Raw genomic sequence first — 144,179 nt, 5'->3', positions numbered from 1 at the left:
CAAAAAAATGTAAAAAAAATATTTTCTCTTCATCAGACTTATACATTTCATAAAATTTAAGGTAATAGAAATTATGTCTGTACAATAAATATAGTTTGAAAAACTTAGTGTAGTTATTTTACAGATAATATTTGCTTTTGCTAGTGATTTTCATCTTATTTATTTATCTCTACATTACTGTAACTTTTGTCGACAGATACGTTGCGCTGGTTTAGATATGACTATTAAACTTCTTAGTTTCTATTAGATCTCCATCTTTGAACGATTTTTGATGTTATAAAATTAAATTGTCAATACTGCAAAGTGTTTTATGCACATCAAAAGATATAGGAACGTAGCTAAAGTATTTGGCACCAGGGGTGGATCCTTCATTTGGCACTCCCTCCCATAAATAATTTTAAAATTTAAACACAGGAAAATATATTATATTTGCAAGTATATTTTAAAACAGTACAGTATTCTCATAAGCAAATTGGAAATAAGAAAAATGGAGAACATTAAAAATTCAGTGAACAGGTTATACTGCTTTTTATTTTATACAAAAACATAGGAAATCCAGTCTCAACGCTCAACCTATTCTTCAAAAGTAAATAAAAAGAATTCACAGTTTCTGCTTTCAAGCTTTACTTTCGGCAAACTGAAAATGACCTCATTAAAATTTGCCAATCTTGTCTGACTTATGGTCGAACGAAAATTGTTTTATCAATTTTGATTTGGAAAAGCTTATTTCACACAAAGCAATGGATATGCAGACAGTCTAAAAGAATCTCCAACACTGTGACAAGCTTGGAAGAGATTTATGAAAAGCTCATTTCACAGTAAACTCCAGAAACTGCAATGTTATCTAATTCTTTGTCTCTTTAACGCTGATTTTCGCAGCTTCCGAACGCTTCCGAAGTCGTTCAATTTCCATATTGATATCTTCATCAGAGAATTCATCGAAAATAATTTGAGCCAAACTTGGAATGCACTTCAAAAGTTCTTATGTTCCAACAACCAAAGTGTTTGACTGAATAACAGCGCAAATGAACAGAATTTAATCCATTACCTAAGAATTAATCTCCAATTCTTCATGAAAACGATCAAAACATTCAAACATAGCTCTTTTTACTTACTCTTGCAATGTGAGACCAGCAACCTTTGTCATTTTTCTGGCATCCTTTATCAGAGTTTTACTTCCGTCTTCTCTCCATAAAAATGTCAATTTCCTTATACGTTGATCAGCTTCATTATCCTCATATTCAAGAAAGCTTGGAGCTTCACAAAGCACTTTCCAAAGCTGATTACAATTGTTTGCAAATACTTTTGTGTGAGACTAATTTCTTCCAGGGCTTCACACTAGAAAGAAAGGTAACTCTAAAGAAAGAGAAATCACATACAGCAGACAATAAAATTTTAACTCATTCTCTTGTGTCCATATTTTCTTTGGGATCGCACAGTACTTCCAGAGGTGAGGTCAGCTTTTTCAAAATTTGCCTTTACTTGGGTTCACGGTGTTATAATGAGCACTCCACCTTGTCTGGGAAAGTCTTTTGACTGTCATGTATATATTATCTATTAGCATTTCCCATCGATGTGGTGAGACTGGAAGGAAGGAGTATACTCTCTCCAAGGTTCCAAAAACGTCACACATGAATAAATACTTCCAAAGGAGTGCACTCAACAATGGTTCAGAGAATGATTTGCCCAAAGCATAAACAAAACCTTGGGATTAATCTCTCTGATCTTTGAATGAACATCACCATGAATCCCAACCATAGTTGAAACATTGTCATGTCCTTGACCATGGCACGTGTATATGGGACAAGTACTCATATTTCACTATTATGTCTGAGGTAACTTAGTTTATTGTCGACAGTCGACAACTATTTGTCATAATAGTACTTGGTATATTATTAAGGGCATAAGGAACTAAAAAAATACTCGTTATTCTGTATGCAGAATATTACGAAAAACTGAGAAAGTTATGATGTTTCCTCCTAATTAATTTGGAGTCTAAATGTCTCAAGATATCATCTGGGAGTTCAGCAGGAGTCTTTCCGACAATAGGAAAAGAAGCCCAAGAATGATTCCTTTACTTCAACTTTGTCACAATATGGACTTATCTGATCACTTCACACATCTGATCAATGTGGGACACATTAGGAGTGCTGTCAGAAACAATCACAAAATTCTTTGCGTTTTTAATATCAGCCACAATTTTTCTTTGACGTGTCTTTTAAGCAGACATATTCTTTCTTTTAGAAAGAAAGTTCGATCTATTTGACAGAATATTACAAAAAACTGAGAAACTCAAAATGTTTCCTCCTAAATTTTATTAATTTGGTGTCATCTAATTAACGCAATTATTTAACGTCCAACGTCGGATAAAATTATCAATTGAAAACAACTAATGCAAGGGCGTTTAAATGGAGTCAACAGGAATTATAAGCATCAAGCAAATTAATTAGAGAAATAACACACTTAAACTTTAATTTCTCCTAAAAATACTCTGTCAAAGATTTAGCAAAAAAACAAAAGCGTTTGCGTTTTAACACCATGTTAAGCAGTAAATTATTTGTGTTGTTCTGCAGCTACTCGAGGGCTATCTGCACTAGTCGTTCCCAATTTTATGTGATAGACTAGAGGGAAGACGGATATTTAACACTATCCATTGCTAACGTTTCAGCTACTCTTTTACCAATGCAGTGGCGAATTAGTGGGTGATAGAGGAAAGCCACTCTCCTTTTTATGTTGCCACATTGTTGTAAGTGTGTTATTCAATATTTAATAGTGCATTTCTTTAATAACGCATTTTCAAAAAATGTGACAAACTTTTTAAATAATACAAAAAGAGAGGTGGGTAGCCACCCTAACCACCTACTCATACTGCAAAAAAAAAAGAATATTAACCTTCACATTATAACGCTTCCATTGCTAAAGTAGTGTGCATTTTCGGTGAAAGGATTGAAACTCGTGACTTCCATATTGCGTATCGAGCGCCCGAACCTCCAAGCCATAAAAAGAGCTGTTAAACTGTAAAAACTAATCACAATAAAATGTATCTGCCTTTCGAAAATAAAAATAGTAAGGACATATGAGCTATCGCAACAGGCATTATATAGATTTGATCGTTTGTATTAGCACAATGAGCTGTTTGTGCTATAGTTAACGCATGAATCGAACCTCGAACTTTAGCCTCATAATGGTTCAAGCTTATAACTGAGCCACTGTGGGCTCTAAACGTGGTACAACAATGCTGTGAAACAATTATTATTATGAAGAAAATTATTTATTGAAAAGAAACAAACAGTTCAGATAAAGAAAGAAAACTTTTAAAAAACAGAAATACACATTTATATAGACTAATGTAATTTTTCATAAATGAATTAGAATCGTGTTGGACAGAAACAAAACAAATAATGTACCAGTTGTAAAAAAAAAAAAAAAAAGATTTATAAGATATGAACTTGTAGGTAGATATTATAAACATAGAACCCAAAACGGCTACATTACTTTAACACTAGTTTGTGGTACTGATATTTAGTCTAAATTCTCATAATTTTATATGAACAGAAACAGAAGAATGTCGAATAATTTGGTTTAAGTTATACCTGAAATGCACTGGAGTACGTGTATATGGTTCTTAGTATCTTTGTGTAAAGGTAAAAAATATTTTGACTTTCGTCCTTTTTTACTACAAAATTTAAAAGAAAGCATAAAAGTCAGATGATTTAATGCTACGAAAAAACTTCTCTGAAACGTTTTAACAAATATACACTCCATCCAACAAGTACAGTATACAACAACAATCATTAGCGAAAGATAGAGACGATTATTAAAAAAACACTTAAAGAAAATTGCAAAGCAAAATTATCCTCGTGGGGCGTTTGACCAACTAACAGCATTGACAATTTTTAATGACGTTTAACTACGTGCAAATAATATAAACCAAGATAGTTCCATTTGGAAATTGGTAGAACTTACAGAAGTATACATTTAATGGATGAAAAGAAATATGTACAGAAGTTATGTAGTTTTAAACTGTTATTGCATAAAACTGTAATTTACATTCATGATGTCAAAAGCAATAAACAACGTTAAATTTCGGGTTTCGATATCCACAGTGAACTGAACATAGATACTCCATTATCAGAGATGATACGTGAATTTTCTTTGTTCAGATAGGATCTGTTACGTTTGGGTGATTGCACAGTTGAAAAGAATCAGTTCTTTTCTCTGTTTTTTTCTCTCCATGTATAATATTTTTAAATCAGTTAGAGGTAATTTATTTGTTTAGGCTAAGCCCTCCCAAGCTTTTTATACGTGATGCTCATACTATGTGTAGCTTTGAGCTTAACAATAAACAAGAATAAAAAAAAACTAAGACGAAAAGCACATGCGGAGTCAATGAGAACATTACTTATAATTGAAAGTATTATAAGAAAGAGTGAGATGTGTAATACTAGTTTTACATATTTCTAATATAAAATATTTAACAGGTTAACTAAGAAGTACGTAGAAAAAAGAAAAAGCAGTCTAGTTTAGAATATTTATTTTCATAAATATTATCAAGCGTATTGATTCTATTGCATTGCTAACTATCCACATGTAATACCGTAACATTAAAAGCTTCGTAGTGGTTAGAAGATGTAATTATTAATATATTTTGGCTGCTATCATGGTACCTTACACCAAATAAGCTCCGTTAATAAATGAAAGGCATTGTGGGTATTACCTTGTCAGGAAATAGAAGCATGTGGCATGTTTTTTTTTCTTATTAATTTGATCTGTTTTGAATTTCGCGCAAAGCTACTCGAGGGCTAACTGCACTAGCTGTCCCTAATTTAGCTCTGTAAAACTAAAGGGAAGACAGCTAGTCATCACCACCCACCGTCAACTCTTGGGCTAATCTATTACCAATGAATAGTGGGATCGACCGTCACATTATAAAGCCCCCACGGCTGAAAGGGCGAGCATGTTTTGGTATGACGGGTATTCGAACCTGCAACCCACAGATTACGAGTAGAGTGCTTTAACCACCTGGCTATGTCGGGCGTTTTTATTAATCAGTTAGGTTTCATTTTGGTGAGAAAATGCAAAAAGGCTTTTATTGTAGATATTACTAAGATGTTTTTGCATTTTCAAAAAGTAGATGAACGCGAATAATTAGTTTTTTTAATAATAATATTTATTTGATACATATATTTATGTATGAATTTAAAATAAACCATCGACATGATAACAAGAAGATATAACATTAAGGACCTTTTAATATTTGAACATTTAGTTTGTGTGTTTGTGTGTGTTTTCTTATAGCAAAGCCACATCGGGCTATGTGCTGAGCCTACCGAGGGGAATCAAACCCCTGATTTTGCGTTGTAAATCCGAAGACATACCGCTGTACTAGCGGGGGGGGGCGAACATTTAATTGAACTTACACAAAAATATGACAATTACTTAGGTGTATGTAAGGCATGATTTAATAAATTTAAAGTCATATCGTGACTTAAATCTTTATGTGAAAGTTCTCTATTGATTAGATAATGATTATTTTAAGATGCCGTATATCAATTAAGATATAAAATTGTTCACAACAGTTTAAGATAGAAAGTGGCATCCTTTGATCTAAAGGAGTCGCTTGTTTGTTCATTTTTGTTAAGCAAGCTATATGGAGTACCTGTGTTTAATGCACTACCAGTACCGAAACTCGATTTTTGCCTTAATAAACCTACAGATTTAGTGTTTAACTGTTTAACCACCCAAGTGGGGCAAATAAGTTAATTAGCGTTCCATGAAATATGAGCAGGCTGATAAGAGATATTGTTAGTTTTGAAAGATGGTCGTATAGGGAAACTAATATTTTCAAAGTTTTCACTAAAACAAGGGTTTTCACAAATTACACAGAACAATGTATGAATAGATTTTCTTGCATCATAACTAAATAATTGATGTAGTATCATGTATTGTCACTTCGTTCGCTAAACAACTTACCTTCTTTAATACTTAATTTTATAATATATCAAAGATTCATGAGTAAGACTAGAAGTATCTCTGCATATGTTTATTATTTCTGGATAGACCAGATAATATAGATGGTTGTTTCTGTTTGACGTTAAGATAAAATAATTTTACAACTACCAATAATATGAACGTGATCATTCACGATGTTTCTGAACGAAACGCTTCCGACGTTCAAGGATTTAAAACATCCTTACTACAAAGTGAGATAAATTATAGCAAATGATTTCTAAGAAAAAACTGATTTGTTAAGTGTCGTATATTTTATCAGGCGACTAATAAATTCTACTAGTTATAAATTGTTTGGCTCGTAATAAAACGTCTCTCTCCAGTTTATTATTTATGAATATTTTGTTCTTAATAATAAGATACAATATGGTGTCATATCTGTGTTCAGGGGTAAATCCTTCAGAAACATAACTCTTTAAAACTATAGTAAAGAAAAGACAGCGAGATTACATCGTATATACGATGTACTATTTCCAATGACGAATCTATCATTCAAAAAACGTTTAAGTCTGATTTCAGTTGAAAGAAATACTAGTCTTCAAACTATGGTCTAAACCAACGTTTAACCAAGCTGTTACTTAAAATATTCTATGACTTTTTAGTACTTTCTGCACTATAAGCCTGCATTTCTTTATCATAATTATGCTGTAACATGTTTACACAAATTTGCTTTAACTTTTTAGTTTCTGTGGAATTTCTATCACGTGTAAAATTAATGTCATATACCATTTTTTGGGCATATTAAGCTAGTGGTATCACTAGGTGCTTAAAATATTTGGGTCTCGAGCCCAAAGATCCAGGAGTTTTCGACGTTTCAGCATGATATCGATCATGGTTTTCTATTTTGATTTTTTCAATCCACCAACTGGGTATTAGGGACATGGGCCTCATGCACCAGCGTCTAGCAAAGCTTTTGTGCTAAGCACTGTTTAAAACATCACTATCTTCGAGTTCATGGCAATTTTTATGTTTACGTAAATGTTCTTAAAATATATTAATGCACTGAGATAAAAATGCTCTATCATTATATCTTTTGTAAAGGAGAAAATGTATTTTTATAGTTTTTTTTAACGTTCAAGTTATTTGAGTGATTCCTTAAATTTTATTTTGATAACATCATATTTAGCCGTTCTCAGGGTTTATTTCCACATAATTAATTTCTGGTGTTTCAATAATTTGATTTGAAAACTATAATTTGAATGTTTAGTTTTAATTTCTAGACGTGTTTAAATTTTCTTGTGTTCCGTGGAACGAGAACTAATTGGTTTGCAGAATGTTTGGAGTATTATTATTATATTCTTATAATACAGTACCCCATACTCATGAAGTTTAGCATATAACAACCATACTTGATATATTTGTTATTATCATAATAGGGTTTCCGACAATAGTATAATACAATTTTAATACTTTTATGTTCACCTATTAATTAATTAAAGCTCAGCGCAAAGATCTTAGAAAACAACTGAATGAAATCACTTGTTTCTATATAAATAACATAGAAAACGCTGGCAGTAATAAGTGGCATTAACTGCACTCTATTAATCCATGTGCGATTAGAAACCATATAACCACCAAAGCCTCTGACCTACGTTGGAATTGCCACATAAATAATCACTGGGTTTCGTATTCTTCAACAATTCTAGGGTTAAAATATATTATTACATAGAGTAACAATAGTAAGATACCTATTGATCTTCATAAAGATTATAGAAGTAGTATTCCCTTTATTTACTCTGTGCGTCAATTTATATTTTATTTCACAATAAAATGTAGGATTCTCGAAGCGATTACTTCACTTCAAAAGAAATGATAAACGCAATGTAAAGGGTCTGTACAGTATTAGTGTATAATCTGTTAAAACAAATACTTGAAATCAAACAGAAATAATTCGTTGTACATCAATTTTACCTTTAGTTGTTATGAAACCAAATTTTGTTCATGGATTGTGATATGTATTTTATAATAATCTTTATATAGAAGAATGAAATACTGGGAAGATGAGATCGTGTTCATAAGTGCCACGTAAATTTCAGAATATTAATCGTTTATCAGTAATTTCGCATTTACATACTTGCAAGTAAATAGGTTTGAAGCAATGTTTTCTATGATGAATCGTTCTGAGGATGAATTTAAAACCACCTCAACTTACGAACTGTAGAATACAAAAACCATCCAAGTTACTCTTGTGAAAAACCTACAATAATAAAACATCCCTCTTTTATACCCACGCTTTAAAATAACAGAAAACATGAATATCTCGACCTTTCGAGAATTGTACATTGTGCGCATGAAAAATAGATCACTCAGCCAATGCACTAAAAGTACGACACATCTAAGCATAAACCTTAAGTATATTCTTAAAGAATATAGGTATTTCTCACGATCTATAAGAACATGACCCAGCATAGTTAAAATTAAATGAAAAACAAAATTGTTGCTTAACCTTATCACACTGAAAGAATAAATGGGTAATAGATTCTAATGACATATGACAAAAGGAACAATAACCTCTTTATTGGAAATCAGTATGAACCCATTTCATATTTGCTGTAACGACATGATGGCAAAGTAATAAAATCTAACTCACATAGCCCAAACCTGACAAAAGCTCGAAACAAGACTTCCAACAGCACAAACCATCCACTTACCAGGGGCGTAGATTTTTTACACCCGATGGGGGGGATGATTTTGCAACCACTTATGTGGACTGTTCAATTTGTAAATTGGTAATCTCTGATCATGTGAACCTGAAAGCTTTAAACATGCAGTCACAGAGTAATCTTGTTGCCACGATACTTCAAGATTTCCATGTAGGTTTGTATAAGTGGGGTGTTGTGAACAGTTTTCAAAATGTTAATAGAATAAAGACAAATGTGTCACAAATCAACTGCCACATGAATTTATTACTGTGCAGTGTAAAAGGTGCCATTATACTTGACAAGGTTACTAATAACTTTCATTGCATGGATTACGTTTTCAAATATTAATAAAATTAGTAATTACCCTTGGTAAGTTTATATCTACTGAAGAACTATTCATGTTGTTTGATAAAAATAATTAAAATGTCTTTGCGAACTCTTGAAAATTACACATCAATACAATGTAGCACATAATTATTCATACTTTTCATTGAAGTAAGATTCATTTAGTCCTCTAGTCAACATGTTCTCAAACGTAGACCTCCTTTGTGATGATATGTTTATGAATTCTTTCATAAGCTCTTCTATATTTATTTTGTCGACCTCATCTTTGTGAGTGTAACAAATTGCCACATGGTTGAGGCGGCACTGAGACATAGTTGACCTTAACCACGTCTTCAACCGTCATAATGCAGAAAAACTGCGTTCACATTCTGGATACTGGACATACAAGTAAAACTTTCATGAGAAGAAACACTTCACTAAACATCTGCTGGCTTCTTTCATGCATTTTACAGTAAGCATCCTCCGCACCTTTCAGAGATACTGCTTTTGTTGTTCCTTTGAACATGGGCAACTAAAACTCGAACCGTTGTGCAGAGATTTCTGGATAGAAATTTATAACCAAGTTGTCAATCTTGCCAGATGTGATCATGTTCTCAAGTTCCAGATATTGCCTCAAGTCATTGTTGTCTGCATTGAATCTAATGGTCAGATGTTCTATGGTTGTATCCACAAATTCAAAATATTGGCTTCTGTAGTAATCACTAGTTGTTGCAGAATGGTGTGCTGAGCCATCACCTGTGATCCTTGTGGGGGATTTGCGAATGCGTGGTAGTTCAATAGGCACCAGATCTAGGGAAGTTATCTTTTTCTCAGCTTCATCAAATATCTTGGTGTAATTTTCCTCTGTTCGCAATACCCGCAATTGCTCAACTGTCATTGCAGATGCTTCAATCATGCCAGATACTGTCGCTGATTTTGCTTGAAATCCACGGTTTAGTTCCTCTAATGCAGCTAATGGATGCTGAGCCATCAACAATTCTAAAACTGTCTTTTCTTTGTCAGATCTGTCCAGCAAACCTCGTGCTTTCACTGCTACATCTGATTTTTCATTTGCTAATTTAGACAAAGAATCAACAATGTCACCGCAGTAATCATTAGCACATGTAATTGCAGATAGGCGGCACAACCAGCGTGTTGGACACAGTGGGCAGATGTATTTAACTGGACCATTGTGGCTGTCTGACGATACAATATTTTCAAAGATTGTCTTGTATTTGCCTGACCTCTGAAGCAAGATACCAAGTTCATGTACTCACTGGATAGAATCTCGAACACATTCACAAGCTTCAACTGCATGTTGCATTATTAAATTAGCCTTGTGTGCTCCGCAGTAAAAAAACAAAGCTGACGGTTGCTTCTCTTTTATTTTTGCCTGGCATCCACTGTACGCACCATTCATGTTAGCGGCTCCATCATAAGTTTGTGCTCTTTAATCCTAAGAGTGGTAAATTGAGTCTAGTCAGTACATCAAGTATAGTCGAGGATATTGTTTCACCAGTTGTATTGGAAACACTGTACAAACCAAGAAATGTCTCATGGACGTCTAGGTTCTCATCTACGTATCGTACACATATTGCTTCCTGTTCGGCACCTGTAACATCTTGAGTGCCATCAACCATTAATGCAAAGATTTTACTTTGCTGTACTTCGTGTGCTATGTTCCTCAGTATTTGATAGCTGAACATCTCCATTATTTCATTTTGAGCCTGGGGTGATGTGAATGTAGTTTTTCTTTGACAAGTAGGCTGTCAACTCAGGATCTTCCTCTTCCAGGAGCTTCATTAACTACAGGAAGTTCCTCTCCGTATCAATATGTCCACGTAATGCTAAACCTTGACGCAGTAAGAAACGTAAACTTCTGAATATTTTGGCTAAACTTCTTTTGCATTCCTCCTGCTGCTTCTTTTTTCCATCATGTAGCTGGACAGTCACTGGAGTTACATCAAGTGAACCTTCTGGAGATATAGCGAATGCTGAGAGGAGGATTAGTGTTCGTTGAATTTCTGTTTTGTCTTTTTCCAGCTGCAAAAATCGGTGGATATGAAATTATACTTCTCTGGCCTCTCCAATTTCCCTTGGCGCAATGAAGGCATATGACTTTTTGAGTCTGATTTTCGAAATGCAGCCATGGGAACTCATCAAACCACTTGCCCTGGCAGTCTGTTTCCCAGATGACTCAACAGGCTAAAATACAGTCTTTATTGAAAAATTCTAATGTACAACAAATGAAGATAGAACAGAATGGAAATAGGACTGAACTGTACAATGTATTTAAGTCGAACGCGTGAACCTCACAGTGACTACCGAGCCGACTGACCGCCGGTGCATCGCTGGGACAATAATGTGTGCAAGTTACAACACAAGTAATTGCAAGTTTCTTGAAAAATACTTAAACAATCACAAATATATTATATTCCTGTTAAAGCTCATCAAAAGGGAAACACGTTGTGATATAATATCTATAAGCACGTCTATTAAATAAAAACACCTAAACAAGAACTAGCAATACAATTCAAGTTGAGGCTTCAGGCCGTTGAAATCGCTCCTTTTGTGTTCTAATTATACAAGAAAATACAATATTTTTACTGTCTATGATAAGAGAATATATTGTTCTTTTACCATAAAGCACCAGCACTTTATTAGAGGGCGGTGATAATCTGAAATTTCATGGATTAATTAGGGCCACAAACACAGGTCTAATGAGCCCTGTTGTAAGATCGAGGCTCAGACTAAAGGGAGCGGAGAGGGTGATGTAGGGCGCATCTGGATCCGAGCGGCCCGAACCTGTCGTTAACTGTACACTAAACGTACAGTATGGTCAGCGGATTTGGCAGCTGAGGAGAGTAAGGCGTTCGACAATAAAACCGGCTAGACATGCATAAGAACAAATGGCGTAGGAAAACGCGCACAATATACACATAAGATTGATGCAGCTACAAGCTACAAATAGCCTACCAAATCTAGATCACAGGAGTTTACACTTGGGAGTAATATTTTCGAATTTCATGCTCTGTTCAATCTGTTGTGATGAACATTTACTTAATCTTACACTACGAACAAGACGTAGGTAGATTCTGTGATAGTGCTTGCAAGCCTTGCAGGTACACTTAGGCCTACTGACGGATACTTATGAGCTATCGCTTTGATCGAAAAGCTTAGAAGCACGCCTATATTAAAGACGTGCATTTCGGCTACTGAAAAAGCCTACATCTAGGCCTAATTATGTAATTCGATTGGTAAGAACACGAGAATCACAAGAACAAACACACAATTTTTAGGTCTGTGATGCAATAAAACAATTCAACAGACCAAGCTGTAGGGGGGGATGATTGTATGCACCATACCACCCACCTAAAATGAAGAGAGGGATGTATACCCCCATCTCCCCAGGATCTACGCCCCTACATCTTACCTCTTTCTCATAAGGCTTGTAAACTATGGTTTAAAAACTTCTTACTTCTTTGTGATGCTGTGGTCAAGCAACTAGTGGGATGAGTAACCATCATCAGCCAGATCACAAAAATCAAAATAGACAAACTCTTTCCCGGTGTAACGATTTCAAATTACCCACGTTTTTAAGTTATCCCCGGTAATATGAAATCGTTTTCAGAGTACCGGGGAAGTAACATGAAATTACCCCCCTTGATTTCAAATTACCTCCTCTTCTAACGCCAAAATGACAAACATAATGATTGCTCTTAATATTTGTAGTGCGTGTCGAGTACGTATCTAAGTACATGATAATAGGCAAAAGGCCTATTATTTCTTTTATTAAAATTGATAATTTATATAAGATAAAAGGTATTTTAAGGGCTCGTCCTCGCCAGACCACAAGGTCTACATACTGTCTTCATTCAATATATTGTAATTTATACATATTAATTTTTTTATATTTCTTTATGCCCACTGAAATAAAAATGAGTGATTGATAACATGAGATACAGAACATGATAAATATTCAAATTTTTACATTATTATTAATATGTTAATTTCATTTACATACGGAGTGCGATAAAAACGTCTAGCATCTTAACAAACCATTAAAACGAGTCTAAAACGAGGAAGGGGTTAGTTTGTAATCAAGGGGGGTAAGATGAAATCGATTTAAGACTGCCCCCGGGGGTAACCTGAAATAGATTTTGTCCTACTCCCGGTAATATGAAAACGAATTCAAATTATAGGGGGTAACATTTACAGGGGGTAAGTTGAAATTGTTATACCGGCATGGCCAGGTGGGTTAAGGCGTTCGACTTATAATCTGAGGGTCGCGGGTTCGAATTCCTGTCGCACTAAACATGATCGTCCTTTCAGCTGTGTGGGGTCATATATGTGACGGTCAATCCCACTATTCGTTGGTAAAAGAGTATCCCAAGGATGGCGGTGGAAGGTGATGACTAACTGCATTCCCTCTAGTCTTACATTGCAAAATTAGAGACGGCTATTGCAGATAGTTCTCGTGTAACTTTGCGCGAAATTCAAAAACAAAACAACAAACAACTTAACACTTATATATGTATTATCATTACTACATGAATATCATATTATGAATCAATGAAAGTACACTTTTTAAGAAACAATACTGTAAACGATAAAGCCGATAACTGAAAAGAAATAAAAACGAAAAATTATCGGTATTTTCGATTACAGTAATGTTTCTTAGATTCATAAGATCACATCATAAGATATTTAGAATTTCATGACAGATATATATATTCAGCTTGTATTAAATGACGTTGGGAAACAAAGAAACATAGATAAATTTGGAGCAATAGAACTATCTAAAGAGAGACATGCTACAAATAGTGCTCCAACCATGGTAAGAATACAGAACATAAGAAGAAAACGATGCCAACAGGATATGGTTTCATCAAAATAAGACTTCCAACAACACTTCCGTTAAATCTGCTTATTTCTCAAGCAACTGGAGAATAAAACTTTTATTAATAGAAAGACAAACTAGTCATGTCGCCAATCGCAGCGCCTGTGGATCTCAATATTATCTAACTGTTGAAACAAGTCCTAGGAAATCGTCGTCACGTGGATGAATTACGGAAAGGCTTCAAGGAAGAGTAGTGTATTTTACACAGATAGCTTTACGATTAAGCCTCTTGTAGTGGAAGCTACGCTGCAGGACTATTGTAGAGATACAATATAGTCAGACAAAATACGACTGGACGTGGCGATGTGGTGAAAATCCAAAGTCATTTCAATATAGTTTACTTATTTTCTGCATATGTATACATGGGTGTGTGTATGTGCATATAGTGTTTATCTCATGCTTTGAATATTCCTCATTTATATAAGACAAATAAGTTATATCAAATAATATTGTTTTATGCCAGCTTCTATGTTTCTTTAGTTAGGTTAACACTGGTTTCTAGTTAGATGATTTAGCATGTTGCTTTAAAACTAGGAACAGATCGTGTTATTTGTAAGTTCCAAATAAAACCCTGTTTTTAATAATTGAGTTCTATATGAAAAAAGGGAAAAAGGTAGTAGAAGTTTGGTTTGTTTTGAATTTCGCGCAAAGATGCACGAGGACTATCTGCAATAGCCGTCCCTTATTTAGCAGACTAGAGGGAAGGTAGCTAGTCATCATCACCCATCGCCAACTTTTGGGCTACTCTTTTGCAAATGAGTAGTGGAATTTACCGTCAAATTATAACGCCATAACGGCTGAAACGGCGAGCATTGGATGGGTCTTCACAGTAATAGCACATCCACGAGAGAAGAGAAATTTCTTTTTTTTATTGGTAACAGAGTTTACCCTTTAGCACAAAGTGTTGTGCTGAGCTCGGTCAGTTGGTATACATAACTTATTTTATAAACAGCCTATTCTATAACTAAATAAAATCATCCGACAAATGAGCAATGAAATCCTACATCTATATGCAAAAACGGCTCGTTTGGGCTGAGAAAACACTTTTACATAGAAGAGCGAACAACGTTGTTCGAGCCGTTTTTGCATATAAATTTCTCAACAAGTGGGTTTCTCGTCATCACTGATTATTATTTCATCACGGCGACTGTACGAGAAGTGTAAGTTTTTGTGTTTTTCTCAGTGAAATCCTACATCATATTAAATACATTTAATATATATATATATATATTTGTGTGTTTGTATGACCATTTAACTCATTAACTTCAAATTACAACAAAAGTCATAAAATAGTAATACATTAGGAAATTAAAGGCATTTCAAGACTATTTCGTAGTTCCAAAACCGATATTCCGTATATTGTAGTAATTGGTAATCCACAAAACAAGTAAAAAACAAAATGTCAGTAAAATAGTGTTTAGTGAGCTACACGTCTTATAGAAAACATAATTTTATTTCATCACATTAAAACATGTTCCATAATTATTTAATTTTAGTAAAGCTTAGCTACACAGAAAACAATCAAATTATAATTTTCTTTCTGGAATGTTGGAAACAGTGATTGTCATCCCAAACCCTTTGCACTAAAAAAAATTGCAACAATCTTTATGGTTTCTTTTTTATCCATATTTGGAACTCACAATCCATTTTAAGCTGTTATATATAATTTTTAAAATTTATTCCACTAATAGCATTGGTAAAATAGTTTGATCTATTTATCTGTATATAAATTAAATAAAATGATACGATATGGAATTTTCTTGTTATATTCGGGTTTGTGTTTGAAACTGAAAATGAAGATGACCTAGGAAGGTCGAAACGTTGTTCTCTACTTATCAGTAAAAGTGTTAATACTCATATCAGCCGTTCTGAGATACATGAAAAATGAAGAGCTTCTCAGTTGTGTCGTTTGACTTTTTATCAGTACCTTAAAATGACTATTTATTTTAACCTGTTCTTATAGTTGCTTACAAAACTTATACTTTCTGGTACACCAGTGAATGAATTGACATAAAAAATCACAGGCAAGAACTACACATTATCACCTTTCACTTTTAATTTAATGAGAAAATCTTTAATCAGATTTATAGTCTAGAAATAGGCTATTCATTGAGCTTTGTATCGTATCGATTCCTTCCTTATACATCAGCCCTTTGTATCATTTAGATTTTTTTATCCATCAAGGAAGAACGTGCTTCAGAAACCCAGATGAACTCTTCTTTGATAGATTGTTTATGCAGAGTATTCATGATGAAACTTTGTACAACGGGCGGCAACTGCCTATTGTGGAGACACAAATATAAAAGCCGATGTTTCGAAAGTCTTCCGTCTTTCGTCTTCAGATGAACGCTTAGTTTGAACTTTGTTAAAGATTAAAAATAGCACAAAATTGGTATTCGTTGGTTGTCTATAGTTACAGGTGTTAGTTATGAAAACAAATTACATTTGAAGTACATAAAATCATTTACAAAAATGTTTTAATGAATGTTGTGAGCGTTACTTTCAAGCTTAGTACATACATCTATGTGCGCATGTTCAATAACAGCCTAGTATCAAATACTGTCGAGCTATCTCTTCATTTAGCAGTAAAATTGAATTGAGGATAATGGAAGTTGCTCTCATTAAAGATCTAAAACTTATCCTCAACACAACATCCAAAAAAACTTCTTCAAGCTATAGAGTTTGCCGTGAAATTCCCTTTGGACAAAGAGATAAAGACAAGACTGTTTTGAAACATTTCGCCAGGCCTAAGGCCCTTATTGTAAAATTTTGAAACCACAAATCATGGAGGGTGTTAAGCATATTTTTCTTTATTCTCGTGTGTGCTTTTATCATTTTCTAATTTGTAGAAAGTTTCTTGAATATTAGCAATTTATATTAAAATATGCTTATCGTAAATTAACTATAGACATATAACTATTTGAAGTTCAAACGACAGTTATGGAGTTAGACCAAAATCTTACAGACCTGGCCATTTTATAGCAAACAAGTAAACTATTCTTGTTGATGGTTAACGTAAGAACGTTTCTCTTCTTCTAGTACCACTTTTCTTCTTTTTTCCCTCTTGTTTTGGGAAGGGGTTTGAGGGGAGAAGGGTGATATATATATATATATATTTAAATAGACGGTTTATTCAAAAATTTACTAATTAGACAAAACAATCTGTAGGGCGGTATTAATCTCTAATACCTCATAATAGAACTGTTTATCTTCTACATGTATTTAGATTTATTACTAACCTTAGGTTCAGACTTATATTTGTTAACTGGATAACACCATTTGTACGGTAGTATTAATCTCTAATATCTTGTAGTAAATTTATTTATCTTCTTCTCGTATTTGGGTTTATCATTTATCACTAATCTTATGTGAGAATTATTGTGTCAGACAACATATGTCAAATCCATAAGATTATTAACGATATTCATAATACTCTAAGTATTAACAAACATTGTCATTCCTTTCAGATCTTCCAATTCCCATTATTTTCAAGCTTTCGTTTTACTTTGACTTCACGTACTGCAATTTTTATTTTGAATTTTTCTTTGATTTTAGTAGTATTTCTTAGAGTGTATGTGTTAAGAGAAAATAATACGTTACGAACAAATTAACCAGCATGAAATCTTTGACTTGAAGATCTTGGTCTTTTTATAAGATAATCTAAGCTCATTAGAATTTCTTGAAAATGTTCAAAGTTCCTATATTGAAATCACGTTTTCACTCACAATTTAAAATAATTTTCAGTTGGAACAATACATGTGCACATCGTAATTCACACATCTGATGTCTTCTACGAAGTCTGTTAAAAAAATACGCGGACTAACGTCATAAAACAAAATGTACTTTATTCAGAAGTTACAGGTCTGGGGCCCCTTCAAAGTACTCTCCTTCCCAACGCACGCACTTATCCCAACGGTGTTTCCACTTGTTGAAACAGTCCTGGTATGTAATGTCCTCCAGCTCCTTCGTCATTTGCCTTAATCTATGGAATCGTCTCAAATCTTCTTCCTTTCAAGGGTCTTTTGAGTTTGGGGAACAAGAAAAAATCGCAAGGAGTAAGGTCAGGTGAGTAGGGGGGTGGGGAAGAACAGTGATCGAGTGTTTAGCCAAAAACTCACGAGTTCTGAGGCACAAATTTCGCAGCAACGCGGTGCATCTTCAATTTTCGGTCAAAATCTCGTAACAAGATCCAACTGATATCCCACACTCTTCAGCAAGCTCCCTGACAGTCAGACGCCGATTTGCCCGCACCAGGGTGTTGATTTTGTCGACGTGTGGGTCGTCAGTTGACGTGGAAGGACGTCCAGGACGCTCATCATCTTCAATGGACTGTCGACCATCCTCAAAACGTTCATGCCACTTGAAACATGCCGTACGCTTCATAGCAACATCACCGTAAGCCGTGTTAAGCATAGCAAAAGTTTCAGTCGCAGATTTTCCAAGTTTAACACAAAATTTCACAGCAAGTCGCTGCTCATTCGGGTCATTCATTCTGAAATCCGCCAAACGAAAAAATCGCACTTCACTTAAAACCGCGTAGCTTATATACAAATGAAGATATCTGCAATCGGAAAATGGCGTCGTAATCAGCTGATCTGTGCGAACCTAGCGACAACAAGCGGATTCCCCTGGAACCAACTGGAGCCGCGCAATTCAAACAGTCCGCGTATTTTTTGAACAGCTCTCGTAAACTGTTCTCTTTGTTAACTTAAAGGTATAATTGGATTCTATATTAATCTCTGCGAATTGTATTTGTAAATAATTAAAAAACTAAAATCAACAAATAAAAACTAAAATTGCTAATGCAACTTTCTCTAATTATATATGACATAAACTTCAGTCAACTTAGTGAAGACTGAATTTTGGATTTTAGTTTGTTGATGACAAAAAAGAAACAATATTTTGCTGTGATCAAATTGTTCTGATTTATTACTTTCACATAAGACCTTCAAATACTTTCAAGCATGTTTTTGTAATGTGTTTGAAAACCTTGAGGTTACACATTAATAATGAACCATAGAAAGTTACACAATTGCTTCCATTTCAATGATTTATTTATTTCACAAAGTATTTATTTTATAGCTTAATTTTAAACATCTATTACTATTTAATGTTATAACAAATGTTAAAAGGCTTTAGACAAAAAATAGTAAGTAGGAATGGGAGCATTTATAAGTAAGGAAACAAGGTAGGAATGAGTGGAATAACATTACAACACTTGGTGGTTTTTGACATGGTGGAACTTCAAAGTTGTTGTGGCAATCGTAATTCACACATCTGATGTCTTCTACGAAGTCTGTTCAAAAAATACGCGGACTAACGTCATAAAACAAAATGTACTTTATTCAGGGAGTAGTTATATCGGAAGAGAGACTGGAAGCTCCAGTAGTCATACTTCGCTTATGAGAGATATTATAGTTATATAAGTGGTAAGAGGTGAGCCAAAAGAATAGTATCAAAACCGCTGATTTAAAAAGATAATAATTTCCTTAGTGTTTAAAAAAGGATTAGCTTCTGATAAAACTCAATTCAAGTTTGTAATTGGATCAAAGCTCAAAGTAAAACACGAAGCAGTAATAAGCAGACCGTTGACTCACCCACTTTGAGGTTGGTCTGTATTACTTATTGTAATATTATCCTGCCAATTCCCATATTGTTTCCTTAGCGTTAATCGTTGCACTTCTTCGCCTAATTTTTTATATTTTTACATTTGTCTCATAGTTTTTGATATTAAGTCTCGAGAGATAGCTCTTAGGAAAGCTACGTGAAGAAAAGGCCAAGAATATCCGAAACAAGCCTTAGCTATTAATCCAGCCAAAGAAAAAGGCTGCCATCCTGGCTAGATGGAAGAAATATTGTTTGTAATCTTGTCTTTATTCTTGAAGTAATGTTCTCTTTGCTGGGACGAAAAATTTTCAAGGCTGTTAACTTAAGATTTTATCAGTTTATTTTCTATTTTAGTTCCTTCAAAGGAACATTTTAAAAATCGCACTGAATTATTAGAATATTAGATGTCATTAGTTTGCACTTAATTTGAAAACAATGCAGAGGTAAATTATACAACTTATCGTTCTTGTTTTCAGTCCAGAGAACTCGAGCAAAGCCATAACAAGTGATTGACTTGTGGCAGTGGTAACGCTCGTCCAAACGAAGGAAACCCACTGACTACTATAGTAGATCTTAGTTAGAACCTAGATCTAGAGAATCTATGTAATCCACTTTTTTTATCTAGTTGATACAGCTGCGTGCTGATCACATAGCACGTACGCATAAGCATTTGTGCTCTCGCGCATGATATGAAGACAGGTTGTTACTTGAAAATTCACAGGACGTGCTCGTAACTATAGAATGCAGCAACTAGTGTACTGTTAGCTTGTTATTAGTGTTCTAAAATGATTATTCTTATTACCAAAGTTATAAGTAAATCTAAGAAAACCACTTTTAGCCAAGGTAGTGTAATTCACTCACGTACTTTTATAGGTTTTGCATTAGGTGAAGGCAAGAGCGAGATATGCCTTCTGAACAACGTTAGTCAGTGAATAAGTCATATAGTCAGATTCGTAAATATGTTGTTTATGAAATTTATGTTTTTACTGTACCGAATTTCTCAAGAACTTTGGTGGCTTGCTTTTCTGTTGTTATTCTCTTTACTACATAAGAGTGTGTGTATATAAAGTGCTTTTAAAGACTAATTTGTATGTTGTTTGCAGTGTACTTAATAGTTTAATCTATATTGCATATATTGCACATCTGGCCCATTTTTATTATAAGTACTATCACACTTATGATACGAAAAAAATTATGAGTGATTTCGTTATTTTCTTATATTCTTTTTGTAATATATCGTATAGATTGAGTTCGTAATTGAAATACAACACAAATGTGTAGGTGCCTTAAAGAAATACATATACTGTTTTTATAGCATTTTCTCTTATTGAATTAATTGTGAACACGAAACGTAAATTTAATATGGCCAATAAACGTGAAAGTGTGCGTTAATATATATAGTAAAAAGAATAAAAGATGGGCCTTTGAAAAATCAATGCGTATTATAGAGATATCATTACAGGATATCTGTGGTTTACGTTTCTTTTGCTCAAACTGTTATGTTACTATAGTTTTAGTGTATTACTAAACTGTGTTTAACAAATGTGTTAAGAGAGACTTCAAGATAAACACAACTGTATCTTAAAGGAAGTATTTCTAGAAAACGACAATTTTAATAAGTTAACTATTATTTTGAAACTTTTGAGTTGTTACTGAATTGTATTAATATTTTAGGTTTGTCAAAACTAAATTAAATTTTTTTTATCACGGAAAACATGTAGGATATAAATATATGATATAAAACATGTAGGATATAAATGTATGACATAAAACATGTAGGATATAAATGTATGACATAAAACATGTAGGATATAAATGCATGATATAAAACATGTAGGATATAAATGTATGATATAAAGCATGTAGGATATAAATGTATGATATAAAACATGTAGGATATAAATGTATGATATAATTTATTCAAATATTAGTTATTTTTATTCCACTTTATGAAACTCAATTTTCCAAAAAGTATTCAACTTTCTTTACACTCAGTAGCTTACACAAGATTCTACAGATTTCTACATCAAAAGAGTTTCCAGAATGGATAGCACAGTGTAGACCACACAGCAGGTTCCAAGTCTGTAGCTCGAAGGAGTTCTAAGTGTTGTTAATACAGCATAGATGATTAAGAAGTCTCCAAGTTCATAGGAGTTTTCTAGGACTACAAACGTTGAATAGATAGCATAAGTTTCTATAGTTTTTGATCACTAAAATAAACCACACAGTACGAATAACAAAGAAAGATTTACGATTTATTTGTACTTTAAAAGTAAGAGTGTAAGCTTCTAGTTTTAAAAGCATTCTACTGACTGCAATGAATTTCTTTAAATTTGTTAACATTTAATAAAATAAAGAGCATTAAACGCTATTACCATTTAGAACTCAGCTTTAGGGTATTTAACATTGCAGATAACCAAATATAGTCACCAGATGTGTTACCATTGAGAGTATTACAAGTCAAGTCTCTTTTTGTTCATACTCTACACATAGTATCGAATTGTATTTACACTCTACATGTTATAGATTAGGTCTAATGTTTGTTTACAATGTTTAGTTAATAGAATATAAATAACTTTATGTTTACTATACATTATACGAACTACAGATTAAACCTCTGTTGATAAATTACAGGAGTGGTTGTAGGTTTCCAGTCTTAATAAATTGTACAAATCATAAAGAAGTCTCCAAGGTTTGCTCGTACCTTACAGTTCACAGAGAAGCTCCTTAACCTTGTTTGTTCTGTAGATTAAGCCTTCAAATTTGTTTGCATTATACTAATAATAACACAGACATTCAGATTTACTACAAATCACGTACAGATTAAGCTTTCGGGTTTGACTGTACTGCACAGATAACAAATTAGGTACCCGGATCTGTTTAACTTTAGTCGATCATAGTGTATGCCACTAACATTATAGGTAGGAAATGGATCGAACAGTATGCTTATCTATTAGCCTGAAAGATATTATGCTAAAAATAAATTATATAATGCTTACCCTTAAGAGAGCACAGTGATAGAACATCAATTTAAATGTTATGTTACTGCAATACGGGACCAAATAAGACACCGTACACTACTGTATTTTATTGATGGTTGAATTAATATTATTTATTACTGAAATTAAATTACACTGGATGAGTAAACTCAATAGTTGTTTCATTTGTTTACGAGAGGCTTAGTTTTGGTACAAGAAAGGACCAGTGTGTAGTTTTGTTAGCTTAATACGCATATAAATGTAATAGTATTTACTCAGCAATGAGTTATTCATAATACAACTTCTGTTTGTTTTTTAGTTTTAACTAACTGACATCAAATTAAAACAGAACATATTTAGGTAAGAGAACATTATCGTCTAAAAGTTTTTAATTTCTACGTTATTATGGTCCAAGATATTTTAATCCAGATATATGATAGTAACGATCAATAGCCGATTGCTTAGTACTTAAAGTAAGATAAAATAGGTGCCAGTTGTAGCCTAGAAGTTAGCGTATCAGAGTTATGGTTCGAGACATGATGCATCTGTTATACATCGCACTTTGAGCTGTTAAAACGAAAGTAAATTTCATTATTGTATTTAAAAGGACCTAACAAAGGCCTTGCAGAGATCAGTGCTACTGGCTAGCTGTTTTTATTTTCGTGAATAGCCCAAAATTAGAGACAACTTCACTTAAATATTATGGATCTTTGTTTGTTTGAGTTTATGCACAAACCTATGAAATGTATTACCTGCGTTGTGCTCATCACAAGTATCGAACCCCGATATTTTAGTTTTATAAGACTTCAAGCTTGTCATTGACGTAGATGTTTAATACAAGTGTGCATAAGATGTCTTTTTCAATGGTTTAAAATTTCACTTAGAAGTTAAGAGAACTTAATAGCATCATTCCTATAATTAGGTTTTGGAGATGTATGTGCTTTAATACATATTAAGGTACGAAATGAAAATATGAATTAGTGAGACCTGCAATTATTTCTGAGTTTGACGATATGATTACAGAATAATAAACATTCTTACAGAACCTCTTTTACTACAAAAAGGAAAAACTCAATCACACACTTCTCTATCGGGTATACCACATGAAAGCGTTAAGTTTACTGAGCTGTTTCACAGAAGATGATGGAAGGATGCAAATTAGGATAAGCTGCTGCTGTTTATACTGTTTTTAGTCTATTCATAATTCTACTTATTCTTATTTTCCTCTTTTCATCATCACATATTTCATTTTTATCATTTTTTTCTTTTCATAATTTTAATACATCTATCGTCTTGTATCAATACTTTATTCTTAGTTCTAACTTATGTTTAAACGTTTTTAAAGATCCTTTTAATCGTCACTTTGTGCTGCCATTTTGTTTTTCTATCTGTTTGTTCTCTCATAATTAACTTTACTTTCTGTCTTTCTTAGAAATTCCTTCAGTCCAGTTTGTTCAACACAATTGCACCTGTTTAACGGTAACTCTTGTAACAAATATAGTTTAAGATTTTTACAATATTAAGCCACTACTTTTCCATCTTAGAACTCTATTTTGTATTGTGACCATTATTTTAGACATTGTTTAACCATGTATCCTATAAATTCATTTTACAGCCAAACTATAGTCTTAGCACTACTTGAATTGATTGTAAACATATATATTTCACGAAGAGTTTCTATCCAGAAACAAACATAATGTATGCCCAGAATCTAACTTAAAATATACCAAGAGGAGATCTCTGCCTGTAAACCAGAAGCTTTCTACCCGGAAATGAACTTGTCATGATGAAATTTCGTTCTGTAAACGAAAGTAAAATACGTAAGGATAAGATTTCTATCTGAAAGCAAATGAAAAACATGCCATTAGGACCTTTTTCATCTGGTACGAACACATAATAAGTCACCAAAGGTTTTCTGCCTGGAAAATAATCTAACTATCAATATATAATACTTCTATGTTTCTGAAAATCTTTCACTTTGTTTCATTTTTCCTTATGTATAAATCTCTCTATTCAACTACGTATTCCATTGTTTACTTATGTATTTACCTATTTAGCTATATATTTCATTGTGTAGTGTACATTTCTGTTTATTCTGTTACCTGTTTTATTGTTTACTTGTGTATTTATCTGTCTATTTAGTTAACTATTTCATTGTGTAGTGTACATTTTTGTTTATTCTGTTACCTGCTTTATTGTTTACTTGTGTATTTATCTGTCTATTTAGTTAAATATTTCATTGTGTAGTGTACATTTTTGTTTATTCTGTTACCTATTTTATTGTTTACTTGTGTATTTATCTGTGTATTTAGTTATCTATTTCATTGTATAGTGTACATTTTTGTTTATTCTGTTACCTATTTTATTGTTTACTTGTGTATTTATCTGTGTATTTAGTTATCTATTTTATTATGTAGTGCACATTTTTGTTTATTCAGTTATCTGTTTTATTATTTATTTATGTGTTTATCTGTCTATTTAGCTATTTAGTTCATTGTGTAGTGTACATTTTTGTTTATTCAGTTATCTATTTTATTGCTTACTTATGTATTTATCTGTCTATTTATATATTTGTTTCATTATGTAGTGTACGTTTTGTTTATTCAGTTATCTGTTTTATTGTTTACTTGTGTATTTATCTGTCTATTTAGTTATCTATTTCATTGTTTAGTATTCATTTTTGTTTATTCAGTTATCTGTTTTATAGTATACTTGTGTATTTTTCTGTCTCTTGAGCTAACTATTTGATTGTTTACGTGTCCATTTATTTTTATTTAGTTATTTGCGTTTTAATTACTCTCTCTGTAACAAGTCGTTTGCTGTTGCCTTCTTACATGTTAATCTATCGAATAAAAACTTTACTTTTGTTTTTCTAAATAAATATCAAAACGTCTACTCAGAGAAGATATTTGGAATACGTAAACGTAATGTGATATTCAAAGATTTTCTTAATTAAAATTTCTGTAAGGTTTCAAAGTTTGACAAATACTTCTTACAAGAACAAATAATTAAAGTTGTATTTATTTATAACTATTGTTATGAGGGTAAACGAAAAGTAAATTCAGTTTAAAAACGAACCAACCCTTTGTTAACATAGCCATAAATAGGCTTCATTCTCAGTTTACGATATACCTGTACCGTAAGAAAGATTCAACTTAACTGACATGCTTCGTAGCGAACATACAACGACTTCATAAGCGTACGTGTTAGTACAATTTATGCACTTTAACGTTTCGATTATGTGTTTTCCTGAATATTACATTATATTCGCGTATTTATTTTATCACAAAGACATTGTTTATTATTTTACTTGAAATATAACTTTGAGTACTTTATTCACATATAAAGAATAATAAACATTTAAACTAAAACTAGTCTCTCTATTTGTTTTCTGCATCCATAAGTGTGACTACCTAATAAAGCTAGTAGTTCGTTTTCATGCATTTTACAAACGGGTGTGTTCGGTTTTGAGTAAAATAATACCTGTTATTGAATCACGTGGTGCGCCATGGTGTTATATCTGCATTTAATGTTGTCGGTTACACCTTTTAAAATTGTTTGTCTTTCTTGATTAATAATTTAAACCTGAGTGGAAATACGCATATATATGCTATTACAGACCATCTCTTAACTTTATTACGATAATTTTGGCTACTTTGCTTTTTCACGCGTCCCTCAACATCCCTCTGAATATATTTACATATGCCACGAACATTTGTGTAATTGAATATCTCTTGGTGGTTACTAACTGATAAGGTAATCCATTTGTGTGTGGTTACTAACTGATAAGGTAATCCATTTGCCCATTCTGCATTACTTTGTGTATGTATGATCATAATTTTTCTTTTTTTTAGAAGAGCCTTTACGTCAGTTCTACTTATTTATTTGTTACCGTTTGGGAGGAACAACTGTTTCATTTCCATATGCTTTGGTGTTGGTTATACGAAGAGTCATTATCTGACTTGCCAAGGAAATTCTATTCTACTGTTTAATTTGTACTTACTTACATACCATGTGGTCAGACAACGTCATCTATGTCTCTTTAGTAGACATGCATAGTACAGATGCTGGATATCTAATAGCAGTAATACAAAACATACAACGCTTATACTTCTCGTTGTACCCACGAGATTGACGAAACAAAGAAAACAACACTCATTAGTGTTAACAGAAAAATACTGAAGACGAGTTTAATTCTTAAGTGTTGTTCAGTGAATATAGCTAAATTTAGTTATAAATTTCAACAACAAAAGGTCCTTTCACGTGTATATTAGTCATTCCTTGTCAATATGTCTAAATATATAATATTGCATTAATGAAACAAAGAAATTATTAGTGACCTGATAGTCACGTGAATGACGTCATTAGATTTGTCAGACAAGTTTATGGATCTTTTATCGCTGTCACTAGCATGATGAACCTTGGTACTAAGAAGTGCTATAGACGTTAGATATAAAATCCATGATGTAAATCAGTTTATATATATGTATAGTAGAGAGTACGTAATAACATAATGACTGTACAATGCAGGGTAAAAACATATGTAATTAGAACATTATATGTATACAGAAGGTATGGTATATATCACGATATTTATGGAAATGTAGATGTAAAACTATGATAGTTACACAAAGTAGAAGGTAAGTAATACTGAAGAAGACAGTCCAATATTCTTGTCGAAACATGTAGTATGTTCTCCCCAAATAAAAACACTCCATTTATGTTTATAAATCGTTGTTTGTCAATTAACTATTAAGAGAATGTTATGCTTACAATGATTAATAAAAATGAAGTGTAAAAGTAAGTGGTGTATTAGGAAAGATATAATGTATAAATATAACATTAGATATTAGAAAGATATAATGTATAAATATAACATTAGATATTTGATTACTCGTAACAAGGAAATGTTTTAAAAAAAACACTGAAGCTGAAAGTTTTTTATTTGGTTCGATAATTTCTTAGGTCATAAAATATATTTTTGTGATATACCTAGGTAGCTTTATTTAAGTTAAAATAATCTTAAGCAGTTCGGACAGTCTAGCTTATACCTTAAAAATGAAGCTATTGGACAACCAACTTCAACTATTGCAAATATTGGATGATATGCTGACTGCGAACATCTTCAAATTTTTAATTCCAGAAAACAAGTGATAGTATCATGTGTAGATATTACTTTCACTTCGCAAGCAGGCCCGGCATAGCCTGGTGGTAATGGTACTCGACTCGTAATCAGAATCCCCGTCACACCAAACATGCTTTCAGCCGTGGGGGCGTCATAATGTGACGTTCAATCCACTATTCGTTGGTAAAAGAGTAGCTCAAGAATTGGCGGTGACTAGCTGCCTTCCCTCTAGTCTTACACTGCTAAATAAGGGACGGTTAGCGCAGATAACCCTCGTGTAGCTTTGCGCGAAATTCAATCCAAACCAAACCACTTCACAAGCAGTTTAACTTTATTAACTCAGTCAGTCCGGTTTCCAAACACTCAATAATCAGTCTTATCTTCGTCGATGCTTCAAAACTTTTATTTGTTTAGAAAGCTAGACAATGGGTTATTTGTGTTCTGCCGGACAAAGGTATCGAAACCCGGTTTATATCAGTGGGAGTCCGTAGACATACCACTGTACCACTGGGAGGCCACTTATAAAGCTACGAATACACTTCTATTATGTTTTTAGTTCAGTTTTTAACCGAAAACTCTCTCGACCGAAGAAAACGAATATGATAAATAAGCATATTAGCTTAAGTCAGTTACAATGAGAAGACATTTGGTTCTTCTGTCGCAGAACGTTTTCTTGTAAACGTTAAGCCTTGAACAACTACGAAAAACAACAACAACTGATGGCTGATATTTTGTAATTATTGTTACAACAGTGACGCTCCGGTCGTCATACTTGTTGTAGAATATTTTTCTGCAAAAATGATACAATATTAGAAACCTCAAAACCTGAACCTCATTGATGTGTCGTATTCCGTAATATCTACATAATGTAATATTTTAAGTTCAAGGTAGTTCCGCTATTTTCTTTAATCATTTGTTACTAATTTAAATTTAGGAAACATTTGGAAAAAGTCATCAAAATTTTGTAGTTTCTTTTATCTATTATGTTTAACAAGTTTTATTATGTAAATTGACGATTTCTGACAGACATTGTAAACACATTGTGAATGAAGTTTGCTTCCATAAATAAGGCATTGCATTTTTACAGCTCTTATAATACTTGTAACTGTTTTCAAATGTTTTTTTTTTTTTACATAATTGTTTTGGGAAGGAATTTCAGCGTACTGCAATGTATATATTATCTAATCTCGTTTTACTTTTTTTATTAGAAAAGCGGGATAACTATGTAAATTACTAATGATAGATACTAAGAAAAAAATCTAATTAAAAACAGGTTTAGAATTTTAAATTTACTTACGTTTGTACATAACCTCCGTTAGTAATCGTACTACAAACATAACATGAACCCATAATAGACTAAAACACGTAACTTAGCCAAGAGTCGTGCTTTGAATGTATTGTTCTTCATTATGTTCATTATTGTCATTGATGTAGTATTATAAAACTACTATATTTTTTCAGGAGGAAAACATTTCAGGTGACAGGAAAACCATTCATAATATCCGTGTTATTTCAGGTGAAATAAAAGTGGAGGAAAGTGTAGCTTCGCTGACAGGAGTATCCTAAAGGATAATAAAATTATAATTTATACACGTAAAAATAAATAGGGTAATTTTCTTAAACAAAACTACTTTAACCTCGATATTTAAACTAAGTCATTTGATCTTATTCTTGAGTTAAGCTATTTTATTGGCTTAACAATAGTGACGTATAATAATACGTAATCAAATCTGATAGTGTCGTAGCAACTGAAGAAAACATGAAAGTGTTCTCCGTGTGTGAAACGGTGTGGCAACTAAAAACAAAAAGGTTTTCTCACTGTGTGAAGTGGTGTAGCAACTGAAAAAACATGAAAGTGTTTTCAATGTGTGAAGTGGTGTAGCATAAGTAGAATCATGTGTAGACTGAGAAGTAAAGCCCACCGACGATACTAGTACAATATGTCACATTCAGTTGCAAATAAAAACCTATTGTATAATAATAACCTATAAGGAGTTAAAAACCAGCATTTTAGTGTTTTTAAATGTACTTCATACCCTTCTGAGAACCAGGATATAAAAAATACAATCAGTGTGTTTTAGTGTCTTACTGCTTTACAGTTGTTCAAGTTAATGTCTCAAAGTTATTCTTTTTTTAACGAATTGTCTTTTATGAAAGATTTGACCTGCTTATCTTTAGAATACTTTACTATTATTAGAGAGACATTTTTTCTCAAGATTCTTATTTTAACTGTGATAATAAGTCAGATCCTTATTTGAAACTTTTATTATTTGTAACTATTTAATAAGTTTTTCTTTATCATCAGGCCAAGTTTGGTATTTATTTGGAACTTCATGTAAGTGAAGCCACCCTCCAAGCGGCACAGCGGTATGTCTGTAGCTTTACAACGCTAGAAACCGGGTTTTGATACCCGTGGTGGGCAGAGCTCAAATAGATTATTGTGCAGCTTTGGGCTTAATTGCAAACAAACACATCATATAAGTAAAATAAATGGTTATTAAATGACTTTCGTAATTATACGTAATTATAAATAGACTGAAATATTCTCAAACAAACTTGAAAAATACCTTATAAAGAATTTAGACTATTGGCTGTGACCTTTTTCTCAGAGAAAACAAACAGGAAATGTGAAGAACAGTAAAGCGGTGACCAAGTCCTGCTCGTGACTTGATATGATTATCGTGTAAGCTTTGATACCTATTAACTTTGTCGTAAATGCATAGCTAACACTACTGAGTTTCTAAAATATATTAAGAAACATTTACGTACACAACTCGGAAGTATTTTAAAAACAATGTAATGTATAAACACACAACAATGAAATCATAAAAGTATACTGACGTATAAAACGAAATGAGGTTTTTATTTACACATAAAACTATCCAAAATATATTTTTCGATGACTTATAAGTCAGTTTTTTTTTTACAAAAAGAACTGGGAGTGTAAGAGATAAGAGGACACATTCGTTAAAAACGTAACATTTGACTACCATTCTTGGATTGGTTCATGTATTGCTATGACGTAGAACTAACTAAACCAATGAAATACAAAGCGTATTTTTTTTAAAGATTAGGACTGATCTTTATTAATTTCTATATAAATCAATTATATTAATATTTCTAAACTTGAGTTTCTAAATAGGTGTATATTAATATTTTTACGGCTGGGAAATTAGAAAAAAAATCTTATATCCACTCTTTTGCAAATAAATTACGACTTTGTAAATCGTTCACCTTCACTTCACTCTCGGAATGAAATACAAGCTCTTGAATTTCAAATTACTTTCATTTCATTGATTTTTATTTGATTTGTTATCTTTCCAAGTCAGACTACGTGCGTGCCATCTACTGATAGCAATAAAAATCCTCTTCATAAAATATGTGATGTAGAGGACTGACTGAGAAGTTAGTAGATGTTGATTTGACAAATTGGGGAAAAGGTAATTGATTTTAAGCAGCAGAAAGAACTTGTCTTGCCACGTGAGTCGACTTTCTGCCGCTGATAATCAGGCTATGAGATGAAACAAGTACTCGATAAAAACCTGTTATGCTATTCATTTTATCCGTGCCGAATTTTGCTGGTCATTTCGGCCTTCTTATCACGTTTTACGATCACGAAAACGACCCGTTTACATCACCGTAACGGATCTCCAGCGTCTGTCTAACGTTGGAGATTCACAATTGAAATATTCCGTACTGTAAGACTGACATATCATCTCTTACCACGAATAGGGTTTTCGTTCTATTTTTAAACGTCTCTCTTTCAGCCAGAAATCAAGTTCGTTTTATTTTTCATTCTGTTAAGAGCTATTTGTTGCTTCAGAAATGTTTTGTGAATTCAACATATCTTTATTTACGTCTCTTGTCTTAGTTTGAGGTCGATATTTCTAATGCAGTTCCAGCATTAGTTGTCGACAAATCATGAACCGAAGTTAACGTTATAAAATCGTCGGAAGTTGGAAAAATACTTGTAGTTTTAAAACTCTTACACCTTTCTATTCGACTGTAGGTATTTTCCATAAATGGAATAAGTAAAGTGGTCTTCCATTACTTTCAATATCTTAATATCTATACGAAGTGGAAAATGAAATCTAATAATAAAAATACGCAGAAAATGAGTTTATTTCAATTTGCAGTATTTACATTTCCATAGTAAAAATATTTTTCACCGATATTTAAGGACTTAAAAGAATTTACGTATTAGATAAAAATTAAATATGATAACAAAATAGTATTTTGGAACGATATTTAAAAGCAATATGGACACAGCGCTTGTAACTTTAACACTGTTAATAGTTTTTTTTCGTTGTTAGAAAATTCTCGTAAATTTTTAATGAATAACTTGGAATTGCTGAAGAGATCATTGTGTCACAAGGGAAACCGACAAATTAAACTGAAACGAACTCTAACGTACACCGTGATCGGAATTGTTGTTGTTTGTTTTATCTTCCCAGACGCTCCGTAACAGATCTTGAAAATCTCATTAATCTGATACCCGGCTCGTAACTATACGAGACGAACAAACCAACAGTAGCTTTAACAGAAAATGTGGAGTAATCATACAGTGTTTGAATAAATAATACAGTGAAAAAAATAAATGATACGTGGAACATCTTTGATTGCCTCAGCTGAACAGTGTGTTCCGATGTTGTAAACCAAATTTTCTTTAAATGGTTGTTACTTTTTAGGTCATAAAATAATGAGATCGAAAACGATACATTCATTCATACATCTTATTAAACTATTTCGTATTTTATTATCATACTAATGTTCTTCATAAGTTTTTATTTTTAAATTTCCAAAACTTTACGTTTCCTTCTATCCTTTTGATCCTGGTTCAGGCTGCGGATTAAGAGGTTTAAGATACTAGAAAGCCATATGCTGCTGAACATTCTAAGTACTTTCAGCTGTGAGAGAGTTACAGAAAAGGCTGTCAATCCCATGATTATGTTGAAAGTGTCCTTGTAAACAGTGGATGAATAGGATCAGTCGTTTTATCATCAGTATTAAAATACAAACAATTATATATTAACATTGGAAACCTCTGACTTTGTTGGTTAGTCTATGCGTTGCATAAAGGAAACATAGATTGAAAGTGCTAAATAATACATTTCTCACTAAGTTGCATACAGGTGGTTAAGGTACTCGACTCGTAATCCGAGGGTCATGGGTTCGAATCCCTGTCACACCAAACATGCTCACTCTTTCAGCTGTGGAGGCGTTATAATGTTATGGTCATCCCACTATTTCGTTGATAAAAGAGTAGTGCAAGAGTTGGCGGTAGGTGGTGATGATTAGCTGCCTTTCCTCTAGTCTTACACTGCAAAATTAGGGCCGGCTACCGCAGATAGCCCTCGTGTAGCTTTGCGCGAAATTCAAAACAAACCAAGTTGCATATAAGTCTATATGTTGATCTTCTGGCTGTAATTCTTGACCATGAGATCGAAGTGTCAGTGATATTAAAGTTACTGAGCTATTCATCTAACTTACATATTAGTATTGTAACAGTGTTATCTCATGGCATTGGTCAAAGTATAAAAGAAGTGGAAATGCTGAAATCATAGCAAACTTTATCTCATTAAATGATAAACATATCATTTTGTATCCGTCTAAAATAAGCAAATAGTCACTAGTCTTTTATACTATTCAAATTGACCATCACTCAAATGTAAATAAATAGATAATATATGATAATTTTCTCGAAATTTTTTAGGTGCCTTAAACATTAACACACTAAATTACTCAATAAAATATAATATAAACATCGTGTTTAACGTTAATCTAAGTTAAATATACAATCGGTTTACAATTACTTTTAATTACATTAATTAATAAAACCTATAACTTAATGTATTCTTTCCTTTTAAGGTAAATTGCAGTTGTTGTTTTTTGTTATTGACTTGTGCATCAGGACTCATATTTTTTGAACTTGTGGTTTAAAAGATATCTGAATTTAAAGTATAAATCGTTTTACTCACAAGCATGAAAAACAGCAACCACAATATTAAATTATCAGTGACGAAAAAACAAGATAAGATAATTTTTTTAGCTTGGTAAAGGAAAATGTATACGATACCAAATACATTTGCTCAAAAACAGTGAATTACAAAAACCTAACAGAGCAGTTGCCTACCTAAAAACAGAGCACAAAATTAATCATGTGGATTAGACGTATAGCTGTACTTAAAGAAAATTATATTTGTGGTAAAAAAACTCTGTATTATAAAAGTTCTTCTTTTGATATCAGAACTGTACCTTCCAGAAATGATTATAAGAAGAGTACAACATTATTTACTCGTTTGTTTGAAACTAGATTAATTCATGTCAAACCAATGGAGTTAAACTACCTACCATATGAACAGTAGTCAGTAAATGTTTGGTTTTGAGGTATACATATCATGTTATCAAGAATACATAAGTCACTATTTTTTGATAAACTCTGACACTGCTATTCCTTTAGCTAATCAATGATATAGTAAAAGAACACGAAACACCTAACAGCTTGTTTGCCATACTTTAGAGCACAGGAAGGAAGTTGGAACAAGCAGGCCCGGCATGGCCAAGCGCGTAAGGCGCGCGACTCGTAATCCGAAGGTCCCGGGTTCGCGCTCGCATCGCGCCAAACATGCTCGCCCTCCCAGCCGTGGAAGCGTTATAATGTGACGATCAATCCCACTTTTCGTTGGTAAAAGAGTAGCCCAATAGCTGGAGGTGGGTGGTGGTGACTAGCAGCATTCCCTCTAGTCTTACACTGCTAAATTAGGAACGGCTAGCACAGATAGCCCTCGAGTAGCTTTGTGCGAAATTCCAAAACAAACAAACAAGGAACAAGTAATTAACACAAATTAAATCAAGAATACCTGAACTGACAAAAAGGACTAATTCCACTAATTATCCAAATTTTCTGAAGCTTCAATAACATGGGTCTTCGATGGATTTATTGTATTGAACGTTTTATATGTTTTACAGTAATTCCTGTACACTGAATCTGAAAAATACCCATTTTTCTCAATCGTGTACAGACTTGTCACAAAACACCATACGTACATTTACATCAAAAAATAATTTTCATTGAAGTCAGGTCACATGTTTTATGCTTGAAATGTTAATGACCACTGACGACAGCTTTTTTCAGGTCGTTCTAGAACCCCCGAGAAACACGTATAGTAATAAAAAATATTTGTTATGGTAAACGAAATAATAATTTAATGTAAGTAAGAGATTTTTCTTCCCGATTTGTTAAAATTCCTTGTATGATAGAAAAAAATGAATGTTATTTTCGAAATCTGATTTGCTGAGTTATGGAAAATCCGTTATTAAAACTAAAATAACTTTTATGAAGCTTCTGTTCGCAGACCTGCAATAATCCACATATATATATATACAAAGTTTAATTATATATATATAATATTTGACAGCTTTCACCACCTGAAGAATTTCTATTTTTCATGATTTTCAAATATTGAAGAATTGGTCAAAGAGAGTCGTACTAGTATTATTTTAGTTTATGTTCATGAAAACTTATCAATATTACTTTTACATATAAGGTTAGTGCATTAACCGATTAAAGTCATTTGTAACTATGACAAATTTGAAGAATATGGCTGTTATGGAAATTTTATGTCGTTTTCTCTTGAATACCCAATCTGAAATATTTCTGGCATGACCAGGTGGTTAAGACACTCTACTCGTAATCCTATGGTTGCGGGTTCGAGTCTCCTTCACATAAAACATCCTCACCCATTCAGCCGTGGAGGCGTTATAATGTGATGGTCAATACCACTATTCGTTGGTGAAAGAGTAACCCAAGAGTTGGCGTTGGGCGTTTTCTCTAGTCTTACACTTCTAAATTAGGAACAGCCAGCACAGATAGTCCTCGAGTAGCTTTGCGCGAAATTCAAAACAGACCAAACGATTGCTCACTACTGTAGAAAAGTTTCTACCGTTGTTAATGCTTCTATGGCTTAGAAATAACATTTATTTTCGTGTTCTTTTGCGTATAATGCCCAAGATGATAAATAATGATTAATCTTAGGAGAACAAAAATTATGGAATGCAAAATAATAATATTTTGAAATATATATATATACAAGTATTGTATGAAATTACAGACGTCTTACATTTAACGATAATACACGAAGACTGAGCTATTATCGTAAGCCTACTATTTTCTACAAGTGTGACTGATGTGTAGTAAAGCAAAACACTTCTGTCTAATGGCTCATATTATCATGTTATTGTAGAAAACACAGTAATTTCTAACTAAAATTGTTTGAAACTATCAATTCCAGAAAATGACTTTTTTGTATAAAATACTAGATATATAAACGCAATGAAATCGCTTCTGAAGCTTCCACAGACCTAAAATAAACTTTGGGAACCAGAGTGTAGTGACAGAAGGGATCAGTATTTTGCTGTTTTTGTAAACTTTATGGATTCTTGAAAATCATTGATTACTTCTTATGGGTTTTTTTGTAGTTAAGAACAAAAAGTGAACTACCTTTGCTGTGCTCATCACTAATATTAAAACTCGGTTTGTAGAAATAAAAGTCTTCAAATTTGACGATGAGCCACTTTTGGTGCGAAGATATTTTAGCTGTAAATTTGAATGAATAAAACCCTATAAGCCTTGCGCTTTCAAAAGTTGGACGTTTCTTCTGCAGGGGCAAATTTGCTGCAAAGGTTCACCTTTCGAAAGCGCTCATGCTATACGCTTTTAATTATTTCTAGTAAGACTTCTTCAACCTACGTATTTTTCTAATAACACGAATTAATATTAAATTAAATAGTTACCACTTCGTACAAGGGGAAGAACTGAACATTGTTTTATATGATTAAACTACCACTTAAGAAGTTTCTTCATTGCTTATTTTTATGTAAGTTAGCACCTTTCAATATAATTTATTATTTTTCCACCACAATAAGTTATGTTTTCGCCTGTGTGTGTCTGTAAGGAAGATTTCTCGAGAATGGCTGAATACATTTGGACAAAAGCCGGGATACATTTAACTACGATCCAATTCAGAAGTGCTTAGTTTTGAAGGGTGAAGATCACAGCAAGGTCAAGAAAAATCTAAAATTAGTATGTTTTAATACTGGGACCAATTTTTTTACGCTATTTTTTCCTTATAACTCAATCAAAATTATATGATATGGATAAAACTTGATGGACTATTATTCCTCGTTGTCCTGCCAAAAATGATCCGAGTTCGCTGATAACGACGAACACATGGACACGTTTTCGTATTTTTTTAGAGTGGATTGTGGTCAATGCTGAGTGGTACCGTACTGAGTGACCCTCCAGTTGATATTGGATCTACTGGGTACGTCAGTTATTTTAAAATAAGCAAATTAACTGAATCACATTCTGAAAACGTTTTCATGATATCTATCATTAAAAGTTCAATAATGGAGATAATAGGGTGAAAACTTTCGTAAAGCTAATAACTGGTAACTCGTTATAAAAAGACCAATAACAATTTATTTGAAAGTGAAAAGCGTTTCATCAGAACGTAAAATGGAAAAGGCGAGGTTACGGTAAATTAAACGGCGAAACACTTTATCTGACTTGAAAAATCCAGACACATTTTTGTGCTTTAGCAAAGCTGTCCACGTCAACAAAATTGTTAGTTTCCTATTGAAACTAAAGAAATTCGAACAGAGTTTTAATTAAAGCATGGCACAAAAGCAGTCTAATCTAATGTTTCTGAGCAATAAAAAATCAGCAGTTTTTAACAAAAGAGCAGTTGTCTGTTCCCAGATCTAAGAGAGCCTAACGAAAGTTGACACTAATTGTGGATGAGCCTTTTTAAAAGCCTTTAAATTAATATGTTGCAGCGTTACATTAAATTGGTTTGGTCATGAGAAAAGACTACGTTCTCATATTGTTTGTTTGTTTTGGATATTCGTGTAAATCTACACAAAGTGCAAAATTCGAATCTTTTGTGGTAATGGGACACCAACTGTAGACCCTCGAACTAATATTCTGGAAAACTAACCAACGGACTTCGCTCGATTCATTGTTATGTGACAAAATAAATATAGTTAATGAATATTTATGTATGCTCCACCCTATCTTTTATGTTAGAACTGGTATGACCCGTTGATTAGAGCGGTTGATTCATGACGCGTGAGTCATGGGTTTGAAACAGTGCGCCGAACTTACATATTCTTTCAGCCAAGAAGGTTTTATAATGTGACTGGGGTTCTGCCAACAAGTTTCTTTCTCAATGGTTAGCAGTTCAGAATTAGAGACGGCAGCAGGTATCTTTCATATCTTTGCCATAAACAAGCAATAATTTATGTTGAACGTTTACATTTCTTGATTGCATATTTCATACAGTTTCATATTTAATTATGTTGACAGCACTGGTATTTTACTGGAATATTATTAGAACGCATGGGAAATACAGATGAGCCACCGGGGAGTAATATGAGGGGAGGTGTAAAAAAGCAAACCCAAAATGACGCTTCCTGGGGAATCATATGGATGCTTTTAAAGATTTATAAAAAACGACACTATTGAACAAAACCGAAGGTGTGTAAAGTGGTTACATAGACAGAGTTCGTCAGGGATGAAAAATTAGGCTTAGATCCAAACAGTTACCTCTCCCCCACCGCCACACGCACACTATCTCACACTCTGTAGCGCCCGAAGCATGCACTTAACATTTGGTAAAAGTCCATAGAGCGGCACGACGTAACACATGGGAGCTACGTCGGACGACCGACCGCTGTCGAGTCTTTAATAGTATATGCCAGGTTTGGTTGAGATCAGCTCTAAAATATGGTTGTATAAAGCAAATACACAGACCACACTTCTTATTTACATGTATAGATTCATAAGATCTTTGAGATATTGTAATAATAAGACGGAGTGTAAAATTTAAATTGTCCTAAATACAGGAAATTTGGTAACGAATGTAAAAGTATAGTGTGAAAAATAAATCACGGTTTAAACTAACTTAAAACCATTAAAAAATGTTCATGGAATAATTGGTAACGTGGAGGGAAATCAAAATCAAAATAGTTCAGTAAAGTGAAAATTTCGCCCCCCAGTGGCTCAGCGGTATGTCTGCGGACTTACACGCTAAAATCCGGGTTTCGATACCCGTGGTGGGCAGAGCACAGATAGCCCATTGTGTAGCTTTGTGCTTAATTCAAAACAACAATAACAAAGTGAAAATTTAATTGTAAAGCGTTTCTCTGTATATTTATGATGTGATTGTATTGGTCTGAGGTGTAACTTCTCTCATGAGACACTTGACATGTTTCCCTTAATAAGGTTTTTCAACAAAAATGACAAAATTCGCAGTTTTTTCCTGTTATTTTCTTGCGGGTCTACTTTTAGGCAAGTGACAATTACAAATAAGGCAATTTATTGATTAATTGAATTAGAATTTATAGAAAATGTTTGTTTGGTGTTTATTGATTAATGTAATCAGAACAAGACGGCAAAGGATGGAGGGGAAGAATTTTTTTAATACTATGTTCGTGGTTAGTTCATATATCTGCCACTGGTGGTGCTAAGGACCAATCTTCAGTCACTCTTTCTACCTATCTAAACACTACTTCCAAGCAAAGGTTAATCCTTCGTCAAGTGAGAGAGGTGGATCACTGTAAGGCCGTGAGTTATCAGTGTTAGCTAATTTTTAAAATTCGTAAACATTATTAATGAGGAAACTAGTATTTTAATTACTGACTCAGTTTCACCATGTATTCGACCATTTATGCTATTTTTGGCTTTATGTTTGTATGTGGTAAGTTGTCTGAGATATTTTTACTTCTAACATACAAAAATGTGACAAACATTAGTTATATTTCTTTCTTTCTACTGAACGTCTATTATTTTGTCGTCGTTTCAACGACATATTAAAACAGTATATAACAATTTAGAACAATAAAAAGATTGAAGAATATTGTTGAATATCGCTAGCTACAAAGTTTATACTTTAAAATGTCCACATTATCAAAACCTAGTGAAATCACACAAACATAATGAGAAAGTGATACTTTTAAATAACTGAAAGTTATAAATGTGTGACTTTGTGTACTATTTTTTGTTTGAAATTCATTACACTTAAATAGGTATAATACTTTTCAAATAGAAGTTTGCTTGTAGTTTTTTGTTATATTCAAAAGTTGCCAAAGATATATTCGGAAGGGAGAGAAAAGTCGTGTATGCTTACATATGAAGAGCACCTCCAAGGAAACGAATTGTTTCCACAACTTTTAAAATATAAAGATAATAACCTATTACAAGAACCATAGAGTGAACACAGTGATAACTTGGGTATCATCATGCATTACATGAGTGTAACGTATTTTAATTCGCCATTGATAAAAAATAACACAAACAAAATGCAATAAGAATAAATAGCACACGCTCAATAGGATTAGGTGGTGACCCAATGGGTTTTTGGTTTTCAATGTAGAGAAGGGAGAATAGCTTTAGGTGTCTTGATTTTAGTATCCAAGTACTTGATTATACAAAAAAAAACACCCAAAAAAACAGTGACATTATCAGTTATTTGATTTATATATTTAGGCCTATTTCTAATTCAATGATATAACTTATATATATCTAAGCCTAACTTTAAATGGGTCTCCTGCTGGTACAGAGGTAAGTCTACGGATTTACAAGGCTAAAATTATGGGTTCGATTCCCCTCGCCGGGCTCAGCAGACAGCCCGATGTGGTTTTGCTATAAAAATAAACATTTTAAACGAATTAGTTGTTATTTCTTTTGATGCAAGTTGTATAGATATTCTTAAATTCAGGGACTAAACTTTAATTTCATATATAATAAATGGTTTAAACATTCCTATCTTCACTAGAATAATATATTTGATTGCAGTAGGTGTCATAATTGTAATGTTCAATATTAAGAAAGGTGAGAAATTATTTGTTTTATAATATTCTATGTGAATTATTTCTTTGTATAATTCAATCACAATTCAGAACAGCCACTTTTTAGTGATTTCCAGCCATATTATGAAGAAATGTTACTTCGGCAAATGAAAGATACTCCTTACTCTCGTTACAATTACATGTATTGATGTTAAAATAATGTTTATTTCTTATACCATTTTGAACCATCTTACTAAAAATAGAAAAACAAAAACAACATGAAAAGTAAAAATTGCGGAGCGCTATCTTAAGTATTTTGTTTAAGTGCAAAGTTTCACAATGAGAAATCTGCACTGTACCCATAACAGATACGGAATCACGGATTATAGCCTTATAAGCCCTCAAACCTGCAGCTGAGCCACTGTGAGCGTGATGTCTTATTGATGAATTTAAAAATGATAAGGGCCATTGATAAGGAGCTGAGCACACCACGTCTGTGTATGAAATATTTACACGAGTACTCTTTCCCGCTTACAGTATTTACAATAAAACAATAATTGGTTTGAACTAATACTGGATTGTGTTTTTATTTTCTGAATAAACTGAAAGTGTTTTATTTAAACGAACAAATAGACATTGTTTAAAACTTCTTCCCTAAGCTGTCTGAGGCTAAGGTCAAAGCTGGTGTATTCGTTGGACCAAAAATAAAGAAGATCCTGCAGTGCACAGAATGCTCCAAGAAGCTCAGTAGGAAGGGAAAAAGCTTGGAGCAGCTTTGTCGCAGTGGTTCGTGGCTTCTTGGGCAATCACAAGGCCAAAAATTATGTGGAATTGGTTGAGGCTATGGCGAAGAACTACAGTAAAATGGGCTGCAGGAGGTCCCTGAAAGTCCATATACTTGACGCTCATCTTTATAAATTCAAGAACATGGGAGCATACTCAGGAGCAAGGCTAGCACTTCCACCAAGATATACTGGACTTTGAACGCCGCTACCAAGGAGCATATAACAAAAACATGATGGGAGATTATATTTGGGGGCTGATACGCGAAAGTAATTTACATTACTGTCGCAAATATTGAAAAACTACTCACTTCTAAACATTTTTGTATAACTTTAGCATAAATACATGTAAATCTTGATTCGGTGTTGTTTATTCATACCTTATGTAAATTAAAATGTGCAAATTTAGCCGTTTTTACAAAGAAAAATATATTAATTTCTAAATTTCATTATCCAGGTCACAAAAGCAAAGTTTGAAGGGAATAATGGCCATTTTCTGCACTTTTACAACGTAAGCAATTAAGAACTAACACATACTACCTATGAACAAAATTTGTGTTATATAGTGCTATCAGTCAACTAATAAAACTGAAGCACTTGTGGGTGAAATCTTTAAGTGTGTGTAATGAAAAGTTTATCATGAATGTTATTCACAGGATTTGAAGAATGATAGATTTTGACAAGTAGTATAAGTAAGAAATTTTAAAGATTTGTGGTATCACTCGAACTGGATGCTTGTGGTCGGTTTTTGGGCTTGTGTCTGCTTGCCTTTTTCTCGCGAGTTCAGTATCTCATTTTCCAGGTGGCTTATTTCTATTATTTCTTTTTTTAAATTATTTTATTTTATTTAGTTATTTTTTTGCCTTTTTAATTTATTTATTTTTCTTTCTTTTCTTTTATTTTTCCGGTTAGCCATACTGTATTCTAAATTCATGAGCGGGGCGAAGAGAAAGTCTATCTTTCTGAACACCCCTGGTTATCTTTAACTCCTCTGGGGATAGAGTATTTCAAACCGAAATTAATGTCAGTTTTTTGTTTTTGTTTGTTTTGGTTAAATGTGCTTTGATGTGACTTTTACTTCATTTGGTATCACTAAACTGTAGTGTTAGATATTTATTGAGAATTTCTCCCTTGATGAATTAAGAATGTTTTGATTCGGTGATAAAATAATCCATATATTATCCCTAGTGCAAAACAGGATTTCGTTCTTTTTTCTTGGTTTACAAAATTTAGCCAGATGGAGCTGAATTTAATAAACAGCGTGAAAAATTAATTATTTTACAAACTTCCATGTATCTTAAGAACAAAAATGTACGTTAAATGTGCTACAGAAGAAAAATGTTGATATTTTACATACCAAAGAGTTTAAATTTGAAAAAAAACAACAACTTAACCCTACAAAACTATATAAGGTACAATATATTTAATTGTTGCATAGTTTTTCGACCCACAGTTGGGTAAGTTTTACTCTTTCTTTTTTATCTATAGCAAAATTTTAGCTGGACTGGATCCACTCATTTAAAGTTTGGTTCATATTCGGATTTTTGAAAAAGGAGTCCTTCTACAGTAAAAATCTTATTTAATTCGTTTATACTAATTGGAAACGTTGAAACAATTCTGCCTAAAAACAGGAGATTAGTTTAATCTAGAGTTTGAATTTTAAGCGGGAATAGCCTATACATAAAAAGAAAAAAGCTTGAGGTTGATGTAGATAAAAATCAGAGATACCTTGTGAAATGCATTTGACAATAAAATCGTGAGAAATTTGATATGAGAAAAACTATTTAATTACCAATAACGGCATTTCTAAATTATCTTAAAATAACGAGGCTTAGGAATGTCCATTTATAAATATATCAAAGAAGAAAAAAATTGCTCATTGCATCATGCACTTTTTTAATCTCGTGTATTCATACTTATATGATTTAACTGATTAACGACATTCCCACCGTAAACATTTATTGTAAGAAAAATTATTCGTATATTTCAAATTATAGAATGTAAGGCAATGGCATGTTTCGGAAAAACTCTTAGTTGCATTAAGAATAGAATGATCCGAGTAACACTTATGAAAATAGGAAAACGTTGGTACTAGTTTAAATTTCTTGACGCGTAGGGAATTACTTGTTATTTAAAGAGAGGTTAAATTCAAAGTACAGAAGCACTTAGACTCATGAAGTTTACTGCTAAACTCTCTTAAGACTAATAATTGTCCCCTGAAGAGGAATAACAGCTGGCGTCGATAAAAAAGCCAAATTTTGTTTTTGTGTTTTCAATTAAGGTTTAACAGATCTCACTGTGTTATATTCTTTTATGGTTTAATTTTTCGTTTATGATTACTCTATTGTTTTAGAACAAACTGACTATTTGAGCTTAATAAGCTTTTCTCAACATATTAATCTATTACTATATTAAATATCACTAAGATATTAATGTTTATTTATTTTCTAAAGACATCTTAAATGTGCAAATATATATTCTCAAAGATGATTATGGAATGTTAATATGCGCATCACAAATTCTATTGATGTGATGTGGCCCGAGAATTAAACATTTTATAAAAGTCCTGAAACTCATACATTTCGTCTCTAGTGTGGAATGCCCTTTTGTGAACAATACTAATAAATAACATTTTGAAACTAATCTTGTGAAAAATATCTGAACGTTAAAAATTACTGTCGTACTAATTTTAACACTAAACTCGATATGCACATTCATAATCGTCATAAATCTACTAATGTGGCCCAACGTTGACAGATGGTGAGGTTCGCAGGTTTCGAAACCCTATTACAACAAACGTGGTTGCTCTTTCAGGTGTGAGGGCATTACAATGTGACGGTAAATCCCATTATTCATTGGTAAAAGAGTAGCCCAAAAGTTGGCGATAGATGATGATGACTAGCTGCTTTCTATGTAATCTTACACTACTAAATTAGGTACGGTTGGCGCAGTTAGCCCTTGTGAAGTTTCGCACAAAATTATAAACAAAGAAACAAAGAAATTTATTAATAATTAAACGTAAAGTTTATGACATAGATAGTATTTGATAAAATCACCTTTAGAATCTCGAAATTCTTGCAGTTCTCTGGACATGGAACCAATCATATTTTATTACGAACTATCAGACAATCCTTTAGTTGTTGTTGTGATCCTTTGGTTCTATATTGCCCGTCAAGGTACTCTTATATGTTTCAAATAAGGGCTATGTGCCGATCAGTGTAGTAGTTTTAATACATTTTGTACCTTCCTATAAGGTTGTAGTTTCAGTCTACTTTATACCTTCCTATAAGTTAGTAGTTTCAATCTATTTTATTCCTTCTAGAGGTGTGACATATTGCTCCGTTCTCTTACAGAACATTAATTATACAGTTCATGTATCCTTGATCACATAGAGGTAAGAAGTTGATCTCCAGGACTGACATGTACCATGAAGAAATTCGCGAACAGAAATGAATGCAAAACGGGTTTTACCATTACGCCAAATGTCTGCCTAAACTATGGCTCCGAAATACCCGTGATTGACAGATCACAGTAAACAAAACACTTACAAAATACTTTCACAAAAATATTCCACGTTGCATCAAAAACGTCAGAAGTGGTGGAAGTTCAAATCATCTGATAAGATTATAGATCGTTAATATGCAAGAGGATATACCAATCAGCAAGTCCCACCAGTCCAAAGTAGAAATACGGTCTACGTTCTCTGATGTTATCAATAGCTTTTTTCGAACAATCTGTTTATATACCCATGTCCATGGAAAAGCCTTTGCACAACTAGTACGTCGAGACTTTAAGACTGTATCTTTTGCAACTGCTGATCAAATTTATTGCTCGTTACGTCTAAATTGACGAAAATAAACTTGTTCTGTGTATGATACGACGTGTGTAAAATACTAGTGATTGCCAGTATTAATGCCAAATGAAATTTCGAGAACCTCGCCTTAAAGCAACGCGGATAGATAGTTTAATATTGTTGGTTTGCTGAAGTTAGTATACTATAAAGGTTGTAATCTATAACTGTGATAAAGGATTATTTATTTGATCAGGAACGTTTATAGATTTCAAATAACAAACCGTTTAATCTCGATGAATTAACTTCGAATATTAGTATTTCTACGAAGGCTTCGCATAACTTCAGCGGAAAAACTCACGTGTGAAGGGATAGCTAGCTTCTCCTTCAAGTGAACTTTACCTTTTGTATCAATATAGAATTAATTCGCTCGTCGTAAACTGTTAAGAAAAATACTCAGTTCCAGACCAGGTAGAATAATTTGTATCGTTTGTAAGTTTCTAAAGCTTTTGTATTTAAATTATTTTTTGTAACAACTGTTATTATAAATTGCATTGTTGTTTGTGTAATAAAATATGTTTGTGCTTAGAAAGATAAATATGTGTGTATCAAACAAAAATGGCCCAGTATGGCCAGGTGGGTAAAGGCGTTCGACTCGTAATCTGATGGTCGCGGGTTCGAATTCCCGTCACACCAAACATGCTTGCTCTTTCAGCCGTGGGGGCGTTATAATGTGACGGTTAATCCCACTATTCGTTGGTAAAAGAGTAGCCCAGGAGTTGGTGGTTGGTGGTGATAACTAGCTGCCTTCTCTCTAGTCTTACACTGCTAAATTAGGGACGGCTAGCGCAGATAGCCCTTGTGTAGCTTTGCGCGAAATTAAAAAAAAAAAAAAAAAAAACATCTGCTAGAAAATATTATAAATTTGTTACATGTCGACATTCAGTTAAATTCTAAGTTCAAATTTCTGGCAATTTGAAATCATAATACGTAGCATAATAAATCGGAAGTTCATCCAAGATAAATTATAATACGGAACGGATGCGACATGTGAATGCCTCGCAGGACATTTATTTGCAGCACTTAAGTGTTTCTTAATAATGTGTTATCTTATCCAATACACAACTCCTATTGAAACTTCAAGATCAGAAGCAACAAAGTGTATGACGTGAATAACAGATCAGCTTATTATTCTATCATAGTTGAATGAAGAAGTATGATGATTTCCGATCGTTGTTAACAATAGTCAGCCAGGTTAACTTTTGGTATCAGTCAACCATAAAGAGGTTGCAACTATATGAGTAAGTTAACATTTTATGAGCTGTTGATATTACACTGCGAATCAGCATTTAGTAGACGTGAAACTCTCAGGAAACAAGCCAACAGTTAGTGAAATTTACAAAAATAAGTAAACATTCTAAATTTCCTTATAATTGAATAAAACAACGGGTAGCTTACCAACACAATTATCGATGGTTTTGTAACCTTAGAGATAAGTCAACAGTTTCGGTTTGGCTCAATGACAAATTTCTGACAAAAACAAGAAACAAATGGGAAAGACAGAGTTTTGACACGGACTAATTTATCAAATCGATAGCTCATGTGAGAAAATCGTTGTAAGCTGGTTGAATAACATCCCTGAGAGAGTAATAAGCTTCAATTGACAACTGTTGTTTTAGTTACTAGTTTTCAAAATTTGGGCATTCTATTTGAAAGTTGGAAAAGTAAGAGTCTTAAAAATATATACTAAACAACAACAACTCATTACATGTGACTGGATGTATCCTTTGTTATTGAGTTATTAAATAATACAAACTTTGTAATACATTCGATATATTGTGTGTGAACATATACTATTAAAATGTGCAGTTAAGCAGTAATATATATCATAGATATTTACGCTCGTATTAGAACTGTTTTACATAGAAAAGTATATACTTCAACCACAGTTTGTTTAAGCATTTCATCACCGAACATGTTTTAGCATAATTAGTAACAGAGGACACATTTAACTCGTAAATTACAATAAATTTAAATACTAAAATAAGCATAATACACTTAAGTTTCACTAGGCATTTTATCATCTTTCAAATTTTGGTTTGTTTCTTTGTTGCTAAATGACAAGCTACACAATAGGTTGTCTATACTTTGGTTACTGCGGGTATTAAAGCCCAACTTTTAGCGTTATAAGCCCTCATATTTACGTTGAGAGAACTTCTAGTTTTATCATACCCTATGGTTTAAATGGTTCTTGTAAAGTCGAAAAGCAAAACAAGTTTAAGCCTTTTTTTTCTTCGCTAAAAAAAAATCTAAATTTAATTTTTATTATTCTAATTTATTATATTTTAATAATAGAACATTACTGAAAATACAGTTCTGTGTTATTAATTGATTTAATTTTTATTAAGTTTACCAAATTCTATCAAAATAACTTTAACACTTTGATGAGCTATTGGAATGTCGTGTAATAAAATGTTCTTCTCTGTAGCTAAACATTTTTATGTTTGTTTCCTTCCATTTCTTTAAGTGCTGCGACGTAATCTAACACATCATCGGTCATTTATCTCAATCTTATATATGTCATATGTTTATTATGTCTTTCTTAACTTCTTTATCGGGCCTGGCATGGCCTAGCGCGTTAAGGCGTGCGCTTCGTAATCTGAGGATCGCGGGTTCGCGCACGAGTCGCGCCAAACATGCTCGCCCTCCCAGTCGTGGGGGCGTTATAATGTGACGGTCAATCCCCCTATTCGTTGGTAAAAAAGAGTAGCCCAAGAGTTGGCGGTGGGTAGTGATGACTAGCTGCCTTCCCTCTAGTCTTACACTGCTAAATTAGGGACGGCTAGCACAGGTAGCCCTCGAGTAGCTTTGTGCGAAATTCCAAAAACCAAACTAACTTCTTTACCCATTTTTCTTTTTAACATTTTTGGAAAAAAATATCCCTCATCTACACCATTTGATATGTTTAAAGTTTTACTCCCTGATGTCGGTTCTTAATTATTTTTTTATTTGTTGTTAGACGTTGGATTTCTTTCTCTTTTCTTTTTACATTGTTGATCTATTTATTTTAATGTGTTCTATATTGTTCTTTGAATTGCGAAATGTTTTGAAATAGAACGTATCGGTGTACAAACATTACGCTGAATTTGTTTAAAATTTGAGATAAATTGTCATATGAACCCGTTTGTGTTTCATTGCTTTTCATTTTCCACTTAATTAGTTCACAAACCTGTGACTCAGTAGCAAGCCAGAGCTTATAACGCAAAATGAAAAAAGTTTGATCCTTGAGACCGCCACACTCAAACAGATAAGAAAAAAAAGTCAGGTCATAGTTTAGTAGGGTCCACGAATTTCGAGTTCGAGGTATGTGTCAACTGAATATACTTCTCACTTACAGCTGCAGTGCGTTATAAAAGTGGCAATCGATCACACTATTCGATTACTAGTAGTCGCTTGAGAAGGCGGGTGCTTCCAACTGGTTGCCTTCATTTTGGTTTGTAGTTAAAAGATGGAGGCAACTATGCCTTAACTATAATGGTCTCTAAAGTGGGCATGTAGACCACTGTGTGGGTAAGGTGTCGCTTAGGTGAGCAAACAGACCTAGTTCACATTGGTAAGACGTTGGGTGACTTTGTTAGCTCGTATGCCTCTGTTTCTTCTTTTTATTCATTTCTTCGAACATTTATTTCCCTGTTTTTATATTTATAGTCGACTTTCTTTCCTTTCTTTTATCTACAGTTTATCCCTTATAACAGTTTTTAGTTTGTTCACTGTGCTTAGCATTTCCAACACTACGAAGAAATTTCGTGACAAGCTTATATGACTTAAATATTGTTTTGTTTCGTCCTAGCCGTTTCGGCACTTCACATTGTTTCCCTACATTTTCCGGATGAGGTACAGTCTGGTCAAGAACTTCAACTGAGGTGTGATTATAATTTAGACGGTGAGAATCTTTATTCTGTCAAGTGGTATCGAGATGACATGGAATTTTTCCGCTACGTGCCCATGGATAACCCTGTGAAACAGTTCTTCTCTTTGGATGGGATCCATATTGATGTAAGTAGCTATTTACTTAGTTTCTGCCTTCTCAACACAACTTTTGTAAATGTTGAGATTAAAGGCGAATTTTTTTTTTGGATTTGACTATTTTTGTTTGTATTCTCTTTTGCGTAAAAAACTTCTAAACACAATTTTATTAGTTAAGTTAGAGAAACACTGTGAGACTAGTGAGCTGCTATCAGCTAAAGCGATGCTGTTGTATGATAAGAAGTTACTACAAAATGTTTTTGTTTCTTGTCAAAATGGCTAAGAGATATTTAATAGTTGATATTAGAATCAAGACATTAATGTGTTTTTTGTGACAAGTTTGAATTTTCGATATTACACTGGTTGGCTAAGAAGTGCTTAGAAAATGTGAAGGGATATTGTTTGTTTTTTTTAATCTCGCGTAAAGCTACACGAGGACTATCTGCGCTAGCCGTCCCTAATTTAGCAGTGTAAGACTAGAGAAAAGGCAGCTAGTCATCACCACCCACCGCCAACTCTTTTATCAACGAATAGTGGGATTGTCTGTCATATTATAACACCCCCACGACTGAAAGGGCGAGCATGTTCGGTGCGACCGGGATTCGAACCCGCGACCCTCAGATTACGAGTGGAATGCCTTAACCGCCTGGCCAAAGGGAGGTATTAATAAGCTACCTTTATATTTTATCTAGGTAGTAACCTTAGTATTGCAATGAATCTATTTTGCGTGATTATTTTAATACGAAATTTGTCTTAAACAGGTTATAATATTTCATTATGTTTCGTTTTTAAATTGTATATAGCGATGCTTTCTTTTATACATTTTACTTATTTCATACCGTTCATACATTTTTCTAACTTTCACGTGAATGAGCAGTTAGCACTCGTAAAACAATCAGACGTTGTTAAACTTTTAAAGTTTCTCAAAAATGATTAATTTTATTATGAATCGTGTTTTTCTCCGTAATGCCAGTATTACTGTTCATTATGGAAAGAGCCTGGCATAGCCAGGTAGTAAGGGCACACGTCTCATAATCTGAGGGTCCCCGGTTCGGTTCTCCGTCCCACCAAACATGCTCGCCCTTTCAGACGTGGGAAGTTATAATGTGACAGATAATGTAAAAGAGTAGCTCAAAGTTGGTGGTGGGTGGTGATGACTAGCTACCTTCCCTCTGGTCTCACTCTACTAAATTATGGACGGCCAGCATAGATAGCCCTCGTATAACTTTAGCATGCTGGGTCTTCTACTTATAATGTTCAGAGAAATAATAAAATAAGTCTTTATATGTTAGTGCAGCACTTCAAATTGATAACTATTTTGACATTCTGTTGTTTCCTGAATATTTGTGCTTAGCTATAGAAAAATAGTGTGATTATTTAGAAGATTTAACTGGTAAGTAATCGGGTGATTATATTCGTCCTAGAGCTCCAATCTCTCCTTCTCCAATGAAATAGTTGAAGTAAAACTTAAACTTACAACAAAGAGTTGCTTGTTATCGCTTGAAAATTCTACTTTCCTTTGATAAGTTATTTAGCTTAATTTCTTGATAACGAAATGAAACCAGCTTTACTAAAACACCCTCAAATTCCTCTAGATAAATATGTTGTTTCCGCCAACTTAACATTGATACGTTAAATGTATGAGAGGTACTATCAAAGTTATTTTATGTATTCAGCTTTTTCTTTAACAACTTAGATGATACATTTTTAGCTTTTCATGTCTAAAATAGTTAATAAGATAATTGTGAATGATGCGTACTTTCAGTGATAGTTGCGAAGTAGGTAAATGTGGAAAGCGCTAGTCCATCAAACAAAAATGGCCGCCATTACTGATTCCTTGAGGTTATTGGTAGTAAGGTGTTGTTACAGTAAGATGTTTGTTTGTTTTTTTAATTTCGCGCAAAGTTACTCGATGGGTATCTGCGCTAACCGTTCCTAATTTAACAGTGTAAGACTAGAGGAGAGGCAGCTAGTCATCACCACTCACCGCCAACTCTTGAGCTACTCTTTTACCAACGAATAGTGGGACTAACCGTCACGTTATGACGCCCCCACATCTGAAAAGGCGAGCATGTTTGGTACGACAGGGATGTGAACCCGCAACCCTAAGATTACGAGTCGCACGCTTTAACCCACCTGGCCATGCCGAGCCTAAGATGCTGGTACAATAAGGTGTTGGTACAAAAGATTACAAAGTAATAAATATAGTTTTTTGTTAAAAGACATTTGTGTTGGAAAAAAGAATTGGTTAATTAAATATTGAAATGCCTTTAAATTTCGTAAATGATGTATTATGTACTTGTTGAAACATCACGTTAAGCTTCTTTACACATGCCCTCAAAGAAGACTGAAGAGATATATGAACCAGAAACTTCCTGGACATTTTTGTAAATAACAAACAAAAATTCTTCTACATGAGCAAAAGAATGATTTTCTTATAAATTGTCTGTTTAAGTACATATAATGACAAGTTTAGTACTTCTTTGAACTTTGCATTTTTGGTTTATTTTGTATACTTTTATTTTGTTCATCTAAACGTGTAGTAACAGGCATTCCTGTTGTTGCAGTTGCTTACATTTTCTTCTGATTTAGGGTTAATACTATGATTCCATTACTTTGTGATTTAAGCTTCACAAGAGATGTAGTTTAAGTAACTGGAAACAGGTTAATACTAGTATTCTTAAAACAAGGCTAGCACTCAGTTTGCTCTTTACCATTTTTGCTAGGGTAAACCTTGTTACATCAACATTAATATTATAGACTACTAGATACAGAGATCAGATGGAACAAGAGCATGCCGTTGAGAGTTTTGAAGAGAGTTAGAGTCGTTATTGTGATCCAAACGTAACTATTCTTTTCAGATCTATTACGAGTTTTGTTAAGTAGCGTGTAAATAATTTGTGCTTCTTTTAAGCTTAATACTTAAATCAATAGCAACAGTAAATAAATATTAAAAAGAAAACTAATGTTTTCAATCAATTTACGCTGTAAGAGAGTGATGTGTTCATATACATTTGCTACTTTCTTACATTGGTATGTATTAAAACATAAATTTATAATAGAAAATCCTTATAGTGACGTAATATGTTAGGATACTTCGTATCTAGTGTCATTATATGGCATTCCAAAATAAAAGTAAAAGAAGACCCCCCAACGTGAAATTAAAAAATAAATCAAGTAAGATGGCAGTAAAACTTCAGGTTGTGTAGGTCTAATGTTGTTACACGATGGCCCAAAATTAAAGTATGGTCAGACCCACCAGCATCAAATGAAATAGCATCTAGTAAGACTGTATAAAGAACTCAGGTAGTGTATATCTAGCGTTATACACGGCAGCTCAAAATTATAATAATTTAATACATGCGACGTCACACGATATACCAAGGTAATGTAAGGTTAATGGAGTCTATAGTAAGTTTAATGTTATTGGTTAAGAAAGCCATAGTTGGAAGATGCTGATGGATTGCTCTTCCAATTTGCTTGATCCTATTACTTGTTTATAAAATGACGTATTTAATGTCATTGATAGTTTTATACACTGTATATGTAATAGACTTGCATTATAATAGTTTCGACGCAGAACTGACTAATGGATTTTAGTTGCTGGAAGAGCCTAATGTTGGAGATACTAAAGATTTTGGACTCTGTTTTATAATCACAGACAATGGTGTTACTGGAGTAAAATTTCAAAAGGACTTTGTTAGCGTTGTATATTTAATGAATTTGGGATCTCGTGTTTTTTAAGTTAATTCCTAGTTCCAATAATTTTATTTCTAATATGCATATAGATAAACGTGTAATTGCAGAATAAATATATTTGAAGAAACTTGAAAACTTTTGTTAACTTTCTTTATTTTTCAGAAATATTTTCGTTTCCATGATAACCAAATTAATAAGTGAATGATTAAAATAAATCTCCATTTGAATCAAGATTAGTAAAAGTTATTAATTTAAAAAAAGAGGAATATGAATAAATAAATAAGGCAGATAGTTTAAAGTAAAAAACTCAATCCTCCCCCAAAGTAAACAAACAAATTTAACGTTTAAGACATAGTGTTGACATTATTTTCTCAAGCCACAAATCTCGATTTTGACTTAAATATTACAGCTTTTGGACATGGAGTCAAAATACGAATTAGTAGGTTGAAAAAATAATTTTAACACAATGTCTCAAGCCTTAAGCTTGCTTGTTTATCTGTTTGCGATTACATTTTCATATTAAGTTTCTTATCTTCGTTTTTTGTATTTTTAAATACCCTATTTCCCTTTATAAATGAAAAAATAATAATAATTATATTATAAACTAAATGTAACAGTTATCCAAGGTAAAGTTTTATGTGTCATGAGATTCATGAGAGAGGCATATGATTATGCTTCCTCAGTTTCACGTGACTTGACTTTCTCATAAAATGTTTCCTTTAAGATTTAACAGACCTCGTAACCACCATGAAAGATTCAAAATAAATCTAAATTACTCATCTTCTTTTTTTCTAGCACAACTGACGATTGTAACTCATAATTACTCTTGTTTATCATAAATAGTTTGCAGCTTGCAACATTTTATATTCCTTTTCTATTTAATTTTATTATTTTATTGCCCTTTTGAACTATGTATAACTAAACCACTCAGCGAGCGCTTAATGCAACCTGGCCAGATGGTTAAGGCATTCGACTCCACATCACACCGAATATGCTCGCCCTTTCAGCCGTGGGGGTGTTATAATGTGACAGTCAATCCTACTATTTCATTGGTAAAAGAGTAGCCCAAGAGTTGGCGGTGGGTGGTTATGACTAGTTACCTTCTCTCTTGTCTTACACTGCTAAATTAGGGACGGCTGGCGCGGATAGCCCTCGCGTAGCTTTGCGCGAAATTCATACCTAAAAAAAAACATAATGCAACCTATAGTATTTAGTTACATAATGCACAGATAGCTCATTGTGTAGCTTTGTGCTTAATTTAAAGCAACAAAACAATAACAACTTCTGTGAAACTGTTTAAATGGGGTATTTAATGTATATATATTTGGTTATAGTTCTTATGCAATAGTTAGAAAGGCAGATAAATTATAATAATTTCCGGGTACTGTTGGCTTGTTTTTTTAAACAACAACAACAGACATATATAGTGTGCTTGAAACATGACCATAAAAGTTTAAGGTTTAGAATTCTAACACAATTGGCTGCAAAACGGAAAATAGTTACAAAGTATTTTAATGATAGAAATAAGGAAAATGAAACTGTACAGGAGACAAAATTAAAATAAAACACTTTTTTTTTTTATAAGAACATTATATTGTTGCTGGGTTCAACACAGAATATAGAGCAACTTCTAATTAGACTTTTCCTTTTTATGGTAATATCTAGATATACCAGAGAATGATCTACAATCAAAAGCTATAGAGTTTGTTGTCAAGTTTGTATCTGATGTGTCAGAATACTTAGTGGAAGAAATGAAACATCTGGAGGCTGTCCACTTTGGTGATACGACATTAAATCCTTTAGATTTGCTGCACAAATTTAAGCCATGTACACTCTTCCAAAATGTTTCTACCATCCTTCGCATTTTCTGTACAATTCCAGTCACAGTTTTAGAGGGAGAAAAATCTTTTAGTAAACTAAAATTGATAAACACAACACGCTATCTGCACTCCACCATTGCTCAAGACTGACTGGTATTACTGGAAAGCCTTGCATTTGAAAAGTGGTTACCTAGTACTTCGGATATTAACAGAATAATTAGTCACTTCAAGTTATGTAAGTTATACAGTAAACAGTTCTTTATCCAAATGGTGATAAACTCACTTACGTATTGAAATAGAAGGAAACTATAAATATTATTTGTATTAAACCAGTTCTATCTTATTTTAATGTGAAATAGCTGCAATGTTTCAGTGCAATTACATATTGTTTTCGTAAATTCACTGTATGCACCGTAAAGCTACATAATGAATTATTCATAATCCACTGTATTTCAGTAAGGCAAACTAAGTGACTATCAAAACTACAGTACTTACAAATTTTCAATATATAATATTTAATTGTAAAATATATGACAAATACAATAAGTAATAATGAGATACATATATCACAGTAAATCTGTGAAGGTGATATATAACAGTGAAAGCTTTTAATCCAAGTCGATAAGTTATTCTATTAAGGAACCATAGTTAGTTCAGGGAAGAAAGAAGTACCACATGTAGTAACCCTTCCCTTGGGCCTATTGTAGCTTTAGACACCCCTGCGTGCTTTACTTCTTTCATTGACCTTTTTGGGAGTCACATATGTTTCTGAAAAGACAACAATCAGTCCACATTGGTTCTAAACTGATTTCTTATATAAATAGTCCATGGAAATGTAGAACTTAATGTTTTATTTATTTAATCATAAGGAGTGAGCTGCGTCTGTTTTCGAAATATTTTGCTTAAGAAATGTTGAATAATTGTAGAAAGAATTTTTTCAGCTGATTATGTGTATACCAGACAAACGTTTCTGAACAGCATAAATAAAATCTATATACATAAATTTGTTTCACATTTTCGCTCACAGATACACATCAGCATTTAGTATCACAGCTACTCACTAGTATCTACTGCCAATTCTTAAGTTTGTCTAATATAACGACAGGATTCGACTATCACCCCCCCCCCATGACATATACTTAACTCCAAACAGTGCGCACATTTGTAGCGGCGGGACGCGAACTATCGATTTTAACTTTGTAGATCATGGTGTTAATTATTCGGCCACAAATTCATATTTAAAAACAAAATGAAATTCCACTTAGTTCTTCCTCATGCCTTTCTATAGTTGTTTTTATAAACTAAGTCATAAGGTGAAATGTTGAAAAATGTAACATTTATTTAGATTAATTTTTGAAATGATAGTAAAAATAGATGTTAAGGCAACTAAATCTTATATCATATTAATATTTTGTGAAGAACTTATTAATTAATATTTTTAACATACGACAACAACGTTTACAGTAGAGAAATGAAGCTTTTAACACTGAGTCATCATCGGTAAAAACTACATTTAACAAAACAGTTTAAATTTCAGAGAATATTACTGACTCATGAAGGCGATGACAAGTTTTGTAGGTGGCATTAAATTACGTTTTTTAGTCAAGTGTAATGATAAAATGTCATCATAGATAAAAATAGTTCCTGGATATTTATCCAGTGTTGGTTTTAAAAACTTTATCAGTAGTGTTTTAGTTATTTTTCTTCTGTTGATGTCTAGTTCTTTTCGGATTAATTCGGTGATATCAATAACAATGTGTTTGGTTTCATTGAGATCTTCAAAGACATGTGAGATTTTTTAAAGATTTCCTTAATTCTGGCGTTCATTTCCTTCCAAATTTTTCCGATATAAAAATGTTTGTTCCATTCAGTTTTGTAAATAGCTCCGTTTCTTTCTATATATCTTTACAAAACACAATGGTTTATAAAAATAATGAAACACGCTAATACATAAACATGTTTTGACAGGGTATTGTTCTGTTTTCTTTAGGTATGACAGACTAATGTTCTGTCAAAACATGTTTGTGTAGTCACTTTTTCATTATGCTTACAAGTCGTTATGTCTAATATATACAAGTCTTCTAACGTCATGTGCTTTTCTACGCAAGTAGCTTTGTTGTTTTCTTCCCTTGTTGAATAATCGTTAAAAGTAAGATACTTGGTTTTAATTTCTGGCTTTTGTAAGATTATGGTATTTGTATCAATCTTATATTTCTTCATAAGCTTTTCCATGCTCCAGTTAGGTTTTCGCTGATGTGTGTGATGTTTAGTGTAGTGATAAAGTAAAAGTATTTTTATCTTTAAACTATGAGATTTTCTATTATTCCTTTTCACACTTTATTTCAGATAGATTATTGAATGATGATTTCAGAAATGCTTTATTGTTAACTGTCTAAAACTTCTGCAAAGCATTTATCAAATGTTTCTGTGTAACATACTTCAAAGTTCCCAGTTTCTGTTGTAAGTGTTGTGCGGATTCCTAATTAAATCACTGTTCTGACTTTGTTGCTTTTCTATGGATTTTCCTCTTAAATCCTGATAGTTTTGTTTGTATGTCATTTATTCATTTTTATATCATTTTATTTCCTTTGTCAGAGTTAAAGGATAAAGACCGTCGAAATATTTAAACCGATATTCATTTTATAATTGAAGAAAGAATATTTCCCCTTAAACATCTACGCATTTTGGGACCGTAACTGTGTTAAAAGGGTGACAGTTAAACTCACTATTCGATTAAGTAAAAATGTCCCAAAAGTTTGCAGTGAACACCGTCTTCTCTTCATTATTTGAAAGTTACGGACGGCTGGAACAAATAGAACTTTAATAGCTTCCTGGTAATATCCAATAGGATAGCTGCGCTATCATCATAAATTTATGGACTCAAGAAACATTCAAGACGTTAAATATTTAATAAGATAAAAACGTGCAGCATGGTTTCTTATGTTCATTATATAAGAAATTAAATAATATTTACCCGAGCATGTTTATGCCGTCACTTTATAACGCCAGACGGCTGAAAGGGCGAGCGTGTCTGGTATTATAAGGATTCGAACCCATGAGCCTCCGTTTAGGAGTTGAGCGCTCTAACTATGTGTTCATATCGGGCCACCGAATGTTTTTTACTAGTAGTTGGGTTAAATTGCTATATTCAATATTTGTGCGTCATCTTGTGAAAAGCAAAAATAAAACATTCTAGCAACAGTTTTATCTGTATGGTCACGATACAACCTACTTTTAATCTCTATATTGTTTCCGTTTTCTATGTTTATCAAAAACGTGTAACTGTTTTTTTGAATTTTGCACAAAGTTACTCGAGGGCTATCTGTGCTAGCCGTCCCTAATTTAGCAATGTAAGACTACAGGGAAGGCAGCTAGTCATCACCGCCCACCGCCAACTCTTAGGCTACTCTTTTACCAACGAATAGGGGGATTTACCGTAACATTATAACGTCCCCACGGCTGAAAGGACAAGCATGCTTGGCGCGACGGGGATGCAAACCCGCGATCCTCAGATTACGACTCGCACGTCTTAACACGCTTGTCCATAACGGGCCTACGTGTAACACACAACTCTGTTTTGTATTGCATTAAGGAACTTGATAATTTTCGGAATGTTGATTCGTTTACTAAATTATAAACTTTTTGAAATGCGTTATATTTCAGAGTTATTTAACGCAGAAGTAGGCAAGAAAACACATTTGATTATATAGCTTATACGATTGAAAATTAGATATCACGTTTAAGTATACTGTTAACAATGATAATGTTTAATACATTTGCTATGTTTAACATGTATTAAAAGAGTTATTTTTAACAGGATAGAATACGTGCGTGTCTAAATGTTGTCACTAGAGATATATATTAAACATTCACTATTTAGTTTGATGCTTAATAACTGTATTTATTAATTTTTAAAACCTGAACAAGGATATCACAAGGATCTAACATCAGAATGTGATAGTAACAGTAATTCAACCTCTCCTCACAATGAGCTATCAAAGAAAGATATTGGATTTGTCCTTAAAGAATCTGTTTTTATTAGAGAATTTCCACCAGTGTAATTTGACGGACATACAATGCTAAAATCGAGAGTAAGATCCCTATGGTGGACACAGCAGATAATCTAATGTGGATTTGCTTTAAATAACAAACAAACAAACGATTACAGATTGTGTTATCTAATAACTATGTTTTCCTTGAAAATCAAATGACATCGTAAACTCAAAGAAAGTGATGACAACAGTATATAGTTTTAACCATAATAATAGATTTAATTCTCAACTGATAGCTTGAACAGAAATACCGTGGCCATTCAATAACATAAAATGTCAATATTGTGTTTGAAACGTCTTACAGATTGAGCGGTCGAATAAAGACATTGTAGTCCTAACAAAAGTAACTCCGGTTACCGAAGGCGTATTCCGATGTGAAGTATCCGCTGACGCTCCTTCTTTCCAGACAGTCTCTGCCCAGAAAGATATGGTAATTCATGGTAAGTTAAAATTAGATGTTGCATCGACTTATTTAGCGTTTGAAATGAGCTGGACCTTGAAGCAAAGCTTCAAACAGTCTGAAACTTTTAAAAAATAAAGTAATTAATCAGTGATTTTCATTGCATTAGTTCTGATAAATTAGATTTTTTACAAAATACTTCTGTGTAAAGTAGGATGAATTTATTGTAATAATATGAAATAAAGCTAGCCTTTCGTTGTAATGTTGACCAATATTTCTTTATGACACTGTTTATTTTTATTGTAACTAAAAAGATATATTTCTTCCTGAATTATAATTCTTATATTTTAATAATAATCTTTCACATAATATGGAAGTTGTATTTCATAACTACATCCATTCAGTAGATGAATTTTAGTTTGAATTTTAAAATTCATTAAAAGTTAGTTTTATCTAGATATATTAATATTTAATACTTTAAATATCCAGTTAGCACCAAATATAGAACCAGGTTTTCATTTTTTGTTTTGCTCTCACTTTCAATTTAGGTTTTGAAATATGTTTTCATATTTTAAACGTTTCAACTTTAACATTTCATTTCTTTTACTCATCAAACAAACCGTTTTCGATAAGAAACATCCTTTATAACATAATATATTAAAATCAACATATAGTTGTAAACTAAACAAAAGAGAAAAAAAAGGATTTAGTTCTTTATTCCAGGAAAGACGGGATTAACTTCAAAGGCATAGTTGAACATCGTGACCAATCGTATCCATTCATAACATTATGTTTTCACTCAAACAGACAGATTCTATATCAAGACAATGATCTTGGTGTTCAAAATTGATTTGTATAGTATAGTGATGACATCAGTCATCTTTCTTGATCAGTATAATCGTTATATCGTAACCAGATTAAACACGTCTTGGGCGAACTTGGATGCAGCCATTGTAATCCGTGCCAACATCTGAGAATCAATTGCAAACCATATGCTTTGACCTATGGACTATAATAGAACAAAATACATATCCGCATCTTTTCAATGTCAGCATCATGGTATATCTAACTCTTATTTTATCAAAAATTGACTTACGTAGGCACTGGATAAAGTTTCCTAATACACAAGATTGATCATATTTTATTTGAATGATTTGACTTGTATATATATATATATATATTAATGATGTAGCATGTTGCCACAGCTCAGAGTAATTATCAACATGACATTCGATAGCACATTAGCACAACGGTCAGGTTTATGGATGGAAGCCCTGTCACAGCTTTTTTAAAATGAATTTTTATATAGTGAGATTATATAAAGCGATGTAGAAGTTAAAATGAAAATATTTTGAAGAAGAAAATTTTAGTGATTTTTATGGACGCGTTAACGACAGCAACAAATTAATATATTACTCACTCAGGAACAATATTCTCACTTATAATAGTAAAGTATGAAGGAGAACTCTTTGTTACAGAGAGCAAAACTATAATGAAGCTAGTCTTCTCTAATGGTATTACTAACAAAGATTTAAAGTAAATGAAAACTTAAATGCCAACTAGTCAAAGTACTGTCAAGTTGTCCGAGCTAAAGCTAATGTACTTTCTTGTGCCTATAAATATACTTAAACGTGGTATCGGAAGCTGAAGTCCACTTACAGCGGAAGGCATGTTCACTGTTTCTCACGTTGTGTGGTCGTTTTCTGATCTGGGCTCTTTTGGAGAAGTTTGTTACAATAATGCGTATTCCTAACTACCACATTAAACACCACCAACGTGGAATACTTCCAAAGGATATACAGAAAATGAAATTTGATTATTGTGGAGAGCGAATGGCATCAGTAAAGTAACCAGCCAAAGTGTATTAGACAACAAACAAGGTCATGTATCTATACATCACATCAAGTCCAAAAACTTATAATGCTAAAAACTGGTTTTGAAATCCGTAGTGGGTAGAGCACATACAACACATTGTATAGTTTTCTGCTTAATAATGAACAACCAAACACATCACCCAAATGATTATATATGTTTTTATACGTATGTGTACATTTTATAGAAAAGTAAGTATAAAATGACAAATAAAAACAGAAAACAACACCCTGTAGGTAAACAGGAAAAGATATGCGTAGAAAAACGTAACAATCTTTTAATTTCACATCATAAATTCATGTATTTCATAAATATTCAGTGTAATACAAGTAGTTTGGTTGCTTATAATAGCTTATATTATACATAACATATAATAAAACATAATAACAATGTTCACAATTATACTATTATTTAACGCTGTTCATAATAATTGGTACGATAACATACTGAAGTTTTTATATTAACACTAACGTACCACAAGTATGAAAAAATAACACGTTAGGTTCATTCGTTTTAAAATTGTTAAAAAGTTCGTAACAAAAACATAAATAATAAAGTTTTTAATTATTATAAAAAATGATATGCTGTAATAGATGAACTAGTCAACAAAAATGACCTGACGAAATTGAATTAATGAAATCTAGAGACATCTGTGGGTAAAAATGTTTTTAATGTAAGTTTATAAACGCTTTAGTCTTTTACCTTTTCAAGATCATGTTTTTTTGATTTAGAATATTTACAACACCTAAAAGCAGCCAGTATATTTCTAAATACTTTGTGTTTTCACTTTAGAATCGTATCATTAATGTTTCTAATATTTTACTTCAATACTTGATTATACTTCGCATGTCTCAAACTTCTCTTGTATTTCTAATATTTTCACTTGCCTTTAAGTATGTATTATTTCATGTTTTTCAGTTTTAACCTTGGGCATCTTTGACATTTTATTTCTCATTTTCTAATTACATACTATATTGTGCTTCTCGTCTTTACATTTTTCTCTCATCTTGTTGATACAGTAAACTCTGCATCAGAGATGGACAAGAATATTTCTGGAGGAACAGCAGTCGCCTTGTTTCTTTTCGTCTTGGGAAGAAAATTGCTTGAAATTCGCTAACGGCACATGGTAATAAATTGAAAACACATAAGTGTGTATATGTGTGTAAACAAAGACTAACAATAAAAAGGAATAAAAAGCTACACATTTATGCATGAACAAAGGTTGGTGTGAAAAGTTCTATCGTTTGTTGAAAGAGAACTCAACGAGAACATTGGCGGAATACAGAGTGTATGATCTAAATGTGTCTTCTTTCGCGGACTATAGAAGGAAAAATTTCAGTAACAATGTCTAAGATAATTATTCACATATTGATGTACTAACTATATATATATATATTTACATTGCGTAAGATTAATAGATATGCTCATTTTCTTCGCTTGTTATGTGATTTTAGGTTTTCAAGACTGAAATTGGCGCTCTTTTCTATAAACGAAATATTGTTTTTATTTGAAGTTTTCAGTTCATTAGGATTAATTAAATTTAATTAGATAAGGTTCTCTTTATATGGCAGTTTTATAAATTAATAATATAAAAACAAATTTTTATTTATTCTTAAAATAAATATTTCCGATATATCCACTAACTGCTGTCAGTGTTTATTGCGTAAAGAACACAGCATTCTTATTGTTAATAAAAACATTACAAAAGTTTAGACTTTCATTTCAAATAATATATATATAATATACATTTTAGCTCTATGAATTAAACAGCTATTCAAAATTAAATATGAAATTTCTGATGCAATTCATCAAATATCTGTCAACTGGAATAAAGTTCTCAATTTTAAGAAAAACAAATTTTAAATGTTATCTTGCACAATTAATATATGACAACATTGAATATTACAAGTATATGTCAGAATTTGAATGGACAATAGAATGTTTGATTTCTGACTAAAATTCTTGAACAAATGTTGTCATGTAGCTATTCTTAATGCTCTATAATGAAAATGAATTGGATTAAAACAAATCTGAAACAGCACGACAAAATGTGGAGTTTTAAGCTAAATAGGGGAACTGGTGAAACTATAGTGTACTAATACTTTATTCAATTTTGAAAATGTTTTTGTTGTTCTCACAGATATATTGTTGTCTGTTTGCTTGCGTGAGCGAACGTGGAAATTGTAAAATTTGGAAAGAATAATATTTATTGTTAACATCAGACCTAAGACTTGATTAACTATTTATTACAACTGTATTTCTGTTTCGCTTGAGTCATATACTCTTCTCAAGAAGGCATTATCTTCTAAAGAAAAGTTTAAATCACGCTATATCATTGTACTGGATACAAATTATAAATAAACCCAGGACTACAGTCGTAAACGTGATCATAGAAAGATAAAATGAACTAACTGAAATGATTTGAAAGTGATTTTCTAGAATTTGTTGAAATATGAGGGTTATGTTCATTCACGTCATTGTTAACCAAACGTAATTCTTTCACAACTGGTAGTGTTCTTAATAGAATTTTACTTTTTACTCGAGCAGTAATAGCAGTAAATGTAAATTGATAACACTAATATTGATCGTATAAATGATATTTTGGTTTATGATACCTGTGACGTAAATTTCTGAAGAATGTTGAATATAAACAAAAATATATGAAGAGTGTGTAAAGAAAAAATGAAGCAAAACGGCTTCAGGAAAAAGAAAATTCCTTAGATAAACTAAGATGGTGCAGCTAATCCTTATACATGGAGGTATATACATATATGTATGTATATGGATTATAGTGCTAGTTATAAATACATGTACATCTGTGTTTAACATCCATGATAGTAAGTTAAAATTAACGTGTTTGCTGCATTTAATAGATTTGTGAAATTGATGAAATGATGTAATTCAACTATATTTATTTATCATTAAACTATTTTGGTATTTATAAATCGAAGGCTGAGCTATATGACGGTATTTTAGTCTTGCAACGTAATAAATATAGCTATAAATATCATACAAAAATTTACTAGAGCCAAAATATCTGTCTTTGTGGATATGATTGTCATCTTGGTATCTCTGAGCTAAAAATTCACATTTCGGGGAAACGATTAATATGATTTCTTACTGTAGTCAACAAATTCATATCTTATTAAGTGAAACATCTCTTACCAAAGCTGAATGGCTCTAAGATGTTCAAGTGGCTTATACAACTCAGTTAGGAATCAATACGTTCTTAAATGTGGATTTCTGTAATCCTATTCCATAACTATGAATAGAAGCAAAATAATAGAGCTGAGAAGTCGATAACCATTGTTGGACTCATTACAGTCCTTTATCAAAGCCAGCGGTGTGAGTGTGGGTAGGGCCAACACAGTCCTTTACCAGAACAGAGAGACAATTGTGAATTGGACTAATACAACATTTTACAATAACTGAAGGATTAATAGTTGCAGATTCGAACAACATAATATTTTTACCATAATCAAGGAATTGATATTTGTGGATAACAGAGACACAATCTTTAACCAGAATTGAAGCATCAGATTGGAACAACGCAATCTTTTATCAGAATTGATAGACCGATAGCGATATTCGTGGATAGGATTAATACAATATTTCACCAGAAACGAAGGGCCGATATCTGTGGATAGGAACAAAACGGTTCTTTACCAAAATTAAAGGTTTGATAGGTGTGGATAAAAGCAATACAATTCTTCACCAGAATCAAGAAATCGATTCAGCAGAATCGACATAATATTTAACCAGAACTGAAGAGTCGATAGCTATGGACAGGAACAACACATTTTTTTTTATCAGAAGTGATTTATCGATAGCTGTAAACAGGACCATGTATAAAGGGTCAGTTGCTTGGATAGTATCAACACAATACTTGTGTGCTGATCAATCACTAATATGTATAAAAGCTATAATTAGAATTTATAACCAAGTACTATATTCGTAAAATACTTACTCGTTTTAATTGGTGATATTTGTAATGAATTGGCAGATGCCAATAACCAAAAAGAGAATTTACCAGCTGGGTCTTTTGTGTTTGTTGGACCTCATTTAATTCGTTTGAATGCTCTTGTATTATTCTAAATTTTCTACACCTCATGGTTGTAAATTATGCTATTCTATGCCATTTTGGATCATGTAGCTAACCTGATGGTATTATAGGTTTACTGCTAACACTATGTTTTGCTGCTGAGAATGGAGTTTTTGCATCCCTGCCACTTGATTCATCCTTTTTCCTTTTAGTTTAGAGCAGCTGAGACTAGTTGTGGCCAGCTGTGCTATCACTCAATTTCACTAAAGCATCAGCTGATACTTAAAGGTAGCAAATGGGACTAACTGTGGCCATTTTTGCCATCACTAAAGTTCAATTGATATTTAAAGGTCATACAAACTCTTATTCCGTGTTAAATTAATTTAGCAAGGATAAACCGCCAGTTTATAAAAGAAAATTAAACTACTATATCACATTATTATTTTAATATCTAAAAACATTATATATAAGTGATATCTCTATAGCTAACTAATTAGAAGTAGATCATGTTCTAAATGCCTATTCACAGGCACAAGAGCAGAAACTACTTTAATAAAACAATGAAGAAAAGTTGTTAAAATATTACATGTCACTTTGGTTTAATTAAAGATTATATACATTTCAGTACGTACTGACGTAAGCTACTACAAGTATTGTATATAATATATAGTGCAGCTCGTTGAAAAAACAAATTAATTTACCAAATTTTAAAGTAAAACATTATTTCAATCGCATTGGACTTTTATTCCGTACTTAAAGTAATTAAATAGTGCACAAAAAACGGAAACTTGCGATCAATTTAGTATTTTGATAGACACATTTTGAGTTCTCAGATAATAAACCTAAATATTTTGCTTATTACTGTATTTTGATTTCTTTTTGTTTTTGTGATCTTCCTCTTAAGTTTAACAAATTTTCGAATGAGATTTGTAATTATAAGCATATGTAGATAACACAGGTAACTTTATGTCTCTTCCTGTAATTGACTCTGATTATGCTGTATTCAAAAAACAAAGAAACAAACAAAGGCTGAGGTGGAATAGGCGTGCTAGCATCATCTTTCTCATAAAATTACAAAAATATTTTAGCTGTAAATATTCCACTGTGTGTAATAGTCCTAGACACTGTAAAATGATATATATCAGGAAAATAAAAAGTTCGAATGAAAGTAAATGCTTAATAAAAACATTTTATTCCTCTGCATTAACATGTGCTATATTTCTATTATAGAGATAATATAAAAAGCATTATGTAGTATAAATCAAAGGTCTTTCTGATTGAATAAGTTGTTTAGTTGTAATTTACTGTTCTTAAACAGTGAAATGATAATATATATAAACATTAACTCGTTTTATATAATTCATCTGTTTCTAAATCTGAGTGATAAAATCAGGTGTTTTACTCTGGAGTTAGTGAATACAAAACAATTAATTTTACATTAATTATTTCATGGAGGAGATAATAACAGCAATTTGATACTAAAATGTTAAATCAATTCAAGTTCAAAGTTGAAGGAATATTTTATTTGCTACATTTCACAAAGTTAACTTGTACGGTCAAGTAAACAGGCCCCCTAGTGGTACAGCGAATGTCTGCGTACTTACACCTCGAGAAAAGGGCTTTGTATCCCGTTGTAAGCAGAGAACAGATAGCCCATTGTGTAGCTTTGTGCTTAACTACAAACAAACAGATCACAGAATTACGTTACCTTCGAAAGTTAAATTTATGTAAAACCTAACGTTAAAATGATAATTAAAAACTGATGTTAAATATCTAACAAAACTGGAATTAGTTCTGTGTTTAAAAAGTGTAACGATTCATTCATCCAACTTAACTGTTTTGTGCACAACGTTGAAATGCAACGTTGTCAACGAAAATAAGTTTTCATGACTATTCTTTGTATTTTAAAAAGACGATCTTTCACATTCACTTTCAAAGTTGAATTCTCTTTTAAAATATTCTACATCAGAGAAAGAGGGTGGAATGTATTACCACAAGAACTTGTTCATCACACGCGTATTTTATTCTAAGCCTTCTTATAAAACGAACCACGTTTTTTCCTAAATCAGGAGGCTTTGAGATATTTGTGAAATGAATCTTCTATGGCTTTCTAAGAAAAGAGCTATCTATTGAGGAAAGACAGGGTCGATATTAGAATGAACAGGAGCGCTTCTCATTTTGTTATTGATAATAATCATATTTCTCCAAAAAGTGCTTCTGTATGTCACAAGTTGTTTAGGAAGAACACTGTTCATGAGCTCAAGGTAGGAATATAAGCATGAAGTGATCGATTTGCTTTGGTCTAGTCACATTCTGAATATCATTCCATATTGCATAATATTTATGACGCAACTCCACGAACAAAACCCAATTATTTTAGTTAAGCTCCAATACTGTTTTACCGTTTTGGTTTGATTTATTTTGAATTTTGCGTAAAACTACACGAGGGCTATCTGCGCTATCCGTCCCTAATTTAGCAGCGTAAGACTAGAGGGAAGACAGCTCGTCACCACCACCCACCGTCAACTCTTGGACTGCTCTTTTACCAATAAATAGTGGGATTGATCGTCACATTATAACGCCCCACAGCTGAAGGGCAAGCATATTTGGTGTGACGAGGATTCGAGTCCGCGACCTCAGATTACTAGTTGAATGCCTCAGTCATCTGGCAACACCGGGTTTTTTACCGTAGAGAGGAGTAACATTCCTTAATATAAGATTATATGCCTCATTTATACGATACTAAGCTTAATTTGTTGATAAAGACGGGCTACAAGTTAGCATATTTCTGGAGTGTATTTATTTGGTTAGTATGGTGTACACATTTATAAATATTAACGATGTAATATTCTATTCTTCTTGAATCGTGTGCCTTATAGATTTAGGAAAGTATAGTTTTAAGGATAATGTATCAACAGCTTACATGCTTTATTAACACAAAGTGTGAAAAATACAAAAAAGAAAACGTATTCAAAGATTAAAAAGGCATCATGTATTATTAAAACTAAATAGCTAAGCTGAAATTGTCTCGAATATTAGAATAGAAAAAAAACATCTTAAAAACACCGTGCCTTATATTCAGAAGTTTAACGGACCTAATTAATGTGAGCAGCTGGTAGGGGCATTAACGCTTTTACTGTTAAAGCAGAGAACAGGTTAACAAGTGGGTTTCTCGTCATGAATGAGTAAAATGTGAGCAATTCAATTACAACGACGCTACAGTTTGATTTTGTCACTCATTGGCTATTTCCAGACTATAAGTACTACAGAACCCTTCTTATAGATTAATTACTGAACTAAAAAGTTAATGCTGCTTTGTACTTTCATACAAGTTCTCGTTACCAGTTTCAACAGCTCAGGTATAATTGTTTTTGTTTTTGTTTTAATTTCGCACAAAGCTACTCGAGGGCTATCTGAGCTAGCCATCCCTAATTTAGCAGTGTAATACTAGAGGGAAGGCAGCTAGTCATCACCAACCACCGCCAACTCTTGGGCTACTCTTTTACCAACGAATAGTGGGATTGACCGTCACATTATAACGCCCCACGGCTGAAATGGCGAACATGTTTGTTGCGACCGGGATTCGAACCCGCAACCCTCGGATTACGAGTCGAGTGCCTAAACCACCTGGCCATACCGGGTCCTCCATAAGCCTAGAAACCTAAACCTGAAATTTTGCTTACTAACTAACCCATGAAGGTGAGCACCTGAGTGTTACTACCTATCTTATCCACGTGTGTGCGCGCGCATGCGCATATTTGGCATGCGCATATTTGTAATGAGGCAAGCTAGAAAAAACCACATAGGAAAGAAGTCGTTCCTTTATTACAACTTCTATATATATATAAAAGCCAGCATGTTTTGGTAACAATGTGTTCCAACAATGGCTTTTAAGTCATGTTGCATATAAATTAATATTGTTGTTAGTCTATGTACTGAAAGTATAAAATGAGATTCATAAACTACAATATTGAAAAAAATATATATATTTATCGTTTCCTAATTTATAGATTCAGTTGATTAAAAAGATTTGAAGAACGCACACAATGACATAGTCATCTATTTTGTATTAATCTTATAACATGAGCGAATAGAAATCAAAGACAGGCACGCACTTGTATACATGCGCGCTTGCACACATACATGTATAGATGTGCCCGCCATAACTTCAAGAGTAAAAGCAGCACGTCTGGGGTCTCATACGGCTAGAAACCGTGATGGGCAGAGCACAAATAACCCATTGTGTAGGTCTGTGCTTAATTCCAAACAAACAAACCAATAGTAAAGAGCCTAGAAACCTAAAAATTTGCACCCATACTAAGGGGACTCTGGGGGTGTGCGCCTGAGTATTTTTCATCTTATCCACTTTCCAACAATGGCTTTTATGTCATGTTTATCAGTAATAAATATATATAAGTTATAATTGTTTGCTAAAATGGGTTCAGAATGCACATACTGTCAACCTAAAAACTGGAGCGAAGCCGTGTACTTTCGTTAGTTATACATGAGTTTAGCTGCCGAGTTAAATATAAGAGACTAACATTTGAAATATTTGAGTCGACTAGAATTTTAAACTCGATGAATTATCAATTATAAATGTCTACAAGTTAATGTTTAACAGACCTATAGAGCTGATGGAAAATCTTTATATTTATTTCCCAAGTCTTTGTGTCTTCCTCATTCCTTTGTAGAATTTCCATGAATGCTTTCTGCAGCTCCATAGAGAAATCATAAATCAGCCTCAGTAAAATATGAAATAAGACGAACAGAGGAAAGTTTTTAATTAAACGAAATTTTCATTGAAACTGGATTATCATAGACCAGTGGTTTCTGTATTTTTTCAACACCACCCACCGCCAATTCTTGGACTACTCTTTTACCAACGAATAGTGGGGATGACCGTCACATTATAACGCCCCAAGGCTGGAAGGGCGAGCATGTTTGCTGTGACGGGAATTCGAACCCGCGACCCTCGGATTGCGAATCAAGTGTCTTTGCCGCTTGGTTGTTAAAATTTGTTATCAGGAAAGTTAGGTGTACACGCATGACCTTAATGTGAAAACGTTAATAAGCAGTTGCTGTTTACAATATAACGAATGTAGTTTTCTTTTAAACAAATAGCAGTTTTTTCGTACTTTTCTGCTATATTTACTCATTTTAATTTAAAACAATAAGTACGTTAATTTTATTTGAATTATCAATTTCACGACTACTTTCAAATGATTCCATTAACTTGGACGTGTGAAAACTTTGGTAGTAAACCTTGAAACTAAACAATAATTACCTGCAGGAATCTCATCCATTATTGGTGGTATCATTCTTATCCAGATTTCAAGTGTTAGTATTTTACTAACAAAAGAGCATGCAATCAGTTATTAATATTCAATGATTAACTAATACAGTGTTTTATATAAAACACATTGTTGTAGACGTCGGATGATGGCTGTTTGGCACAACGTTTGATAGTTGTTAAAAACGACAGAGCAAGTAGAGCGATATGTAATAGGTATTACGTTGATATATTTCAAAACTTCGTTAAATTGGATGGTATATTTGCATTATAAACGCTAAACATTTGTTTTACCTGCAATTTCAATGTTAATCGTTAATGGCTTAATTTTTTTTTCTTTTATAATTATAATAAAACCTGTAAAAATTGATGGCGTTTCATCAATCTATGTAAAAACATTGCGTTTCAATAGCTTTATGAGGTCCGGCATGGCCAGATAGTTAATATACTCGACTCGTAATCCGAGGGTCACGGGTTCGAATTCCCGTCACACCAAACATGCTCGGCCTCTCAGCCATGGGGGCGTTATAATGTGACGATCAATCCCACTATTCGTTAGTAAAAGAGTAGTGCAAGAGTTGAGGTGGATGGTGATGACTAGTTGCCTTTCCTCTAGCTCTTACACTGCAAAATTAGGGACGACTAGCGAATATAGCCCTTGTGTAGCTTTACGCGAAATTCAAACCAAACCAATAACTTTATGATGACCGAGACATTATTATATTTATGTTTACATTTTTGAAAGTTATTTCTTCACTAAAAATAAACTATTAATGCAATGCAAGAGACTAATTTTAGTCTTACAGGAGCCATTGTGGTATTCTCAGATGAAACTGATTTACGCAGTGTTATATAACTGCACTTTATAAGGGAATAATCTAATACAAAAAGTGGTGAAGTAAATATCACTTAAGGTAAAGACTGAGTCCATAATATACGAAAGTAAACAGATTGAGCACGTAAACTAAAACACAAAGAAACACATTTTATACATTTGCATAGACACTAGACAGTATTTTACAGGACCTGTAAAGCGATCAAGAGTTTCCATTTCGCAAGATGTCTTTTGTTGACCTATTCATTGTGATAATAAAGTAGAACTGATATTAATCTAACATTTGCTACAAAGCAGAATGTGTCAGATTTGCCCGTAACGATTGGCAGTGTACAGATAACTGGTCGTTCTCATACAGCATAATTAAAGCTATAATCTCTAGCTATCATCCAGTTAGTGAAATATATTTTTGTCTTAAAAGTTTATTTCACAGTGTACAAAGTTGCAGTAATTTCTCCGTAGTGTTATCTACTAGAGTAAACAAGGAAGAAAATCAACTTGATGGTTTACTGAGCTCGTATTTGTGCAGAAACTGCATAAAATCAGACTAAATGAAGTGTTTTGAAGGTCCCTGTATTAGATAAAGAAGGCAGAAAGCGCATAGAATATCTTCATGGTACATAAAGTAACCAGGTTTTAAGGGAAACGTCGCCAGTATTAAGATGAACAAAGCCATAAAAACATTTAAATCAAGAACGTATATGCACAATAGGACTATTTGAAAGAAATAAGAAAAATAATAACGCAGTATTCAGTGGTGTGTTTATAATTTATGGTGCCTAGTTTCAAAGTAGTTGAGAATAAGCACAGTTAGGTATTATAAATATTTTATTCTGTGATGAAGTAAAAATTATGTAGAAATAAATATACCATTAATTTACCTGACGTGAAACCAACAAGAACTATACTTTGTATCTTTTACAAGAAATATATTCTGTATATTTGAATCAACACCTTCAAATTTACCCTGTTATTCTCAGATTAGTTTGCCTTTCTCTTTACCTGCGAGTTTAGCCAATTGGTTAATTTTCTCACACTGTAAATACGAGGTAAATAGGACATGGTTTACGTCCTATAATTATGTACTCCGCACTTTGGGTGAAGTATAAGAGGCTGTCAAATCCTACTATTCCGTAAGGATAAATCAAAGGTTAGTGATGGATGCTCTTAATCATCTGCTTTTCTTCTAGTTATCAGTTGCCAATGAGATACGGCTATACGTAGATAATCTTTTGTGTAGTAAATAAACAAAACAATCCTTTCTTCAATTAAACGAATCAGTATAAGTTGTAATTTGGATTAAGTCATCATTGTTTATAATTTACAATACCTTTTAAATTTATACAGAATGATGAAGATGACTTTATCTTCATGTAGTCAAACCTCTGTTTTGCATTGAATGGTTATTAGCATCCTAAAATTAAAATAAAAAGAAATGTGGAGAGTTCAATACGTATAATGAATACGAATTAAGTGCATAAAAACTATTATAAGAAAGTCATTTGGCCATAAAGATGAGAAAATAATCCTTGTTTACTTATTAAACGTTTACCCATTACTCAGGTTTGTCAGGTGTTCTTACAATGTACCTACACTCTTTTCTTATTGAAACAAATTGATAAAAACTATTCAATGAATTGAAAACGTTAAATAAAGGACATTTAAAATGGCAGAAAAAAGATTTTCTTCCACAAATCATTTTGTTTGTATAATTAATAAGTTAGTCTGGCGAATATCTGTGCTAATGGATTGGAGAAAATAAAACAAATGTTGTTAAAGATATGAGTTGCCTTCTGTGGTGGCATTTTGTAATTATCGAATAAAAAACATTGAACATTAAATAGGCTCTTTTACTCTAACGCAAGTAGTGCCAGGGATTTACAAATTGATCGTGTTATCCAACAAATCTAAATGAAATAGCATTATAGATTGGCCATTCGTTTGAAATACACTTTCAGTTTATATTTATGTTAGGCTAATAAAATCTTGAAAGTAACGTAAGTCATGAGATGTTAGAACTTAAGAATATATTATTGGATGTTCTGGTTCTGAAACAGAAAGTGTATTTACTTGTACTCAGAAGTTGTCATTCATTGTTCTGTACATCATTACCATTTACAATCAAATACTTAGATGTGTGAGAAGTTGCCGCTGTTTCAACCAAAAGACCGGGAATCCAGTTATTCACAAAAACAAGTAGACAGTTAAATCAGGCATAAGAATGTTTCTAAACTCAAGAGGTCTTGTAAGAATTTTGATTCATGGTATCTGACCTGTGTAATGCATCTGCCACATTCGAACGTCTAATATATCTCACAGTACGACATTTGCAATGAAATATGACATTCTGATGTTTGGCTATAAACCTGATACGCCCGAGTCGCGCCAAAACATGCTCGCCCTCCCAGCCGTGGGGGCGTTATAATGTGACGGTCAATCCCACTATTCGTTGGTAAAAGAGTAGCCCAAGAGTTGGCAGTGGGTGGTGATGACTAGCTGCCTTACCTCTAGTCTTACACTGCTAAATTAGGGACGGCTAGCACAGATAGCCCTCGAGTTGCTTTGTGCGAAATTCCAAAACAAAACACAAAAAAAAAACATAAACCTGATAATAGTGTATTAAGGAAAAAAAGAAAATCAAACTTAAAATTGAATACAGGAAAATATGCATATGTGCATGGAGTTCTTTGGCTTTGGAGCGGCTAGGAAAAGAGCAGTGTACAGTGTTTTATTCACCTTATCGCTACAGGAGAAGAAAGACGTGAAACATTGATCATATGCGTCAGTCACACGTGGTAGTTCAAAGATTCCAGCACTACGACAGAAAGTAAAGTATTTTTTCAAACATTGCCAACATTACTGTAGTGGTAGAATGTTCGTTATTCCAAAGGATTATATATCATTTTAATGCCTTATGAACTTAACGAATTCAGAAAGTTTGACAACATATCGGATTCGAACATTGCAGCTTCGAAGTATAAGGTTGTCTAAGGAAAAACACCCTAATGGGTAATGGTATTATCTCATCAGATAGTAAGAACCTGTCTAATTGCTAAATGTTTATATCCTTGGCATTATAAAGCTTCTAGAGCTATTACAACAGGAGATATAATCATCAACCAAACAGACAGTGATAATTTTCTTAGCTGATAAGTTCCGTGAATAAAAAAATTAGGAACTATAAGAAGAGTAAGAAAAAGACCTAAATACCTAAATTGGTGATGGTTAAAAGTTAATGAAGCCGTATAAAAAATGTACTGAGTGTTAAAACATTGGATACAAACACTCAACAATTAACTGAACAAGACAATAATGGGTGTATAGTATTCTTACATAATTATAAAGGTTAAATCTTAACTCACTCTAAGATACACAGCTGAGACGTAGAATAAATGTTTGTGGTTGTTTCGTCAAAAGCATTATCGAGATTGGCAACGCTCTCAAACATAAAAAAAGAACATTGTTTCAAAAAATATGTACAGAAAGATATATCACCAAAAATCAAAGCATTCGCAATGAAGAAGAAATTGGATAATAGTTAAAGTGTTGTTGCATTGCTTACATTTCGGTTACCAATTTATAGTTGTGTGCTAAAAGTCATTGTGGCTAAAATACGACCTCATTAAAACTTCCTTATAAAATTATCACTATTTCACGACAGAGTGTAACCTGAAAAAGCTTGCTTAAATGTTGAATTTTCATTAACGTTTGTCAACTGGCATGAAACCTCTTCTCGCAGCATACTCAACGGTGGCAGAAACGGCTGATTTGGCTGTAATATCATCTAGATTATTCCATCGGATACAAGCACAATTGAACAAACAATTACAACAATAAATCTTCTCTAGCACATAAAACCAGCACGGTTGAAATAATTTTGAACTGAAAGCAGAAGCCTCACATAGGTTCTCATGAGCAGCTACACAGTCACAGAAACAAAGTTCAACAAATTAACCCACATTATTTGAAGTCATATATTCTTTAAAATAATGCTGCAAATTTTGTTAGATGAAGATAATACTTCATGTAAGCTCAAAGGTTTCACCATGAGGTTCGCATGTAAAGGCAAGAGACCGACGACTTATTCAAGCGAAGTTCTGAAATAAGAAATCTTGTCCAAAGAACAGAACAGAGACAAGCAGTCCAGTTTCAATCAACTTAGAACACGATATATCCAAAGCACTGATCCACTTCTGCCTCTATGGTGTATATGAGAGAACCTCAAAGATATTTAGTGACTTTCTACATTTAATTTGACCCCCTCAGTGGCACATTGGTAAGTCTGTTAATTTATACCACTAGAAACCGAGTTTCGATACCAGAGGTGGGCAGAGCACTGGGCTCATTGTGTAGCTTTGTGCTTAACAACAGACAACGACAACAGCATTTAATAACCAACTGCTTTATGTACGAAATAAAAATAAACTAGTTTTCAAGAACAATTTTAAGAGCTTTATTTCTGTTACTACAGAAATCAGTACACCTATCAACTGGAGCTTCAGGATTGATTGTATTTTGTATTAGTAACGAAAAGTGTTTGACAATTACTATGAATGATGAAAGCCAAAATAATATGCAGTATTCTCATGAGCCATTTTGACTTGAATCTTGAAAAGCCTATAATTGACAACTAACAGAAGACCCGAGAGTCATTGAAATAGTCATTGTTTTGTGCTGATAACAAGTTCTTTCATGATAATATTATATTTTAAGGAAAATATTTTGAAGCTACAAAAATCATCCTGAAACAAGCTCAAGTTTTGTGTGAAAGATCAAGAAAACATTTATTATTTATTGAATATCAAACTAAATTATTTATCTGGTAATAAAACGGCCAAATGGCCATATATCATATAAAAAAGCAAGGTATCTCAAGGTATTGTCATATGTATTTTACAGATCAAAAATAGAAGAGACTGGGTGTTTACATTTAATACATTCTTCACAAGTGGACATTTTGAGCTTTATAAGATTATTAGTGTTTAATCTTTTCATACAAAGGCCAATCACGTTTGTTGAAAAAAGATTATTTTATTAAAAAAAACAAACAAACAAGATAAACATCGACTATCTTGCCCAAAATCATCTAAAGCTATCGAGTATCACTTGATGGGGGGGGGTAACTATTAGCATCATTCCTTGGCTTTGTAAGAAAGGATAGCAGCATCTTGATATCACAAAACGAGGTAAGTCTCTTCCCCTATCCCATTACAAAGGAACAAGTAAAACACAATGTTAAGCACGCAACAGAACTTCCAGTAAATTGTAATGAACAACATCTAATCCAATAGACGTATTGATACATTATTTTAGCGTAGATGAACAACAAATACGTTAAGATATCCCTAACCAATATCTTTTCACTGGTGTAAGATATTAAAAACATCAATAAAGATCAAACTATAATAGAAGCAAATTAAACAACAATCTGCTGTGTTGTGTCAAGCGGGACAAGCACAGATATGTATGATGACTTCTGAGTACCACAACATACATCCCAACAACTTGTCCATCATGTGTCATATTTTTCCTCACAACTAAAGATCGTAGCACCATCGAAACCGTGTGTAATTTAAGAAAGTTTCCATAGTTTTGATGTAATTCAATTTAAAACAACACTTTCGCCATTGTTACATAAGACCCTGCGTGAATCTAGAAAGGCGCCTCTTCAAATTTCCGTTGTGGTACCAAAGATTATAGATTTATTAATTTAATTTAAAATGCATTTATTGCGGACGGTGAATACGTTTTAAGTTCTACATGGTAGGGTACTTCCTTTATTTATTTAGTTATCTTATATTCGTAATTGATTTGTCTATTATCATATGACAAATATTTAGTCTTAGAAACATTTTCAATACCGATACTAACAGAGAAATAAAGTTATATAAAACATTACTCAGAAATCTTCAGATCGAGAGAGACACAGATGGTTAGAATATGAAAATAGCTTTCTACGTTCCAACTGAATAGTGATTCATACAAGTGCAGCATAGTTTTGCTTTTAAATATGGATGTCGTTATTTTACATTTCTCCACGAAGGAATGATTATATACAGTTGTGATATTCTGCACCTGATTGTGTCACTCTATTTAACCCAATATCCACTAAAGAGAACTCGTGAATGTACAATATGTTTTGTTCTAAAATCGTGTTTTTCTCATAAATTTAAGAATCACGACAAAATTGTGTTGTTTTTTCTTTCGTATATTAATGTTCCTCTTCAAAGGCCCGACACGGCCAGGTGATTAAGGCACTTGACTCGTATTCGGGTTCGAATCCTCGTCACAACAAACATGCTCGCCCTCTCAGCCGTGGGGACGTTATAATGTGACGTTCAATCCCACTATTCGTTGATAAAAGAGTAGTGCAAGAGTTGAGGTGGATGGTGATGACTAGTTGCCTTTTCTCTAGTCGTACACTGATAAATTAGGGACGGCTAGCGCAGATAGCCCTCGTGTAGCTTTGCGCGAAATTCAAAAAACAAACAAGCAATCCTCTTCAAAATATTTGAAAAAAAAAGGGTTTTAAATGTGTGCCTTGAAGCTCAAAACAAACGACATAAGGTTGATGTTGTCCATCAGATAGAGCTCGGCAGAGCCATGTGATTAAAATACTTGACTCGTAAGCCAAGGGTCGCGGGTTCGAATTCTCGTCACACAAAACATGCTCGCCCTTTCAGCTGTGAGGGCGTTATAATGTGATGATCAATCCCACTATTTGTTGATAAAAGAGTAGCTAAAGCGTTGGCGGTAGGTGGTAATAACTAACTGCCTTCCTTTTAGTTTTATACTGCTAAATTAGGGACGACTAGCGCAGATAGTCTTCGTGTAACTTTGCGCGAAACTCATAACAAACATAACTCCATTAATTGTTTAATGTATTTATCTTCTGTGTCATCTGATCAACCTTTAATCGTCTAATGATAATCACAAACGAAATACATTTCAAAATAAATATGGTTGAAGCTTATATTCTGAGAGCATAGGCTAGGTTTTTGTTTCAACAAATGCAATGTGTTCTATTGCAAAACAGAATTGTGCTGACCGACAACAGAAAGATAATATAATAAATCGTAATCAGAAGAAAGCTTTCAACTTAGGGAGACTGGAACTGAAACAATCAAACTGTACAACTTACAAAAATATTTTGAGGCACTAAGATAGCATACCAAATTAAGAACGCACATTTTCGTATGTTAGAGGCAGAACAAGACGTCTTACATAGTAAAAGCACTTTATCCTTAAATTCTGACCCAGCTCGGCGTCGAAAAAAATCGAATTATTCAAAATACGTATGGTCTTATTGGTCGCTTGTGCAGCTAAAAATGAAACTGTAAATTCAATTGTTGGGCTCACAGTCAGACGACTGAAAAGTTATGTTATTGCGAGTGAGTCTTAACTAGATTAATCTAACTTAGTAGACTGACTAGCAAAGTTTAATCTACTAAATATGTGAACTTGCGCTACAATGCTTAAACAAAACTTTCATATGAAGTAATAACTTTCAAGATAAACTTTGTATGAAACTTATATAAAAGTTTAGGGTTATTTTATGTATTAACAATAAATATTTTATATGTCAATTTCTTCGCAAATATAAATTCGTTCGTATTTTTTTAAATCATCCAGTAGAAAATATAAGTCATTATTTTACGAATAATTTAAATAACATAACATTAGAAAACAGACGTAACCGACAATAGAACAGAAGATGGATTAGACATAAATCCGCATAAGCTAGAATAGGTAAATAATTTGAAATAAAACCATAAAACCTGTGTTATTGAAGAATAAACTTTGTATATTTATTAAAATGAGAATCTAGTTATCTGTCACCTTAAGCAAGAAGTTATATGACGTATTCATTAAGGTGGTACAAAAATGATCTCTACTTTGTGACCGTGGGTGGGTTATGCGCAAATATCATTATTCGTTCATACAAAAGCAGCTCGAGTGTTGGCGGTTGATGCTGTTGAATAGCTGCCTTACTTCCAATTTATCATTTTAAAATGAAGGACGACTATGAATAGACAATGTTTGTGTAACATTGGCGAAAACTGTGAGAAAAGTTTTACGCAAAGCTGCACAAGGACAATCTGTATTTGCCATTTCTAATTTTGAAGTATTAAATTAGATGTAAGGTAGTTCCAACTTTCACTAGACCGTACTCTTCACCAAGTCTTTCAGACGGAATAATTAGAGTTGAGTATGAAGTTTAGATTAAATGTAGAGTAGTTAGTCAGTACCATCTACCTCCATTTTTCAGGCTATCCTTCTAAACTGAATAATTGGAATTGACTGTTATTATTATAACGCACCCATGACTATGAAGTTCGGAATACGGTTTGTTTATTTTTTGCTGTGACACAACGTGAATCAGGATTGTTACTTCTTCTTACAACATCACTCTAATCACAGGGACACACTTAGCTCTCTCCCCACTCCAAAAAGAAAATAAAAATTAGACCTTCCATAAAAATATTTTATAGATTAGAAAATAACCTGAGACAAAGATTAGAAGGAATGTAACTGAATCCAAATTGTAATAATAAATGTATGATACTGCACTATAAAAACAAAACTTTCGTAAGCTGGGATATAAAATAGAGAACGGAACACAAATACGTGAACAAATGGTTCGTGTAACAGCAATATTTTCCTAGAAACTGAGAAATGAACAACATGATACCAATCTATATGTAGTTTATTTTATCGGTTGTCCTGAAAATCTAGGTTGTTTGGACATTTAGTGCTAGATTTTGTGATTTTAGTCTCTGGTTTTCTATTATTAAAGTGTGGAAATAATTTAATTTATTGCAGGTAAATATTTCAAAAATCACCAAACTAAAAGTTAAATACCTAACTCTAAAGGAGAGAACACTTATTCACAAGATTATTGATTTTCACAATTTCTTATTTACGTAGGGTGAACTAAGTAATATTTTTCTTTCCGTATGAACAGGGTAATACTTTTATCTTAGATTGTAAGCTTTTATACATAAATAAAAAGAAAATTCGCATTGTTTTTCGAGTTTCTGATATCGTAAGCTTTACCTGTATGTTTTGAAAACGGCACATAGCTTACAGTTTACCTGCGAAAATGATAGGGCCGTTATTAACGGTTACGAGACGCAACGTTATATACAAATCTATTATATCTTGTCTGATAATCTGGTTTAACTTTTACCGCATCAGACATTTAATATGAAGTATAAGAATATCAACTTTAATGCAAAAATTAATAAAGTCTTATTTATCTCCATGGCCAAGCGTGTTAAGGCGTGTGACTCGTAATCCGAGGGTGGCAAGTTCGCATCCCCGTCGCGCCAAACATGCTGGCCCTTTCAGCCGTGGGGGCGTTATAATGTGACGGTCAATCCCACTATTCGTAGGTAAAAGAGTAGCCCAAGAATTGACGGTGGGTGGTGATGACTAGCTGCCTTCCCTCTAGTCTTACACTGCTAAATTAGGGACGGCTAGCGCAGATAGCCCTCGAGTAGCTTAGCGCGAAATTCAAAACAATACAATACAATTTATCTCCATAATATATTAATACTTTGTTGTGGACACATTATAAAAGTGACAGTTAAACATACTGGTAGATTTAATTAAAGGATTCGAGCAAGGTTCTTGTGGAGACGGATGCCGACTGCCGATCTACATTCTTTATGGTCAGTAGATCAAAACTAGGGAATCTCTACCAGAACCTTTAGAGTAAATAACGTGACTGGCCAGGTAGAGAATTTCAATTCCACCTCAAGAAGGAAGCATCTACTAAACTAGAAATAACACAAAGGTAGAGATATGCAGTAACTATTAAGGTTACTCTCTATTCGCAAGCTTCGTATGCAAGCTGAAACTAAAGAAAAGTGAAGATAAAAGTGTTTAAGCCCATCACACAATCTTCCACGTCTAAAACTATGTCAGATTGTGGATATAGATAAAGCTGTTTCTAACTAGGAGCTGAAAAACAATGAAGTTACAAAAGAAATAAAAACAGGCCACTGAGGTAATCAATATAAACATATCTTGAATGATACTTAGATCACCAGACTGAATAACATAAAGAAACACAAGTTGGCTAAGTTAACCCTCAATTCTTATGTGTTAACATAAATTTAATTGTTGAATAGTTACACTTTATTAACTTAATTCAGTTTACACAGCGTCTATACCAGTCGTATTCCAGCCAGTCTGAAGAACCTTGATAATAGGCACAAGGTCTCTAGGGCACTGGATATAGAACATGTAGGTTGGAGACCGTATTATTATACACTCTACTTTAATTTCTCTAAGGTTTCTCGGTGGGAAAACGGTAAATTTACAAAGCTACAATCCATGATTCGATTCACCTCTGCGTGCAAAGCACCGACAGCCCATTCTGTAGCTTAGTACTAGCAAAACAAAAATTATCTTTAAAGTTCTTTTTAACAATTATCATATTGTTATAAGAAATGGATTTTATTCAAATGATATAGAACGATACTCAACCTATTTCTGATCACTAAGCTGTTAAAATGGGCACTAAGTTCTATAAAATATCCCAAGTATCCATGTAAGCAATCAAACCAACTTAGAAACAAAATAGATGTGATTTAGTTAAAGTAATCTAAGGAAAGAAACTTCATTTATTGCAACTGTTTTGTATAAAGTTTCTCTTATGATTAAAGGTTTATACTAGAAAGAAAATACTCCAGTTTGTTACGAATTTACAATATTAAAATAGCAAGAAAAACATAATTGGTAGTTCTTAAACTCAGTGAATATGGTTTGACACATGTTGCGTTCAACATCAATCTTAATTAGCTTCTAACAGCATCATATGAATATGAAACACGACAGAAACATTTGTTCATGAGTCACAGCGATAACTAGTATTCATCATTATTTACACTGACACCTGTGGTGTTTTTAACAGAATTATTACACGAAATTTACTTGATTATTGAAAAGGCTACGGCTTTAATTTAACAAACACTGATACACGGTTTTGAAACATAGATGTATACATGGACAACTAAAGTAACGTTAAACAATGAAGTAAAATTATAAAACAATAATAACTATTACGAACAAAATTTTACTATACAACTAAAGTATAATGAGTTAAACTTAATTTTTGCAGTACTTTAATTTTATCCTACGTTTGACTATTTTCTAAAATCATTTTACTTCTTACCAGAATAAACTGTTTTCTTAAAGCGAAACTAAGAAACAAACCTGTAATGAGAACAGCTGAGTAAATATACTTTTGTTTTGTTTGTTTGGAAATTTCGCACAAAGCTACTCGAGGGCTATCTGTGCTAGCCGTCCCTAATTTAGCAGTGTAAGACTAGAGGGAAGGCAGCTAGTCATCACCATCCACCGCCAACTCTTGGGCTACTCTTTACCAACGAATAGTGGGATTGACCGTCACATTATACATCCCCACGGCTGGGAGGGCGAGCATGTTTAGCGCGACGCGGGCGCGAACCCGCGACCCTCGGATTACGAGTCGCACGCCTTACGCGCTAGGCCATGCCGGGCCATACTTTTGTTACTTATATAGATTAGGATACATTGTTTCATCAGTTATGTACTCCGCTGTTAACGATAGTTTTGTTCCTATCTAATCTCAATAACATCTCACGTAGTTTGGTGAGCTTAAGAGTTTTGGTTAGTCCTAAATACATGTAATAAAACTAAAAAGTAATTAAATTTGATTTATTTAAATACTTTAACTAATATATATGTATGGAACACACAAACACTAGCTTTAGCTTCATTTAAAACGGTAACGTCAGTAAAACTGTTCAGCTGAATTTTACCCAACTATCCATAACAAAGTTTTGTGACCAATGAAAACTGATTAAACAGCTCTGTCAGTGTGTCTTTAGAAGAGCTAAATTACTACAACATGTGTTGCGGTTCAAGACGTGAATGCAACCATAAACTAATGTTTATAAATATACAAAACAACAAAAGTAAGAAGTTAAATGAATAACTAACATTTACACAATGTATCTAGAATATTGGTTCTGTAATGAAAATATAAAATGCTAAATGTAATAGAAAGAGAACAACGTGTCAGGCTTACAATGAGATGAATCCAACTCTCATTCCAACCAACTCTGTTACTCAACAAAAAACATGGAGTTGACAGCAGTAAGTAATAAATAAAATGTTAAATATTCTGTAAAAGTCTAACATCTTATACGATAAGTTTCGAGTAGGCTCAGGAAAAATAGCAAGATTAGAGATACAAGTTACAATAATCATAAACATGGCAAAAACAGTTATTAAGAAACACCGACGTACCTAAACTAATGACTTGCTTCCCAGAGGCACAGCGGTATGTCTGCGGACTTACAACACTAAAACCGGGTTTTGATACCCTAGGTGAACAGAGCACAAATATTCCTTTGTATAGGTTTGTGCTTAATTACAAACCACAGCAACCAAACTAATGACTTCATATCATATTAAATACTGAGCTATTATATGGCTAATATTAACTATACATAATAATTTCTTACATTAATGGGAGATAAAACTGGTTGTGGTTAATATATTAAAGGCCTCTAAGTAGGACAGTGTTATGTCTGCGAATTTACAGCACTAACATCTGGGTTTCAATATCTATGGTGAGCAGAGCACAGATAGCCCAATGCTTAGTTTTGTGCTTAGTAATCGACTCGTAATATCGTAGTTCTGATGTAGTCTCGGGGCGGCAGCACAATCGAGAGGGTTTCGCGCAAAGCTACTCGAGGGCTATCTGCGCTAGCCGTCCCTAATTTAGCAGTGTAAGACTAGGGTAAGGCAGCTAGTCATCACCACCCACCGCCAACTCTTGAGCTACTCTTTTACCAACGAATAGTAGGATTGACCGTCATATTATAACGCCCCCACGACTGTAAGGGCGAGCATGTTTGGTGCGACCGGGCTTCGAACCTACGACCCTTGGTTTACGAGTCAAATGCCTTAACACGTTTGGCCATGCCGGGCCCAAATAAAATATGATTTTTTTCAAATTCAAAACATAAGTAGATATATTTTATTAGTGCACAAAATGAACCATGCATCAGTTGCACACAATATCACTGTGTTCAAAGAACAGAACCAACAAAACATGAATTTCATACAAAAACAAAAACATAACTCAATGAATATTTACTGCAAATCAATATAACTTTTGCTGTTGCCTTTCAGAGACAAGTTCAGAAATACGCGGCTTCACCTTGGTAAGTGCCACTCTCATATCATTTTCGCAACGAAGTCTGTTTCTTTTCTTCGTTTTTACGTCTACCATCCTCGAAAAGAATTGCCCGCAAAGATACGTTGTAACAAACGGTATGAGTATCTCAAGGGTTTTCTTAGCAATAAGAGGATACGCTACGATTTGGTGACACCAAAACGTTGAGAGCGTTGTTGTTCTGAAAAGCTGCTATTGAACCTGGCTCTGCTGAAGTTCAACGATTTCGTCGAAGTATTCATCATTGCCATCTGCTGTCGCAACACTAAACGTGAACGGTTGTCTCACCCATACTGGATATGAATTTCTGGTGAGGAAGTATCCGTCGAGAGACTTTGCGAGCTCATCTAAGTGCATGGCAATTGCTTGTTTCATTTCCCCGGGTACAGAAATGTTTCCGATTTCAAACACATCTTCGATCTTACTTACACAGTCCTCCAGCATGGGAAAGTTTGTGAAGTTATCATTCTGTGTTCGTCGTTTCCATAACGGTAGCTTTTTTTGAAAAGCCTTCAGGTTTTCTTCCGCTTCGATGATGTTGACTCCGCCGTCCTGCATCTGTTGATTGAGATGATTGAGAGCATTGAAGATATCGGCCATGTACGCCAAAATGCAAAACAGAGCTAATTCCACACGCATGGCAAAAACACGATTCAGCACCTTTCTCAGGGATAACCACCGAACGTTAAAATGGTACAGAAGTACCTCGAATTCAGAACCCATTTCATTACACAGATCTTTAAAGAAGCGGTGCTTCAGAGCACTATTTCGCACAAAGTTCACATATTCCATTACAATTGTTAATACTTCTGCCAGTTTTGAAGGCAAGGGTTTTGTTGCCAACGCATGGCTGTGCAGAACAATGATGTGTGGTACAATGATGTGTGGTGCAATGATGTGCGGTGCATCGGCTTTTACCAGCGCACCAAAACCAAAGTTTTGTCCCAGCATGACTGGAGCTACGTTCGAACAAACTGCAGAAACCATATCCCACGAAAGATCGTTGTCTCTGAAGAAGTCATCCATAAGTTTCTTCACGTCAGCTGCCTTAGTTGTTGTCGTAAGAGGTTTACAAAGTAAAAAATCTTCTTTTATCTCGTCGTTCTTTACATAGCTCACGATTACAACAAGCTGGATTAGATTGGAAACGTCGGTGGTCTCGTCGAGTTGAAGGGTGAATTTTGCTTGGCTTGAAATCAGATCTGCAACTACTTGAGCCAAGATGTCATCACTCATGTCATCTATTCTGCTGCTGATGGTGTCATTTGAAAGAGGAATTTGGGATAACTTATTTTCAGCAGCTTTTCCCAGCATGATATTTGCCATCTTCAACGCAGCTGGTTTAATGAGTGCTTCATCAATGGTGTGTGGTTTGCCCTGCTTTGCGATCAAGTACGCAACTTCGTACGATGCTGTGAGGATCAGTTTGTCGATGAGTACAAAGCCCAGAACAGACAAAGTAGCCTTTTCATCAAACTTGGCTCTCTTTACCTTGAATTCAGCAGGCGTTGTGTTCTTGTATTTCCCATCTCCATGCAGCTTTAGGGAGTGTTCTCTTAGTTTTGCCGGTGATTAGAATTGCTCAACTTGGCATTGCAAGTCATGCATTGAGGACGCTGACTCCCATCATGTTCCGTTATATACGTGAATCCATATTGTACGTATTCGTCTGACCACTTTCTGCTTTTGCTCGACATAGTTAGTATGAAAAGATTGAAAGATTAGGAAAAAAATCACAAAGAACGCACGATTACCACAGTCACAAGTCGACTGCTAATCGCACGAAGTTCCCTGCAGCACAGATATTTAGGTCAAGTGATGTGACGTGATCAGCCGCAGCCAATGATGGCCAAGTGGAGCATGACATCACGAATTATACGAGTGAGGTAAACAGAACAAACACACACACAGTGTGTGTGTCTTGACCTCCACCGAACCCCTGAGACTGACTCAACGAACCCCTGGAGTTCGATTGAACCCAGGTTAAGAACCACTGAACTAGATGCAACCTTCATCACACCGGACAGTTTCCCTGTGTATCTGAACATGGACCAAGCTTAAGCTAAAGGGGAGGAACACAGAAATACAGGATGATATCAGCAAGGGATACTAAAGTTAAACCAAGCATACCAAATAATTGTATAATTTGTGGGTAGTAGATACAGTTACAATAACACAAAATAGCTTAACCAATACATGTATTAGTAATCATTAAAATTGTATTTTTCTGTGTTCCTGTAGAAGTGTTTTTTCAAAAGAACTTTGCAGAAATGTTGCTCATAAAACATTATCAATTGTGAAGCCATTTTGTTAATAAATGTCTCATTTTTTCTGTATTGGAATTATTTTGAAATCTTTGAAAGTATACACAACAAATTTGCACACATCACTGTTTGTACAAAAAGTTGACCCTGTACCTGTAAGAATCTGCCCCCGGCATGATACAATGAATTAATCATTTTCGTAATTAAAATACTCATCTATGACAAAATCCTAGCCTTAGTAAGCATCAAAATCAAGGAATGTCACAATCTCACTATCACCATAAAACTGACATTGTTTTGTTTCGTCATTCTCCTACTCTATACTTGTTTTTTTTAGGCCTAGATGATATTGAAATTAATAACAAGGCCTATATTATCGTCCATTTAAAAGTTCATAATTCACTTGAGAAAAAGAAAATTTTTCGTAATATACAAATACAATACATACAGTGTATTCACATATTAGTTATTTCATGTTCCTAAATTAGTTACATACGACATATAAAGACCAAACGTATATTTACCCGATGATAGTCCGCGTCCAGAGAAGGTAACAACAAATAAGGTGAAGGACCCTAACGATTGTGCTGCCACCGTACGAATGCGAAAACGCGCTAGTTACGAACTTCCCATTACAAAATAAAATAATACTCTAAAACAGTTCACGATTATTCTAAACAAGTTACAACAAAATCAAAATATAGACGTGAAAGTGGCATTGCGTAAAACTCTTACCTAAGTTCACAACCAGAAGCAAAAATATTGTTAAAATTCTCAGAGAATTGAATGAATTTTGCGTTTCAAATTTAATCAGAGAAACCTCGTTTATGACAAATGAGAGTAATTTTACATTTTTTTCCTATAAAATCTTGAAAAAATTCTATTCTATCTAATAAGCTGTGAGTTGCAAACATTGTAACTTAACTAATTTCTGATACTGGCGCTTATAAATAAAAAGATTATAACTATTAATTTGAGAGTATTTGTTTTACTGAAATATTTGTATTTAAATATTGATTAACTGATGCTAATATCTAAATCCAGGTTTAGCACTTTGTTTTCAGTAGGAAACTTTCTTATAGTGACCTTCGTTGGATCAGTTTCGGTATAAGAATGTTATCAAATGCAACTAATGTGCAAAATTTATATATTATTCTTACTAACATTTCTAATGTATGAAAATTCCAGTCCGAGTGAATGTAAAGCTGAAACTTATGAGCTGAAAATTATTTCTCTTTGCAATTCCTTGTATTTGTTAATAAATATGTTGGCAAAATTGTACAAATATGATATCAAATAAAATACACAAGGGTACTATGATTCATTTATTATTACATTGTGTAAACATTGAATGATCAGCTAAGTGTCTTCAGCCACTGAGTTTTCGACCAGTTAAACAGTGGTCTCTCACAAATGTATATCTCCAAGAAAATACGATAGAACTGAGTACAAATGCAAATATTGATAACGACTGAAGAAAAACAATATACATTTTAACCTTAAGTTTAGAACACATGAATATGAACCACACTCATTGATCACGGTAACCTGTTTATTGTGATAAGTAATTACTTGCTAAACAGAATGAGAAAAATAAAAAAATACCATTTGCTTTACTAGATATTATACCATTATAATTAATACAAAATAGGCGTATGTTATTGGAAAAATCATAATACATGGCTCAGACATAAAATTAATATACGATGGATTAGTTGTAATCATAGAAGGCGCACTCGGTACACGTTAATCGTTTCCTTCACAGAACAAACCTAAAACCGTTGCAGGAGGATAAGATGACTAAGCAATAATTCTGTACAGACCACTCGAGAAGCGCATCGCAATAAGATAAACTAATAATGATAGCAATAATTAGCAACAAAACCTTGGATCATTGGATGAACGAAGATTCTGATATTACTAACATTTTAATTACCAACTGAAGCTATTGTACTGATGGAAGACACTATTTTTGAAATTTCATCAGAATGGTTGGTTTATAATCAAAGCACATATGAAAACTTCTTGCTTCTAACATAAAAAATAAAATATTGTTTATTTTTTCAAATAAACATAATAAAGTATTGAAGAACGTATGTTACTCAAATTTGATATTTACAATAGAAAACAATGTTATCACTCTGTCATGTTCATTCTGATGTTGAATAACACATACCAATACTAAATACATTTTATTTCAGTAGCGATATAGGAAAAAATCATGATATTACACATTATTCTAAAATGCTCAACTTGGGAGAACTATAAATTTTGAGAGTTAATAACCTGCCTTTTTAATATCTTTCGATGTGTCTCCTCGACAGAGACCTTCTCGAAAGTTGAGAAAAAAGAAAGTTCATAGAGAAAACCCAGATAGCGCTTCTATTTTCTATTACAACATCGTTTTTATTCAGTGATTTGCCATTATCATGTTATCGGACTTTATCTAATACTTTTTTCAAAACACGGCTTTCTTGGACTTCATGAGAAACACTTCTGAATTTTACTTCAACTTGCAGCCCCCCAATAGTGGCAATAGTGGTACAGTGGATTGTCTGCGGACTCGCACCGCAAGAAACCAGGCTTCGATACACGTGGTGGTCAGAGTACAGTTAGCTTATTGTATAACTTTCTACTCAGTTTCAACATAGAAACAAACAAAATCAATATCCAGCTCGTAATATCTTTCCATAATGTATTATGTGATCAATTAATAGGCAGACGGTCATTGGCCGCAGAAATATCTTACAGGCCGAAAGTGAAACGTCACGGGTCAAAGTAGGAAGTTAATATAACTCAAAAAACGGCTATTCATATCAACTTTATAGTAGCTGTTGGAATAAAAACTTTAGCTATATTTACTTATATTGCAATAGTGGCGGCTATTTTATATTGCATTTCTCCATAAAGAGTGCTAGAGCACTCTCTGAAATATATAAGACGTTTGTGTGCCCTCCCCTCACAGTGTATTTATGTTGCGTTATAGAAATTTTAGCATTTTTAGTGTAAGGACGTAGCGCCATCTGTGAATGTAGTTCACGTAAAATTGGGTCAAATATAATAAATGCTCCATAACAGTAATATTTTGGGTTTAAGGGAGTTGTGAACATCCACTAACATGTCGCTTGTTGCAAACTATCATCCCACAGTATGGGATTTAGATTTGACCAGCGATATAGAAGAAGTTGGATAACGGATAAACCGACAGACACACATATTTTATTTTGTGCTTTATATGCATGAGGCTTAAATGGAACGAATCTTTCAACTGTTTGTTTGTTTGTTTTGGAATTTCGCGCAAAGCTATATGAGAGCTATCTGCGCTAGCTGTTTCTAATTTAGCAGAGTAAGAGTAGAGAGAAGGCAGTTAGTCATCACCACCCACCGCCAACTCTAGTGCTACTCCTTTACCAACGAATAGTCAGATTGAATGTCACATTATAACGCCCCTACGACGGAAAGGGTGAGCATGTTCGGTGCAAGGGGGATTCGAGCCCGCGACCCTCAAATTACGAGTCGAACGCCTTAACCCACCTGGCAAATATTTCAATAAATTACGTGTATTGTTAACGAACTTCTGGCTTGAATATGTTTGTTTAATTAATTTTCGTCTGACTTATGAGCTTCGAGGATTGTTTAAAATTTATTTTTTTCACACCTCTGTGTGGTGAATGATACTTGTTCAAAATGTGAAGTGTATTAAAATACACTCATAAACAATGAAACAGCGTTGTAAAAATGTATCTCAGAGCGGCTGGTATGATATGAGTATTAACACTTTTACTAATAAAGCAGAGAACAATGTTTTGACCTTCCCAGGTCATCTTCAAGTTAACAAAGATCATCAAGAATGGCAAAGAGTTGTGCATAATATGTTTTCATCTCCTACTGCTGTACTCCTTTCCTTGTATTTTATTCTCGTTTGTTTGAAGACAAACCATGGAAATTAACGCCATCACAACAGTATTAATGAATCATCAAATTACATCACTGTTTAATAATTATGATTTTATGAATTTTACACGTTCACTTTTCTTGTGCATCTAACTTTTGCAGTCTGTGTAAAGTATGTCTAACGTTATTGCTTTAACATTTTTCACATCAAATGTTTTCTGTTGGAGAACACTTTAAATCCATTCAAGTTACATGTTATACATTTTGGTAAATTGATATATGGAGAGCGTCAAAAAAGGTTTTATTACATATTTCCAGCTTCGTGTAAACAAGGACTGAAGATTGTACTGTGAAATCACTATAAAAGTGATTCGAATCATGCACACTTACTTATCTGAAATTTTAGTGAAACCAATATAAGTGCTTATGGAAATTTGTACCGTTATTGGACTGCAGCTGAGTTTATGTTAAAATGATGAAAAATCAATTCGTAAACTCTTCACGAGACGTGTAGGTAAGTAGAACCTGAAATCTTTACTGGATTTTTAACGTATTTTCTGCCTTTTAAACTGCAAAATGGTGCAATATGTCATATCAGTAAAAATGTTTAGCTTGTCGGTACTGTAAGAGAAAATATATAACACAGATTCCAATTTGTCAATATTTTTTTAAATGTTTGATGCCAGCCACAGCAATATAAAACAGCTGTTGTAATGATTACATTGACGTACAAAATCCATACTAATATCTACCCAACAATTTTCATTGTACATGTTGTGGCACACTGTCATTTTGCGTAAAGATATCAAATAATGAAAAATAAAATTTATTGCGTCAATATGGATATCACAAATCATTACAAGTTTTGTATAGTCTGAATTTTTTTCCCATTTTTAAGTTTTAGATGCTACATCATACTTGCAAATTTACGCATTTTATGTACAATGAACTCGAATTTATAAAAACACTATAACTTATTTTCAATATTTGGATTTTTCTCATATTAGGCGAACGTGTACTTTGTAAGAAAATACAGGGTAAAACGTAGAGCTGTTAAAAATGTACTCCAACTTTTCAAATTTTTGATATCGATCAGAGACTATTCATAAAACTCTCCTGGCTAATAACTGCAAAGAAGAGACAAGATTTCCTTACTGAGGTTATGATGTCTTGAGAGGAATCAATGAATTTTACTTTTAATCAAGTTTATAGTACAAGTTTGTATTCGAACTGCAGAGTTTTCAGTTAGCAGATTGGTACAAAGTGTCAAATGCATGTGACAGCTATTTTAATATATTTTAAAAATTGATCAACGAGATAATTGAAAACTTATGAACTGAATAAGTCTTATTGTTTTCTTTTTCCAAAAAAAAAAAGTATTTTTATTTTCTATTTAATTTCGCCTATGTTTAAATAAATCCAGATTTTTAATTTATTCCAAAATTCTAAATCTGATATTTATCGAAGTTCCGGAAAATTATTTGGTTAGGTTAAAAACAAGTATCACGAAACTTTAAATTATTATTAGACATTAGATAATATAAACTATGAAATGTGGTTTTGTCTTATTGTTTTCTTTTTCACAAAAAAAAAAGTATTTTTATTTTCTATTTAATTTCGCCTATGTTTAAATAAATCCAGATTTTAATTTATCCAAAATTCTGAATCTGATATTTATCGAAGTTCCGGAAGATTATTTGGTTAGGTTAAAACAAGTATCACGAAACTTTAAATTATTAGACATTAGATAGTATAAACTATGAAATGTGGTTTTGAAATTAGAATTACGTAATTATCTTCAAAACAGGTTAGGATTTTCTGAATGGTAACAGAATTAAATTGTTTAGTCCTAGCTTGCGACTGAACGAGCCAATAAAAACATTTAGGGCACTCCAGTGGCACAGCGATATGACTTTAGATTTACAAGTCTAAAAAATATAAATATTACTTAATATTCTAACTATGAGCTCAATTAAATAAACTATAAATAACAAAATGTGTTTGTTTTTTATTTATAAAGCACAGATATATCTGTCATTTTCTATTTACTTTCACTCAGCGTACATCATAAAATATTGAAGCTTTTCCAAACTACAAAATTTTAATTCCAGAAAGATTAGTTTTTACTTTAGTATTCTTAAATTTTATGTATAGGAATTTGCTGTTCAACGTATTGTTATTTCTCATACTTAGCTGCCTATTATATACCAGAGAATAAATAGTATTTATCAAGTACTTACGAATCTTCCTTTTTTTGGACATAAGTATTATTTTTATCTAACGCAATAAATTGCTTTTAATTATTTATTTTCATTGCCATCTTTAGTTCAAATATTGATTATATTGTTTAATAAACCACTGTAGTAAGTAAATCGGCTATTCCGTTACGCGACTTTTGGAACTCGGCCCAGCACTACCAGGTGGGTGGGGGGCTTGACTCGCAATGTAAGAGTCGCGGGCTCGAATCCCCGTTACACCAAACATGCTTTACCTTTTAGCCGTGAGAGCATTATAATGCAATGATCAATCGCACTATTAATTGGTAAAATAATTAGTCCAAGAGTTGATGGTGGGTGATGACGACACACTGCCTTCATTCTAGTCTTACGCCTTAACCCACCAAGCCATGCCGGGCTTCCAGCAATAGTAACAGCACAAATAGCTCGTATTGTAGTTTTGTGCCTAATAATAAACAAACATTCCTCTGTAAAGTAAGTTGTGTATTAGTGAACCCCACAGTGGTACACCGATATATCTGTGGGCTTACAACATTAGAAATTGGGTTTCGATATCCCTGGTAGGCAGAGCACAGATAGCCTATTGTGTAGCTTTGCGCTTAATTTAAGAGGATAAATAACAATAACAGAGTCTTAATGAAAATTAATAAAAGTAATTGTTTTGATGTATTTTTGGGCAAGATTGTAGTTTAAGGTGTAATAATTTCTTGATAAAACCAAGCGTATAATCTGTTTATTTCTGTTAATTTTATCAAAAGATAAATTTAAGGTCACGCGAAACCACCAATACATTGTCATTAAAATTACCTTAACAAGCAGATGACGCTCATAAGGAAACTCACAAAGTGTAGGCCGTGAATGATTCTTAATGGAGCAAAAAATTCATCGACAGCACATTGCGCTTGTATTCATCCGCTTTTTTGTGGAAATCAATAAGTTGAATCCTTTCTAGTACAAACCATCGTTCAAAAACGCTCCTTTGATCTTTCATTGGCCAATTCATAGATGAAGAGAATAGTTCTTTTATTCGATTTTCTTGAAAACGTTTTACCCTAAACAAATTTTATTTAATTTGCAATTCATTTTCATTCTACATCAAATACCGAAAAGAGCATGATGATTTCCCAGAAAGAAGTGCTGTTACTGTTTATTCTTATAACAAAACTGGAGGATTCGTACCTTCCAAAGCAACAAATATAAAATTAATTTTAGTCATATCAGGGTTTTACTTTCCTTTTAAAACTTAACAACAGAGCAAAACTTATCATTTTCCAACAATGTCATGAAATTTTGTTTGTCATAAAAGTTAAATTTTACTCATGAAGATTAAGAAGATTATAAGAGAAAAGCATAGCTTGACAGTGGATCTTATCTGCAAAACATGTAGTTCATGACCTAAGTTACAGAGTAGAGTTAGTAACAAGATTAAAAAAACAACAACAAATAATTATCCTATATAGGTGCATATCCAGGTCTGTTATAACGAATTGAGAAAATATTTTCTCAACCGAAACGAGCCGTTTTTACATATATACGTATGTACCGAGTGTACCTGAGTGGCTAATGTGTCAAGCTATGTTCCGGGATATACCACTATCCGCTTCGCACTTTCTGTTGTGGAGTTGTTATAACTGTGACAGTCAGTTGTACTATACAGATAAAAGTACATGCACACAAAGCTGCTGTTGCTTCTAGCTAGTTTCCTCACCTCTGATTTGTAGTTCTAAATGATGGCTATTAATGAACCATAGAAGTCTTCGGTATGTCCATTTAATGCGTGATTGAGATTTTAAGATGTCTTTAGATGAAATCTTTGCATATGAAGGTTTTAAAATGCTCAATATATTTTTCCCTTTAAAAAAATCAAAATCTTCAAACCCACGAATTTCGTTAAAAGTCAACTTTAAATCTTAACTACACGTTAAAAGCTTTTTTGAAAGGTGAAATATTCGATTCCCTCACTATGGGGGCGTATGGTGTTTACAGCTTTAAATGTTTTTACTGTGACCAAGTTCATATTGGTCATACATATATACATACATATATACTGGTAATAGCTGCCAATTATTTTGGAAAACATCGATCTGTAACTGCTGATATAATAGTCCAGTATACATGCATTTATATATTTTATCAACTTAAAAGGTTTGTTCTATAATGTTAATATTTAATTACGCAATTATGCGCATTCAACATAACATAAAGTACATGAATCAAGACTTATTCTGATAAAATATGAATTGATATGTAGCCATTGTGATAAAAATAACTGTTATAAGTAACTTAATTATTTTTCAAAACCATTTGAACTACTTCAGTAAAACGTTTCATTATCTATTCTACCCAGTTATTTATCTATAATAACAAAAAGTGGTGTGTCTGTCTGTTTATCTATTATCTAACTACTGTTACGTCGCTTAGTCAATTTCAGTCAAACTTAGTGAATTGATAGTTTGGAACAAGGGGCATGCTATTAGTAAGTTCATAACCCCACCATTTCACAATATTGTTGTTAGTTAGCATTTAATAGCCAAGACATAAGTAAACGTTAAGTACATTCACAGAAGGTCTCACGTTCTTATACAAAGAACGGAAAACAACTATCAAATTTTCTATAAAGCAGCACATGTGCAGTAGGGGGAGGATATACAAAAGTCTTATTTATCTCAGAGAGTGCGCTAGCACACTTCATGGAGGAATATAATGAAAACGTCTGTCACTACTGCACTATATATTGTACCTCTGTGTCTGTTTGTTGTTTATCTAACTACTCCTAGGTTACCAGGTCAATCTTTGTGGGATGATAGTGTTGAATAAGGAGCATGGTAATGAGGGTTCATAACACCTTCACACACCATTATTCCTGTTATTGAGCATTTATTCTTTTTTTAATTACGTTAACTAAGTTCATAAACGGCACCACTTTCTTATACAAAAAAATACAGCATTTTCCTAATCGTGCAGCGTGGGGGAGGGGAAGATTTATTTATATATATTGGCAGTAGTTACGGTTTTATATCTTGCAAGCCTCTTTCGGCTTGCGAGACAAGGGATGCTCAAAATCTATAGTTTCACTTTAACTCTGCTCGCAATACTAAGGTTTGGTTCTACTGGGAAGGAATAATAGCATTACTTGATGAGTATGATAAGCACCGAATTACTTGAGGTAAGTTTAATCTGAATTAATGTTAACATTTGAAAAACCTTTGAGAAAAGCTGTGATTCTGAGCTGACGGTAAAGAAGGAGAACTGTCTTGGCTGGTATGCAGTGGGGTTTGGGTGTTCCTGGGAATGCGGTTAAGACTAAGGCTGTGATAAAGCAACAAGTTCCATTATTAAGGATTTACTATTTAAGTTATGTTGAACTAGAACAAGACTGAGATTTAAAAATTGCCGAAATGTTGGTTGTAACGTAGTTTTAAACTTAACTTTATATGAGAAGACGCCTTTTCAGAGCAGGGGTCACAGGATCTAACGATACAAGGTAAGATATTTTGCTCTGGGAAAAGACGGGAGCACCCAGAGAAAACCCACTTTCACGGCCAGGGCACCAAATAAAATACCCTGACCGTTCCTGGTGAAGGCCGTGGAGAAGAAAGGACATGATTAACACATACAAGACAATTAACAACTATACAGACGAGAAAATTTAAGAAAGATGTATAAAAGACTGGCTAAAACCATCCTGGAAGAGTGGGTTATCGTCTTCGTATGTGTAATTAGACCTGGCAGTTGGTTGAACTTGATATAGGGCATAAGGTTGAGTTGTGTCCGAAAGCGAAGAAAAGTTCTGAACCTGTCGAAAGGTTGTTTCTCGGTTTAACTTTTTCTGGCTTTTGGGGGGACATAGGTCTGGATTTCCTGATTAGTTGTTGTGGCGGAATCGGTAATTTTAGTGGGCTGCTTCGTCGTAATGTGGATCTGTTCTGCTTGGGTCGTGAGAAGATTTATTTTGTTTTGATGGGTCTGGATTAATCTGTTGAACTTGTTAGCTATTTTGGACTAAGCTGTTGTTGGTACCGGTCTTGGTAGTGTTGTTCTGCACCTGTGCAATAAATAAACATTAGAATTTGGCGAAACTGAAGACAGAGTGGGGGGTATAAGAGTTTAAGTTAATGGGGCGGAAGACTTGCCTATTTTAATGAACTGTAGTGGTAATCGACGGCAAGTGCGTTCGGCTCGGAAATGGAAGAAATATAAAATAACCATTGGTCAGGACGTGGTCAGCTACTTATTACGACCTTCATTAACTGAGTGGGAAGACCTTAGTTCTTTGCCAGTTCGGGTGAACTGCGTGCAATTTGGATATGGTGGCAATTTCGAATAAATACTGGATATCTTCTGGAGAGATAGAAGGGTGGACGTCCATTAGGAAAACAGAAGTATTAGTTGAGCTTTTAACGGCGGAACACCGGATATTGAAGTCGGCATTCTACAGTTTACATAAATAAGTAAGATAGGCCAAGAAAGAGGGTTGGGGAAAAACTCCGCCTCGACGAAAGTAACAACTTCGGATTTAAACTCGTCGATAAAGTAAATGATTTGGCGTGGGGTGAAGTCCCTCAGTAATTCATCATTACGGGTCATTTACGAAGAACTTATTAACCTCGAAAACATCTATGCAGTAATCAATTCGCACGTCTAGCAGATTTGGCTACTACACTCCGAATGAAAAAAGTGTGTGGAGAAGGGCAAAAAAAACGGCTTTAGCACTCTGTATGGAAAAATGCAATAAAGCGATAGCTGTCACCATTGCAGCTATGCATAAATTCACCTTAAGTTTCCACTCCAACACCCATCATAAAGCTAATATTAATAGCCGTTTTTCTAAGTTATACCAACTTCCTGCTTTATCTGTGACGTTTGAAGTTCAGCCCATAAGGCATTTCTACGGCCATTGACTACCAATTAATTAATCATGTGAAACACTACATAAGGGTATTAAATGCTGAATGTTGAGAGCGAGTGACAGAAAGTACCCCTACCGACATAATTTTGGATGATACTTCGTCCTACATAGTTACCGTAACCATCACCTAGTGTATACGATGTTTTAAGAATATAATTACCATAATATTATAAGGATGACATAGTTTTTATGGTGAGATAATAACGAATACTGTAATAATATGTTTTCATACATTGTGTGAAATTTAGAACTTTTATGTTATTTATCATAGCATCCAAACATTTTTCAAGTTCATAACCAAAACACTCCCCAGTGGCACTGCAGTATGTCTGTGGATTTCACCAAAACCGGATTTCAATACCCGTGGTGGGCAGAGCACAGATAGTTCATTGCGTAGTTTTGTGCTTAATTCCAAGTAAACAAACATAACCCCTACAAATGACGAGTACCTCAACGTATCGTACATAAATTGCTCACTTACGGTTTCGCCCTGAGGCCCGTTGTTGTATATCTGATGTAGCCCTAACCGTGAAATTGTGCTACATTTTATATATATAACTTGGATGTAAGAACTAGAAGTTTTATAATAAAATGCAGCCCACGATAAACGTTTGTCTAAATAACCTCGCAGATTCCCGTTAAACTTTCAATACTATAAAACTGCTCATGGTGAAAACAAAATAGGGTTAAAAGGTTTGTTTTTGAATTTCGCGCAGAGCTACACGAGGGTTATCTGCGCCAGCCTTACCTAATTTAGAAGTGTAAGACTAGAGGGAAGACATCTAGTCATTACCATCCACCGCCAACTCTTGGGATACTATTTTACCAACGAATAATGGGATTGACCGTTATATTATAACGCTACCACAGCTGAAAGGGCGAACATGTTTGGTGTCACGGGGATTCGAATCCGCGACCCTCAAATGACGAGTTGAACGCCTTAACCCACCTGGCCATAAGGTTAAAAGGAATGCTTTTCCTTATTTCAGTACATTTGAACACAATCACAACTAAAACAAAGGACGGGCACCTCCGCTTGTAATGTAGTAATTGTGGATAGCTCTTGCAATAATATTTTATACCTGTAGTACCAAGTTATCATTCATCACTTTAAATATAAAGACAATAATTATGGTAATTAAAGAGATATTTAAATTAATTAGTCGAGGAAGTTTTTATGTCTTATATGCATTTTCTCCTATATAACCTCGTTTTCCTAAATTTAATTAGCTATGGTTTTTAAAACAGACATGGTAAGATAGATGACTGTTGATTTAATTCAGTTAAAACACGAAAAAGAGTTGCTTCAACTACAACTTATTATGTTTTAAATAATAGATTTTTTGTGCTTACAATAATTCTTACAAGAAATTATCAATAGGAGTGAGCTCTTGTATACAATTTCCTATTTATTGAGTTGTACGCTATCTATAATGATTTTATTTTAAATTTAACATAATTGATATATTTTAAGATAAGGGTACAGATAATGCATTATATTGTATAATCTTACACTTTTGCTTTGTCAACATTCAGTGTAAGTGGCAAAGCAACTTAGGTTGAATCACTCACTTCGGTAAAATACAGAAAAAATATGTATTATCTACAATATTGAAGGTATTTTACAGTTTTTTGTGACATGTTATTAGCCATCTTGTAAACAATAATGTCATGAACTCGCGAAAAATTTTATTTATAAATGAAAAATTGTGTTAAAGCCTATGTTGTACTCACTTTGAGGATTCAGTGATATGACAATTTAAACATTTTATAACCGTCTTGTCGTAGTTGTTCCAATACCAAAACATAAATATCACTTTTTTAGCTTTTTGACCTTTAATAAACATTTTAGGGAAACAAGAAATGCATATAATTTACTTATTTTATTGTGTATGTAGTATATATTATCCAAGGAATCAGACACGAATGTTTAACTGTAAATTACAATTACTTTATTATTTCTACCGCTTGATACAGTAAAATGTATATAACATCATGCCATCCTGAGTGTCTGTTTTTAGTGCAAAGCTATCAAATGACTGTCGAAGCCCTGTTTACCACAGAAAATTGAGCACCGTATTTTAGCCTTCTAAGTGAACTGAGAACAAACTTATGGGAGAATACAATTATCATAATGAGGTTACGTCTGGTCTACCTAAACGCTTTTAGTCTTGATTGTCCTTTTAAAAAAAATGTGTATTTACAGACAAAACAAGAACAAGAAAACAGTCTGTCTCGTCATGATTATGATGTTTAAGTGGTTGAATTCAGATATTTAATTATGATGTTTAAGTGGTTGTATTCAGGTATTTAATTATGATGTTTAAGTGGTTGTATTCTGAAATTTAATTATGATGTTTAAGTGGTTGTATTCAGAGATTAAAATATGATGTTTAAGTGGTTGTATTCAGAGATTTAATTCTGTCATGTTTTACATAATTACTGTAGTTATATTTCTTAATCATGAATGTAATATGTCTCATCACTTTAGATTTTTATTATTGAACAAATTAAGGTTGTTATTCAGTATTGGGCGAATCATGACTCTTCAAGGTTATTCGGATTGAAAATTTGAGTGTAATACATTGACCTTTAGTTAGCGAATAACTTCTGTTATTGTGATATAAAATAGAAATAACAGCGATCATAATTTTTTATTACGCCTCTATCTTTAGTACCTCTATATGGACTTCCTGCATGGACAACACTTTAGTATTTCAACTGTACGCTATGGTCTATTGCTCAGTACCAGAGACCATAAGGTTAATTGGAGTTACAACACGCAAAGGTCTCCTCGAAACGTTATTTATATCAGTCGTTTAGGAGAAATCAAATCTTATGGTGTATAACATCTAGAATGGTGTAGCTCGATCTCTTCAACGGTAGTTTTTGTGATATTACATTACGGTAAGACTGTAATAATTTTCACCACATCTCTCTTTACTGATCATAAAAAGTCTCTAGTGAAAAGAGATATACCATTTCAATTGCAATCTTAATATAGGTATTACTGTAGTGTATTATCTCACAAACCAACGATCATCGGATCACGATTCGCCAGCAAAGTTATTGTACACCATAAGATTTGATAGCTCATAAGAAATCGATCTATAAAACGTTTCGACTGAGGTTTTGATTATTGTAATCACAAGTGGCCTTGTGGGTTTGACATTGAGTAGACGATGACAACAGGGTTGTGTAAACGAACATGGAAATAACAAAACTTTTATTAAGCTAGCTCTTTGTTTGTTTGTTGTGAATTACAAAACTACACAATGAGTTACCTGAGCTGTGCCCACCACGAGTATAGAAACCTGGTTTCTAGCGATATAAGCCTGCAGACTTACCGTTGTACTACTGGAGAACATCTATTACTCCGACTATTTTGCAACACACGATAAGTGGATGTGATTTAGTTGTTGTCCATTAAAAGTATTTAACATCTCAACAACCAACAATAATAAACGCAGTGTCCGTATAAAAGACAGTCTGCCTATAAACAGACTGAAGCCATCATTTAATCAAGAAAGCTCAGCAGTTAATACTTAAGCTATAATACAACAATAAATTTAGTTTAAATGTGCTATAAAATCAATAAATATATTTAGTCCTACCCTTGACCTCATGCAGTGCAGTTTACATCCATTTTTGCAATACATGCATACATATTGGCCCGGCATGGCCAAGTGTGTTAAGGCGATCGACTCGTAATCCAAGGGTTTAAAAAACTAACTAAATAACAAACAAAGTTACCAGCAGCAATTTTACCTATACACACAGTAATCACTTCTTCTGGACTGACATCTATTGCAGCTAAAGCGTAAAGGATGGTTACAAGTTTCAAATATAGAACAGCTTTTTCTATCAGTTTTAAACATTTACATCAATTAAGAACATGTGGTTTGGAAAACTGTCTTGAAACTTAAGGATAGATCGGTGGGGTTTCTTTCGTGGGTTGGAAAAAAATATGTTGATATTTCAGCAAATAGACAAGTTAAGACATTGAAATTGTACATTGGCCTTTCCGTTATCTAAAGTTCGTGTTTGTATTAGGTTAGACACTGTATAAGCTATACTACTGAAGTAATACAAACTAAAAGGGGAAACTGAAGGTACATGTACGTCACGGAGAAATAAAAGTGGTTTGAATTTTGTTATACTTCTTTTGAAATTAGACATTGAAAACTTATATAAAAGGTTGACTAGTAAATTATGTTTTAATGGCAAGTTTATTGACATATATTAATAATAAATCTGTTTAATTAAAGTCTGAATGTAATTCTATAAATCTTCGTGACATGTACAATCAACCAGTGCCATTGATAAAAGTATAATGATCTTTACTTAACATTTTATTCTTAGATACCTGATTTTTACAGCTGTATTCTTAGGTACACCATACATGACCAAGTATCAAGTAGTCGAGATAACCAATGTCTATATTGCAGTATGTGCCATAGAAACCTTCTTTTGTAAACAGGTCAGAGCTGCGGGTTTTGAAAATCCATTCATGGTCTCATTTAATGACTAACTTGCATGTGTATATACAAGTAACAGTTGTATATACACATGAATAACCTGAATAACCATCATCTTGTTCATAGGCGTAGTTAATTTGAGTAGCATTTATTTACGTTCTCAATAAATCCCTAATTTTACTGTAAAAGATTATTTTATAATAACTAATCGGCTCATCTCCCCTTTTGGAACACACACACATCCAAGAATATAATAAACGAGAAACTATACCATTTTCTGAGAAATTTCAGGCAGGTAATTGCCTCAAATGCCTGGAGTCTAGAACAGACTGTATGATGCCTCGTTACTAAGTCTAGATGGTCTAGTCATAGGCTTTGTCAATCAGTTGAATCAAAAATGAATATGGAATTGTGAGACAATCATTTGCAACTGCTCCAGAGATTTGCTTTAGCAGAAAACAGATTTGTCCTGTAAGCCGAACTTAATGCTGGTGATACAGAAAGTCTTACCACTTACATGATATCAGAAGGATATCCTTGCAACTTCTTACTCTTATAGAAACAATTTTGTGTCAATGTGATTTAAAATTTTAACTTTAGACTGGTTTCACTAGCAGAATAACTCTGTAAGGGCAGCTGCAGTTACTTTAACTCTATCAGACCGTATTACATGGTACCTAGGATTCTATGTCATACCAGCTTTGATCCTGGATGAGGGTTAACTAACAATCCACACCTTCTGGCATTAGAATGCAAATATCACACTGATATCCAGTGAATGGGCAGAAATGGCCTAGTCCTCTGTGGTTTACAAGTCACAACCTATACCAGTTGTGTCTCTACCTGGTCATTATACTGGAATTGCAAAGTAAAGCACATGTTTTGCCTGTAAGGTGTTTTATTACTTTCATATAAACTGTTCATACCTTGCTGAGCAAGAAGAAAGACTGATAAGAAAAGGGTAATGAATCCTACTGCTACCGTACCAGAAAAACTAGAAGAACCCAAGTTGGGCCTAAATGCTAACTTAAGAAAGTTGTAGTGAATAAATTGCACAAAAGTGGAATTAGTCCATCTCTTCATGGAATTGAGAGGTCTTTGTATGTGCCTGCCAGAATATAAGAGTTAGAGATATAGCTCCTTGTTGATAATAGGTGACCATAACACTGGTAGATCTTGTGGTATATCAAGTGCTTCTAACGAAACTAACATTATAGTCAATAAACACTTTTTTTTTGGGTGGGGAGAAGAATATAAGCTAAAATGAAATGAAAAATCATGCTCTCACTATGTCTGCAAGACTTCATTTACAAAAAGAAGGAAGTCATCAACGACTTCAGTGTTGTCATCAGTATTCTTGAGATGGGCATACTGTTGATCTTATTTTTTAGTTTCACTTGTACAATTAGTAGACTGATGTTTTATGGAGAGTCAACTAGTGCTGGCCAGATGACACCAAAGAACAGTGTACTTCAGATGTGTATATAAACAAGTGACGTTTCGTCATTTACTATGGATGTTGTCTAGTTGATTAGTGTTGTGTAACACAGTAATACAGCCTCTCCATTAGACAATTTGTATCTTATGAAGACTATAAGCAAAATTAGCTATCTCTGTTCGAGGGAGAATGAAGTTCTGGAGTTTTTGGTCATTAGTATGGTAATCAATTTGGAAGCACTGAAAGTAGTGATAATTCTAGAGTGTATCCATCACACGTTATTAAAAAAAACAAGTTAATCATTATCAACACATCTGTTGAAATAATCTAATGTAGACTCAATGCAGCAGCCGCAACTTAACTTGTTGGTGAAACACGCTGATAGAGTTGTGGAATCAAATAACCAATTGAGTCAAACAACGGCAATAAACCATAATATATATATATACAGATGATACACACCCAATGAAACAACTATCTGCACAAGATTTCCTGGTGCACTAGGGATTTGGTCAGCACTACTGTAGAATGAATTTTAAAAAAACGGGATCGTACAACATTTGAAGAGAGCTTATTTATGTCAATTATTTGAAAATAGGAGGATATGCCCAAATTCTGTTTTAATTTTGGGTAAATTTGTTAACTTCTGACGATTCCTCTTCATTACTACAAAGAGGTGAATGTTTGGGTGCGTTAGAAGAAGTTCAGTAGAGCAGCAAAACCTTAAGGTAAAATGAAGGGCAGACTCAGCAAAGAAGATTAACAGTTTCTGGTTCAAGCTTTAAAAAAAAATTACTTGGATGGACGGCAATTATTTATTGCCAACTTTTCAGCACAAAGTTACTAAATTATATGAAGTTATTCTAATCAAAGAACAGCATAGTGTCACGTTCTAGTAGCTTAAGCAATTAGCATAAATAATTATGCTTGGTACGGCTGTACTGACTGCATGAGAAGAAACTGTTAATCTAAATTCCATGGTGTTAGCATGAAAGAAATTATTACCATTAAGTAAACAGATTACCAGTTTATTTGAATTATTACCAATGTTTATTTAAATAAAGAGATATGTGCACAATTCCTTTGTTAGTATTGTTAATGTAACTATGTTACTAACAAATGCGAAACAAGAAAATTGGTGAATGGTTGGATCACTTGGTTAATTAAAAATGTGTCAATAATTAAAACTGTTTTTCGGGTTTTGGTATCAGAAATAACACTTGAGTATACTAAACAAACAATAGTTTGATAGACTGAAGCTTAAATCCCTCTGAAAACCAGAATAAAGCAAAGATAGAGCATTAATGAGACTTTGTCTATTTTATCTTTACTTTAACAGCTCGTACAGTTGTATTAGTTCTTTCTTTCATTTGTATTTACATTTTGAAATTAATGCATTAAATCAAGAGTGTTTAAGAATTCAGTTATTATTCTGTCGGTGCGAAACTATTGGTCTTCTGATTTTATGTATCCCTTACATGGAATATGTTATCGATACTTTGTTTATATATCTTTTTATTTCCGCCACTGTTTTGTTAAACATGGTATGGAAATCAGCTGCTTTAACAGAACAGATAAATTTTACAACTTCGAAATGCTTAGATTTTTAGAGACTTTATGCCCTCTATATAAACATGTAGTTTTTGGTTTTGAATTTCGCGCAAATCTACACAAGGGTTATCTGCGATAGCTGTCCCTAACTTAGCAGTGTAAGACTAGAGGGAAGGCAGCTAGTTATAACCACCAACCGACAACTCCTGAGCTACTCTTTTATCAACGAATAGTGGGATTGACCGTCACTATATGACGCCACTACGGCTAAAAGGGCGAGCATGTTTTGTGCCATGAGGATTCGAATCCGCGACCCTCGGATTATGAGTCGAGTGCCTTAACTACTTGGCCTTGTCGGGCCCGTTATTAGAGAGGTCAGAGGACTGCATAGACCACAACATCGCTCAGATTCATTATTGTCATCAATGAAAGAATAAGAACCCTAACTATCAAATGAAACATGATCAATGTACAGAAAGTAAACACAAAAATTAACTTTTCTAAAACTGACACTTTCAGAGGACAAGTGAAAACAACAGAATTAAATCATGTTCAAAGGAAATTAAAAATAATAAGTCGGGTAAAAATTATATGTGTTCGTCTGCAGAAGAAAAAAGTAATATATTTGAAATTTGTACCATTAATATCTTTTGTTTGTTGTTAAACATAAATCTACATAATGGGTTATTCACGCTTTTCTCACTGCAAGTATGTACTCCATTAGCATCAGAAGCTCTCAGACTAACCTCTGGCAGTGAAGGTTTATGACTGTTAGTGTTGTTGCTTTTAGTGAATGAAACAAGTTATAACAAACATATTTTGGATATAGACGTCTTCCTCTTAGTTGTTAATTTTCTGTTATTGGATTGTAATATTATGGTATATACAAATGATTATGATGCCTATTTGTTTTCTTTAATTTTTTTAGCTACATGTTTAGGCCCGGCATGGCCAGATGGTTAAGGAATTTGACTCGTAATCCGACGGTCACGGGTTCGAATCCCTGTCGCACAAAACATGCTCGACCTTTCAGCTGTGGGGGTGTTATAATGTGACGGTCGATCCCACTATTCGTTGGTAAAAGAGTAGCCCAAGAGTTGGCGGTGGGTGGTGATTACTCGCTGCCTTATCTAATCTTACACTGCTAAATTAGGGACGGCTGGCGCAGATAGCCCTCATGTTGCTTTGCGCAAAGTTCAAAATTGTAAGAACGTTTTTACACTTTGTACTGAGCCTCATGTAATCATGGAGCCGAAACGTTGCACATAAACTTTGTGTGTGAGCGACGAAGAAACTCGATCTATGATTTTACTTTTATTTTACATTTATCAAGGTATGTCCACCTTTTAACACTGACGTTATACCAGGCTTACTTCGTATTGTTGAAATTCGTTAGTACAACAGGGTTTCATTGTTTTGTTCTGTGGTATATCATGAGTTTAGTGAGCACAATTATTTTGAGTACTCATTGCACGTAAGTGCAACGTTATGCCAGTTTGCTGTGCTACTTTTGTATAAAATTCTTGCACTTCTTGGGAAAAAGCAAGTCGAAAATTTGATATAAAATCGTTTGTTTGTTCGTTTAGAATTAAGCACAAAGCTACACAATAGGCTATTAATCTGTGCTCTGTCTACCACGGATATCAAAACCCGGTTTTTAGCGATGCGAGTCCGTAGAAATAACGCTGTGTCACTCGGGGTCGTATAAAATTGTAAAGTTGATTTGTTAAGAACAGCAAAAAGCTATCATCAACCATTAATATCAACAGTAACCTGTGTATTGTTTTGTACTTTACCTAAGATTATTAGAATGTTAACGAGAACTTTTTTCTTCACGAGTGGCCATGTCGTTAGGGCGATCGACTTGTAATCTGAGAATTACGGGTTCAAATCCCCGTCTCACCAAACATGTTTGCCTCTTCAGCCGTGGGGACGTTATAATGCTATGGTCAATTCCACTATTCTTTAGTAAAAGAGTAGCCCAAGTGTTAGAGGTGGATGGTAATGACTAGCCTCCTTTCCTCTAGTCTTTCCACTGCTCAATTAATTAGGGTCGGCTAGTGCAGATACCCCACATGTAGCTTAGTGCGAAATTAAAAACAAATCTGCACGTATATGACCAATTATCTTCTCTCAGTCACGTGATATAACTGATACAAATACTGTTATAATAATACTTACTGTAACTAGATTCATATTACTGTTTCTAAAGGAGAATTCATACAGGTTTCAATGAACAGCATATTTTAGTTAGAAAACAACTACTTTGTTTTCATTAATAAGTATGAACAAGGAATGGTTGGAACATACAAAACTCTAAAAGTTTGATGATTTTTCCTCAGAAAAAATTCCCGTAGCGACTGAAGAGGTTTGCATGAACGTGTTGACAGTTTCTCAGCTTTTGAAGAACCGCCGTATCACGTTTTACTGTACTGACAAACGTTTCTACCTTGAAATATCTCAATATTGCTGTTTTACACCATTCAACATCATAATTGTGAATTCATATTTTAAATCTTTATTTGCCAAGTGAATGAGTTGCATCATATTTACAAAGATAGTTATAAACAAGTTAATCCCTGATAATAAATAAATGTTTGATAAAGAAACTGTACACAAACTAAGCTGGTGCTAATATAGCTATAAACAAAGTTGGTATTCATACAGCTATAAAGAAACTAAGCTCGTATTCACACCTATATATATATATATATATATATGTATATATATATTAAATATTGAAATGAAAATATTAGAAAGATTCAAAAGGAAATGAATGACGAATATAAACAAGCTGTATTTAATTTATAAATATTAGTCTGGCTTTCTAACACTTAAATACATTAATAAAATTTAATGAAGAGAGTATATTACTTAAAAACAGAACAACAAATCTTAAACATATAAAATAAATATACTATTCATAATTAGAAAGTTTTGTAGTAACTCACCACACCAACTGAAATTGTATTACAAAAACTGTTGTAACCGTAATGCACAGTAATCTTATGTCACCTCTGTCACAACATACTGGAAAAATAATACACTCTTTACGTGCTTGTATTCTGGGGTTTTCACATTTAACAGCAAAGATCACCACACCTACTGAAAAACTTACAAGTTATTTAACTCAAGGGAACCACGTTTAATGTGATACTACTTTTGATTGTATTAGCTAGTTTTGAGTGAGATTTCAAGGAAGAGAAGTTAAACAAAAACCTGTAAAATCATAATCAGTGATGACGAGAAAACCCACTTGTAGAGAAAAATATATATGTAAAAAAAGGCTGGTTTGGGTTGAGAAAATTTATACCTATGTTAATAAACATAATCCAACATCTAAGCATGCCCCCTACATTCCTACACTCAGTTACACAATCCCCTTCACACATGTGGTCAGCTATCGGTCAGTTACCTCTTTTTCTCTTTGTGTACCTGACGATGACTGAAGAAGGTCGAAAGGTTGTTTGCTCCTCTACATAAAAATTTTCTCAACCCAAACCAGCCGTTTTTACATGTAAATGTTTCTATAAAATCATATTAGTGGCAACTACATTAAAATAGCGTATAAGTTAAATATCTATTTTGTAAAATAGTATTTCAATTGAATGTTTACAAAGAAATGGTAAAATTCACCTGTTTAAAAACTATGAAAGGTAGATGCATGTTTTTGTCATTAATAAACTTTTTTTCTAATAGTTTCTTAACGAAATCTACATTTAAATTTACCTATCTGGAAATACGGGCTTCAGAACCGTCTATCAAGCAGAGGATAGGATTAAATAGAAAATAGTTGCTATTAAGATACCTACAGATGGCGACAGTGTACTGTTATTAAGTGCAAAGCGACACGATAGGTTATCTGTTCTCCGCCCACCACGAGTATCGATATTTGGCTTTTAGGGTTATAAGTCTGCACACTCTAACACTGTAATATCCCTATCATTTCTGTACCATACCTCAAAATTGGAGGTACAGAGAAAGAGTATCCATGATTCAGTTATGGCTTCAAATAATTTAAGTAACACCCGTAATGTGGAATGGCAGCCTCGTTTTCACCATATCTGTAATTCTATTCTGAAATCTTATAGTCAGAAATAAAAGTTAGTGATAAAATACAATATTTCTCCACATACTAAAGCGGTAAGTCTGTGGGTTTAAGACGGGTTTTGAAACTCGTAGTTGGCAGTTACAGATTAAGGTTTTGTGGGGCTCAGGAATGATGACTATTATAATTCAATCTTGCCTCTATTCCGTTAGGTTTACGAACCATAATTTATTTACTTTGATACTGGTGGTGGGCATAGGGTTGTTAATCTAATTAAATTTCAATATATCATAAGTAAAATATATGAAAGAGGACATGAAAGAGAGAAGAGAAATATTTTCATAGGGTCGTATATGGAATAAAACAGTTCTTGAGTAATACATGTTTTAATTAGGACTGGCCTCAGGGCGAGGCTACTAGGGACTCGCATCCTCCTAAGGGCAGTCATGGTTTTAATATATGTAAGTGAAATGGAATATGAAACGTACGTGGGAATGTATATAAATGAGAGAAGTTACATTTTCGAACCATCGCTATTTAGGTATATACTACTACACTTAATTTCGCGTGTTATTAGTTGTTGCTTTTTAAAACTGGATTATAATACTTGAAACATAACGTTGATCATATCCCAGGTAACATTCAGAAAAAAAAATTCTTGGATCACGTTTTGTAAGCAAAATCGACACACATATTGTAATATGAGCATGTTTCAGTTATTTGTAAAAGAGGGTTCTCTATTTCATTGATTAGACGTTATTCATGTATAAATTAATGAACTGAATTAAGATATATATACATATATATTACTCTGTACGTATGTACCTACACACAATTAATTTGTACATATTAATACCGGATGGTGTGTCTTCAGGGAAGGCGTTGCAAGGAAGCCATGATCTTTTGGCTTAACAAAGTGTCACTAGTGGAGGTTGAAATTATAGTTAGTTACCAGACAGATAGCCATAATGGATGATTACGTCACAAAGTATATAATGTGTTTTAAGCCGCCATGACAGGCGGTCATGACTCATACATATCTCAACAAGAATATAATTAATAAATTAAAACGTCATAAATAGGACGCTTAACACTAATTCATTAAATAATTTGTAAATTAGACAACTCTAAAAAGACGCTTAACCCTAAAAAGAACGATGAACGCTAACTAATTAATTAATTAATAATCAAATCATCCTGCTACAAAGTAGAGAAAATGTTTCTAGTAAACCATGATTCATACAATACGTATCTGATCATGATGATAATTAAATTGTTCCGAAAAGACGCTTAACATGTTTTATAAATTTAAATTTATTTTAATAAACTTCATTTATAATTAATTCGCCCTAAAAAGTCAAATAACGCAAATTAATTTATAATTAATTAATTTAATTATTTTAAAAGGGCGTTTAACGCTAATTCGTTTATAGTTAATTCATGCTAAAAAGGATACGTAATGCTAATTAACCAATTAATTAATACAAATGTCTACGTCATTTTAAGTTCATAAAATTAACCAACCCTATATATGTCAAACTAGAATTATGCATATAGACAGATGTTGTGACAACACGTGATCATATGTACAGCTTTCTTCTAGAGTAGCTAGAATACATTAACGTCATCAACACAAACATTACTATCAAAACTATTATTTAAAATAGCAGAACTTTCAGACTGTCTAACGTCAAGACATTAATAAACAATTGCACACTTACAATCTAGAAACAGAAGTTTAAGAACTACAAAAAACAAACAGAAGCAGTGTCGATAGTGACGTCAAAACAAGATTGCTTGGAGGGTTTATTTCTTTGTTTCGAATTAAGCATAAACCTACACAATGGGCCACCTGTGTTCTATCTATCCAGCACGTGTATCGAAGTACAGTTTCTAGCAGTACCAATCCGAAAATAGTTAGTTACCAGACACACAGCCATAATGGACGATTACGTCACAAAGTATAGAATGTGATTTAGGCCGCCATGACTCAATAATAACAACATAATTATCTAATTAAAACGTCATAATGGGGCGCTGTTTAGAGGCTATCAGGTAGTCACAAACACAGTATTGGGCTGTGAGATATTTCAGACGAAATATTCACATTGAACAGAACATGTTCCTCCATACAGGACCGGCAAGGCCAGGTGGATTAAGGCGTTCGACTTGTAATCTGAGGGTCGCAGGTTCGAATCCCTGTCGCACCAAACATGCTCGCACTTTCAGCCGTGGGGGCGTTATAATGTAACAGTCAAAAAAGTAAAAGAGTTGGCGATGGGTGGTGATGACTAGCTGCCTTCCCTCTAGTCTTACACTGCTAAATTAGGGACGGCTAGCTCAGATAGCCCTTGCGTAGCTTTGTACGAAATTCAAAAAGAACAAACAATCCTTCATACTTTTTTCAAAACTTTACGCACTTTTAAATTTTGTTTTTTTTCTAAAACACAAACGACATCACTGGTATTTACGATTCTTTCACTTTACAGGTAAATTACAAATAGTATTCTGTGATTATATATTAAAAAACTCATTTGTGTCGGAAAAACTATCACTGCTGCATACCATGATCCCGACATCAACGAAAAAATAACCAACATTTTGAAAAAACTTATAACAAAACACAACATTCTAGCTAATACTAAATTTATTCAAAAACCTTGATAAAGAAACACCGACATTATTTATAAACTACAACGCAACAACTGCCACGACTTCTATACCAGAGAAACAAGCAGAAAAATGGAAACTAGATTCAAAGAACAAAACACCTTCACACGTTGTTAAACACTGCAAGTCAAATAAACACATCATAACCATACAAAACACCCAGGTACTAAGTAGGGAAACAAATATAAAATTAAAGAAGCCCTACTTATAAAACAACTAAAACCAATATAAAAGAACACCTTTACACCTATATTAATTAATAGCCTAATATTCAACCGCATCGCCCCTACAATCCCGTACACGTTTACACTCTCGTTCCTAAGGCATGTTCCCGGCAACGGTCAGTTGCAAACTCTTTGTTAACCTGAATATGACCTAGGAAGAACGAAACGTTGTTCTCTGCTTATCAGTAAAAGTGTTAATACCCATACCAGCCGTTCTGAGATACATTTTTATCAGAGTTTCAGTCCACTTCGAATAAAATAAAATTTTTAATCTTTTTAAACTTGCGGCATTTATATTTATGGTTGGTTGGTTGACGTTTTTTTGGCACAAAGCAACTAGACTATCGGCGCCAAACAACCGGTAAAAATATTAAAAATAAAGTGAGATTATTAAAATTCGTAAAAAGGAATCATGTTAAATTTAAAAAAAGGTGTAATTTTTAATTAAAAACTTAAATAGCGTTAAAAAGGTTAATGGCCCTTAAAAAACTAAATGCATTTGTAAGGTAGACAGTGTCACCATCACCAATGACACTGTCCAATGTCAGGGGTAAACACTGGAACAAAACATGCCTAAAATGGAGCCATCGTTCAGAGTCGTAACGACGGCATGACAGTAAAATGTGGACTACTGTGACCTCATTGTCCCACAGACAACACGTTAATGCATCAGTTCCAGATAAAAGAAAATGATGAGTTAAAAAACTGTGATCAATGCATAGTATATATGTAAAAACGACTCGTTTGGGTTGAGAAAAATTTTTACGTAAAGGAGCGAACAACGTTTCGACCTTCCTCTATACATTTTTCTCTACAAGTGGGTTTTCTCAACATCACTGAATGCACAGTATAGTTAGGACAACTTTCTCTTTCCAATCCTTACAGAAACAATATGGCCAAATTCCAATAGTGTGTTTTATCTGGAAAAGCTTGTTTTCACATAGCTCACTCCAAATCGACTGCCAACTGGCAGGGAACCGAGCCTTGAATACAGGACCATAGTCCATGTATGTAACAGGCACAGCAGTGATAGCACCATAGCAGGCAGACTTAGCTGCGGTGTCAGCGAGCTCGTTCCCGAGAATATCAACGTGGCCTGGTATCCAAAAGAACTAGATAGTAAATGTTAAAGAGAAATAGGCCAGTCGATTTTGAATATCGGGGAGAAGAGAGTGAGAACTGATGTGAAGAGATACCAGGACTAACAGAAAGCTAAGTGAATCGGTATAAATAGTGCAGTTCGTGTACTTTATAGCTTCTATGTGATCTAGGGCAAGAGAAATAATGTAGAGTTCTGCAGTGAACACAGAAACTGTAGAGGGATTTTGTGCACAACCACCGAATCACAATAAATCATGGCAGAGGCCACACAGTCACCAGATTGTGAACCATTCGTATAAATTGGAATGGAAGGATAGTTCGAAAGATGTTCGGCAAATAAGAGACAGTACTTCCCCACTCGGGAGTACCTGCTTTTTTCGGATGACTCAAAGTAAAGTCACCCTTTGGAACGGTAATAAGCCATGATGGGATGGGCTGACTAGTGAATACAGCAATGTTATCCAAGGACAAGCCCAATTGATCCAACTGCACCTGGATACGAAGGCAAAAAGGAACAATGGCAGATCGTCTGTCTGAAAAAGCAAGGCCCAGTGAGGAAAGGAAATACAACCCCAGGTGGGATGCTCTGGTGATGATAGAAATTTTGAAGCATACAGTAAAGACATTTGCAAATGACAGAGACTCTGTGTACAAACTCTGGACGGAGTGGTAAGTCTCCATGCAGAACTGAAGCAACTGATGATGAACAAGGTCCAGCATCTTCAAGGTCAAATTCCTGGCAGAGCCATACACTAGAGACCCATAGTCCAGTTTTGACCGAATGAGAGCACAGTATATCTTGAGCATAAAACATTGATCTGCTCCTCAGGAGATAGAAGAGAGGGCATGGAGGATGTTCAGTGCCCTTGTACACTTACTTGACTTGTAACTTCTTGATGTTTGATATAAAGGTCACCTTAAGGTCCAAGATAAGCCCCTAGAATTTTGCTTCAGGAACCACAGAAAGTGCAACTTCACCGACATGGAGTTCAGGATTGGGGTGAATACTCCATTGGCAGCAAAAGTACATGCAAATGGTTTTAAAACGAGATAAGTTAAATCCATTTGCTGTGGTCCACTTCAGTAAACGATTGAGGGCAGTCTACAGCTGCCACTCAATAAACATCACATTCGACGACTGACATGAGATGCAAAAGTTGTGTGACATAGAGTCCATTAAGACAGTAAGAGGGAGTTGCCAAGTGATGGCATTAATCTTTATACTGAAAAGTGTGATACTCAAGACACAATCCTGAGCACTCCAAGTTCCTGTAGGAAAAAACAGAAAAGTGTTGAATTCACACTAACTTGGAATTGCCTGCCCATTAAAATTGTTTTGATAAATATGGCAAATGTTCATGCAAACCATATAAGTAGAGGTTGCAAAATACCACACCTCTGCATAATATCATGAGCCTTCTCAAGGTCAAAGATGTTGTTGCTTGAGAAAGGCTTCTGTGATTGACGTTTCCAGTAGAATCTGGTGGTCCACAGTGGAGTGCTGTCATTGGAACCCACACTGGGTAAACGAGAGGAGATTGTTTGATTCGAGGAACCATATAAGACAAGCATTAATAATCCTCTGTAAAGTCTTACAGAGACAGCTCATTAAGGCAATTGGATGGTAGTTTGAAGGAATCTTGGAATCCTTCCCAGCATCAGATACAATGTCTACAACACCTGTTGAGAACTTCCAACACTGATACTTGGTTGACCCTAGCCCAAGTGGACCAGCTGATTGACCCAAGGGGGGCCCACCCCAAGGCTGCCCATCTAGAGGAATTCAAGACCAAAAAGTGGTGTGTTATGGAACCACCAGGTTCCTCTCCTTCCCTTCATGGGTTGCCAGGTGTTGTCTTTTTACAATCATCTAGTGAAAGAAACTACAACTAATTACTCCTTAAACTCATATGATAACATTCTCCGTAATGAACTAATGCCAAAATACTGATGTTTTCCAAAAAGCATTTAAAAGTTCATATTGTGATAAAAAACTTCTTTTGTAAGATAAAATAGTTTGTAACCTTTATTTTTGGCATTTTCACAGAAAAATGACTAAGGCATGTGTTACAGTAAAATTCAAATTGTGTTCAGTGTAACTAATAAGCAAACTTCATGATCTTTAGTAAATTTTATATTTGTAAATCAGTAGTATATGTCTGAAAGGTTTTATGCTTAGTTTCTTGTAAGAAAAAATATTAATTATGCTCTGAGTAGCTCTATATAAATACATGACAAATATTACAAACCTATATTTAATAATCTGTTAAAAACGTGCATGTTATTGAATGCACAATTTACAACACACAAATCACATAATAAAGCTTTAAGTTATTTTAAAAATCATAAGAGCATAATATATTTAAATAATCTACTATTTCCTTAAATGATTTGACCTAAAGCTGTTACTTATCAAGTAAACTAATAAGTAATGAACTAAGTAGTGGATTTGTGTGAAACAAACAGTCCACCACTAATTAGTATCCTTTAACAAACACCAAACAGCATCCAAACACAAACTAGTATTTCAAGGGAGGGTAATAAAAACAGCTTAAACAAATACTTACCAATATACATTGCTTCTAATGGATCAGTAATGGAGACTCGTGGGTAAATACATTTGAAACTTCCTGGAATGTTTCAACAGATTCCATAGGAGAGCATAAACAAGGCTGTTTCACACACTCATTAATATCTGATAAAACAAATTGATTCACAAACCTAGATCCACACATAACAATAATATCTGGATAACACCACAAAACAAATTAGTATACGCATTCATTAATATCTGAATAATACTATAAAACAAATCGAGATCTACACATTTATAAATATCTAGATAATACCATAAAAATGATCCTAGATCTACACATTTATTAATATCTGGATAACACCATGAAACAAACATTGTTCCAGCCATTCATTAATATCTAGAGAACATCATAAAACAAACCAAGGTGAGTATTTATATACAAAGGTGAAGAGTCAACTATGTGATTTACTTACGAGAAGAATACTGTAAAATACTGTAAAATAATTTCAATTGTAAAGTAAGATTTACACAGATGTACTAACGTAAAGCAAGATGTAAGATTTACACATATGTAATACTGTAAAGTAAGATGTAAGGTTTACATAGATATACTAGTGTAAAGTAAGATTTACACAGATGTACTGCTGTAAAGCAAGATGTAAGATTTACACATGTCTCCTGTAAAGTAAGATGTAAAATTTACACAGATGTACTACTGTAAAGCAAGATGTAAAAGTTACACAGATGTACTATTGCAACTTAAGATGTTTACTTAGGAAAGATGTTTTTATTTTATTTTGAACACTTAGTAGCAACATAAATGTTACGAATGCAAGGAATATACGTGCCTATAAAAATACTTTTCTTGTACTTTACTAAACAGGTTCAGTGTTTAAAAAGTCACTTACACCATGAGAAGGACAATGTATATATTACAGTGTCTCATTCAAAACTGCTTGAATATGATTTTGGACAATGACTTTCATACCCACAGGTACTGCATTTTTTTCATACTTTAATGCCATTCAAGAATTTGATTCAAGAATCAAATAAACCAGTTGGTGGTGTCACAAACATAACTTTGAGTTTATAAAAGTATAAACCACCTTCTTGCACTTTATTATAAGTGTGTATTTCTTAATTAAAATAGCTTCTTTTATTTTGTGAATATCAATATTAGATTCTTGACAAGTAATTTTAAGAATCAGTGATGACGAGAAAACCCACTTGTAGAGAAAAATGTATATGTAAAAATGGCTGGTTTGGGTTGAGAAAATTTTTTATGTACAGGAGCGAACAACGTTTCGACCTTTTTTGATAATGACCATTTTTACATATTTAATTTTTAAAATGTTATTTTCACTACAATGTTCTGTATCCTTTTTTTTTTTACACCCTAATATAATTTTATCAGAGTAAGGGTAAGTTATCTTTTTCCAACTTAATTTTTAATGTGGTTAATAATCCTTTTGAAACAAAGGCATTTAGAAAGGAAATTTATATCAATCTTTACTTGTATTGGACATCAGCTCATCATAAATCTTAATAAGTAGGGATTATAAAAGCATTATTGACTATAGCAAAAATTAGTTACAGTTTGAAGAGCTAGATAAGGAAGTACACTATTTTATTTCTAGGAAATGCATAGGTGAAGATCAATGATTATCCTATTAGTGTGGTTAGGAAAAAATTAACAACTGATAGCTTATGAGAAAAAGGAAAATTCATTTAGATGATTGTATTTATAGTTTACTTCCTTAAGTACCTGTTTTATCAAATTTCATCTCTTTTATAGCAAAATCTGTAATTATGTTAATCTAAGCCTAAACAGTGTCACAGTTTTAAAATTTGATGTAAATCAGTTTTTGTAGTTTTGACTTTCTTGTTTCAATACTTTTTTGGAGCATTAAAACTTTCTATATGATAACAGATAGCTACATTATGTATATAATCTATGCTAGTCTTTACAAACCTTAAAATATTTTATTGTACTTGTTGGTTTCCTTTTTCTTAGCTATATTTTTGTGCACCAACAATACCAAGCATGAGGTGTGCATATATCCAGTTTGGTTTTATTACTCACCATGATCTCTACCAACCTACTCTGTAGTCTAATTATATAATCAAAGTAGCACATCATCAATTTAAACTTTATATACATTTACATTAGAGAAAGTACCTGACTTTGCTCGGGTTATTAGGTTGATTTATTCCAAATGACTATGTCAATGTGTGTGTGTATTATGAACAACCCATTTCAGCATGAAAGTATAACCTATATACTTTTGTTGCTCCATTACAGGGTATAGTCTGTTTATAAAGGTAACCATCCTCCAATTTTAAATTTAAATAATAATAAAATAGTAAAATAATAATAATTAAATGATAAAAACAAACAATATAAAACAAACCTCTTTAATTAATGGAGCCTCTAAATTAGAAAACAACAACTATTTCTTCAGTTTTGTGGTTTTTACATTTCATTTTGTACTTTCAGCACATAGTCTCTTAACAACAATATTATGTTATATTTTTATTGCTAAGTAAAATTATATAAAAGCCATTGCTGGAACACATTGTTACCAAAACACACTGACTTTTCTATATGTTGGAAGATGTTATATAAGGAACCAATTCTTTGCTATGTTTTTTCACTAGATTGCCTCATTAAAAAGATGCACATGCATGCACATACACATTTCTTTTCTATGTTTTTCACACATAAAGATGTGCACATATATAAGTAATAACACCCATGTGATAACACTCAGGGTCCTCTTGGTATAGAGCAAAATTTCAGGTTTCTAGGTTCTTTCTTCTTGGACCTATAGTTGTCACACAGACACAGACCTGCATGTGTGTGTCTGTCTGTGAATTACATTTGTAATATAAGGAACCACTTTTTTTATGTGGTTTTATTGCTAGCTTGCCTCATTACAGTGATGTGTATGCTTGCCTGCCTGTGTCTAAGATACATAATAATGTCCAAGTGTACACTCTCAGGGTACATTTTGTATGAGTGTAAAATTTCAGGTTAAAAAGTTCTACTGTTCTGGAGCTATGACAGTCACATATATTATTTTCTGTACAAGTTTTTGCTTGCTTACCTCACAATAAGATACACACATGAATTAGTAATAATAAGAGGTACATCCTCAGGATTCACTTTGTAATATTTGCAGAATTTCAGATTTTTAGAATTTGTCCTCTTGGAGTTATGGCAGTCACACACAGACTTACAGACACACCCTTTTATAACTATAGATATACTAGCATCCTTTCTGAAAGGAATCACTGCAATCCCAGCCAGAGAAATTTTGTGAAAGAATTAGAGTGATTAGATTCATCATTCTTTCTATACACTTTTCTGGGAAAGTTATTTATTTACTTACTTAGATGAAAATACACTGAAATGGTGAAAGTTTCATTCACTACATAAACATATGCACAGCAGACTATGCAGCTGTATTTCAGTAATTCAGTTGCTATCTCTCAAGTTCTGATTGTAATTAGATACAAGTTGTATCTGTGCACATGCTTATATAATTTGTTATCAATGGTTTTCACTACTGTACAATGGCCAGAGCTGGACATACAACACATTACTTTGCTCTTTATCAAGTTGCACCCAAAATATACTTTTGTAATTCAGTTTCTATTCCTCAAGTGCTGATTTAATCACATGCAGTGTTTGTCCACAATACTTGTACAGTTTGTCATCAGTTATTTTGACTGTAGTACAGAACCCAGAGGTGGACACCCAACAAATGAACAAGATGATCCAATGGCATTTCCATGCTGTTGATCTGTGTAATGAGCAGCATCATTGTTCAATGTGCAACAAAAATTCCATGACTTATGACTGATCTTAGGTGTTCTTCCTGATTGAAGTAAGACAAAATATTATTTTTAATAGCCTCCTGTGATCTTTTATATCTGTCCTTTCCTTCTTTCTATTCATTTGACCCATCCTATAGTCTTTTTTTTATATTTTGAATATATTAAAAGTTGTTCACGACATAGTCCTACATAGTATTCAGATACTTTAAAGTTGGTTTTAAATAGGTGATTTTTATGGCCACCATTTTGTTTCATTAGATCCCTACTATTAAGAATGGCTATACTTAATGATATAAATATTTTTTTATTATTTGGAGTAAATAAAACTATTACTCCAGTTGGATAAAGAAACAGACTCTGATTATTATGTTTATTAGTGTGATATGTAACTATTATACTCATTATGAGAGAAGACTCAATATATAATTATATGTTAAACAGATGAATACACAAATTTTCCCACACCCTAGAAAGACAAGTAAGCTCTGTGAAAATGTGGGACTATTTCTCTTTACAGATCAAAGGTGTGTTAGCTAGAAACTGACCTATACATCTGTTTTCCAATATCTTGTAACCTTCAGGACAAGTACAATGACAACTTCCAAGAGTACTGATAGAGCCATTTTCACAGTCATCTTGGCCTGTAATGCATTCATTAATATTTAGAAGAATGAAAAAATTGTTTGTATCTCACATTACGCCATAAACTTTACATAACTCACAAGCAGTTTCTTTAAGTTAATAGAAGATTACAAGAACTAAAAATAGCATTGTTAACCACTGTGAACAATAAACTGAGTCTTATAACCTTGGATTACAATACTTTCATAACCAACAACAGCAAATGTTGCTGTTAATTAAAATATTTGTGTAGCACTTAAGAGATTAGTAACTTACTGCTCAAAGTGTACAAGAACTATACTTTGTAAAGTCCAATTGCATGTGTTTATATAAATAGAATATGTTTTGATTAGTGGATCTTTCTAAAAGTTAACTTACAAGTTTGTCTATTTAAATTAAAATATTTAAATATTAAAGATACAAGTGTGATCTTATAGCAAAGCAACATCAGGCTCTGTCCAAGCTGGGGATTAAAGATACATTAAAAAATACATTTTCTTCACCAACCATTGTTAAAAAAATAATCTAGAAGAGGAAACAAACACTCCCTCATCAAACTACTTTAATAAAAGCTACTAGGCTACTTTGAACTCAAATACTATCTCATTCACTAGTTTTCTCATAATTACTATCTCATCACCTAGTTGTTTCAGTAATAAATACTATTCCATTAAAAATTGTTTAAGTAATAAACACTATCATATTCACCATTTGTTTTTGTAACAAATACTGTCCTATTCACCAGTTGTTTTAGTAACAAATACTATTCCATTTACCAAATTGTTTTAGTAACAAATACTATTCCATTTACCAGTTCTTTTGGTAACAAATACCACTTCATTCACCAGTTGCTTTAACAACAAATACTATCCTATTAATCAGTTGTTTTCATAACAAATTTTGGTACTTGTGGATGTTTTACTGTTAAAAATATCTTTAGTCAACATTTCCTCAAATGGTTTATCTGCAATGATAAATCACTACTTTACCTTGGCAGGTTTTACTGTCTTGGTTAAAGCTGTAGTCAATTGGACAGAAACACACATAGCTTCTTTCTGTCTTCTTACAGGTATACTAGCATGGAGAGAGCTTTTGCTGGCACTCAGCAACATCTGAAAACAAACTTTCAAGAGATTTTACAAATAAAAGATGGGATATATTTAAATCAAAATATAATATTTCTACCAGTGATGTAAGAAGTCCCTCTCTTTCAACCTGTCTCAGTAAAAAAATGCATCAATATTAGGAAAATACATAAAATTTAATCTGTAACCAAAGAGCTTCCAGGGCCCTGAGGTGAGCCGTTGACCCTGACTGCAATGGGAGCATCTGTGACACAGATTTCCTTATATCTCTAAATCAAATAAACCTTACCTCCTACACACATTAATTTGCTGCCTATATAACTCTGTCAACTTTAGAATAGGTTTTCATGAATTTAATTTACTCTCAAGTCTTTTGGACTTGCACAACTGTTACACATTACAGTATTCCATACAACTTATTTCTCAAAATGAAATATCAATTAAATAACTAGGTAACTTCCTAATTAAGAATTTTTGTATTTTCTATTAAAATACCCATAACTACTAAAACACCTGAAAAACAACACTTTACATTTCTTCACACTTTCAAGATGTAACCACCACATTAAAAATGCACAGAATAAGTAGAGCTAGGCCTAATTAGCCACTTTCTCACAAACTGAATGCAGACATTATGTTTAATAAAGAACTTTTTCCTTTTCCTTATGTCAAAATTAAGTAAAAGAGGTCTTTTTAATTTACATAATTTACCCACTTGTTCCTCTAATAGGATAAGGTAGGCATAAGTTTCTCCAGGCAACTCCAATGCCACAGCAACAATGAGTTCAAGTCATCTCTTTCATTTCTGTTGTATCTGTGCAAGCATAACCAGCAGCATAGCTGAAGCAGTAACCTAGACAAACATCAGAATAAGGGATATGAAACTTAGATATAAAGATTTCAAATATTTCTAATTTCTCAAAACACTGCCTTTTTGCTTTCTTTTTGAAACCAAAGTTACAGATGACTTCAGACTTAATTATATACAGTAAAGCACTTTTACAATGAACCTTTATAGAGCCAGCTGTGTATACCTTGTTGTAAAAACAGGAACTGTTATGATAATTGTAGAATGAACTGGCATATAATAAAAGCAGTACAGTTATTCTTTAACAGGTCTCCATGAGTTAATGGGGGATGTTTCTTTATTTGAGCTGAAACTTCATGAATGTTTCCCACACTCTTTTTAGTATTAGGGCTGAGAAATGTGAACTGAAGTGGTAAGGTGACAAATCCATCAGTTCATCCCAAGCTTAATGGTCAAGTGTAAGAAGCACTGAAGCCTCCAAATGACATGCAGAGGAATTCAGGTAGTTTAGAACCACAATGAGAGAAATTGTGCAGAAAGCCAAGTACAGCATTATGCCTATAGAGCTTTCAAAGTGTTCCTGTCTGATTATCCAACTGCTAACTATCATGATGCTTTAACCTTCCCTACCAAATGGCATGTGAATTCACTCATATCACAGGTGAAATCATTTATACCTCAGTGAAATTTAAAATTAAAATGATGATAGCAGAGGCATAAAAGGTTGGTAACTGCTTAATTAATGATGTTGAGAATATGGCTTTATTCATATGTACTGAATTTACTCCCAGCAGATAGGCCTTATTACTAGCTAGCATGGAAACATGAGAATGCCGTATTTCACTTAAAAATTTATAAGCCAATACACTGGTGCCCAAGCCTACTTTGCTGATATTTTCCAGAGTCTCATTGGTCATTTTATAATTACTTTTTGTAGGAAGAGTGTATACATAGTTGTGTTTCAGCCATTAAGTGGCCCTTTAAAAATAAAATAGAGCATGACTCACCGGTGGGTCATGTGGGAGCCAATGTATTAACAAACAAAAACTTGTCTAAAAAAGGTAATCCAAAACCACCCTTTTTAGGATTTCTGTGTTGGGCACAATGTACTTGTAACACCCAATCCACTGCTATAATAATTTCAGTTTTATTAAAAAGTTTAAATTACAGGAACTTGCATATATATATATATATATATTTGAAATATTAGAATCCACAAATGTTTCATAATATACAATTACAATCTTTAAACTGATCAAAAGCTGCTCTACAAATTTCAATATGGTAATTGTGTGTTATAAAACACTGTCCCTAATTTAGCAGTGCAAGACTAGCAGGTAGGCAGCGAGTCATCACCACATACTGCCAACTCTTGGACTACTCTTTTTACCAACGAATAGTGAGACTGACCATCACATTATAATGCCCACACAGCTGAAAGGGCGAGCATGTTTGGTGTGATGGGGATTTGAACCCACAACCCTCGGATTACAAGTCGAGTGCCTTAACCAACTGGCCATGCCAGGCCATTGACCAATGACTAATACTTAAACATGCCAACATTTCAACAGGCAAAGACTGATGCACATTATGATGTGTATTGTAACTTGTTTTTGCATAATTACATAAAAATTATAGTTTTATAATCAGTTTGGATGCATTGATATAACTTGTAGATGCATAAATATGTGAATTTTATTTAATTTTAAGACCACCAATTGTTAATCTATATGTACAACTTTGTTATAGCCCTGATTTCAATGTATTTTCTCTGCAATTTGCTTGACTGTATCAGTATGGAATGAGCTTGTGTTAACATACAGAGAAATAATACGTAATATAGTTTTACTTAACTAATCTACAGGAACTATCAATTAGCCATCTAATTACAACACACATTAATACAAAACACAATTAATATATTTATTAATTACAAAAGAAATTACCTATTAATAATAAATTAATTTTAATTAACCTAACCAGACATACCATGTACCAATAATTAGAAAGTTCTTACCAATACATGAGGTCCGGCCAGCACTTGTTTCAAATCCTCCAAAACATTCACACTAGTAACTCCCTCTGGTGTTTATACATCCTCCATCAGTACAGATACCACCAACATTTGCACATTCATTAACATCTGATATGTGATAAAAGAAAATCTTTAGTATGTAGCATAGCATGATTAGCAAGACATGAAATTTAATGTATTTTTATTTATTAATAATATCATTTTTTGACCAATTTAATTTTATTGTGTTTTTATTGTTAAGAAAACAATTAGGAAGCATACTGTATGAAAATAATATGTAAGAAATGCTATTTATAGCTATAAAAAACGTTAAAACTAAAGCTACGGACATAAGCCCACTAAAATATTAAATATTTTGGAATTTATTCAATTACCCACATTCTCCAGTTCTTGAAGTTTAACTATGTACTGAATACTAACTAAATGTCTAAAACTATAAGGAATCATTTGATAAAATATTTCATTATGTCTCAAAAGAAACAAGACCTTTCTCAGATTTGGGCCCGAAGTTTAACAAGGATATTACAAAGGTTTGAACAAATATAAATCAAGCAACATTGAAGCATGTAACTTAGTCACATGAGATGTAAATTCATGATCTAACCACTAAACAAAAACCCTGCCTTGAGCTTAAGCAAGTTAGTTCATGAGATATAATTAAAACATTATTTTTTATTGTTACTAAATATTATTATTGATTTTGAGATTAAGTTTGTAATACTGTATTTCTTCTTCAGAATTAGGTTTTACTTTTTTTTTTAATTTAATTTTCCCAGTTCCTTTATTTTGTGAAATAATTAATAACATTAATATTTATGTTGTACTGTACATTAATGGTGATATCAAATCTAGACCAGGCACTTTTTTGTTTTAAGTGATGAACTTTACACTGAAATTGTTTGGCAGTTTTATTTTGAATTTCTGTAGTCATTAAAATTTTAGTAAATTCTTTTTTTTTGTTCAACCCTGGTTGTAGTGACTTTTAATTTTAGCCTGTTACGACCTTTCAAATGCCTATCTCACATCCTTATCTTTTGCTTATTTAAGGAAATCATTACTATCAGTTTACATCTTTAGTCAATCATCTTCACGTATGTTTTTTATTTCTTTATCTTTTCACCAACTTGTTTAATCTTCCAGAAATTTCCAAATTTCCTATTACTGTAGTCACTTTACATTACTTAAGATTTATGCTCTACACTAGCTCAAGGGTAAGTCTGAAAACTTTTAACACTAAAAACTATGTTTCCAATACCTGCAGTGGGCATAGTGCAGACAGTCCACTGTGTAGCTTTGTGCTTAACAACAAACAAACAAATCTTAAAGTAGGATTCATTTAAGTACCAGACTTCAAGTTTCAACCTTTACCTTCAGATGAAGAACTAGGGGAAAAAAGGATTACAAAAGGAACAGATATGGAAGCAAGTGAAAAACACAAAAAGGTTATTGTTATAGGTAATTCTTTAGTACAACATGTGGATGGGATAGCCTAAGGGATAAATTAGGAAAAACAAATTAGTTTACACTATCCAGTTACATGAGTGGAGGATATAGCTTATAGGGCAAGTAATATAGCAAAAGGTATTAACAGTGATGCAATGTTTAGAGTAGGTAGAGGATAATGATATATGAAAGAGGAAGTTATAGAAGCTAATTTTTAAATACAAGGCACTAATAAAAGGCTTTTAAAGAAAAGGCCATAATAACTTGACTTTATAAGGGATACTGCCAAGATCAATTGTAAGATAAAAGTATAGATAAGTCACTAGGGCTGTACTGTGTTTTTTAAAGTAATTATTCTACAAATGTATGTTATAAAATTTCATATTATGTTCACTGATTATTTTATTCTTACTTCTTTACTCATACATTATATTAGGGTTGGCTTCCTAAAGTCTAAAAACACTGTATAATGTATAAAGCACTAAGTATAACATGTTGGAGTCTATTATTGGCTGGTAACTCCTGTTTCACCAAACTTAAGTTTTTTTAAAGTAACTGGCTATCATGTAAGGCCAACTTCAAAGGGTAATGATAACATCATTTACATCAGAATTATTATTTTTAGCTAATGCAAAATATAAATGTAAAAAAATCAACTTTTCAATACATCTACTACCTTCACAGTACCTTATTTAGTATTTTAGAAAAGGCTTGGGTGCAATATGTGAAATCACTTTTGTTGCAGGCTGGGCAAGAGAATAATAATAATAAGAAGAAAAATTACAAATTGTCTGTTTTGAATGGATTTTCTCTTCCATATAAATCTAACATGCATGCTTTTCTGTCTACAGCCTTAACAGTCAGTGTCAAAGTGTTGTTTGAATTGAATCTTTAATGTTTAAGGTGCTGTTTACCAGAACATTCTGTTAGAGTTTTGTGCAATTCCATGTGATTTCTAATAGGAACCACTTCTCTGGTTCATAATAGGACATTGTACTTTGAACTCTGTATCCAACCTTGTTATTTCAATTTACACTAACTCATTAGTGGGTGTTTTAGTATTATTCCACAACTACCTTGAGCAAAATTAGCTTATATTTAGAAGACACAGCTGATAATTCTAATGTTAACTCAACTTTACCTCAATACATCATGCTGCTCATAATAGATACAAGTTTTTCTTTTGTTTTTCACAATTCATAACAAAGCATTTGCCATGTTAAAATAGGAGCTACATCTTCAAGCTGATCACATCTAACAACATTTAGGGACCTATTGGGCCACCTATTATGTCCCATTCTATAAACCAAAAACTAATAATAATAACAATAAAAAAAATATAAAACTAAGGTAAAACTTCAAAACCAGCTCTTATCATTCATATAGTTTTCAAGCTCTCTCTTAAACTTGCTTAATTTTACTGCCTCCACTACATCTGAGGGAAACTTATTTCAAAGGCCAACCACCCTGTTAGAAAAGTGAAACTGTATTAACTGAAGATGACTCTTGCTATTCCAAAATTTATATTTGTGTCCATTAGTCCTACCATTCTCACCATTAAGAAAATACAATTTCAGAGATCTTAACCTCGCCTTGTATGACAACTCCTCTATCCCAAGCACCATTTTAATACACTTCTCTTAACTCTTTCTAAGGTAAAAAGACAAGATTGAACACAATACTCCAAATGGCCTAACCAGTAAACTGTACAACAAAATTATAACCTCTTTAGACTTGTATTTAGTATTTCTGTAGATACAACCTAAAATCCTACTTGCCTTACTGCTAGTAACAGCACTATGCTTCGATGACTTAAAGAGACTGATCAACCATTACAAAAACATCCTTTTTTACACTATTTTACATTCAAGTTATAATTCAAATTATGATAACCCACTTCCGTTATCTTATTAACTTATCACCTACATCTAAAGTGATAATTTTTTACGAACCTTTTATGTGGCACCTTGACAAATGCTTTCTGAAAATCCAGATACAAATATACCTTTATATAAGCAGTAACCTTTTTAAAACATACCTAAGCATTTTTACGACAAGACTTTCTCTTAGTGAAACCATGCTGACTGTCCAATAAAATTCTAAACTTTGTTAAAGGACTTTGGAAATCATCCTTTGTCAGATTTTCAAAAATACTTTATCACCACTGATGTATGACCTATAATTAATAGGACAATTTTTACCACCTATCTTGAAAAGAGGAATAACATTAGCTGACTTCTAACCCTCTGGTGAGTGGCACACATATTCAATCCTTAGCTTTCTTGAAACCCATGGGGAAATATCATCTGGCCCAAGAGCCTTATTGTTCTTTGAACTTCATAATTTTTTTTTAAAAAGCACAGAATTAATATGATCATCTTATCTGATCTTGTTTCCATCTATCAATTGTTTAAGATGAGGAATGATGCTTAAATATTCATTTGTAAAATTTAAAGAGAAAGCACAATTTAATAACCTAGTCATCTTTTTATCATCAGATATGAGGCTTCCTTCATCAGCTCTCAAGAGTCCTACCCCAGTTTTAACATTTTGTTTATCTTTAATGTATTTAAAGAAATCCTTACTGTCAATTTTTACATTTTCCACCAACTTTTTTCATACATCCTTTTTTGGTATCTTAATTCCCATTTTGACTAGCTTTCTTGATCTTCTATAATCTTTAAAATCACCCACCTAACCAATCAATTAAAGTTTCTTAAATTTATGATTCTTTTCTCCAATTTTTACCTCTTATATTCTTTGTCAAGCAACCTGATTTTATGGTTAGAGCTACTCTTTCCTTTCTACACTGAGTTTGTTTATTCTGAATATTTAAAATTTCTCCACATTTGGTCAATGTCTTCACATAATTCAACTGTCCAATTTATAAAAGATGATTCTTTTTGCATCCCTTCAAAATAAGCTTTTATTTTTGAAATCTGTAACCAAAATGTCATTATTATAGATCTCCACATAAGGCAAACATTGAATCTAATACAGCAATGATCACTTCAACCCAGATGTCCCTAGTTTACACCCTATTAATCATTTCTATATTACAAGTTAACAATAAATGTAAAAATATTATTGTTTCTAGTAGGTTTGTTGACTAATTGGTGAAAAAAATTCATCCTGAACAGTTTCCAAAAACCTTTCTTCCTCACGGCTTGAACCAAACATTTCCCAATCTATATGCCTGGAACTAAAATCAACCATAATTATAACTTCAATAACAGCAGAAATCCTAATCTCACTGTAAATTTTCTTGGTAGTTTCATCAGTATCACCTAGTAGTCTGTACCAAACTCCCACCAAAACTCCTTTACTTTGATATCCACTAATAGAAATCCAAATGGGTTCAATCTTCTTGGTATTACCTTTTTCATACCTTCAACTCTAACACAATGTAACTCACATTTTACACATAAAGCCATTCCTCTCATTATTTTTAGTATTCTATTCCTAACAAATAATCTATAACCCTGTATTTCAAAGAAATTTGTCATAAAAACTGTCTAAATTTAACCAAGTTTCAGTTATTCCAATTACATAAAAATCCTCCTTTCCTAACAGTGCTGTAAAGTCATTTATTTTGTTTCTTATACCTCCAGCGTTACTACAGTAAAAATTAAGCCTACCATCAGAATTACTTTATGCTAATATTATCTACATTTTTGTTTGCATTTAATTTATCCTTGATCTCACCACTGTCTAAATCTAATTTAAAAATTCCATTACAGGTGAGTTAATAGCCCTTGCAAACAAACCAGTCCCTATCCTATTCAGATGTAAACTATCCATTCCAAAAATCTGTCTTCTCCCAACCACCCAATCTGATCATCCTAAGCCTAGCATGCAGTCTCAGTGACCTGCTAATAATTTCATCCCCAAAATTAATTCTTGTCAGTATTCCTTACACATTTATGTTATGGCCCTTTTCTATAAATGCCTTTATCAACCCCTTGTACCTATCAATTATCCACTCTGACCAACCTTTTCCTACATCATTAGCCTAATCAAGAACAACAAAAACTACATCACTACTAGCCCCCTTTATTATATGTCCTGCTCCATCAATTGTATCCTCCATGTGCACTCCTAGGTAGCACAATCAAATTCTTTTCTCCCTAATTATCCCACAGAGTATCCTATTCACCTACCTTGTCAAAGAATCAACTATAACTATAACCTACTTAAATTTACCAATTACAACCTTTTCTGTCTTTTTTTATTTTCCTACCCTCCAACAGTTCTTCAACTGCATAAGACAAGGGCTGAAATCTGTTTCTCAGTAGAGCATGCTCATTACAATTAAACCCACTACTTTTAGCCTTAATATTGCTCTTTCTGAAAGTCATTGTTAGCTGACATATACCTTGCATACAAAAGCTGTTTCTCTTAAAATCCTGATACAACTTCCCACAGTCTACACTTCTCTATATATATATATTACTTCTACTTTGATTAGAATAGCTTTCAAGTTCTCGCCAACCTCCCATTTCTAAAAAAAATGTCACATCTTTACTACTAGCTTCCTTGCTTTCCTGGACATACTAGTCCAATCATTGTACCCATCACATCAAACAAACTTAAATACTTAATTTCTATACCACTCTTAACCTTTATATTTTTATTATATTGCATTATACAACAAATGCAAAATAATAAATGTTGGTTATCATAATTTGAAGTATAATTTGGATGGGAATAACTTTAACAGTGTCATGAAAACAATGGATCTTGATGTAATAGTTGACAAGTTCTTAAGGCACCCAAGCAGTTGCTGTTGCTAATGGTAGAGCAAATAGGATTTTATATTTACAGAAATACTGAGTACAAGTCCAAAGAGGTTACAATTTAATTCTATAGGTCACTGGTTTGACCACATTTGGAACACTGTTTTGTCTTGGGCTTTCATTTTAGGAAAGCCATTGAATTGTTGGATCAAGTTCAGAGGAAGGCTGTAGGATGATACATCAGATGGAAAGGCTGTCATACAATGATATATTAGGATCTCTGAAACTGTTTACTTAAGTTAATGGTGAGAATGGAAGGACTTTGGGAGCATAAATATAAATTTTGATTGTGTACAAGTCACCTTTAGTTAAGACAGTTCTATATTTTAACTGAGTGATTGGTCTTTGGAATGGTCTGCCTTTATAGGTAGTAAATTTAACTTTTAACTTTAAGTGAGTTTAGGAGAAAATTTAGGCTATATTATATCTTTTAATAGTTTTAGTTTATCTTAGAGGATGGGACAGCCTACATGAACCAGTAAATCTTTTGTTGCCCATAACAATTATGTTATAAATAGTTATTGAACAAATAAATACCCAGCAATTAAACATCTAAAAATTAGGGTGTACTCCAATTAAACACCTAATGGTTTTAATCTTTAGATGAATGTTAAAGCTGCAAGTACATACTTAACTCTTAAGTTAAAATAAGAAAATGCTGATTTTCTGCCTCTTTGTTCAGTTTTCTGGTTACCAAACAGGTAATATAATGGAGTAAATTAAACCAGTAATAAAATAAACCTAGATCTATATAGGCCATATAACAGAGTAGACTTAATACTTTAATAAAATAGGCTAAATACAGTTCATATAATAGAGGAAATTAAGCTATATATATATATAAATATATACATAGGCCATATAACAGAGTAGACTTAATACTGTAATAAAATAGGCTAAATACAGTTCATATAATGGAGGAAAGTAAGCTAGTGATTTAGTAGATCTAAATAAATGCAGGTCACATTTAGAAAAGTGTTCTATTTTATAATAAAGAAGTCGTGTCTAAATGTTCTACTTCGTCATTTTTTTAGATGTCTAATTGTCCAGTATCTAGATGTTCTGGATTTGTTATGAATAAATGCTCAACATTAAATATCAGTAACTGATTAGCATTAGCAACACCGTTAAGCCTATAACGTTTGATAACTAAATATATTACACTTTTAATTTACTATATTTTAGCACGAAGATAAAGTGATGACGAACTAAAGTAATCAAGTTTATTTTTAATTGTATAAAGTGACAAAACCTAATATTTACTTTAGTTGATAAATTATGTCATAAAACAATGTATTTAGGTTGATTCATAACCTACCTACACTAAAATTATAAACTACGAGCTGAAATGAAACTAGGGGATACAAATTTTGTTTTTCACATTTAGCTGTATTTGCCGAAAGATCTATTCATCCTGGTTTTGGTTGTCGCAATCCACCATTATTCATAAAATTATAGAAATATCATGTTTGTTGGCGCATTTCGTCAAACTTCATAATAAAGGTCATATGTGCACCTCTCAAACACCTCCAGGACTCACTGCAGGTACTTTCCGACCTTCCTGGGGGTCGCGAGACTGTTTGATAAACACTAATCTAAAGTCAAGTACGGCTAGGGAAAAGAAAAGAAAAGTTTTTGAAACGTTAAGTGTCTGATCAACCGAGGCTTTAAATTTTGCAATTAATAAAGCAAGTATTAATAGTAATAATATGAAAAATACTGAACTTTTGTTGTAATTTCTAAAATTATAATAAACCACTTTACTTAGGTACTCCCTTAGGAAAAGTATTTGTATTCCAACTATACGCTTTTTATCAAGTAAAATAACTATTTCTCTTTCATTGTAAAAATGTTTTCTGTTTTTACATATGTTTTTGATTTGTTTCTTTTCTTTGTGTTAATAAAATATTTTATAATGTACAAAATTATAAATTTGTATATTTTTACGCATTTTATAAAAAACAAAATCAAATTAAATTTATTTTATCATCTTCCCCTGGTGGTTATGCGGAAAACACTTATTAATATAGCCTCGTGACCGGTGGGTATGTGATACTGATGTTTGGACCGTCTTCGTGGTATGTAATTCGATTTCAGTAACATGAAATCGTTTTTAGAGGTTTAGTGTTTGATACAATATAACTGTGTAATGCAAGCGATGGAATGAAACATCTAAATATAGTGACGTAATCTAGATTTTGTCGTTAATTGACAGAGTTTACGTGTATCTAGACTGTATACTAGCGTTGGTGGCGGTAGTTTTTCTATTTAGATACTGCTGCGTGTTTGCTTTAGCGCTATTGCTCGTACTAGGAAAACTCAGTTTACCGAGACACACCCTTTGGTTCTGCGATAGTTGTGGTGCTAAAAGTAAAATCAACATTGAACAATGTTACAGCATAAGAAAATTTGTTAATCATGGGTTTTGGAAAATATTCTTTGGTGAGAGAATTAAAAAATGAAATTCAGTGTATATAATTTCGGTATTTGATAACTACAAGTGTGCCACAAATGGAAATTTGCTTTAAAGTTTATTGCTGATAAAGTCATACTGTTAAAAGACTTTGTGTCATCTTTGCATCTAAGTGTAAAACTAAGTAAAACTAAAAATGTTTGAGAGTATTGTAGTAGACCTCCTCAACCGGTTTCTTGGAGATTATGTTGAAAATTTGGATCGTTCACAATTGAAACTTGCAATATGGGGAGGTGATATCACCCTGAAAAGTCTTGATATCAAACAGAATGCATTAAATGAGCTAGATCTTCCAGTAAAAGTTGTTTCAGGTCATTTGGGTGAACTTGTTCTAAAAATTCCTTGGAAAAACATTTATTCTGCACCTGTTATTGCCAAAATTGATGGATTATATGTTGTTGTTACTCCAAATGCCAGTCAGGCATACAATGAAGATAAAGAGAAGAAAATGGCCAAAGAGGCAAAGAAAAAAGAACTTCAAAGAATTGAAGATGCAAAAGCTAGGGAAGTACAGAAAGACAAAGACAAGGAGCAGAAACAAGATACTTTTACAGAAAAGCTAGTCACTCAGATAATTCGAAATTTACAGGTGAAAATTATGAATATTCATGTTCGATATGAAGATAATTTCACTAATCCAGCCAGTCCCTTTGCTGTTGGTATAACTCTTCACAGTTTGTTTTTTGAAACAACAGATGAGAATTGGAAACCATGTGTCATCCAAGAAGCTGTAAAAATGTTTAATAAACTTGTGACTTTAGATAGTTTGGGAGTGTATTGGAACAGCAATGTGGAACTTCTCAGTGAAATGAACTATGCTGAAAGGAAAAATGCAATGATACAAATTATTGCTTCCAAGGAATATAAGCCCATGAATGTTTCATATCTGCTTGGACCTATAAGCCTTACAGCCAAAATGATATTAAATCCAAAACCAGAAACAGATGGGTCAAATTTTTCCATTCCGAAAGTTCAGTTGGACATAACAATTGAAGATATTGCCATTGGAATGAGTAAATCACAATATCAGGATGTTATACGACTTTTAGAGGCTCTGGATCGAATGACATTGGCATCTAAGTATAGGAAATACAGATCAAATGAACCTTACAAAAATAATGCAAAAGTATGGTGGAAATTTGGTGTTACATGTGTTCTTGAAGAAGATATAAGAAGAAGAAAAAGAAACTGGTCATGGGTACACATGCAGCAGCATCGAACAAATTGTCGTAAGTATAAAGAATTGTATAAACAAAGTCTTATGTCCAAAAAAATATCACAGACTATTCAGCAACAGATTGATGAATATGAAAATGAACTGGACATTTTTAATATAACCATTATGAGAAAACAGGCAGAAGTTGATGTTTCACGTGAAATGAAAAACAAAGCATCGCAGTCAGGTGGATGGTTTAGTTGGTGGTTTGGTGGAGGTCAGAAAGCTCAAGAAACAACTGCTGGGGTTGGAGGGGAAATTGTTAAAAAAATTGATGATGCTATGACAGAACAAGAAAAGGCACAACTTTATGAAGCTATTGGTTATCAAGAAAATGCTGTTCCAGCAGAGTATCCAAAGGAGTTCATTGAAAACAAGCTATTCTTTCAATTGAATAATTTTGTCATCTTTATCAAAGATGACACAAAAACAACAAAAGAAGTAATGACAATTAACTTAAGTAATGTTTCAAGTTCAATTGAACACAGACCATCTGCAGAGGCAATCAAAGTGGGTGTGCAATTGGAAGGTTTAACTATTAATGGAGTCATATCATCAAATGGAAGAAGACCACAAATGGTAAAGGTTGAAAAATTAGATACACTTGAAAAGAGTGCTTTGCTTCAAGTGTTGTTTGAAACAAATCCTTTAGACCAGTTATGTGATCAAAAACTAAATTTGGCAACAATGCCATTGGAAATAATTTATGATGCTTGTACTATAAATAGTTTGATTGAAGTATTTAAGCCTCCTCAAACAGTATCACTTTACCAATTGCAGGCTGCTGCAGCATTAAAACTAGAAGATTTTAAGGAGCAATCAGCACTTGGATTACAGTATGCTATTGAACAGCACAAAAATTTAGATCTAAATATTGACATCAAACCTTCTTACATCATCATTCCAGAAAATGGAGCTTTTGAAAAAAGTCCAAATCTTTTGGTGATAAACCTTGGAAATTTTCAAATGCAATCAGTTAAAACAGAAAGAGGAGATTCAGTATCAGTCAAAAGTTTGTTTAAAGCAGGAAGTACAGATGAAGAAGTTTTGGAAGCAATGATGACTCAAGCATATGACAAGTTCCACATTAGCATACAGAACATAAGTATATCACTTTCCAAAGCTAATGATGATTGGAAATTCCTAACAAAAGAAAAAATGTCAGACACTAATTTGTTACATCCAGTTTCTGTGGATGTGAACTTCATGAAAGCAATAATAGCAGATGATCCTCGGATGCCCAAAGTTAAAATCTCTGGAGAACTACCACTTTTGAATCTGTCTGTATCTGACCACAAACTAAAAAATTTGATGAAACTTGCACAGAGTATTCCACTTCCTGAAAATCAGCCAGAGCCTAAAGTAGAAAATATAGAAGTTATTACTACTGTTTCAAATGATAGTGCTCTGGTACAAGCCAAAGCTCTAAAACAAGTCACTCGACCAGAAACGTTGGCAGTTCATGAGGAGCAAAGTGAAGATAAAGAGAAACCTGAAATAAAGGAAAGAGATGCTAGCCAATTTATTGACCTACAATTAAATTTTGAGATAAAAAGAATAGTAATTGACATATGTCACCAGTTAGGTGGGGAAGAAAAAGAAATGATAAGTTTTGGTATTCATAGACTTGGAACTAGTGTCTGTATGCGCACTTTTGACATGAGTGTAGATCTTCTGTTAGGTGGAATTTCTTTGGAACATAAAGAATATTCAACACCAGATGGAAAAGTGCTTTATCTGCTTGATACTCCATTGACTTTGAGTGAGTCAAGTAACCTCTTGACATTACAGTATGTGCAGGCTGACAAAAAAGGACCACTTTTTACTACACACTATGAATCTACTGTTCAGAGGATTATTGTCAGATTTACACAACTGGATATAGTTTTACACCAGGATGCTTTACTCTCTCTCATGAAGTTTGCAACTACCCTAACAGAAGAGTTGCAGCAACCTAGACAACCACAGAAATCAGAATTGATGGTCAGTACTTCAGAGGTTTCAGCAGAAAAGCAAATTGTGCAAAAATCAAAGGAAGAAATGAAGGCATTTAAAAAGAAACATAAAGATGATGGTATTATTGATATAAAACTTGATGCTAATTTATCTTCTCTTGGCATCTCAATTTGTACTAGTAAAATTAGCATTACCAATATGCAGATCAGAGGACTAGATGCTCAAGTAAAAGTCCTTAAATCAAAAACAATGTTAACTGCTTGCTTGAAAGAGCTTTTAGTTACTGACTCAACAATGAATGCTGTATATCCAAACATACTGTCTACTGTTAGTGGAGATCTTTTGAATGTGGATGTTGTTGTCTTTAATCAAGCAACAGAAGACGATGATGATTATTCAGACATGTCAGCTGTGGACCTGAAACTGAAGGTATCTCTTGGAGCAGTGAAAGTTGTTTTCTTAAATCGATATGTTTCCAAGATCCTGAATTTTATTAGTAAATTTGACACTGCAAAGGAAAAGGTAGCAGAGGCAAGTGTGGCAGCAGCAGAGATGGCCAAACATGGGATAGAAGATGCATATGAAAAAGCAACAAGAGTTTCATTAGATATACACCTTAAAGCTCCTCTTATAATAATTCCACAGAATTTTAGTTCTCAAACAGTTCTTATAGCAGACTTGGGAACACTGAAATTGTGCAATAAATTTGAGAAGGGGAATGTGACTAGTGAAACTGGAATGCCAGCAGTATTTGATAAGCTGTTTTTGGAATTTTGTAATTTGAAACTTTCCACTGCAATTGTTGATACTATATCTGGAAATATTGTAGGAGAAGCCACTTTACTGGAACCTATCAATATGAGTTTGGAAGTGACTCGCAACCTAGCAATAGGTTGGTTTAAGAAGGTCCCAGAAATGGACATTAAAGGAAAGCTTGCTGCTGTCAAGATGATTATAAGTCAAGAAGATGTAACTATTATTATGAAAATTTTGGGTGAAAATCTTGGTGATGTAGAACCAAGTGATTCTTCATTAGAATCTATGAATAAAGGTACATCAAATGAAAAGGCTACAAATCAAAAAGAAGTATCTGTACAACAACACATTGAAGAGAAGGCTAAAGATTTTGATTCTATTAATCCAGTTTTTAAAAGAATGACTTTTGCTTTTCATCTGGATAGTTTAATGGCCTGCTTGTTTGAGGGAAGCTCGGGACTTTCTTCAGGGATTTCAAAAAGGAATTCTGATTGTGCATTGGCTCAGTTTGAGCTCTTGACCATAGCAATGAAAGGAGAAATGCTCAGTGATACCTCTCTTTGGGCAAATGTCATTCTTGTGAACTGCATTTTAGATGACAAGCGATCTTTTAGAACTAAGGGAATCACCAGGTTAATGCAGTGTGTTTCAACTGAAAATGATATTCAAAATATGATTGATATTACTTTTCGACAAGAGTCAAGCTTAGACAAGTTTCTAGATGCCAGAATATCAAGTTTCAATCTGATTGTTAACTTGGGTTATTTGATGTCCTTGGGAGACTTCTTTATAAAAGCTATGCCAGAAAGTCCACAATCAAAACCTCCTACCACCACAGAATTAAAATCTTCAGTTGTTTCAGATCAGGTAGTCAGTGTACCTAAAGCAAACACAACAATAAACTTTCAAATTAAACAGCCAGATATAATACTAATTGAAGACATGGAGGACTATAATTCTAATGCTGTTATTCTAAACCTTCAAATGATTGCTAAAGTTCGATCATCACCAGATTCTCAAATAATTTCTGGTTCCCTTTCCAGGCTTCAACTTTTTACAGCATGTTTTAATCCAGAATTGAGGTCCCAAACAATGTCAGAAATTTTAAGTCCCTGTGACATCAGTCTTCATGCCAGTTCACCAGGCATGAAAGGCCAGCATGTAAATATTGAGTTCTCAAGTATTCTTTTGAATGTTTCCCCAAACATCATATTTATCTTAACAAAAATTCTGTCAGGTCTATCTCCACAACAAAGTTCAGAAGAGCTAGAAACAATTAAGCCATCTCAAGATTATTCAAATTTGTGGTTGGCAAAAAAACTTGAAGAATGTTCTTTTTGGTTTCTAGAAACTCTGGATCCAGCAAAAGAAGTATCAGAAGATAGCATTTTAGGTGTTGATGAAGTTGTAGAGTCAGAAGTAGATTCAGAAGTACTTATGCTAAAAATGAGCACAATATCATTGACAGTTTCAATTGGGAGAGGTAAACAGACTGTTCCTATGGTCTTGATAGAAGCTGGTTTCCAGGCAGAAGTTCAAAACTGGAGCTCATTTCTTCATGTTGGCTCAATCTTTTCTATGGAAATTGCTTATTACAATGAAAAACTAGCATTATGGGAACCTCTTCTTGAGCAAGTTGAGCAACCAGTAAGTGGATCAAAACCTTGGGAATTAAGAATGGAAGTGGCCAAAAACCCTGAATTACCTGAACCACCTTCTGAAGATGGAGAAACAACAGAAATTTGTTTTCAGCCTCCAGTTATGAGCATTGGTATAATCTCTATTGATGTCATGGAGTTGACAGTAAGTAAAGTTGCATTAGAAGTCTTGACTAACCTAGGACAAGCTTTTGGTGAAGCAGTTAACCAAGCCCATGGAAGTAAACTAGAACAACCAGATGCTCCATATGTTGTGAAAAACAACTTGGGAATTCCAATGTCTATTTTGCTGAATAATGATGGTTTTCAGGTAGTCGGACAAGAAGAATCTGGTTTCAAAGAGGTATTGCTAGAGCCTGATACCACAGTATGTTTAAACCAGTCTTCTTCCAGTGATGTTACTGAAAGTGATACATCCATTCTAAGAAAGCAAAATGTAAAAATGGAAGAAGTACTTTGCATTAAGATTGAAACAGATCAAATCAATATTGTGCGGAAAATTAACATTGCTCAAGTTGGTAAACGATATTTTCAACTACCTCATAAAACTTCCCCAGGTGATCAGTGGGGCTTTGTCACTGATATTATTTCATCATATGGTTCAAAAATTATTACTTTTCAGTCTTGCATAACAGTGAAAAATCACATCTCAGTTCCAATGGAACTGTATTATATGAGGCCAGGAGGAAATGAACTAGAAATGTGTGGTGTTATAGAACCTGAAAATATATCGTTTGTTCCACTGTATGGTGTATACTGTCCTACTAGTGAATTATTCTTTAAACCTGCTGAGGGTACATATAATGTATGTATGGAGCCATTTGTTTGGAAGGACCTAGTAAATGAACCTGGAACTTCAAAAACACTGCACTGTAGTGGTCGTAACCCTGGAGAAAGAAGTTTTTATTTGAGAGTATTTGGTGAAGTTGAACAAGTGCTTTTTGAAGACTCTACAAAAAGAACCATGATCAGCACTTGCTACATTTTACATTTACAACCAACAGCATCATTGAGAAATTTACTTCCACTAATTATTAACTACACTATACAAGGAGTGGATGAGGAATTTGTTTTGGAAGAAGGTAAGACCCATAATCTTACCTCAGCTGATCCAGGTAAAACATCCTTACAAATTAAGTTACCCAGTTATGTAGAACAAAGCTGGACTTGCAGTAAAGAACTAAATCCTGATGTTGAAGAGCTCACTGTGTGGACATTTTCATCAAAAAGTTTGGATAAAGAGCTAACTTTAGACCTTGGTATGCATACCCGGAAAACTACTGGTTATTTGGATATGGAAATTTACTGCCCCTTTTGGATGATAAATAAAACAAATTTACATATAACATACAAAGGAGAAGAACAAAATACCATTAACCATCCAGGAAATCTAAATATCCCCTTACTGTTTTCATTCAGAGCCAAAAATTTCTTTTCTAAGAAAAAAGCTTCTTTGAAAGTAGAGGATTCAGATTGGTCAGATAAATTTGCAGTAGATGCTGTAGGTAGTAGTGGGTCAGTTGCTGCAAAGGTAAAAGATGGTAAGACATACTGTTTAGGTGTACAAATTGTTCTTGGCCAAGCTAGCTTGACTAAAGTAGTTGTGTTCACACCATTTTATTTGTTAACAAATAACTGCAAATTTGATATTGAATGTAAAGAAGACCTAGAGTCAGCACATTGGTTTACTGTCCTTGCTGGAGAATGTGCTCCATTTTGGCCTGATCAAACCAAGAAGCCAGAAATGGTTGTAAGGTATGCTGGAAGTCAAGATCATACTGCACCTTTTTCCTTCAAGGAACCACATTCCAATTTATTAAGGCTGGCTGGTACAAAAGGTGCAATATATGTGGATTGTCAGGTTGGTGAATCTTCAACTGTACTTACCTTCTGTGATTACTATGATGGATCAGCCCAAGTTCGACTTGTCAATCATACAGACAAGTTTACTGTAGAATATCTTCAAAGTGGCAGAAAAGAGAAACACCAATTACCACCACTTCATTGTATTCTTTACACATGGGAAGATCCTCTAGGTAAAAAGGAACTTACTTGGTCATGTGGAAAGAAAACTAATGAAAAAAATAGTCTTATTCAAGACGGAATTGAAGGCTTTAATGCTGATAAAGACATGAAAGTATATTGGGTATCTTTTTTGGATGGATTGCAAAGAACTCTAATGTTTACAGAAGATATTGCTTTGGCAACTGCTGCTCAAGAAGCAGGAGAACTGGAACGGATTGAGCAAGAAATAACCATTTCTTTGCAGGGAGTTGGAATTTCGCTTGTGGACAATGATAGTAGATCTGAAATAGTCTATATTAGTTTAGCTAATTCAGGAGTACTTTGGGAACAGTGCAAATTAAAAAGTCGCAGATATAAACCAGTAAGCTTAAAAGAAAATGTAATAATTGAGAATGGTTACCAGAAGTTTTTGAAAGAAATTAAGGCTGGGAAAACACCAAAACCAAAACAATCTCTTGAAAGTAAATTAGAAATAGATTATTCTGAAATGATGATGTATAAACCCAACAAAAGGAACATTAGAAGAACCTTTCAAGTAGGTCTATGGGCTCAGTATTGTACATCACCTCATCAATTGCAGCTTCATGCTAAGATTAACAAATTGCAGATTGATAACCAACTATCTGACTGTGTATTTCCAGTTGTTCTTGCTCCAGTACCACTTCCAAAGTCTGTTGCTGCTGACAGTGCTCCAAAACCTTTTACTGAAGTTAGTGTTATGATGAGGATTGCAGAACACAGCATTATAAATCAGTTTAAGTACTTTAAAGTGTTGATACAAGAATTTCATGTGAAAATAGACCAGAGCTTCATAAATTCTTTGATTTCTTTTTTTTCTCCCAAAGAACAAGTTCAAACAAATCACGAAGAACTCCTTGTTAAAGACAAAGAGGTCTTGCAGAAAGACTTGAAGGTATTTGCTACAACATATTCCTCTCAGGAGCAAAAGAGCTTTTATGACATTCTTCATTTTTCACCAATTAAAGTACACCTAAGTTTCTCGATGACAGGAAGTAGTAGTGATTCTAGTCAACCAACCCCTATTCATTCTGATTTTATCAATCTTCTTCTACAGAGTGTAGGAGTCACAGTAACTGAAATACAAGATGTTATATTTAAACTGAATTTCTTTGAGAAAAAACACTCTTTCTTTACTCAAACACAACTTGTTTCAGATGCCACTATGCATTACACAGGACAAGCTCTGAAGCAACTTTACGTGTTGGTACTTGGCCTTGATGTTATAGGTAATCCTGTAGGATTATTGTTAGGAATTAGTGAAGGAGTAGGTGATTTCTTTTATGAGCCATTTCAAGGGGCAATTCAAGGTCCTGAGGAGTTTGCAGAAGGACTTGCAATAGGTGTTAAAAGTTTGTTTGGGCATGCTGTTGGAGGGGCTGCTGGAGCTGTATCTCGTATTACAGGGACTCTAGGCAAGGGCCTGGCAGCCCTAACGATGGATCAAGAGTACCAGAAGAAGAGAAGGCAGCAAATGAACAAACGACCTGGAGACGTTAGACAAGGTCTAGCACAAGGTGGAAAGGGATTTGTTATGGGGGTATTTGAAGGAGTCACAGGTGTTGTAACCAAACCAATGGAAGGTGCAAAAGAAGAAGGAGTTGGAGGATTTTTCAAAGGCGTTGGAAAAGGCTTGATTGGAGCTGTTGCTCGTCCAACAGTTGGTGCTGTTGATTTAGCTAGCTCAGGTCTTGAAGCTGTTAAAAAAGTAACTGAGCTTTCTGATGAAATTAAAAGAGCGAGGTGTCCCCGCTACATCCACCCAGATACAATTATTAGGCCATACAGTCGTCTTGAATCTGAGGGAAATCAACTTTTGCAAGAAGTTGAAAAGGGGCGTTTTGCTTCTACAGATGATTATGTGGCTCATCTTCCAGTTGGCACCGATGGTAAAAACCATTTATTGGTGACGAACAGAAGAGTAATGCTCATATCCAGAGGAGATATTTTTGGCCAGTGGAACACAGAATGGCAGCTAACGTGGAGTGAAATTAAAGAAACACCACAGATCACGGAGAAAGGGATCAAGTTCCTCCTGAAGGAGCCTAAGAAAAAGAAACTAGGAGGATTATTTGGGGGCGGAGAAACAGGCAAGGTAGTTCACATTCGCGATCCACAACTCTGTACTTGGATTGTGGGTAAGATTGAAGAAGCTATTAAGCGATCTGCATAGATTCTTTGTCATTTAGCCTTGGAAATATGTGTAATATAAAGAAGTTTAAAATTTTAAACTGCACAACAGTTAGTTTAGTAACGATTCACTAAGGGAAGAACTTAAAATTCTACTATTTAAATTCTGTGTTGCAGACATTGCCTTGCTTGAGTTTTTAGTAATGTTGTCTGAAACGAAATGTAGAAATACAGTTTGTCAAAAAAAGCAACCTTTGCTTGGAAAACCATGTTGGAGCTAAGCTTTGTAATGTTACTAGTATCTGTACAATTACAAGTGATGATTAACACGTTACAGTGACACTTTAAGATACTTTGAAGAAAAAAAATTTAGAGAAATATTTGTTTAAACATGCGCCGAGTTAATTTTTGTACGTCTTTTTTTCATAAAATAAATTTTGATAAATTGTCCTAACCAAACCTATATGAATAATGTACATTTGGTAAAAACCTTTAAACCATTTTAAACATTTTTTTTTATTTTATCAGTTTTGAAAAGTAAACTGATTCAGTAGGCATTCTGACTGGAATTTTTAAATCATTTGGGTATAATTAAATATTGTAAATTATGATTTTGAAAATTGCTTGTTTGGACTTTTATTTTCATCTAGAGCTATGGCGTAATTGTTTTTATTTGAACTTTGATTTTATTTGCAATTTATACATAGTCATTTAAGAGTACTATATTTTTTTATTAGTGTTCAGTAATTGTGTATCCCTTAATTTTTATTACAGTTTATTATATATGAATGTATTCGCATTTTAACGAAGTTTAATAAACATGACCTAGCTGCTATTGTATTTTCCAGTCTTATATATTTCAATTATTGACCAACATTAAAGGAATGGAGTAGCTAAAGATGAAATAATATATTTTTTATTAAACCGTTCCTATACAATGAACATCTTTCGAAGAATCAAAAGAAAAGAGAAATAATTCTGAGCCGTAGAGCGATCAATACAATATTCGTTTGACGCCAGGAAGTCTGTCTCTGTGCCTTCCCATTGCCGATAAAAGCCGAGCACTTCCGCAGTATCTTCTGCATAGAAAATACGGTTTAGTCCACTAGGTGGTTTGCTGCAAATCTTGGTACACGAATAGTATTTTTTTTTTTATCGATTAGAAAGCTTTGCTGTAAAAACTATATGTATTACTGTGATAATTCCAGTTGCTTTAATTAAAAATAGTTCGTATAAATCTCTAGTGGGGATTGACGAGATGTAACTAAGAGCAACTGTTAACAAATATCTTTGTTAGAAATAAATCAAGCAGTCTTTTACTTGTGAAAACTGAAGGTGGAGCTGTTTCTTTAGGACAAGTAGTACCCGTAAACGTGAAAATCTGTGTAAATATCCAGCAAAGCTACTCTGCTTCCTATGCTAGCCGCCCCTAATTTTGAAGTAATAAACTACATGGTAGGCAGCTAGTTAAAACTACCAACTAAATTTACTCGTTCCCAACGAATATAATAATAATGCCCTCACGGCTGAAAGGGCGAGCATGTTCGGCAACGGATTTCAGTCCAGCCGATTTGGAATCAAGCGCATTAACCGACAGTCTATCCTTAAAATTAAGCTCTTTTTAAGAAATTATGCTTTAATTGTTTGTTTTTAATTTTGCGCAAAGCTACGCGAGGGCTATCTGCACTAGCCG

At 33.3% G+C, this 144,179-nt stretch overlaps 3 protein-coding genes across 21 annotated transcripts; 2 read left to right on the top strand and 1 right to left on the bottom strand.

The window, feature by feature from the left end:
• The first annotated feature begins 39,184 nt into the window (after window positions 1–39,184).
• On the top strand, window positions 39,185–62,033 carry LOC143247517 (uncharacterized). The gene is made up of 4 exons (XM_076495774.1): window positions 39,185–39,344; window positions 48,857–49,062; window positions 58,908–59,043; window positions 61,895–62,033. The coding sequence occupies exons 1-4, from the start codon at window positions 39,299–39,301 to the stop codon at window positions 61,990–61,992; spliced, it is 486 nt and encodes a 161-aa protein (XP_076351889.1). The 5' UTR covers window positions 39,185–39,298; the 3' UTR covers window positions 61,993–62,033.
• LOC143247466 (uncharacterized) lies at window positions 58,799–131,884 on the bottom strand. Of its 19 annotated transcripts, none has more exons than XR_013026585.1 (8): window positions 131,573–131,857; window positions 123,998–124,123; window positions 121,888–122,025; window positions 121,077–121,210; window positions 120,012–120,107; window positions 115,658–115,720; window positions 83,343–83,419; window positions 58,799–59,127 (listed from the first exon to the last, which is right to left on the bottom strand). XR_013026585.1 is itself a non-coding variant. In XM_076495679.1 (7 exons), exon 7 carries the CDS (start codon window positions 113,895–113,897, stop codon window positions 113,343–113,345), a length of 555 nt encoding a protein of 184 aa, XP_076351794.1. In that variant the 5' UTR covers window positions 113,898–114,960; window positions 115,658–115,785; window positions 120,012–120,107; window positions 121,077–121,210; window positions 121,888–122,025; window positions 123,998–124,123; window positions 131,573–131,874; the 3' UTR covers window positions 107,550–113,342. The 19 variants fall into 19 exon arrangements, 9 of the variants coding, with proteins under 9 accessions (XP_076351794.1, XP_076351810.1, XP_076351819.1 ...); XR_013026584.1 differs by having other exon boundaries at window positions 115,658–115,785; window positions 121,077–121,199; window positions 131,573–131,854; XR_013026590.1 differs by lacking the exon at window positions 83,343–83,419.
• A 398-nt stretch (window positions 131,885–132,282) lies between these two features.
• Window positions 132,283–143,321, top strand: LOC143247465 (intermembrane lipid transfer protein Vps13-like). The gene has a single exon (XM_076495644.1). It carries the CDS (start codon window positions 132,864–132,866, stop codon window positions 142,527–142,529), a length of 9,666 nt encoding a protein of 3,221 aa, XP_076351759.1. The 5' UTR covers window positions 132,283–132,863; the 3' UTR covers window positions 142,530–143,321.
• Window positions 143,322–144,179: the final 858 nt, after the last annotated feature.

Source organism: Tachypleus tridentatus, chromosome 1 (assembly GCF_004210375.1).
Source record: "Tachypleus tridentatus isolate NWPU-2018 chromosome 1, ASM421037v1, whole genome shotgun sequence".
Lineage (NCBI taxonomy): Eukaryota > Metazoa > Arthropoda > Merostomata > Xiphosura > Limulidae > Tachypleus > Tachypleus tridentatus.
The sequence above is the reverse complement of the archived record's forward strand: the minus strand, read 5'-3'. Positions and strand labels throughout refer to the sequence as shown.

Excerpts from the sequence above, each read along its gene's own strand:
- LOC143247466 (XM_076495720.1), bottom strand. The coding sequence starts at position 113,897 with ATGCTCAAGATATACTGTGCTCTCATTCGGTCAAAACTGGACTATGGG.
- LOC143247465 (XM_076495644.1), top strand. The coding sequence starts at position 132,864 with ATGTTTGAGAGTATTGTAGTAGACCTCCTCAACCGGTTTCTTGGAGAT.
- LOC143247517 (XM_076495774.1), top strand. The coding sequence starts at position 39,299 with ATGTATTCGACCATTTATGCTATTTTTGGCTTTATGTTTGTATGTG. Across the intron at positions 39,345-48,856 it reads TGGCTTTATGTTTGTATGTG|CCGTTTCGGCACTTCACATT; the intron begins GTAAGTTGTCTG and ends GTTTCGTCCTAG. Across the intron at positions 49,063-58,907 it reads TGGATGGGATCCATATTGAT|ATTGAGCGGTCGAATAAAGA; the intron begins GTAAGTAGCTAT and ends AACGTCTTACAG.